We start from the raw sequence: 119377 nt of genomic DNA, 5'->3' as shown, positions 1-119377 counted from the left end.
ATTGTTCGTGGTTGACAGGGTGGCTTGAATATCTCAGAAACTGCTGATCTCCTGGGATTTTCATGCACACTAATCTCTAGAGTTTGCAAAGAATGGTGCAAAAAAACCCCCCAAAAAATCCAGTGAGCAGCAGTCCTGTGTTTAGGAGCTATATCAGAGGAGAATGGCCAGACTGGTCAAAACTGACAGAAAGGTGACAGTAATGCAAATAACCACACATTACAACAGTGGTATGCAGAAGGGCATCTCTGAACACACAATGCATCATCAATTGTAAAGTGCTTTTGTTAAAAGCACTATATAAATTAAGTCAATACATTTATGGCAATTAAGATGAATAAATAAGGGAACTGTATGAAATATATACACTCATTAGGCAGACCTGTACTCCAGATTCTTAATGCAAATATCTAATCATCCAATCATGTGGAATGATTGTTGGTGCCAGACAGGGTGTTTTGAGTATCTGAGAAACTGCAGAGAATTGTGCAAAAAACAAAAATCATCCAACGAGCAGCAGTTCTGCAGACAAAAAAGCATTGTTAATGAGAGAGGTCAGAGGAGAAGGGCCAGACTGGTCGAAGCTCACAGGAAGGTGACAGGAACGCAAATACCCACACATTACAACAGTGGTATGCAGAAGAGCATCTCTGAACGCACAACATGTCAAACATCTAAGTGGATAGGCTACAGCAGCAGAAGAATAAGTAAGCCTAAAAAATCTCATAAATACCTAACTGAGTGTAGTTTTCTGTGCTAATTCCGCTTTTGATTAGTGTATTAATTAGTGACTTAACCTTAACCCTCATTGCTCTCTGCATCCATGTGCCATTGTTATTTGGCAATACAGAACTGTCCAACCAGACTACAGAATACATTAAAACACAGGTCCTTTCTCTGGCTCAACCCTTCCACCTGCTGGTGGGGAATTTCAAGAGGAATGTGTCATTGTGCAGTTTCATCCAAAACAACTGAATCTGAGTTTTTTGTTTTTTTGTTTTTGGTATAAAGAAAAATCCATCCAAAATTAATATGCTGTTGGTCATGGAGAAGACTTCTGTATTTTTATGAGTGCATGCTAAAGCTAAATACACCCTATAATGCTTATCCTATTTAATGTGTGATGTTTTTTCCCTTAATTTTTCATAATTCAGTGCACATTTGTAAATACAGTACAATATTCAGTATTCACCAAATGTTCTTGTTTTCACACACACACACAGTGGAAATGGAAGATTTTTCACTGAAAAGATTCTCTGTTTTTAAGTGGACACAGATTATTGTGGTGGCACACTTAAAAAACAATGGAGCCACAGACAAATTTTACACAAACACTGGACAAATTTTAAATTTGATGACAGTATCACTAAAAATGAGCATTCTGCATTGTTTCTTCTAAGCTATGTCTAGGCAGTTTTCCAAAAAGGACATTTGGAAACTCCAAAAGGACACAAAATGATAGTATGGGTCTTATGATGTGTAAAATACTGTATTTTGCTTATTCTGTAAAAAGTGTTTGCACTTCTCCATTAATTACATTACATTACATTACATTAATGGAATTTGGCAGATGCTCTTATCCACAGCGATGTACAGTTGATTAGACTAAGCAGGAGACAATCCCTGGGGCAATGCAGGGTTAATGGCCTTGCTCAAGGGCCCAACGGCTGTGCGGATCTTATTGTGGCTACACTGGGGATCGAACCACCGACCTTGCGGGTCCCAGTCATTTACCTTAACCACTACGCTACAGGCCACCCCTGCCTGTCATCATCCCCCTACCTCTCACTCTCCTCAGATAGCAAGTGTCCACAACAGGTGACCGGTGAGGACCCAAAAGCCAGACGCAGACCACAGTTCACTAAAGCACTCCTCACCGGAGGCGTTTACTAGTAGTATACAAAGACCAGAACCTCCAGACAGGCAAGGCTGGCAGGAACCGAAGCTGGTAGGGAACAGGAAGGCGAGCAGGCAAGGCCGGCAGGGAACCAGCGGGACAGGCAGGAGACAGGGCTGGGTATGGAGACAAAAAACTGAACAGCTCAACAGAACTGACAAGGACACCAAAGGCTCTGACTAGAAGGAAAAACTTCAACGATCTGGCAACGAAGGGAGTGTGACCTGGGACTAAATTGTGATAAGGGCAGGTGTAGGGAATCTAACTAATGATTATCTAAGTGGGAGTGAATGATTGATGAGGGTATGAGGAATGCGGGACAGATGAGGCAAGTGAAGTGACTACATGGGATGGAAAACCGGGACCAGACATGGAACACAAACCGCACCCAACCTACAACACGAAAAATAAAAACTCAGTAAATTAATTACGTAATTAAGTAAATTAAATACACGATCCAGGAACTGGCAGGCATAGGTTACAAATAGGTTGAGAAGACTATCAAATAAAAGCATCGTAATAAATAAAAATAATAACGTTGTGTATGCAAATATATTCATTGAGGTCCATTGATTGACGTTTTTGATAAATACCAAACACCCATTAACAAGTGAAACACATTCCACAATTTCGCATGCTATTTATTATAAAAAAGCAGGCTTGTTCCTTATTTATAAGCATATTGAATAATTTTTTTGAGAATGTATTTGGATGATTACTGATATAAAATGCAGTCACGACAATGAAAATGCCTTCCCCAAAAGGTGTCCTCTATTTAGACGTAGGCATTGCAAATTTGTTGCAAAACGTCAACCTTTTTGGCCATAAAATAACCAGACAGTTTTTGCAGAGTCTCAGCGTATGTAATGAAAATGGTACTGTTTCGTTATGCAGGCAAAAAACAGTATTGTTTTATGAAAGCTTAACATACTATAGACCGTTGGAAATGTAATGTCATTAGCAAAATTGCTGTGAATGGTATGCAGCCCAATACACAGCAGGGTGCGATGTACTGTGTGTTGTTACATTACATTACATTACATTATTGGCATTTGGCAGACGCTCTTATCCAGAGCGACGTACAACAAAGTGCATACCCATAACCAGGGATAAGTTCGCTGAAAGACCCTAGAGGTAAGTACAATTTCAACTGCTACCTGTACAACAACGATAAGGGCAAGGGCCATTTTTTTTTTTTTTTTTTTTTTTTTTTTTTGAACAAACAAACAAACAAACAAACAGAGCAAAAGTCACCAAAGTTAACTATCCAAACACTGCTTACCTAGCCAACTAAAAATACCGATACACAAAGCAAGTCACAGAGACAACAATTAAGGTTCACAGGGAGGTAGGGAGGGATGGGGAGAGGTGCTGCTTGAAGAGGTGCGTCTTCAGCTTGCGCTTGAAGGTGGGGAGAGATTCTATAGTTCTGACGTCAACGGGGAGTTCGTTCCACCACCGTGGAGCCAGAACAGACAGTAGTCGTGAGCGTGAGGTGGAGGTGCCAAGCGGCCTGTGGAGGCTGAACGAAGAGGTTGTGACACAGTCCTCCTGTAATGAGCACTAAAATGTTCTGCAACTTGTGCCACAGTAGTCCTTCTGTTGGATCAGACCAGACGGGATAGCCAGGTGCATCGATGAACCTTGGGTGCCTTTCACTGGTCCATGGTTTGTCCCTCTTCGGACCACGTGGGTAGGTACTCACCCTACAAGCCATGCCGTTTTGGTGATGCCCTGAACCAGTCTTCCGGCAATAACGATTTGGCTCTTGTCAAAGTCTCTCAGGTGTAGATTTAATTTCAAAATAAAATTGGCATTTTTGCCCATCAATCTCCACTCAATAACCCATAATAAAAAAAATGAAGACAGGTTGTTAGAAATGTTTGTAAAAGCTGAAATCTCTCATTTATCTCTACAACATTCTCCCACATCTCCAGAGGATGTTTGAAGCTTGGTTAGAGTGACCGTAGGGTTCTTGGTCACTTCGTGACTAAGGCCCTTCTTGGAAGGTTATTTCATATGACCAGACAGTGAACTCCACAAATAGTCCTGGTGGTTCCAAACTTTCAATTCACAATTATTGAGGCCACTGTGCTGAACAGTCAAAGTTTTGGAAATGGTTTTACCCTTGCCCAGGTCTACAGAGTTCCTTGGATTTCATGGCTTGGTTTTTGTCCTAACATGCAGTGTGAATTGTTGGACCTTAAACAGTAGTGTGCAAAATGTTTGACACCCCTGGTCAAAAAGCCTTTTCCAATGAATATCTAAGTGAATCCAGTAAGCCTGACCTCTAAATGCTACAGCGTTAAACATGAAATATTTCTTAAAATTTTAAAGCAAGATTACAAAAAAAAAAATATAACAAAAAAAAAGGCCCTGTGCAAAGGTTTGGGAACCCTGTCAGTTAGTACTTTGTACTAACTTGCATGTACGGATGTAAAGATCTCTTCACAGATTTTCAATAATATTCAAGTCTGGGGAGTGTGGTCTTTCCTGGAGGTTCCATGGTTCCATGGATTTTGAGGTATGCTTTCGATCATTGTCTTGCATTAGCCTCTAGAATTTCTTGATATTTGGTGGAATGCATATTTGCACAATATTTCCTGTGCCCCCAGCTGTCACACAGCCCCTAAGCATAATGGATCCACCTCCATGCTTCAGAGTTGGCAAGGTGTTCTTCTCTACAAATGCTTCACCATTTTTTCTCCTTCTTTCGTGGTGGACAAAAAGTTCAATTTTGGTCTTGTCAGTCTAAAGCACTCTGGCAACTCTGCCATTTAGGTCCTTGTTGTTCAAAGTATGTTGTACTGAGAACAGCTAGACCTGTGTTTCCTACTCTTTTTTGTAGCTCTTTTGCAGTGATGTGTAGGTTCTTCTAAACATTTTTCAGGCCATTCTATCTGAAATCTTTCTTGGTCTTCCAGACCTTGACTTGACTTCAACTGCTCTATTTATCTTCCATTTTATAATGTCAATAATGTTTCTGACAGTTGAAATAAGTAGTTTGAACATTGAGAGAGTTTTTGTAGCCTGCTCCTTCTTGGTGGAAATCCTTGGAAAACTGTTTAGAGGAACCCACAGTTGTTACTTCATAATAAAAAGTTCAACCCTGGAATTATACTCACCTGACTCATTGAAGCTGCAACGAGTAAATCATTTGGTCTGGGCCTTAGTAATCACCTTTTTAAAGTAATCAAAAAGGGTTCCCAAAGTTTTGCACAAGGCCTTCTTCCTTTAAAAAAAAAAGATTTGTAAACAGTAAATTATTTATTTATTAAAATAAAAAGCAAATTGTAAAAGTTGCCAAAAGGTCTCGTGTTTAACATGTTGTACCATGTAGAGTTCAGGTTTGTTATCAGATTCATTGTAACAGACATTTAAACCAGGGGTGCCAAAATATTTGTACACCACTGTATACACAGGTGTTTACCTTTCTAAATGATGTCAATTTGTCAATTACATTTGTCACAGGTGGACTTCAATCAAGTTCTCACATCTCAAGGGTAATTAAAGCCAACAGGAAGCACCTGACTACAATTTTGAGAGCCACAGCAAGGGGTCTGAATACTAATTAGAGATTTCAGTTTTTGATTTTCTGAAAACATGTTTTCAGTTTGTCATCATGGGTTATTGAGTGTAGATCAGGGCTGCCCAATCCAGTTCTTGGAGATCTACCATCCTCTATGTTTTAACTTCAACCCTAATGTGACACACCTGATTCTACTAATTAGGAGCTCAACAAGCTGGTGAATATGATGTGCTTTATTAGGGTTGGAATGAAAACCTACAGGACGGTAGATCTCCAGAAATGGGGTTGGGCAGCCCTGGTATAAATGATTGACTGTCAAAATAAGTAAGATTACGATTACTGATTCATATTTATATTTTAGCAGGGACTGTGATTGGACATTTTAATCCTAATGTTTGGACAATTCACACAGATAATTATAACAATGAGGATTATGATTATGACAACAATAATAATAATAATAATAATAATAATAATAATAATAATAATAATTGGACAGCGGGCCTTATTGTTTACAGCAGGGCTGCCCAACCCCATTTCTGGAGATCTACCGTCCTGTAGGTTTTCATTCCAACCCTAATAAAGCACATCATATTCACCAGAGGATGGTAGATCTCCAGGAACTGGATTGGGCAGCCCTGGTGTAGATTGGTAGGCAAAAATAGCAATTTTATCAATTCAAAATGAAAACTACAACACAAAGAAGTGTGCAAAAAGTAAAGGGGCCTGAATAGGTTTTGAAGACACTGTATATCCCAGACCTTGACATACGCCTTTGTTATGAGATAATCTAGGTTATTTGGTTAATCTGTGATTGGTCATAATGTTTTGGCTCATCGGTGTATGCCGTAAACGTGTCACAACACATTAATTTTCAAAACATTTAAGATTTAAGTTTATTATTTTATCTTTTGTAACCCATTGAGTGTGCTGATTTCATTTGTCAATGTGCTCTGCTCATTGCTTGAATAGGCTTTCAAAGCAGAAAAGTAGAATAAGCTCTTGGTTAATGATGATGATGTATAGATGGTTGAATTAAGTGTAAAACTTGATTTATATGAAAGCATCCATGTGCCTTAATGAATTATATAAATATGAAAGCAAGTGTCTGCCGTGTGTTCATTTGCTTCACTCAGCACCAGGGAAATTTCAGCTGTAACAGTATCTTGAGTAAGCATTGTCCCTGGGGTGAGGAAACTCCACACTTGTGCACATATTAAGCCTTCCATTTGAGCTTTTCTGTAGACCAGTGCCAAGTCGGGATACTCAAACAGGTGGATACCGTCCACAAAATTGCCTGCTATATTTGTCAGAAAAATCTGATTTGTTGATCATTTATTTTGACTTTGGATTTATAGCTGTTAGTTAAACAATTAATTGTAGGCACTACCCAAGAGAGCCAATTCTCAAACTCTGAAATGTATGCATACATTAAGGAATAATAACATCCTAGATGAGTTTCCACTTTGGACATATCATTTCCACCAGTAAAAATAAATTAAAAGAAATTAAACTCCATCAGAGAAAAGGACTGGGTCCTGTATCTGATATCCTGTTGGGTTCTTGAGAGCCATCCTTGCAACCCCTCTCCAGGGAAGGTGACTGAATGCTGGAAATGCAAACTCGAGCTTACAATCATTTATGTCTTGAAACTTAATTTTAAACCCAACCTTATTGGAAGAAGTTGAAAAAGTTTGAAGCAATTCAGATCAAACCAATATACAATATTTGTGCCTACTTCTTTGTCCACTTTTATTAAATGATATCAGCAGTTCGTTTTTCCATGAAGCAACTGCACACTGGTTCTTAAGTTATGAATGCTTGGCATTCAAGATTCTCAAAAAGGGCATAAGGAGAGTGCAGGATTCCCCAAGCCCCAAAACATAACTGATATTTCCCAGATGGATGAGTTGCTATTCCATCCTTGTGGTAAGGACATTTTAATAGATACTGCTTTGTCAGGGGTTCTAGAAGATGATATATAACAGCCTCTGCTGATATGACACACACCATCACCACCAACACTTTCACGCTCCTGCTCTGGTGAGTACGTATCCCCAGTCAGCATTTGTCTCATGCATTATGACAAATGTTATTGTAAAATCACTCCATGCTTTGGATATAATGTTAATAGAATCTAACCCTGTTTAGTTACTTTTAATGTGTTCAATTATATTAATTAAACAATGCAATTAATTCCGTAATATATAATTTTTTGCTTGGTGAAATTATATAAAGATGATATATTTCTATATGTTTTGTTTTCTTTCTTTCATTCAGCCTCGCAACCACCGTTGCAATTTGTATCGCGTGGGTTTGTAAAAGTCAGTCACCATGCCGGGTGGATATAAAGGAGAGTGTGGGGATGACATAGATCCCATGCCCTTCCTGGCTCCTCCAGAGAAGGAGAAACTGGAGGCCATGGCCAAGCCCTACGACATTAAGAAGAGCTGTTGGGTGCATGATGAGAAGGAAGGTTATATTACTGGCGAGATCCAGTCTGAGGAGGGTGATAAAGTCACCATCAAGACTGCCAAAAACACTGTAAGGGCCATAATGTTTGTTACAAATAAATAATATAATAATAACATAATTTCAGATTTGTAATCAAACAGTTCACATGTGGCTAAAGTACCCATTCTCAGCTATTCAATTGTATTATTCTACACATGTAGAAATTAGACCAATAGAGATATGAGAGAATTACTGTTTTGTACTCTTATTTCTGGTTTACATAATTAGAGTGGAATCTAAATAGGGACATGTGTCAAAAACAAAACAATTTTTATTATAGCAGATCAGATATAAAGTTACTGTGATTTTGGAGTCATAATAATTACTACTGCAATTACTACTAAGCCCTAAACATGCTACACGGTTCATGCAAATTCCAGCATTTGAATGAGCTCACATGTCAAAGCTGTAATTGTGTCCCATGAGATTGAGATGATAGTTTACTTCTGCGAGATTTTATTATTGTGTGTGTGTGTGTGCGTGTGTGCGTTTCCTTGTCCAGACTGTCACCATTAAGAAGGATGATATTCAACAAATGAACCCACCCAAGTTCTATCAGGCGAGTGACATGGCTAACTTGACCTTTCTCAATGAAGCCAGTGTGATGGACAACCTTCGCCAGCGCTACATCCACATGAGAATCTATGTAAGTACTACAAATTAATAAAATGTCCAGCTTATTACAATAGCCCACTTATAGAAAGTATAAAACACAAGTTCTATAGTACTTGGTGGACTTATTATGCCCAACTTATTTTGGTATTATGTACCTGGACTTTGTTGGTGAATTGCCTGAAACTCTGAAACAGAAAATCTCTTATCTGCCTCTACGTCTAGCCCATAATAATATAAGCATAAATATTTGCTCAATGATTCATTCAGTATGCTATTAATAATGGTATGCTACAAGGACATATTCATGATTCAATATTCATGTATAGTAATATGTACATACAGACTGTAGCCTGTAAAAAAACCAAACCATGAGTGAAAATCACATTAATGATTGGTCTCTTTACCTTGATTTTCTTCAGACATATTCTGGCTTGTTCTGCGTAACTGTCAATCCTTACAAGTGGCTTCCTATCTATGGTGGCAAAGTTGCCCAACTGTTCAAGGGGAAGAAGCGCAATGAGGTGCCCCCCCATCTGTTCTCCATCTCAGACAATGCCTATCATGACATGCTGATGGGTAAGTCTAACCATAATAGTGTGCAGGTAATATAAGAATGGTCCATGTTTTCAGGTTTAAACCACCTTAAATGGTAACACTTTACAATAATGTTACATTAATTGGCATTAACTAATGTAGTTATTAACTAACTACTCAGTTAATCTGTACAGTGTTGTTAATGTATTTGTACAGTACATCATTCATATTAATACCAACTCATATTAGAAGTTAAAAATTAATATTCATGTAACTAATGCATTAGTAGTTAACAAATGCATTAACTAATGAAATGTTAATTCCATGCTAATTAATGTATTTGTACATCATGAATTAATGTTAACAACTACATTAGTTACTGTCAATTCATGTAACCTTATTTCTAAAGTTTGATTCGGATTGTTCTCAGATTGTTTTGTTACTGTTCTTCCTCTTGTAATAGAATAGATGAGGAAAAACTCAAGATATAGATAATTTAATTCTAATTAAATAATCTGCAAAAATTACTGTAGATATAAAATGGAAATTGTGGTAATTTTATAACAGAGCCACATAAATACTTCCTTTGTGCTGTGGTGGGGATTGAATTTATTTTCCCTTGAATGTACGTCTGTAGCATTATATTACAGAGTGACAGAACGATACTAGTTATATAGTTGATGAAGGTACTTATACGCACATTTCATCATTTTCTCCATTTCAGAGCATGAAAACCAGTCTATGCTTATCACGTGAGTATATTTGTGGAATTCTTTTTGCAAATACTGGACATTAAAAAGTAATTAACAAAGTACAGTGAAGGACTGGGACTCACTGTTCCCCTCTGATTCCTAGCGGAGAATCTGGCGCTGGCAAGACTGAGAACACCAAGAAGGTCATTCAGTACTTTGCCAATGTGGGTGCCGTTACTGGAAAAGCAGCTGTATCTGATTCCAAGGTACAGAAATCAATAGATTTTTTGACTGATACATCCTCATGCACTGAAGAAAATGAAATATGTCATGAGTCTGTGTTATCAGTAAAAGACTCCATTTGCTTTCTATAGGGCTCCCTGGAAGATCAAATCATCCAGGCTAACCCTGTACTTGAAGCTTTTGGTAATGCCAAAACCACCAGGAACAACAATTCCTCCAGATTTGTAAGTCTTTGTTTTGTAATTATCAAATGGACTGTTTATGAGAAACAGCATGTCTTTAAATGCAGTTGATTGTGTTTCAAATTAAGTTTGCATGCATTTGACAATAAAAATGAAAACATTTTCCCCCTAATTATAATTATAGTTCTAATTATAATTATAATATATAATGAATATATCATATTCATTCCAGGGTAAATTTATCCGAATCCATTTTGGACCAACAGCTAAGCTGGCTGGAGCTGACATTGAGAGCTGTAAGTACTTTCATTTTGTGTGAAATATGCACAAAAGTGTAATTGTAAGAATATTTTAGAAAGCATTGTTTTCAATGGAATGCTTTGCCTCTTGTAGTTGCTAGTGAAATACAAGTTTGTGACGCAGAGAACTAAATATTGTCCAGATATTTCAGCTGTTTGCAGTCTTTTTAAATTTTGTTAATCATTACAATAAATATATTTGAAAGCAATAAAACCTTTTTTGAACTCATAGTCACAGATAAGTAAAGATAATATTACATTTAAAAACTTTTTATGTGTAAGTATTCAAATGTCACTTATATTAGACACATTTATGCAAAACAAGCTGCTCAGAGGTGAAATTAGAGGTATTCACATTTTTTACTTTTTTGTTAATTATATACAGGATCATAATCATTGTAATGGTGACTGTGCCTCACATATTTGAAGCTCACCAGGCTTAGCATTTTATAAAAAATAAAAATGTCTGTGCCAATAAAAATATTGCTTGCCCATAGGAATTAATTACAATTAATTAATTACACTGTTTGGTTCTTTTCTCTGGCAGATCTACTGGAGAAATCTCGTGTCATCTCTCAACAAGCTGCAGAACGTGGGTACCATATCTTCTACCAGCTGCTTTCAGGAAAGATACCAGAACTGATTGGTAAGTTTAAAAACAACAGAGGGTTCTGGTATGCCAAAATGATATTGTAATATATGTAAAACATTATATTGATCAGTACTGATGAGTATGCCCACTTTGAGTCATTGTTGATAAAAAACAAAATTAATTCAAAGGGTGTTACTGGGGAAAGAAAACTTAGCAGCCATTCTGAACCAAGTTGTTTGGCCTTTGTGGTTCATTTTACAATGAAGTCTCAGTAACCCAAACTTTTTCAGGCTTTTCAGTCATGCATGACATCATTATCTCATCATCCAGGTCTATGTTTCAGCATTGCCTCATGTTTCCATTTACAGAGGGGCTCCTGCTGATGTCAGACCCAAGTCATTATACATGGATTGCCCAGGGCGTGACTGTGGTGGAAAACATGGATGATGGTGAAGAAATGATGCTCACCGATGTGAGTCGAAATGCATGAAAATCACACTCCAATTGTGTTTCTATGTTATTTTCCCCTGCCCTTAATTTAAAGGTTCACTCATGCTGTAGTCCTGAATGAAACATGTTTATTTCCAGTATTATAATCACGTTGTTATTTTAAAGGTGGCTTTTGATGTGCTGGGCTTCACACCAGAGGAGAAAAGGAGCATATATAATCTGACTGGTGGGATCATGCACTTTGGCAACATGAGATTTAAGCAGAAGCCAAGAGAGGAGCAGGCTGAGGTTGACTCAACTGAGGGTAAGGATGAACATACATTGCCCTCCAAAATGTTTGGCATCATTGAAAAAGATGAACCAAAAAGATTAGAAAGTACTAAGCTATAATTCATAGTAATATGGAAAATGTTCCAATTTAGTAGTGATTCAGTGGAATCAACTATAATAGTACCTTTTCACATTTCCCCCCAAAACAATGTCAAAAATATTCAGACCCATTTACAGTACTCTGTGCATCCTCCCTTTGCAGGGATGACAATACCAAAAAAGTGTCATCTTCTATATTGTTTTATTAAATGTAAGAACTTTTTCATACTTCTCTGACAATGTTCTCACAAAATTTGGCATGCATGGTCTACAGCACATCCCTGTGTTAAAATGAAAAATACATTTTGATATGTCAAAAGTTGTCGCAAGTAGGACAACAAATTAAACTGAACCAAAATGACTGATCAAGCCCAAATGAACCCTCAGACAGCTACCGTGTAACAGTGATGAGAAGCACATCCCCCTCTGTCCAAGATTCTTAAAGAAAATTAATAATGAATATGCACACATTCTTGAAAAGACATTTGACCAGGCCTCCTTTAAATCCAGCCTCTGTGCAAATATTGAAAATATATAAATTGAAGAGGGGCCCATGTAGGTCATGTGCATCAAATGTCATGCCACTTCTACGCTAGGTGGTGCTACAGCATCATTACTGATGTACCCTTACAACACATCAATGTAGGTATGGATGGTATTAAGATTAGGTTTGCAGTCCATGCCAAAGTACCCTCCAATGCACTACGGCCTTTGGTGCTTGGCCATCAATGCTTGCAACTATATTTGCTTTTGTTACTTCAAAGTATCCCTGTATTATTTACATTATCCGTTTTATGTGTATGGCAATATGAATATAAGGGTTGTATATTATTTGCTTATATTCCATTCTTTCAATTTCTTTCTTCCTCATTCAACCCTCTAGTGGCAGACAAAGTTGCCCATCTGTTGATGATTAACTCTGGTGAGCTGCAGAAGGGCATCACCAAACCTCGTGTGAAAGTCGGAAATGAGTTTGTGACCAAAGGTCAGAGCCAGGTCCAGTGTGTCTACTCCATCGGTGCCCTGGGCAAAGCCGTATATGACAGGATGTTCAAGTGGATGGTCGTCAGAATCAACAAGACCCTGGACACAAAGATGCAGCGCCAGTATTTCATAGGTGTACTGGATATTGCTGGCTTTGAGATCTTTGAGGTAAACTTAGCAGCCTAAAAGCCATTTAGGCATGCTAAAAAGCACACTGATGCGTTCACTGATCTCAGTGACATAGCAAGGGGTGGGGGTGGGGGGGCTTTAGGATCGGGTGCCAGTCCAGCGCAGCACAGATAAGCACAGTCCCATCCAGTTCAGTACAGAGATTTTATTTTCATTGTAAATGTGTAGCTGTATTGTGACCTTTTTTTCATTCAGAAATGAATTCCTGACTAATCTTATCTAATAATGTTCCATATTTTAAACAGTTCAACAGTTTTGAACAGCTGTGCATCAACTTTACCAATGAGAAACTGCAACAGTTTTTCAACCACCACATGTTTGTGCTGGAACAAGAGGAGTACAAGAAGGAAGGCATTGACTGGGTCTTCATTGACTTTGGTCTGGACCTGCAAGCCTGTATTGAGCTTCTGGAGAAGGTGAGAAACTATCCAAATATACAAAATTAAATGCTTCGTAATTAAGCATTTAAGTGAAAAATTATTATATTGTACATTTTAGAAATACAATCTGAATTATATTTTTTGTCTCTCCATGCTACAGCCAATGGGTATATTCTCCATCCTTGAAGAGCAGTGCGTGTTCCCCAAAGCCAGTGATCAAACCTTCAAATCTGCCCTGTATGACAATCATCTGGGCAAGTCCAACAACTTCCTCAAGCCCAAGGGAGGGAAGAAGGGCCCTGAGGCTCATTTTGAACTGGTCCATTATGCTGGCACAGTGAGTTATCTAACACAAAAGCTAAGACTATTAAACCGAGTAGTATAAACTCAGAATGTGATACATTGGCTTCTTTTCACACCTAGGTTGGATATAATATCTCAGGCTGGCTGGAGAAGAACAAGGACCCCTTGAATGAAACCGTGGTTGGGCTCTTCCAGAAGTCCTCCCAGACTTTGCTGGCCAACCTTTTCAAAGAAGAGGAAGCTGCTGCTGGGGCCAAGAAGCAGAAGAAGGGGTCATCTTTCCAGACTGTGTCTGCTTTCTACAGGGTGCCCAACTTCTCTGTGTCTTTTTGTTTCTTATCGCATCTGCCTATACCAAAATAACATTTTACATTTTCCTCTCTGACTCCTTTCTCTAACAGGAGCAGCTGAACAAGCTGATGACTACTCTGCGCAGTACTGCCCCCCACTTTGTGCGTTGCATTGTACCTAATGAGTTCAAACAATCAGGTATGCAAAGAGATTTTCCGAACATTCATTTTCTGTTCACTGGATTGGACATTGCATCACCATACATTTAAAAAGTTTACTCTGAACTGACCCACTCCTATTTCCATAGCTGTTTGTGATGCACATCTCATTCTGCACCAGCTGGCCTGTAATGGTGTACTGGAAGGGATCCGTATCTGCAGAAAAGGTTTCCCCAACAGGCTGCAGTATCCAGAGTTCAAGCAAAGGTTATATACGATCTTTCATTATTAGCTCTTAATGGCACATACTATGCACTTTGCAGTATTATCCACATTTTTCATTTTTTGTATAAAAATTGAGTGTTAGCATTGTCTATGTACGTCTCCTATGGCACAGTATGCCCATCACTGCACTGTGGCATTGGGGTTTATTTGACCAGATAGAAGATCGCCCCCTACTTGCCCAGCAGTTCATTAATCATAACATAACTCTCTGTGGAGGCCAAATGTACACTGGGATTTTATTGGGAAAAATTGCTATTCTTGAATTTCATGCATGAATATTTTAGCAAAACTTATCTTAATTGTGGCATGAACAGGCAAAGCATGCATATTTTGAAAACTTTATACATGTAGTAAGGTATTATTTGTACAAAACAAATATATATCAATGTGTTGCTTACATTTTTGTATAAGAACGCATTCTCTCTTTCAGATACTATATCCTGAACCCCAACATCGTCCCCAAAGGATTTGTGGACAACAAAAAAGCATCAGAGTTGATTCTGGGTTCTATTGGCTTAGATGATCTTGAGTATAGAATTGGACACACTAAGGTAAGACAAACAATGATATGTGAGGATATTCCCTTTTCAGTAGACAGGCTGTATGTTCGTGTGTGGTAATTACATGCCATTTTAATCTGAAAATCCATTCAATGCCTCCTGTAATAATGCAGGTGTTCTTCCGTGCGGGAGTGTTGGCCAAACTTGAAGACCTGCGAGATGACCGCCTGGCAAAGATTATGACTATGCTCCAGTCACGTTCACGAGGATTCCTCATGAGGATTGAGTTCAAGAAAATGCTTGAGAGAAGGTCAGCAAAAACAGGGAATAAGACAGTGATTTCTTTGCCTCCTGCATATTGTGCTGCACTCTTACAGGAACTGTGAAGTCGGCAATGTATGTTGATCATGGAACTGGCTTCTTTTTTCAGAATTGGTCTCATTGCCATCCAGCGCAATGTGCGTAAATTCCTGCAGCTCCGCTACTGGGGATGGTGGAAGCTTTACACCAAGGTAGGTCCAGATGTGCCCAAATAAGGACAAATCAAGGTTGTCCACATATAGAGAGCCCTGATTTTGAGCCATTTGTTGACTGCCCTCCCCAGGTCAAGCCTCTGCTGAATGTGGCTCGTCAAGAAGATGAAATGAAGGCCAAAGAAGAAGAGTTGCGTGAGCAAGCAGAGAAGGCCCATGAGATGGTAGCTAGGGTCAAGGAACTGGAGGAGAAGTTGGCTGCTGTCTCCCAGGAGAGGAATGACCTTTCCGTGGCTCTCACAGCTGTGAGTTTTGTAGATGCTGTTGATCGTGTTTTTAAATGATGCATACCTAGTTGTTGGCACCTGCTCTTCCTTTGGCTTTTTTCAGTCATGTTTGTTCTCTTGCCTGGTCCATAGGAACAAGAAACCTTGGCAGACGCAGAAGAGCGCTGCACTCAGCTGATGAAGCAGAAGGCTAACATGGAGGGTCAGATCCAGGACATGAAAGAGCGCCTGGAGGAGGAGGAGAATACAGCCAGCAGCCTGAGTGCAAACAAGCGTAAGCTAGATGCAGAGCTCAATGACCTCAAGAGGGACTTGGAGGGACTGGAAGCCACACTGGCCAAGACTGAGAAGGAAAAGCAGGTGAATCTGTCTCCTTTTCAGTGAAGACACAAAGTGGTTTATGACAGTTTCTTTCACTGTTCCTGTGAATCCATGAAGAGTTCCATCAGTGCATGTGAGGGATATGATAAACGGCACTAACATGGATGTCTGCATGGCCTTAGGTGAATGGAATAAATGTATAGTGAAGCCATACATTTATGCCATTATGCCATGTCTTTCTAGACTGCAATGTAAACCCAGCCACTGCAAACTTTGAAGGTGCACTGAAAATAACCATTTGGGTGTGATGGCGAAATGTCTTAATTAGACATTTACATTTACATTTAAATCATTTGGCAGACGCTTTTAATCCAATTAGCATCAAGAAATGCATAATTTACTCTGTAAAATGTTCAGTGTTAATTAAATTCTGACAGTGTACACATGCTCCCTATTGGACTCATATGCACTCCGTTAGAGTTGAATTAACACTGGGCATTTTATTGTGTAGTGCATTGTCATTATTATGGTGCTGATGGTGTTCACATCCATAATAAGCAGAACGAACCTGTACTCAAGGAGACTCAGAATTATGTCACTGTTTTAAAACTGGATTTTTTTCTGTTTTTCTAGAGCTTGGACCAGAAAGTGCGAACCCTATCAGGTGACCTTGGACAGAGGGACGACACTATTGCAAAGCTCCAAAAGGAGAAGAGAGCTTTAGAAGAGCTGCATCAGGTCAGGTCCAGAAAAAATCCATTGAAAAATAATCAAGTGGCAGTCACATCAAGGTTTATAATAATTTGCAATTCATTTGTTCAGAACAGCAACTTTCAAACTACTATGAGACATGCTGTCATTTTTAATAACTCAGTAAAATTAGTTTTGATTTAATTGATAGAAAACTCTAGATGACCTTCAAGCAGAGGAGGACAAGGTGAACCACCTCACGAAGAGCAACAGCAAGCTGACCACTCAGATACATGAGGTGAGTGAGGAAACCAGGAAAATGTATGCACTAAAAAAATAGGGTTAGTACTGTCTACAATTTAATTTTGGAAATTGTGCCTACCTATGGGGGTTTTGTGATCTTTCAGCTTGAAGACAATTGGGAACAAGAAAAGAAAATCCGTGCTGAGGTGGAGAAAGCTCGCCGCAAGGCAGAGGGCGACCTAAAAATGACAATTGAAAACCTCAACGAAATGGAGAGATCCAAGATTGATCTGGAAGAGGTTGTGAAAAAGTATGTATGCTTTTAAATCAAACAATAATCGCATTAATAACTTTCCAAACCTTATCAAGGCAGGTATACAGTGACACTAACAGGACCGGAAAGCTACTAGCATAAAACAAGTTAAGAGAAAATATGCAGTTATGGTCCCAAGCACTCTACTTTTTTGCCATTATAGGAGGGATATTGAGGTCAACCACTTGAACAGTAAATGGGAGGATGAGCAGTCACTGAACTCTACACTGCAGAGGAAGCTTAAAGAGCACCAGGTAATGGGAAACAAGGAGAGTGAGCGCATGCCATTAATTTACAACAAAATAGTGTCAGTTTAAACGCCACTTGCTTCTTTTAGGCTCGCATTGAAGAGTTGGAGGAAGAGTTGGAAGCTGAGAGGGCTGTACGTGCCAAGGTAATAACATCTTCAGCATTCGTCCTCTCCATTGTCATTTCTGAGATAAAGCATCCAATGACTGTTATTGCCCTTGCTATTTTTAGGTGGAGAAACAACGAGCTGAACTATCTCGTGACCTGGAAGACCTCAGCGACAGACTGGAAGAAGCTGGGGGGGCTACAGTTTCTCAGGTAACCTCCCCCACTCACCTTCTCCAGGTCTATAATTTTAAAGATAGCCTTGTAGTTTAAGTTTATTTAGTGCACGTTCCTGTTTTCAGATTGAGCAAAACAAGAAGCGGGAAGGGGAGTTGCTGAAGCTGCGGCGGGAGGTGGAGGAGTCAGCCCTGCAGTCTGAGGCCACTGCCTCTGCCCTGCGCAAGAAGCACTCCGACGCCATGGCTGAGATGGCTGAGCACGTAGACAATCTACAGCGTGTGAAGGTCAAACTGGAGAAGGATAAACAAGTCATGAAGGCTGAGATTGATGATCTCAATGCCAGCATTGAATCAGTCCAGAAGGCAAAGGTAAGGAGGTGTCATCACTTTTAAACATATTTTATTCAATGGAAGTGTTCCAATTTCAATCGTATTTAGAAAGGCCATACTAATACTATTGAGGCTTTCTAAACGACATGCTCCCTTGTATGCAGCTGAACTCTGAGGCTCATGTTCGTAAGTTGGAGGACAGTATGTCTGAAGCCAATGCCAGGCTTGCAGAGATGGAGAGAAACAATTCAGAACTGAATACCATGAAGATCCGTTTCTGTGGTAAGTTATTACCTGAGAACCCCAGATGCTTTCCTCCAGTAGCATCAAGAAAAATAAGTTATATCTTGTATGATTAGCTTCCTGCATTGTAATGTGGCAAACAGTGTTCTGGTAGAGATCAATGGTGAAATGGATTGAATCGCTGCCTCTATTTGGATTCTCACATATCTGAGGTTCTGACTTGTCAAAGAAAATAATTTATCATTGGGTCATTAGCAAAAGATCAATGGAATTTGGGCAGCCTTACCTCACATCAAGGTGGAACCTAGTCAAGCTCATTGCACCATACCATTATGAGCCTGACAAGTGACACTACCTGAATAAAAGTCTAAGAATCCAAATAAGTTGAAATAAGTTTCATCAGACTGACTTCGCTCCCATTTTGCAGCTGAAAACAGTGATCTGGGCCGTGAACTGGAGGAGGCACAGAGCAAGGTCAGCCAGCTGGCCCGTGTAAAGTCCACAATGACCTCCCTGACTGATGAGCTCAAGAGGCAGTTGGATGAGGAGACAAAGGTGCTCAACCAAAAACTGCAGATAATTCATTGTCCTCCACTGAGGCACAATATGATCCACCACTACCCTCCCCACACCCCCACCAAATTAAAAGTGTTGAAAGTGTTGCCTTAATAGTAAACCTTGCCTCCCTTCCTGGTAGTCTCGCAGCATGGCGGTGGTCAGCCTGGCCAATGCTCGGCATGACCTAGACTTGGTGAAGGAGCAACTAGAGGAGGAGCAGGAGGGCAAGGCTGAGATGCAGCGCCTAATCTCCAAGCTCAACTCAGAGGTTACCACCTGGAGGACCAAGTATGAGACTGATGCCATCCAGAAAACAGAAGAGCTGGAGGAGACTAAGTAAGTCAGCCTTGGACTGCTTTACCCAGAACAGTTAACACGACCTGACAACATGTTTGATACATCATACAGTGTAAGTGTCTTGTCTTGCTGTGAAATACAGATGATCTCCATAAAGCACTAACGGGCTTGTTTCCCACACAGGCGGAAGCTGGCTGCCAGGCTCCAAGAGGCAGAAGAGGCTGCAGAAGCAGCCCAGGCTCGGGCAGCCAGCTTAGAGAAGGTGAAGCTCAGGCTGCAGGGAGAGGTGGAAGACCTCACCATCGAATTGGAGAAGGTATTTGGTTAGCTACACTTCCCACATTTCACCAACTTATTGCATCAGTACTCATCCACCAATATGCTTCAGAAGTTATCCGCCATATGAAATCAAAGGAATTTGTCCCTTTTCTTTAGGCTAACGCTGCTGCTGCAGCTCTGGACAAGAAGCAGCGCACCTTTGACAAGATGATCTCTGAGTGGAGTCAGAAATGTGAAGAACTGCAGCTGGAGCTCGACAGCTCCCAGAAGGAATGTCGTATCCACATGACGGAGTCCTACAAACTCAAGACTGCCTATGAAGAGGCACAAGACCACCTAGAGAGTGTGAAGAAGGACAACAAGACCCTCGCAGGCAAGCAGAACATCCAAAAAACTCTATTTCATTATGTGGAAAATGTGCTTATACAGTACCTTAATCTGCATGCTGTTTGCAATATTCTTGGGAAAGCAACAGATAACAAGATAATACAACAAAATATGAAATAAAAAGCCTGCCAAACTTAAATATTAAATAGTATCTTCTTTACAGAGGAGATCAAAGACCTTGTGGATCAGCTGGGTGAGGGTGGAAAGAGTGTCCACGAGCTGCAGAAAGCAAAGAAGAAGTTGGAGATTGAGAAGGATGAACTGCAAATGGCCTTGGAGGAAGCTGAAGCTTCTGTGGAGGTTAGATGATGAGCAGTCCAATAACAACCTGCATAAACCTATTAGTTATTTATGCAGTGGTTTATAATTACAACTGCATTTAAACTTTTACATATTAATATTCTTTCCAATGTATACATTAAAGAAAATTGACAAATGAGTTAAGATTGTATGGGGCACTATTGGCTATATGCATGTCCAAACACAATTGATACAATTGATGTTAATGATAATATATGCAACTACAATTTGTGATTTGTCTGCACTTAGGTTTCAGAGAGCAAAGTGATCCGCATACAGTTGGAGCTAGCTCAAGTCAAGGCTGACATTGATCGCAGAATTCATGAAAAGGAGGAAGAATTTGAAGTTACAAGGTCAGAGAACCTTCCAACATTTCTCACACAATTCTCATACTTTGCAGAGTGTTTTGTAAAAGGACTAAATAATCTATTTTAATTTGCGAGAATAATAATTACATATCTGAGCCAAGTGCAATCATTCATTTGCTTTCTGGGATTCCTGTTGGGCCATGCATAATTTAAGGATAATATTGCTATCCAGTAGGGTATTCCCACTTCACTGCTTAGTAGCAACTCCTCTGGTAAGTTATCCCTGTCATCTACCCGTGGCAGCAGCCCCAGAAAGGAAAAAATAAGATAATAACAAAAGCAGTACAAAAGAACAGGTTTTGCCAGTAACCCCTGTTTCCCTGTAACATCACCAGGAAGAACCACCAGCGTGCTATCGAGTCTCTGCAGGCCAGTCTGGAGGCAGAGGCTAAGGGTCGTGCTGAGGCCCTACGGCTGAAGAAGAAGATGGAAGCTGACCTGAATGAAATGGAGATCCAACTGGAACATGCCAACAAGAACAATAGTGAACTGGTCAAGACTCTCAAGAAGATGCAGCAGCAGATCAAGGTAGAGAACTCTTGTTACTGTAATACAATTATACATTATTTAAGCACTGTGACATACACAGGGCAATGCTTTTTTACCAGAACTGTAATGGCAGTGAAACATGTACAAAACATTTTACTGTCCAGCCAACACAAATAAGTAGTAAGTAGTAGTAATAAAATAACTTGTCAGGCTTGAGATGGGTCCACAGTGCACACCGGGGAAGTATTTGCTGGGTGCCTTTACTGAGCCGTCCCTGTGCTCTTACTCCAGGACATGCAGATACAGATGGACGAGGATGCCCGCAGGCACGAGGAGCTGAGGGAGCAGTACAGCCTGCAGGAGCGCCGCCTCAGCCTGCTGCAGACGGAGATCGAGGAGGTGCGCAGCGGGCTGGAGGCCTCAGAGCGCTCCCGCAAACTCATCGAGCAGGAGCTGGTGGAGGTCAGCGAGAGACACAATGAGCTCAGAACACAGGTAAGCACTCTCCTTTGTGGATTAGGGCCATTTTACATTCATTTGAAGTGGTTTTAGGGATACTGGCAATGTATGCAGAGACTAACAATGTTCATATTCTAACCAAATTACTAAACCATTTCATAACACCGCTTTTAATGAGCTGTAAACCCTTTAACTGGCATACCAAGAACAAAATCCTGAGAAAAGTTACAGAGCCTCTATTGGTTCATACAATATTGTAAGCTTTCCTTTACCTACTTTTTGAAATGTGTTGATATTAGCCACATTAGTCTAATTACATTCTGAAGACAGGAGACAAGAAGCTATCCAGTTAGACAGAGTGCAGTATTTTGTGATCATCAAATGGCGGATTACATCATTAGCAATTATCTGCATGTTTCTGATGGTGTATATTAGCAATATTGTCCAGGTATATGATTTCAGCAGAGATCTGAGACTGTCCTAACTCTTTCTCCACCAGAACCAAAGCCTGATTATCATCAAGCGCAAAATGGAATCGGACATGACGCGCATCGTTAACGAAAACGAGGAATTGATCAGTGAATTCCGTTCTGCAGATGAGAGAGCCAAGAAAGCTGTTGCCGATGTGAGTATTTACTTCTGTGCTCATTCTTATAGATCGTCAATGGTTTCATGGTAAATTTTCCATTGAGAGATGAATGGATTTCCCTTCACCAATCCCCAGGCCACACGCATGGCTGAAGAGCTGCGACAGGAGCAAGACCACTGTATGCACCTGGAAAAGATTAAGAAGAACAATGAGATTGCCATCAAGGACCTGCAGTTGAAGGTGGAGGAAGCTGAACAACTGGCCCTCAAGGCTGGGAAACGCACAATCCAGAAACTGGAGGCCAAGGTATGCCATAAAATTTCACTTAAGCAATGAGCAAGTATACACCTCTTTAAAATTATTGGCACACACATGATCAAACTTGGGCCTACATAAGACGGTAACCATTTCTGTTGCAAACAGGTTAAGGAGCTGGAAACTGAGTTTGACTCAGAGCAGAAACGTCACGTTGAGACCATGAAGTTCCTGCACAAGAATGAGCGCCGTCTCAAGGAGCTGGTATTCCAGACTGAAGAGGATCACAAGACCAACCAGCGCATGCAAGAGCTAGTGGAGAAACTGCAGAACAAACTGAAGTCCTACAAGAGGCAGCTTGAAGAATCTGTAAGTACCTGCATTAAAGTATCTGCATTAGTAGCCATCAGATTCTCAACTAAATGCACATATTCTTAAAGGAAGTAAAGTGACTTGCAAATCATTTTAGAGAGGTAACGTTGAACAATTACAGCTTGCAGACCAGTGCAGACTAGCCAATCCAGCTCAAGCCCCATATTTCTTCTTCCGGTTTTAGGAGGAGCAGGCAAATACGAGTCTGTCCAAGTACAGGAAAACAGTCAACGAACTGGATGATGCTGAAGAGAGAGCAGGTATGGCTGAGTCTGCTCTGGTCAAGCTGCGTACCAGGAACCGTGCCTCTGTGGGGAAGGGCTTCACCTCCGTGGAGATCATTCAGGTGTCCAAGTCCTCCTCCTCTAAGTCTACTTCTGAGGAATAAATAACTCTACACACAGCCGGTGAGTGGTTCAAAATGATACATGTCCTGTACAGTCCGCCGTCTTCTCAAATGTCCAAACATCTCATAAAATTATATTAAAGTCACTGATACAAGATTTTATTAATAAAAATACTGTTTTTAGACAGGATGGCCAGCCATAAACTACAGTATATTCAACAGTTATTTACTCTATGTTTTCATGTTCTGGTGTTCTGATTAAAATATTAGTAATAAGTTAAATACTTCTATACAGCTGAAGTATACAACTGAAGTATACTGAAACATTTTCCAATCTATTATAAAAATAAAAAAATGGTTTGCAGTACACAATGATATATCTTCCTTAACCCTATTGTGAATTTGAACTATTGAACAATACTTTTACCGACTAGATGGATGGTATTAAACAGCTGCAAGATTACAACTTCTTTGGTAATGGTTACTTTTTTATTGTTGTTATTCCAGAGTGACAAACACTCCACTCCAATAATTTTCCATCTGGAAAGGTACATCAAGAAGCCAATGGGTCCATCACCAAGGAGATCACGAAGTGTACAAAAATACAAGTTTACAATAATAAAAAGTATAATTGATGTACAAATGGGAAGTAATTGGGGGGAGGGCTTCACTCTCATGTCAACGATAGAGAATGAACCACAGTATATCACTCTGCTTTGTAATACTGCATAAAATTAGTCTTAATAAAATCAAATGCAATGTCACCTTGTTTCTTTCCATAATTTTTAGACAGCATTATCCTACCATCAATGTTACCTCCAACTGTCTTCCAATACACAAGATAATATGCTAAACAAGCAAATAATAAACATGTTGTTCGCACCCCCATGCACTGCCACCACATCCAATTCCATTCGGTGGGGAGCCATTAAAAGACTTATGAATAATAAATATCTTAAATGTAGCAAGTACAGCATATGAGTACACACAAACACACACACACACACACACACACACACACACACACACACACACACACAAATCCTACACCACTCATTTGAATGTTTAACTTCAAGTATCTAACACATATTAGTGATCTTTTAGTATCCAAGCAGAATTAAAAATATTACACAAAGCATACTTGATATAAGCTAAAGTATTTTCTTATACTTCAGCATGGTCTGGCTCGCTAATGATCCACTCTGAAGCACCACTTTCACTAGAACAAAGGGTGCGTCCCAATCGTGGTCCCAATGTTTTTTTTAAATGCATCCCATCTTAACTCGCCTCACTAACGTGCCTGCTACACAAATCGGTTTGCCCACTGGGCTTGCCATACTCGACTGCTATACGCTGCAGTTTGACCCAAGGTTTTACCATATTGAAGTATGATGCATTTTTCTGACGACGTTCAAACATGACCATACACTCCACGCGTGCGCAATTCCCGGCACCCTCCCATACCAAAGTGACCGATGTAGGCTACTCGTCGTTTTCTGGATTCCTTGACAGCCCTTACGCCGGAGTGAATTCGTGTCGACTGCCCAGAGTCCGCGAATTCAGGTCCGTCCCAAAAAACTGATAACGCATTCAAAAATCAACAAAAGAAAGGACACAGCAATACAAGAGAAAAAGGTAAATACCGAATTTAAAACGATATGGCTGTATTGGTCCATTCTATGCCGGCTTCATTCAACAGGGAGCGGCCAATCTCTTTGGGAAAAGGCGCTGATAAGGAAGGATAGAGGCCCGGCTTGGACAGTTAGATGTTTTTTTAATTCATCTCAGTTGCTGAAAAATATATAATGTTAATTTTGTTTCCTTCTGGGATTATTAGGTATTAAGTAGCCTAACAGCTTGCAAGTCAGAATATTGAACTTAGTTTAACTGAAATGGCTAGCTAGAGCTAGCTAGTTAACGTTAGGCTAGCCAGCTAGTCTACCGGCTAACTTTTTTGCTAACGTTAACCCTGTCTGAGACCGGTTTTATAAATGAAGTAACAATGGGCTTTTCATTTCATACAGTTTACAATTACTTTCTGGCAATCTGGCTTCACTAACGTTAACGGTAGCTAGTTCTAACGTTAATGAGCTTGACTGGGCTAGCGGGCGTCCATCGTTGCTGGGCTAAGTTAGCCAGTCGTGTTTGCTGTATCAAATTTGGAAATGTAGCTAGTCTATAAATGTAGCTAAAGTTTGCCTTTGTGCTTCTTGGAGTGGCATAAAACGAGCATGTATGTTAATTTTACAAAATACTTTTAGCTAACCTTACTGAAGCAATCAATTACATTGTTATGCACCGTTGGAATCCAATTTGCGGGTTTATTACCATTGCATGTTAACCATAAGAGACTAGAATTTAATTATCGAATGTATGATCTCGGACCACTAGCGCAACTGAGGCGGATGTGCGCAAAGTCTAATATTATACAGGTTGTTGGAAATGTGTCGCCTCATGCATCTTTGTTTGTGCTTTGACAGTTTTTCACCTGAGGAAAGCTTGTAAGCACAATGTCTCTGCACCAGTTTATCTTGGAGCCTATCACTTGTCACGCTTGGAATCGGGACAAAACACGTAAGTACTTGTGCCGTAGTGCATTAATTCGTTTGTGTTGAATTGATTCAATTTAAAAACACCCTCTTTTACAATTACACAGAAATTGCCATCAGCCCAAACAATCACGAAGTCCATATTTATAAGAAGAGTGGGAACCAGTGGACGAAAGCGCATGAATTAAAAGAGCACAATGGGCACATTACAGGTACGGAGAAAACCCGTTTTCGTGTTGAAAGATGAACCTCTAAACAAATGTTACATTATTGTCCTTTATTGACAAGGACACAATTTTACCTGAATTCTTTTTTGAAAGCAGTGGTGTCCTTTCAAATGAAAGCACAAGGCACTGTGCTGTTTTAATAAGGGTTGTACAGTGTATACATTTTCTGTCTTGCACTACCACTGAATCAGGGATTTACTATATAAATTCTTGTGGTTTATTTAAAAATAATCAGTGGGGAGATTAGTGCTTTTGTAAAACCTAATGTATACATTTTGGTAGGTTTGTGTATACATCAACACTTGTTATAATTCAGTCAAACTATAATCAGTTGTCACAATTATTACTTTATAATTATTTGAGCTGTGGAACACATTGTCCGGGCAGGTATTGACTGGGCCCCTAAGAGCGACCGCATTGTGACCTGTGGTTCTGACCGCAACGCCTACGTGTGGAGCCAGAAGGATGGGATCTGGAAGCCCACCCTGGTGATTCTGAGGATTAACCGTGCAGCGACCTTTGTGAAGTGGTCGCCCCTGGAGAACAAGTTTGCAGTGGGCAGTGGAGCTCGTCTCATCTCTGTGTGTTACTTTGAGTCAGAAAATGATTGGTAAGTCTCAGTGAATATGCTGGATCACGTTTTTCAGGATATTATTTTTATTTGTGCAAATGGCAAAAAAAACATTTAAGTGGCTGTTTCAAGGGTACAGATCATTGTAGCATGTCAAAATGTGTGACATTTAAAATAATATATGCAAGTTGATTTGTTATGATGCTGTGGTGAAGTTGTTTATTTGCATTTGCTTAGGTGGGTTAGCAAACACATCAAGAAACCGATTCGTTCTACAGTCCTTAGTTTAGACTGGCATCCGAATAATGTCCTCCTGGCAGCTGGGTCATGTGACTTCAAATGCAGGTGAGCGAAGCTGGGATTGGGGCAAATATTTTTGAGTGACGAGTAGTAATTTCTTGCATGCTGCATTGATCTATTTAGGGTTCTCACCAAATGTATATAGTGATTATAATTATGCATTTATGTAGTCTTAGTGTTTGAATATAAATATATTTTTGTATTGATGTACATTACATGGAATTGTGTTGTGCATTTTTCTTTGCTGGTTAAGTGTCACATTTCTTCAAGTGAATCACTATACCCTTTATGGCCAAATAAATGAAAGAGCGAATAACTGAGTGTAAATTATGTAGCCCATATTTAACACAATAAACAGTGTGTACAGTATTAAAGGTTTGGTCATTTTTTGGCAGGGTGTTCTCTGCATACATTAAGGAGGTGGATGAGAAGCCGGCTGCCACTCCCTGGGGTTCGAAGATGCCGTTTGGGCAGGTGATGGCGGAGTTTGGGGGCGCGGGCAGCGGTGGATGGGTTCACAGTGTCAGCTTCTCTGCCAGTGGGGGCCGCCTGGCCTGGGTCAGCCATGACAGCACAGTGACTGTGGTGGACTCCACCAAGGGCTCCACGTGAGTGTACATGAGACCAGGGGCTCATTCCTTTCGCTTTTCTTTCTCCACTTCTCTCCTTTACTTCCTCCTGACCCAGAAAACGATTGAGGTACGCCATTTTTAAGGCAATGCCAACATTCCTTCAAGGAGTTGGAAGTAGAAATTAGGGACTCCAAACCTTTCCTTTGAGCAAGAAGACATCAGCGCATCCTTTGTTTTTAGTTTTTTACAGAAAGCCTAACTAATAAAGGATCCACCTTTCATCTTTTCCTACCCTCTACCGATGGTTTGAGCTTGGGGCAAGAAAAGGAGAAAGAAAAGGAGAAAGAATAGGAAAGAGGAGAAAAATAAGGGATTGGAATGAGCCCTATCTGTAAGATTTTACTGAAGTAGGCCTATATTGTAATGGACACAGTTTGGCATACCAGAAAGGTGCCAATTTGAATGGATTGAGAGAAAAAAAGATATATGCTAGAGTTTAAGCCTGTGTGTTTAGAATCTGTCTAATTATAGTCTAATTATATGCCTAATTATAGATTGAATACCTACAACTATTAGAGAGACAAATTATTAGCCTATAAGTGTGTAGAATTTTGTTAGTGGTAATTGCACAGTTGATGTGTTGTGCAGTATGTTTTAGAAAATTAATAGTTTTTTCACCGTTTGTTATTTCAGGCTATCCCAGCTAAAGACTGAATTCCTTCCCCTACTAAGTGTGATGTTTATCTCTGAAAACAATGTTCTTGCAGCGGTAAGCCACTTTTAAACAAGCTTAAATCCTAATTATTTGAATCATTTTCTAATTATGATCATCGTGTTTATACTAAGTTGCCTTTTCAACTCATTTAAAAAAACTGATTAGTATGAGTTGGAATATATCATTTACCTTTCAGTTCAGTTGGGCATAGTATGCATACTCCAGGTTCACACACATCCTGGAAAACCTGGATTTTTTTTCATGCAGTTTTCCTATTATGGAAAAGTCATGGAAAATTTAAAAATTGCCCAACTGTTCTGGAAAACAATTTGTTGTCCCTGAAAATGTCAGTGTAGCGTTATAAGCTAACAACTTAAAAGGATGACCACACCCCCTCACCCCAGTCAACAATCGCCAACTCCCAATCGCTGTTATCACAGTCAATCTGTATCACAGGTGTTGGTCACATTACACTGTTTTTGAAATGTCCTGGAACAAATGTATTGAAAAGACACAAATATGCTACCAGTCCTTATGGTGTAGTCACAGGGATGCAAGTAGCCATTTTGTCATTTGTGGTTTTTGTGTTTCCGATAGTCACCGACCTAGGCGTTTTGATGCTTCCACTTCACCTGCTCCACCATGTTTTTCCCCCTGTCAGGGCCATGACTGCTGCCCAATGCTGTTCAGTTATGATGACCAGGGTGCGCTGACCTTCACCTCCAAGTTAGACATTCCAAAGCAGAGTATCCAGCGCAATATTTCTGCCATGGAGCGCTTCCGGAACATGGACAAGAGGGCCACCACTGAGGACCGCAACACTACCCTGGAGACACTGCACCAGAACAGCATCACGTAAGAGCCTGCCCACTTCTGCGGCTCTTTCTGAATACATATGTGAATGTGAGAAAGCAAAACTGAAATGTTTTTGATGAAGTTAATTTAAGTTTGCATTATACTGTTACAATCTCCATTGAGGAATGTTTTTGTGATTGTGGCTCTCATGTTTTGCCCATTTTCCATACATCAGTCAATTTCTTGACGTCAGTCTAACTTTGATGGTATGTTAGTTACATTTCAAAATGGTTAACCATGTAGGGTTTATTTACCAATCTTTAAAGTAAATAATGTCTTACTTTGTGTAATGTGTAAGATAAATCTTTATTCCTATTACTAGATGTCCACGACAAATCCATTTATATGGTGCTTTACATAAAGCTTCTTGATTAAAGGTAAACTTAACATATTCTGTTTATCCACAGCCAAGTGTCTATATATGAAGGAGACAAAGGAGATTGTCGTAAATTCTGCACTACAGGAATCGATGGAGCAATGACCATTTGGGATTTCAAGGCAAGTTTTAAAATTTGTAATTCACATAAATTGTACCACATAATTAAAACTATAGTTTAGCCATTGTCATATTGAGCTTTGTGTGAGAAGCTGTGTAGAAACAATCCACATATTATTATTTAACTGTGTTAATATAACGGTAATGTTGAGCCATTGTGGTGGTGACCGTATATCATTGTAACAAAGGAAAAGTGGAAATGTAACAGTGGTATTTAACATCATTCTCAGGCACTAGAGTCTTCTCTCCAAGGCCTACGAATAATGTAAGGAAAATGAAGAGGACTAGCCTGACACAGCTCCAGGACCATGAAGACCGTTCACATCACCTCAGGATGTGTCAACTTTAATGAAGATTTGAAACGAATGCGCACTGAGATGGTGTCACTGTATATTTAAAAACGCTAAAGGGAGGGACAATGTCAATGAAACCATGTGTGGAATGTTTATTTTCCTTTTTCTTTACCTTTTACTTCAGCTGTGATTTATTTTTTATTTTTATTCTATACCAAAGCTGGTTTGCCCCAGTGGTGTGATAGCAGGTATGGCTGCTTGGCTCCTCTGGACACAGGAGATCATTAACTTAAATGGGTGATTTTATGTAAATGGACTGAGAAATAAATGAAGTACATGTACACTACACTGGGCGTGGTTTCATTATTTGCAAGCAGTCTATGGGTCTATGGGTCTACTCTGGTGCACTGTGAATGGTATACAGTGCCCTCCAATGGTCTGGGAATGGCAGAGTGTAATGTTTCCCCATTCCACACTCCATTTCCCTATCCTTTATCCTGTTCCCCTCCGAGCTGGACCGGGTTGTAACAATACTTACATTTTGATTTTGTATCAATAGATGAATATGATACAGATCAAGAATTAAAAGGCTAGATCAGAATTTGCTGAAGAAAGACTTTCCCAGAAGAGTAACTAAATTGTATTAATTGGTTTAGTTCATTGCTATTCCGCACAGGGAGGAGGGCTCATTTCTTGGCTTCAGCGACAGTGCCCTGCTGGCTTCAATAGAAATGTGCCAGCGCACCTTCCATGCTGATTGAACATGGTGTGGAAGTGCTCAGCTGTCTTCTGTCCCCTCTAATTATAATAGGAGTTATATTAAAAAGGAGAAACCTGAATTTATTGTATAGAACTTGCACATTAGACATGCAATGAGTATGGAACCTCCCTACAATACTGTCTGCACTACATTTAAAATAACCATGTTGTTTGCCTTTTATCACTGCTGCAGCTATTACTATTATGGGTTGTGATATGGGTAGAACAATATATATTGGCTTGTAAATGGGATCAGCTAGTGTCCAAATGAGTGGTCGAATGGGAACAATACCAATATTAATATATGCAATTAAAATGTGTAATTATGCAAGATGATATGTAATTATTTGGTCATTTTCAGTAAGTGTACAGCAGATATAAGACCCTACATCTGCAATCCTGGATATTCATCTATAATATTTGAGAGCAGTGCTATGTCAGTCTTGTTACTGATGGTGTGGGAGTTACACGCTGTGGAAATAGCCACAGCTTGTTTAAAGATCCTAACAAAGGAAGGTCTGTTCTGTCCAGCAGCTACCCCAAGGAGTCTGCACAAACATCGTAGCACCAAACATCAGTCACCACAGTGACTACATTTGCATTTCTACACCTCTAATCTCAGCATGGGGAAGTTTGCACTAAGCAAAATCCATAGTTTCAGCCAACAAAATGGTTATCCAAGCCAGCTGAACTAATGAGAATAATTATTCTGTGAATTTTTTAGTGCATTCATTTTCACTTTAAAGCCACATAAAGTTAGTTCAGTAAAGCCCTCTACTAGGTCTGTGACATTTTTTATGTAGAAAAAAATTAATTGTCAGTTTTATCTTTCACTGTTCATAATTTCATGGCAAGATGATGGGATGGTTTGAATATAATATATATTTTTTCAATAATCTCTAGAAAAAAAGACAAACCCATTGATGGGAATGGGGGTTTAAAGTAAAGAAGAATTTTTAGTGTAAAAATCTGATGTACAATGTCTCAGTTCATTTTACGTAGACTTAGTTTTTTTAATATCCAGTCTAGAATGCTAGTCCCCACCCTGACTCACTAAATGCTTTCAGATCAAACCAGCACATTCGGTCAGAAAGGTCAGGATAAATCATACAGACGCCATGCATTTCGTCTTCGCTGACGTGAAGGTATGAGTTAAACTGCCTGCCCTCTTCCCGAGCTGAGAGCCACCCCCACACAAGGAAGTGCTTATCGGGCAGGAAAGGGGAAGTGGAGCGCTTTGTGAGGAGAAAGTTTTCTTCACTTCATTCAGTTTGGCCAGTGTTCACTGCTCAGAGTCCATTAACTGAGGCTCCTGCCCTCTTCTCATCTGTCCATTCTCTCCTCCACTTTCTACGGTCTGTAAGTATCATCCACTCCTTCAGGTATGCCTAGTTATACCCTGGTATGTGTGTTTACAAGATCAGAACTTGTCAATACTTGTTGTGTTTAACATGCCTGAAAAGTTTTGGCCATAACTGAGTTTTGAAAGTTTCAGTGACTCAACTTTAATGTAAAAATATAATTTTTGCTGAAAACATTTTTGTTATTAGAACTATACGTATATACGGTATATTTAATTTGTTCATGTGTGCTAACTATCATTATTTGGACATGAAATTGAATTGTTGCTTTTTTCTGGCACATGCAGGAATGAGTAATTGCTGAGAAATTCCCGAGGTATTGTCATACATGTTTTTTAAAATGACACAATGTCAGATTCACTCATAGAAAAAATAGTTATTTGAGTGAATATATAATATACACATATCATTTGCTACGACCTACATGCTGATGCAGCTATGAATATCAGTTGCTCACTGTCGACATGTCACATTCCAGTGTAGCTTGGCTTTAATTAACCCGGCAAGGGGAAAAATACAGACCAGAATACCGTGACTTCTTTATTACCCATGGCTAGAGCAGTCTGGAATTTTCTTTCACCTAAAGCAACAACTATTTTTAACATCAGCTTAGAGATATGCTATTATTGCACAAGAAAATAGGTAAAAGACTACAATTACTATATGTATATCTCTACTTTTCAAGTTTTTGGAAGGTTGACCAACCCATTCAGTTTTATAAATAGTTTTAAAAAATAATCTTTGGAATGACTCATGATACTTTTGCTACGCAGATTGTCAGATACGGTAATTACAAGTAACAAACTGAAACCACCAATTGTGAGGGGCTTTCTAATATACAGTATGTTACTCTATTTCAGAGTTGTCACAAGCGTTTTCAATCTGCATGGTCATCAGACATGGCTTACCACAGTTTTCTACTGGAACCCATCAGCTGCCATGCCTGGAGCAAGGACAGAACCCGTGAGTACAGGCATGACTACAGTGTAAACATCTGACATGGGTGGTGGAAGTCTCAAGCATGCTAAAAACGTTCGTGTTTGTTTGAACGAACAGGTATTAGAGTAAACATCTTGCAGTTAAATACAATATAGTAACTGAGTAGGTACTGCACTTTCTCTAGAAAAGCACCCACATACACTGGTTACTGGTTGTCAAGTGGAGAAGGCATGTGTTTCCACCCTGGCCAGTGTTAAAGGATCACAAAGCTGTTTGCAACACCTCTGTAATCCACCCAGAAAGCAGTACCCTTCCCTTGAGCTATTGTCGCAACTCCATTACACCCTTAGGGCGTGGGTCAAATGGGGGATAACAGGGCGTGGATCAAAGGGGGGATAGAAAACAAGAAATAAAACCCTGATTAAGGAGCTTTGTTTCAAAATGTGCCCATTTTTATTTCCCCCTTGATTTAATACATGTTCCTTAGAAGAATGGTGTCCGTAAGCCTCATCACTATAAAAACAATTAAATACCTTTGAAATTATTTTCTTGACCTCCAAGGAATACATTACCTTGAAGGAAAATCAGTGCCTGACCCAGCAATTCATAATTGATTCAAGTATTACACATAAATTCTCATACATGCACATACACACATACACACACACACACACACACACACACACACACACAGACACAGGCAAGAAAGAAGACTACAGTCAATACAAGCTCCCTGCACTGTTGAATTGGACACAAAGGGCTGCTAGTTCACAAAAAATGAGAAGCTTTGTGGAATAATGTTATGTTTCTACAGTGCAGTGTAAGTATTTTGGCATTGACAATTTGTTGTTGTTTATGCTCTATATGTGGCTATAATTGGATGAGAATGAAATATTTAAAGATTTAAAGTCCTTGATTTAAACATTTTATGGATTATGTATATCACAGTCCGTGTCTGTCCGTTTTGCCAAGAATCTAATTTCTAAAAATGTAATCTAATAAGATTAATAAAATATAATAATAATACTTTTTTTTCTTGAAGTATTAACCTTGTCCTGTTTGTCTCTACAAGAAATTGCTTTGTGCCCAAACAATCATGAAGTCCATATCTACAAGAAGGATGGTGTCAGGTGGACCAAGATACACGAGCTGAAGGAACACAGCGGCCAGGTGACAGGTGAGGACATGTGAGGTCCTCCTCAAGGAGAAGTGTGAACACCTATTTGTGTTTTCTTGATATTATATTTTTTTTAATAAATCTACAGTGAGAATGCACAGGGCCCAGTTTGGCACTTTGGTCAGATGTTGTGGCTCATCAAGCTTGGTAGCCTTAATTTAGTAGTCCTTATGTATTTTTTATATACCTGCTCCTAAACAGTAGCCTCATTAGATTGGTCATTCTAGAGACATTGGCTCTTAAAAAAGGTGGGGGATTGCGTGTGGAAATTGGGGTTTGTGTTGATTTTGGAGCATCATATCTCTGACATTAAAGAAGGGAAAAACCAGAAAGAATTCAGTGAGACAGAATTTTCTGTCTAGTTTCAAATTTCACAGAATGACCACTCTACATCATTTGCACGGCAGAAGCAGATAAGAATGTTTTCTCTTCCCCACCCAGGCATCGACTGGGCCCCAGAGAGCAACCGCATTGTCACCTGTGGCACTGACCGCAACGCTTACGTGTGGACCCTGAAGGGCGACACGTGGAAGCCCACCCTGGTCATCCTCAGGATTAACCGCGCTGCCCGCTGCGTCAGGTGGTCCCCTCGAGAGAACAAGTTTGCGGTGGGGAGTGGTTCCCGCCTCATCTCCGTCTGTTACTTTGAGCAGGAGAACGACTGGTGAGCACTGCCCACCAGAGATTTACACTCACGCTTTCCATCTACAAAAAGGGTTGATAGCACATCATGCCGTCGGTGGTTTGGTCGAGCTTTATTTGCCTTCGATTGTAAGCTCTCTAAGAACTCATGGGATGACATTATTGACATTATAGTACACACAAAAAATACAAACCAGTGGTAATCAATATTCAGCAATCAAAATGTCTTTGAGCAGAATCACAGTGAATATAATAAAGCTATTAAGTGAGATTTGTTACGCTAAGAGAGCGAAACCACTGGTCAGCTGATCATGAACACTTTTCCTCACACTTGTCTTAATGGAGTGCACTAGCAGAATGATTAATACACCTTACATTAACTGAATTTTTTTTCTTTTGCTTTTGGAATCCAGGTGGGTTTGCAAACACATCAAAAAGCCAATTCGCTCCACAGTCCTCAGTTTAGACTGGCATCCCAACAATGTGTTGCTAGCTGCTGGATCCTGTGATTTCAAGTGCAGGTAAAGACCACCCATACCTGTTGAGCTTCACAAGCTACTGAATGAAATTTGAATGTTGATGAAGGCCCTGGCGGTCGAGATGTGTGTTGTTCTTTGTAACGCCCATCATACTTTCCTTTTCCCTCGCATGTGCTGCTAATTCTGGATGTATTTGCATTCTGATGTCTAAAGGTTCTCTGTGCGAAATAAAACCCTTGGTACTAGACCCAAAGTTCATACGTTTTGTGATGCCTAGACTCTAGTCTCTGCTTCCAGGATTTTCTCTGCCTACATCAGAGAGGTGGAAGAGAGGCCAGGACCCACGCCCTGGGGCTCCAAGATGCCTTTTGGGGAGGTGATGTTTGAGTCGGCAGGCACTGCTGGGTGGGTCCACAGTGTGTGTTTCTCCAGCAGTGGGAGCCGGGTGGCCTGGGCCAGCCATGACAGTATGGTGGCTGTGGCTGATGGTGGGAAGACCACTGTGTGAGTAGCAGGATCTACACCACACTGTACTCAGGCCTTTACATAAAACATTCTGTATTATTTCACAAATGGATTCTTGGAAGAATGGCTATAGTATTGTAAATATTGTGCTAAGTGACACTGTTGAATATTCTTTTATATTCTTGCCAATTAATTATAGTCTATAATAGACAACAATTAAATCAGATTCTACAATGAAATAAAAATATTTCAGGTAAAAACAATCATCTTAATGGCAATGTGCATAATGTTTCTGTGAATCTGGAATGAAAGTAAATTCACATAAAGAAGTATGTGAGTCATGGTCTTACAGCCATCTTAAAGTGATGCTATTCAGAATACCAGAAACATGTGCTTTCTCTGTAAAATTATTAAACATTTCCCAGCTAAGTTTGCTTATGCTCCATAAGTATCAACAGCCTGAGCTCGGAAACCCTCCCCCTCCTGTGCGTGACGTTCATCACTGAGAACAGCTTGGTGGCAGCGGTAAGTTAGAACCCGTTGGTCCCTTCACAGCTCTTCTGTTGGACCAGCTGCAGTGTCACGTCAACGCTTCTACAATTTGTCTCAGGGCCATGATTGCTACCCGGTGCTGTTTGTTTATGATGCTGACAAGGGGACCCTCACCTTTGGCGGAAAGCTGGATGTTCCCAAGCAGAGCACTCAGCGAGGAATGACTGCCAGAGAGCGCTTCCAGAACCTGGACAAGAAGGCTGAGGCCAAGGAAGTGGTGCTGGATTCTCTGCACAAGAACAGCATCAGGCAGGAACCCTTAGGAATACTGCTCTTAAAGGGATAGCTCACTGTCTGGAGTTTTGTTGATATTTTTTGGTTTTAGTGTGTCATTGTACGAGCTGCTTTAGAGGTCTTTGAACCACAAACACTTTGAAACAAAAAGTTTCAACATCATTATAATATCCTTTTTAAATGCCAGCTGGTTGAAAACTTATGTTTCTAAATTATTCCTCATCACACACAAAAACTATTTTGGTCAATCAAAAACATTGTGAATTGAAAAATAATATACTGTAAAGAAACGTGAAGTATTCCTTTACAAATACATTATTTACTACTCTATTGCCCGAGTTTTCCCTCAGAATACTAAAAAGGTATAAGACCAATTCTAACCTATTGTATTGGAAAGGGGAAAACATTTAAACAGGTTGGAATTTGATGCTGGAATCTAAAATAATGTCTAACCATAATGTAAATATTATATGTAACTATGGAATTAAGTTTTCAAAAGGTGTGAACCATATACGCATACTGTAGTAAAGTTGACATATGGTGACCATGGCATATCTTAGTATGGCATTTTTCTTTTAGCCAAATCTCTGTCTTGGAGGGTGGAAAGAGCAAGTGTGCTAAATTCTGCACCACTGGAATGGATGGGGGAATGGCAATATGGGATGTCAAAGTAAGACCTTTATTATGTTTTACAGCACTTAAAATGAGCTAAATACATTATGACCTAAATAATTCCATACAAGATTTTAATGATTTGATTATATATATAATCTACATTTGGTTGAGATACTGATTTTTTACTAGAAAAACATTTTCCCCTCTTTTTTCAGACTCTAGAATCTGCAATGAAAGATCTGAAGATAGTTTAACTCTGGTATAATCAAATTCAAAATGATACATACTACATCAACTTACTTTTTGTATATTCATGCTGCATTCACAATGTGCTTCCAAAAACTGGAAGATTCTTTAACGGCCGAGTGAATCCAATTGAACATGTGTTTCAAGTGCTGAAGAAAAAACTTGGAGGACATGGAGGACCTGAAGGTTGCTGCAATATAGGCCTGGCAGAGCATCACCAGAGAAGATAGCACCTTACGATCTCTATGGGTCACAGACTTCATCCATCTCTACATGCTGCAAATGATATCCAACAAAATACTAAACCTGACTACTTTAAAAAGTGCTTTAATTTCTTCATGGTGTAACCTGTCTATAAAGAATATGCGTCAGTAATAGATGAAAATGTGCACTTTAAGCATGTGAATTGCTAGATTACAAAGAAAATGCATTTGTCCCAAACATTATGGAGCTCACTGTATATATTGTCAGGAATATATGCAGCATAATTAATAGCAGTAGATCTTATTTCTTCTCCATCCTTGGCCATGTCTGCATGCTTTTTTGCATTGATTTGCTGCCACATGATTGCCTGATTAGATATTTGCATTAACAAGCTGGTGTAGGAGGCCTTTTCAACAAAGCAAGATTATCGAGTTAGCTGGATAACTGCAAAGAGTAAAATCCGGTGCAGCTCTTTTTACTTCGAGTCCATGTTCCAGATTTGGGGCAGTTATCCGGCTAATTTTATAATCCTGCTTTGTGGAACAGGCCAATGTATAACATTTGAATAGATCAGCATCTAAGGGTAAGATCACAACTAAGATGTTTGAAACTGTTCAATATTCTGATCTTTCAGCCGAAGACATCATTGCCTATATCTGGACATACTCTCCATGCCAGGGATAACCTCTCATGTGCCATGGAGGATTTTCATTTCAACCAATCACTACACCACCACACCGCCACCATTTTAAACCAGAGAGGAGGGAACTAATTTGTGAAATCAGCAGGTGAAGTGAATGACTGGAATGAAAACCTGCACACTTTCGGCACTTTGGCACATGATTGGGCACCACTGCTCTATACAATAGGCAAAGACAGAAACAAAGGCCAATATAATTACATTTTTCTTGGTGAAGACTGAGAGCAAGGTTTACTAAAGCATGGATAAAAACTATGGCAGTTTTTCCAGTTATATATTAAAATATTTGGGATTTTCTTTTATGGATGATGGTGTCATAATGATCAATATAAACTAGCATGTCAAGATTTGGACCTGGGTATAGTTTAAATTGCTTTATCAATCCAACTGGAAAAAGAATGGGAAAATCCAAGGATTTAGGCCCACTTGGTGTCAGTGACTGAATTTTGGTAATATTACATTTACAGTACAGCTCTTCAAGGCAAGAACAAAGAATACATGTAGCTTTGCCTTTTGTCAATTGATATAACGAGCATATCCTTTCATATAAATGGTTTCCTTTATTTTCAGAGAGTATTTCAGTCTTTGTGTGGAATGATTCACATTTAGTACTAAAGTTGTTAGAAAACAAGTTACGCAGCCATAGGCATGGATAATCTAATGGTTACTTTACAGGGAAAAGGGATACAGCTTGGCCCTCCGGAAAATACATTTTGTTCCATGATTTCAGAGAATGCCCAAGTGGAAAGCTTTATTGCAACAGGCAAAAAAAAAAAAAAAAGTCTTCACACAGGCCTCCGAAAGGTGTGCAGAATGCAGACATGAGAAATAAGACCAGTACTCACCACCGAAAGCAGCGGGACGTAATACAGCCATAGGAATAACCTTGAGAATATGAGACCTACCAAGTATTAATAATGCAACATTTTTGTACACACATTGTAGTTATTGATAGGTATTGAATCATAGTTACATAGTTACACTCTCATAGTTACTGTAGTATATAGTAATTGTCATACAAAACACTTGAATTTCAATCACGATCTTTAAACCAATGTTCAGTGGAAGCTTAGTATAAATGACATAAGCATATGAAGCATGTGTGCAGTTTTGACTTCACCTGCTGGCATATTTGTGTCTTGCATATTTTCAGTATAATTTTGTTCCTGAGAATAGGGAAGACAGAAATATACTTGTAGTTTGAGACAAAACCGCATGCTTCCTATGCTCATGTCTGTTATGCAAATCTTTTTAGCCATTAATAAATTATTTTCTTATTAAATGCATACCACTGATTAAAAGCCGCAAAATGCATAGTTTTTTCAGGTGCTTTTCCCTACCCCTTTATCTTGATCTTTGCTTTTAGAAATGTTTTTATTCACTAACATCTTTGTATGTTTATGGTATGAGGAAATTTTTGTTTTTTACGGCTGCAGCATGGCGGAAAGCCCAAGCCAAATTTTCCACTTTGTGAGACAATAAATCTTGAATCTTGAGTCCCACTCACAATACAATTTTCCCACAAACACACAGCTGCAAACAGGAACATCCCCATGTCATCTAACGTTTGACAGAGGTTACTGTACTGGAAACCGAAATGAAACATTTTGCACTTTTGACATATTTTAGATGTTTATAAAGCAAACAAAGGCTTGGACTTGTGAGGAAAAACAAGTCACACTTTCCCTTTGGGAGAGGCTGATATACTGTACATGCCTGTTGCAGTCCCTCCGGTCAGTCATGGGCAGTTTGTATAGTTACAGCACACAGAACAGGAGGACTTCACAAGTCCTGTCCCAGTGGAATTACACTGCATGGTTAGAACAGAATTCTCTACCAGGGAAAATAATTAAATACATTAGCCATATGTATTGGGGCTGTGAAAACGAATGCCAAAATCTGCAAAATAACCAAGTTACTGCAACGGATTTTACTGAACCATCAACAAAGATGACATATAATAAATCTCTCATTACATAATAATGAATTAAATTAAGTGCAAATATACATGTAGAGTGAATTCTATGCAGGGCACATCAGGGCAAATCAGGAAGTGGTAGGAAGAGAATTAATTTGAGAGCAGAAAAAGGAAAAGGGAAACTCCCATCCTTCATTTCTCATTACAGAAAACAGACCTGCTGTTCATGAGTCACAGCTCCCCTTCACAGAAGGACATAAAAAAAATACAGTAAGTTCTGCCAAACACCAGGACCGCCCCTCCACCTCTGCTGCTCTACTGTAGTCTTAAATTCTTACATGTCTGAAGACCACAAAGATATTTCCCACCTGAGAATGGCAGCTGTAATATTAGCATGCCAAACGGAATATAAAACTAAGGAATTAAACAGACATCAAGGCGATGGGCTTTCCAGAGCAGTCTGCAGCCAGTCCTCCAAGATAAATATCAGGGTAAGTCACTGACGTACCTCTATGGAAAAGAACAGAGTGACGTGGGTTTCCTCAGACAAAGGACTGCGTGGAACTCTCTGGAATAGCCTTTCCAAGGTTCAGCAGTGTCACTCCCTTTCTTCCTGCGTCACAGAGCTCAACCATTCCCCCACTTCTCTCTGACATCCACACAACATTTTATTCTCCCACCTTAAACTGTATGGGCCCATGGACCTGCCTTTGTGCAGGATGCACACTGAGCCTTTGAGTCTCCTTCCAGTCAAATACACCAGGTTTAGGCCTGGACATGGCTGAAAAGAGAGATTCACCTCTTGTCTGTAGCATTGACACTGTAAATTAACCCTTTTCTTGCAATCCTGTACTTGGCACACATGCATGGAAGGCTAAGAGTAGTTGCGACAGACAACTGACATTATGTTCATTGTAAGCAGAAATGGGTCTTCCTAATAACATTTTACAAGATTTAAAAGTTACTGCGATGTGTGTAAATGTACACTCAGTGAGCACTTTATTAGGTATTTATTAGACGTCTGCTGTTGTAGCCAATCCACTTAAGAGGTTTGACGTGTTGATTGTTCAGAGATGCTCTTCTGCATACCACTGTTGTAATGTGGTTATTTGCATTACTGTCACTTTCCTGTCAGCTTAGACTAGTCTGCCCCTTCTCCTCTGACTCTCTCATTAACGAGGAGTTTTTGCCCACAGAACTGCTGCTCACAGGATTCTTTTTTTTCGCACCATTCTCAAACCACCCTGTCTGACACCAAAAATCATTCCACAGCCAATGTCACTTAGATCACATTTCTTCCCCATTCTGACATTTGGTATGAAAAACAGCTGAACCTCTTGACCATGTCTGTATGCTTGTCAGCATTTAGTTGCTGCCACATGATTGGCTGATGAAATATTTTCATTAACAAGTTGGTGTACAGGTCGACCTAATAAAATGCTCACTGAGTGTATATAACACATACATAAATATGCACACATAATTTATAAACACTGACAGGATTAGGTTACAGGTGGGCTTGTTAAAACATCCCCTCTTCTGATCTGCTATGAGTGAGCAGCATCTTTCAGGATGTCACCCAGTTGTCCACAGAAATAGGTGGTTCAGCCCTCAGTCAGTCTGCAGGATCATGGGAGGTTGCTCATTTTCCTCATCCAGGTGCAGAGAGCTCAGCTCATCCTCTATGCCAGGGCCTCCAGCAGCTCCATGGTCCTCAGAGTAACCTAGCGGGCCAGAAAACAGCACGCCATTTAACACCATTTTAAGATCTGGACATCAACCCAAACAACCAGTTAGAAGCAAAAATCATTACACTGGGCCTGTTTATCTAGTGTTGAGCCTGTTTATCAAATGTATTATCACTAGTAGAAAATAAGAATGATCACAATATATCGGAGAACCATTTTCTTTGCTTGGTTATTTCTGAATGTGACATATTTCTGAATGGCTATGGCTATGAAGCTGCACACACAAGTCTTGGTCAGAGTTTCCTGATCCATAGCATATGCTTTACCTAAAAGGAAAAAAATCAACATACAGTATTTCAACATACAATGTAGTCATTGTTATAAACATGCATTCAAATTCCATCCATCCATTATCTTAACCCGCTTAACCTGAACAGGGTCGCAGGGGGGCTGGAGCCTATCCCAGCATACATTGGGCGAAAGGCAGGAATACAACCTGGACAGGTCGCCAGTCCATCGCAGGGCACACACACCATTCACTCACACACTCATACCTATGGGCAATTTAGACTCTCCAATCAGCCTAACCTGCATGTCTTTGGACTGTGGGAGGAAACCGGAGTACCCAGAGGAAACCCACGCAAACACGGGGAGAACATGCAAACTCCGCACAGAGAGGCCCCGGCCGACTGGGATTCGAACCCAGGACCTCCTTGCTGTGAGGCGGCAGTGCTAACTGTGATACTGTACATTTCTCATCATGCTTTTCACAATGGAAGCTTAAGACAAGGAAACAAATTACTTTTATAAATGTTTAAATGATTGGATGCAAAATTGACCGTACATGTAAATGTGCAGAAAATCGATTTTGAAATTGTAAGAAATACAAATGTGAATTCTGATGTGCATATTCTTCCTGTATTGAACAGGAATGTTGTTCTACCTACAGTCTTCCACCTCAGCAAAGCTCTGATGAAGGTTGAAAGGACAAAATGATGAAAAGGCAAGAGGTAGCAATCTAGTAGATGTAGTAACAATAAAACTGGACAATTCTCTTCACATTTATTGCAGTGTTGTGATTTATTGCCCTAAAGACATTGAGACAACTTGCCTTAAACTGACATGTGCTAATTAAGGCTATATCTCAAGGTCAGCTTAACACAGGACTGCAGCTAAGACAGTTTATTCTATCCTCTACTCAGGGCAAAAATATAATTTTTAACATTCGTACCTAAAAAGGTTTTACAACATAAGCCATTGGCTTGGATCCCACAGGATCCCATTTGTATCACAAGACTCAAATGGGAATTCAAACAGCTAAAGTAAAATAAAAATAATAGTCGTCTTTTAGGCAAGAAGGCAAGGATGGGCAGCAGCAGGCAACGTGGGAAAAATCTGTAAATGAAAGGGCAACTTTTTCTCGAGTGACGCAAATGGGTTGTTACTCCAGCATGTACAGTGCAGTCAATAAGTATTACCCTCACATTAAAGGTGACAGTCTGTACTTTTGCCCTAAAGACATTGAGACAACTTGCCTTAAACTGACATGTGCTAATTAAGGCTATATCTCAAGGTCAGCTTAACACAGGACTGCAGCTAAGACAGTTTATTCTCTCCTCTACTCAGTGCAAAAATATAATTTTTAACATTCGTACCTAAAAAGGTTTTACAACATAAAATGTGAAGTGTCATTTTTCTACTTTTGAAGGTTTTTACTTTTGAGGGCTACATACCAAATGTAGCACATACAGCAATCAAGACAATATGGACTACGTGTAAAGAAAAAAATAAAAAGCACCACACACTACATTCAGTTTACATGCCCTGATTTCAGCCTCATCTTGGTACAGCTCTGAAGAGTGCTGCCTCTGTGACGCCTCATTGGCCAGTGGGGGGCAGCAATTACTCAGTTTAAATGTTTACATCCCTTATTCATAGAGCTGATCTTCATCTTGTAATTTTTTAACAGTGAATACACAATAATATCTTTAATTCTGAAAACACACATTTTTTCAGAACATTTCTGTCCACATGCGTCAGGCCCCTAAACAGCACATGGTGCAAAAATACATAAAAGAGTGGAAATACAGTGTTCAATAAGAGTGGAACAGGCTCCCAGCTACCTCTGGCCACACCAGCGCTGTAGTTCTGAGTCACCACTAGGGGGCGGTCATGGTTTGTCGGCTCCACGATCTCATCTGGCGGCTCCACACTGCCATCCAATCTGACAGAGCAGGGAAGAAAACATCATAAAATATAAAGCAGGGAAAGACAACACTGAAATCCTCCCTACACCTGGTTCCCCCTTGCTTACCCTACTCATCTATGCAGATGATGGACAGTTATTCCCCTCCATTTTGTCATCTGTGTAACAAACCCTGTCACACTTCATCTTCGCTCCCTTTGTTCAAACCTTTTTAATATTTTGTTCCTTCCATTTTAATATTTTAGTACTAGAAAAGAGGAACTCAATGCAACAACCGCATACTGCAAAAAACACGGGTGAATTTGTGTTTATTTGACATTTAGGTGTTAGACTATCATCATTAAAGCACTGGTCTCAAGCTCTGTGTCATGGAGGGCCATGCTTATGCTGGTTTTTATTCCAGCCTCAGATCCTGATTATATAATTAGTTCAACTATTTGCTGAATTAGGGTTGTAAGCACACAATGTATATGAAGTAAAATGTCTTAATTGAGTTGTTTGTCTAAATAACAACTGTTGCTCTAACTGAGCATTAATGCAGTTAAATGCATATGGATGAACAAGTAATTGGATCAATTAAGGCAGCGTTAATTGGTTGGAGTGAAAACCTGCATACAGTACACACGGCTCTCCACAGCAACAAGTTTCAGACCACTGGTTTACGGTGAACCAGAACATTAATTTTATGTGAAAGTATAAAGCCTTTTTTATTCATTAAACTGGACTCACTCAACTGTTGACTGGCCCTGTAGCAAATAAACAGTTACACTTTCCTGTAAAAAGCCATGATCCATAGACCTTGACACGGCCTGCCTCAGTCAAGCTGCCATTTTCAGTCTAATCTCTTGAAGGTAGTTCATAATGGAACGCCTGAAGGCAGCCATCATATAGACAATGTTAAACTGAATTTTTGTTTCAGCTAAGAAAATATACCTAAATTGCTTATATTCTGTATAATGCACAATAAGCTAGTGTCAGAGCACTTACTTGTGCTGCCTCATTAGTCGACACTCGCCCCCCTCCTGTGGGTCCAGGTTATACATGTACAGATACCCATCAGCTGCTGCCACGAGAAGGCGAGGGATCTTCTGTATTCTGAAAAAGGAATTGATAAGGCATTGATAATGTTACAATTACTATTACTGTTTGAAATAACGTATTCAATCTTTCAATAACTTAAATAATTTATTCAAAATCAATAACTGAAATCTCTCATTTACGCAAGTAATCAGACTGTATTTGACTGTATTTCCAAATTGTGGTCAGGTGCATCTTGTTTGTTTTAATTATCCTTGAAATGTGTCTAGAACTTGATTTGAGTCCACCTGTGGCAAATTGAATTGATTGGACATAGTTTAGAAAGCAAACACCTGTGTATACAATGTCCCACAATTCACACAGCATGTCAGGACAAAAACTAAGCCATGAAGTCCAAGGATCTCTCTGTAGACCTCTGTGATGCAGTTGTGGTGAGGCATAGATCAGGGCAAAGGAATGAAACCATTTCTAAAGCTTTGAGTGCTCCCAGGAGCACAGTGGCCTCTTCCTAGAGTTTGTCGTCCAGCCAAACTAAGTAACAGGGCAAGAAGGGCCTTGGCCAAGAACGGTCACTCTGACAGAGCTGGGAGAACCTGTCGTAAGGACAACCATCTCAGCAGCACTCCATCAATCAGGGCTTTATGGTAAGAGTGGCTAGACTGAAGCTAATCTTCAGTAAAAGGCATATGATAGCCTGCTTGGAGTTTGCCAAACGGCATTTAGGACACCATGAGGATAAAGATCCTATGGCTTGATGAGACAAAAATTTTATTCTTTGGGCTCATCACCTGGCTAATACCATCCTTATGGTGAAGCATGGTGGTGGAAGCACTATGCTATGGGGGTGCTTCTCAGTGGCAGGGGGCGGTAGACTGGCCAAAATTGAGGGAAGGGTGAATGAAGTTCCTTGAAAAGAGTGCATGTGACCTCAGACTGTGGTGACTATTCACCTTTCAGCATGATAATGACCCAAAGTGTACAGCCAAGACAACGCTGGAGCGGCTTCGGGACAAGTCTCTGACTGTCCTTGAGTGGCCCAGCCAAATCCCAGACCCCATAGAACATCAGTGGACAGACCTGAAGGTGGCAGTTCACAGACACTTCCCATCCAATCTGCATGAGAGGATCTGCCAAGGACAATGGGATAAACTGCGTCCAGGTGTGCAAAGCTTGTAGAGACTTGCCCAAGAAGACTCAAAGCTGAAATTGCCGGGGCTTCAACAAATTAAGGGTCTGAATACTTTATGTATACAAGAGATTTCAGTTGATTCAGATTGGTCTATAAACATGTTTTCACTTTATTGAGTGTAGGTTGCAATTTTATCAATTTAAAATTAAATCTACAACACTATAAAATTAGCAAAAGTGAAGGGGTCTGAATACTTTCTGAAGCCGCTGTATGACTGCAATTCCCATTTTCAGCAGCTATTACTCCAGTGTATTAACACACTGTGTTAAGTACTCCTTATGTAATCATGATAATGTGCTAATCTATTACTAGAGAAACCAGAATTAAAACAGAGTTGTGAATATTTCCAACACTTATCTTTTCGGGAAAAATGTTATTTTGGTTGATTCTATTCAATCATTGTTCAAATTTAAATAATTTACTACACATTTGTAAATTAGAATTAAAATATAGGTCAGTATGTGTGTTATCTATCTATTAGCAAGGGTGTGAATAATAATGGTAACATGTATCTTAAACATGGTCCCTGACAAAAAACAAATCTTAGAAGGCACTACTGCACTTACCATCTCTGTTACCCAGGTGTTCTTTTTTGTTCACTACCTGCATGTGATAACTCAAGATGGCTGCCTTTAAATAAAAATTGTATGGCCACATAAATCCTACTCAACTGGAAAATAAAAATATAAAATATAAAAATGAATCCAATAATTTCTTACATGGCAAGTGAGCAGACATTCTTGTGTCCTGAAAATGGCAGTCTGACTGTGGCAAAGGCCCTGCCCTGGGTGAACATCTCTGTGACTTGGGCTGGTAAGTAACTTGTAGATGCCATTAGCACCTTTCCAAAGTACCCAGTCCATGTACTGGGTTCTTCCTGGGGCCTGTGAAGACAACACCATACAAGATTAACTTTTCAAGATCCTCCGTGGACTAAACAATTCAGATTTTTGCTTCATTTTGTTTAATTTATTACCAAAAACTATTTATAACCTCATTCAAAATTTTCAAATCCCTGACCTATGCAAACAAAATAACTAATCAATTCATGTATCAGGAATTTATCACTGTCCCTTTCAGAAACTCACTACTGCTCAAGGGCCTAATGGCTGTGCAGATCTTATTGTGGCTACACCGGGAACAGAACCACCGACCTTGTGTGTCCCAGTCATTTACCTTAACCACTATGCTACAGGCCGCCCCACTTACAGTACATCTTGGGTTTTTGGTTGCATTGAGACAGACTGACAATTACTGACAGAGGTCCATGACTGCCAATCATAATCATATACTGCCAGCCATATGTGAGGCAATTCCTTAAGGTGCATTCTAGAAACATTTTATGAGGTCTCACCGAAGACAAGATACAGAAGAAAATAATTAGCTAATTGTATTTACCTCAAAACAGACTTACTTTTCTTTCTGGGTTTCCAGCTTAAAGATATGAACCGTCTCAGTGTTACTGGAGGCGGAGAGAAAGAGTCCTTCCAAGCTGAATGCAAGGGAACAGATGCTGACACACCTGTGGAGCAACAACACATACAGCACACTGCTTTTATTTTGGGGAACATTTAATAGACAATGACTGTATGGGAATTTCCTGGATCCAATGAAATACATAGATATTTTTCAAAATATTTTAAAAGATATTGCTATTTGGTGTTTACCCTTCTGGCTTCATGACAGCCTTCAGTAAAAAGCACTATCCAGGTTTGAAATTAAAATGAATAGCTGTACTCAAATCACTCTGTTTTGAACTCCCAAAATAGGGGATGCTGACATTCCGCTAGATTGAGAGAACTCCTGTGACAGTTCAGCAAACATAGATGACTGATCAACGTATATAGAGGTACATGTCTTGCAATAGATAGCAAGACATGTATTGTGCAGTTGGTTATTACTTACCTCTTCACTCCCCTCCTGAACTCAAAGAGCTTCTGTCCTTCTGGAATGGTGAACACTCGAATCACAGTCCCCTAAGAGACATAGCACCCAGTGAGAAAATAACCATTTTTAAATTCTTATCCTTTACCAAAGGGGAAGGCTTGGCCATAACCACAGAATGAACTCTCAGGGTATACCTTCTCAGAGGCTGTTGCAAGTTTTGTGCCACTTGCATCAAATGCCAGAGCTGCTAAGGGGCTATCATGGGCTGGAATCATGTTTGCAGCACGCTAGAGAGTAGTAGACAATTAGCTTGAAGCCATGAGGATTAATGTATACATTCATACATATATTTTTAAAGAATGCAAAGTTCTTCCATGAATGATAGTACGTACCAGATTGATTGTGTCGAAAACTTGGATCTCTCCTATTGTTGCACTCCCAGGGTATGCTAAATAGCAATTGTCATTACTAATTGACAAAGCACACAGTCCTGTGAAAAAAAAAAAAAACACATTTCAGAGACAGGTATCGCCACAAACAAGGTTATAAATAGAACCATATCAGCCATCACAAGATTGACATTCAGCAGTAAAAAGAAAGATCTGGACGCATTGTTCACTTCCAAACAATCATATTAAATCTTTCCCAACAACTACTTGATGGTGAAAATGGATGCTGGAATCCATGGTTTGCTTAGAGTAAAGGTTTTCAATTGTTATCTTAAAAATAATACACTCTTATACTTGATTAGCTCACACTTACAGTACAATTACAGCAGCTGTGTCACAGAAAAACTTCAAGGACTGAATTGCAATAATGACTGATCACATTTAAAGAATCAGAACAACCTGAAGGATTGGGTGGAGTTTCTCGAATGGTGTGCAGCACTTTCATATCTCTAATATTGTGGATATAAAGCGATTCCTCCAGGCACACTATTAACCTCTGTTGAAACAGAAGTGACACAACAATAAAAAATAAACTTGAATCCTTGATCATGGTTCAAGCACATCGTCATACTAAATATAATACTCCCCTCTGTTATGGATGCAGCTCTACACCTATCAGTGTGACCAATAGGGATGTGTAGAGATGACACTAATGCTATCAGTATTAATTTAGCCAACAAAATAATCTTTATCTATATTTGGATATAAAACTTGAGGTGGGTGAACACAACCAGTAACCAACATATTCATATCACAGTAATATTTACCTGTCTGTTCAGCTTGACAGCCAAAATGGTGTTGGAGTAACTGTAATTACAGATCTCAGTCCCTTTTTTAAAGTGACAGACTTTCAGCTTCCTGGGGGCCTTAATGCTAACAATGGCCACAAGGCTGCTGGAGAACAGTCTTTCCACAATACACACATCTTCAGTTTCAGCTGCAAAGACAATTACAAAAGAAGTATCAACCATGCTTGAAACATCAGCAGGCGTCATATTCATACAAAGCCTCTCTCAACTTGACCTTGTCTAAAATGCATGGCGGGAAAAATACATACTTACTGCATTCGTAAATCTGCTCTAATTTATCAACAGAAGACAAAGAGAAAAACGTATAGCCAGATTTTGTGCCAACAGCCAAGGACCTGTAAAGGAACACATTATAAAAAAATGAATAAATCGTTCAAATAATAATAATAATAATAATAATAATAATAATAATAACAATAACAATAATAATAATAATAATAATAATAAAAACTGGCAGACATTAATAATCACATTACTACTGACCGTTATAAGGTCTGAGTGACATAGATTGTCCCAGATAACTGTGCCCACTGTAAAACTGCCCTGTAATCAAGGGTCAAGGACGAACTTGGTTTTTATACATTTTCTTTGCAAGAATCTTGATATATGTATATACATATAATTATATTATATGTACAACACATCTGCAAATGATAATAATTCACAGATTTATGTTTCCTGGCCCATTATATCTTCCTAGCAAGCTGTTTGATCAAGAAGGGACCTTTGTTTTCTACCTGCTAGAGCAGTGGTTCCCAAACTGGTCCTGGGGCCACCCTGTCCATGCTCATTTTCATTACAACCACAATTGCAATCCCAGAATTTTAACAAGCTGTTCATTTTAATTACTGAGGTAACTACGTTTCATGTTTTGCAGGATTATTTACCCTCTTAAGCCACAATGTGTCAGAAATGGATAGGCATGCCATAAAACATACTATTTCAATGTTCATATGGTACTTATTGTATATATATTGTTTCTATATTGCAAACAATTTCATAAAAAGAGATTAATCAATAGACTCTAATATGTGTATCATTTCTTTAAACATTTTTCCTTAAACTTGATGCTGGTTTGGCACCTGATTAAAACATTTTATCTGAATTCTGAACCCATGACCTCTTTTTATGCAGAATAAGCACAATATGAACATGGTAACTTTATTCCACATTGCATGCATTGTTATTGCTCACATAACGTGGTTTAGATTGTAATACATGAAAGAAACATGAAAAGCACCTTACTTAGAAAAATTAAGTTTGATACATTTCTGGGATTGCAACCAGCATACAAGTTTGGGAACTACTCTGCTACACTAATTGACCTAGCTAGCGAACCTGAGGAGACATTGTTGCCCGATTAGTTATTATGGGCCAATTTTTTCCTAGTTTGTAGACGCTATAACTGTCCAAACGGTTGACGTTGCAAGCCAACTAGGCCAAGTAAGTTAGAAAACTAAACGTTTACGATATTGAAAGGCAATAGCAAGCTAGAGCCCTACTTCGCATGCTGACACACAGGTTGACATTAATCATTGACTTTGACATGTCAGTTGGGATGGTTTAATTTCCCAAACAGGCCCTATCGATATCTTTCTGGCTATGTAGCTAGCTAAATAGTTGAACGCACATCTGTCCTTTCATTTTCCACTGCTAAGTTACACGTTAGCTAACCAACAAGTTACCTTAGCTCGCAGGAATATTTATGTCAGCTAACTTAATCTTGTTAACTTCAGAATAGTCAGGTGTCAGTTCTTTTCAGCAGGTTAGAAATGCTGCTCTGATATTATTCTAACAAGTGTGAACCATTTAGGCAGAAGATAGCTAATGGTTCTAAGCAACGAGATCGAACTGGTACGTAAACATTTGCACAAACACAGCCTTGATCGCTATTAACGTAGAATCAGTTCATTTAAATTTGGTAGCTACTTGTCTTGTGAGAAATTCACTCTGGGGTAGGCCACCCTGTCCCCGATCTTTCTGTGATCCGCCCCCCTCCCCGATTCCTCCTTACGTGTTGTCCTGGTTGAAGTTGGCGAAGAGGACCTGGCAGCAGCCGGCCTCGCCACTCTGACTGGTCAGATTCATGAGCTCAGCTCAATCTACAACTGTAACATCAGTAAGAATCAGCTGCGTCTAGTTGTCCAGAGACATCTGATTGCTGTTGCATCCTCCTCTCTCCTGGTTCAGTTGTTGTTGTTTTGATCAAGTACAGCCTTGTGCGTACCCTCGCTATGCGCTTGCGCAGTTGGGGTACGTGTTCTTCGTGACAATATTCCTAGTATATGGACGTTGGAGACACATTTTTGTTTTATTGTTTTAATCTTTTGTTGGAGAATCCCTCATCAGTAGGAGGTAACGTATAATATTGAATGTAGCTACATTCTGTTTGTCGGATCAGTTGAAGTTGATATCAATAACAACAACAATAAATTAAATTGATCACATTAACGGGCTTTTATTATTTGCCCTGTCAAGGAACATCCGCTGTATGACAGCAACGAATAACCAAATAAAATACAAACAATATATTAACAACGTTATTCCCAAATATATGTACACATGAGGAACAAGTGCCTATCCGATTAAATAAGCCTGCATGTGATAAACTTAAAACAGTATAAATATTGGTAAAAGAAAAATCCCGCTCTAAAAAAAAGATCGTGTTCTGAGTTAGGGGCAAACATGTAATTGGGTAGGCAACCCTCGTCGTGGAGTCCCAGAGATATTCTTTGTTTTTGCTCCATCCAAACCTGTAACTGCATAACTGGATTCATTTTAGACTTAAAGTAAAACACATCTCTTTACCCTAGCATTTTCAAATGTATTGTGTTCATTTAAATGTTTGTTTTGTCCTGTGTGTTCATATGGATATTTCATTTGCATACATTTTGTATGACACTTTGGTGTAACTATTGCTGTTTTAAATGTGCTTTATAAATTAATTTTACTTACTGTACTTTACTTTCTTCATTTTAATTAATCAATTTAATCAAAGCATTTGACCATGTCCAGTAGCATTCAGAATATTCAGCCTCAGACTCAAATAATCCAGCAAATTATTGTGCAAATTCTTGTGCTCAAACTCAGATGGAACAAAAACCAGAAACAGCACTCTAGGACCATGTTTGCCTACCCCTGCAGTTTAATTCAATGAGAAAATGACAGACAATGGTAATTCCTACTAGCTGAACTGGACATGTAACTGCACTGATCAGTTTATACGTATATTTGCAATAAGCATCTGTTGCTGTTGTCTCTCAAAATGAGACAAGGTAGTGTCAATGCCAGTAACAAAATACCAGTGGATGACTGAAGCCTCAAGAACAGAATGTCATGTCTCTAACCCTTTTATTATTGTTTCTCAGTCTCATAGTTGCTTCTTTGACTTTCAGTGGCACAACTTTGGTCCTCAAGTTGATACACAATAATTATAGTTTCCAAGGTCATTGAAAGATGAGGGCCATGTCCGAAATGGCTTACTATTCACTGAATAGTAAACTAGATTGGCCATCAACCATCTTGTTCTAGTGCCCGAATTAAAAAAGAAAATTTAACTCACATTTTGAGGGAACTATAAATATCCCACAATGCATTGTTAAATCTAGTGAACAGTCATGGTCAGTAGAAAGGTGCATACGATCCACAATGCTTTGCGACCAGCATTTTCCCCAACCTTATCAGGCTATACACAAACCTTTTTCACTCTCATTATATGCTGTGAGAGATGATTGTGTGGTTCGGAGCAATTCAAATTTAAAAAACAGCTCTTCTGGGTTTTGCCATGTTGATGACAAAGACGTTTCCATTGAGCATTATAATGAAGTACAATGAACTTAATATAGCCTAACGTATTCATTATTCAATGGGCTAATTCAATGAGATGCATTTACGGGCTCAATTTCCATGTTTAACCTATTAGCTCCTGAAGCTAATCTTCAGTGAAAGCCAAAATCCACCAAAACAATCAGGAACTGAAGATGGCTGCAGTACAGGCCTGACAGACAATCACCAGTGAAGATACCCAGTGTCTGGTGATGTGGGGTAGTGTTAAGGTAAATGACTGGGACACGCAAGGACAGTGGTTCTAATCCCAGTGTAGCCTCAATAAGATCCGCACAGCCGTTGGGCCCTTGAGCAAGGCCCTTAACCCTGCATTGCTCCAGGGGAGGATTGTCTCCTGCTTAGTCTAATCAACTGTACGTCGCTCTGGATAAGAGCGTCTGCCAAATGGCAATAATGTAATTTAATGATGTCTGTGGATTTGCAACACAGTCCTGAACAGGGTCGCGGGGGGCTGGAGCCTATCCCAGCATACATTGGGCGAAAAGGCAGGAATACACCCTGGACAGGTCGCCAGTCCACCGCACACACACCATTCACTCACACACTCATACCTATGGGCAATTTAGACTCTCCAATCAGCCTAACCTGTGATTTAGACTGTGGGAGGAAACCGGAGTACCTGGAGGAAACCCACGCGAACATGGGGAGAACATGCAAACTCCACACAGAGAGGCCCCGGCCGACGGGGATTTGAACCCAGGACCTCCTTGCTGTGAGGCGGCAGTGCTACCCACTGCACCATCCGTGCCACCCAGTCCTAAATATAATTACTTTATTCAAGGTTATGTTAATTTGACCCATTTACTTTTGCGAAGGGCTGTAGTCATAGTTGTAGAGGAGGTCATCAGTGAAGAGTAGCGCTGATGGTCTCCATTACTATTCATCACTCTAGATAAGAGCATCTTCCAAATGACTGTAATGTAATTCAGTACTTGCTTTTCTATCACCATTTTGTATAAACTGTGTACATAGTATGTTTGTAGGTTTTGCAACATGTCAAAATAAAATTTCTACTCTACATGGCTGCCCCCAATCTATATATTCTCCATGTCTGCACAGAGTAACACAAATATTTTTGTGAATCGTGAATACTTTTAACAATATTTTAATAGACACCAGACACTATTCCACATAACATATTGTACAGTATTGTGTTATCACATCTAGGTGAAAGTATGGAGAGATCATTTATACCATTTCTTAAGCATCTAAATGTTTTCTTCATATAATTAGGATATACATAAGACTAAGTAAGGCTGCATGCTTATGTTTGTGTAAGCCGTTTAAATATACTACACATTCTATACTATACAGGCCTAATCAACGCTTGAGCAACGGTACATCCTTTTGCCGTTACCACAGAAATTTAAACACTGAAATACCAGAGCAACCCGACGCCTCTTGACAGTGAGTATTGACAACAGTGAATGTTTACACAGACCCTCCATAAATTAGACCTCGTTTTCATCGCATTTTTATTTTTTATCAAGGGCTTAATTCTCCTCTGTGTAACTATTGCAGGAAGAGGATACCCTAACGAGACAAACTGTATTGTTCATACTTCCGGGTTGCTGGAGAATTTCTTTTCCATTTAAAATCGATGATTTTCTATTGTGGGTACTGGCTAGCGTTTGTGGGCAGTCAGACACAAGTATCGAGAGAGACGAGGATTGCAAGCATACACCTCCCGCGTTCTCTTAGGCGTCATCACTATTAACTGTTGCATTATAATTGTAGCCTACTTTTAAATGAATCTTGTAAGGTAAGTGTTTTTCTTATTTTCTTTCTTCGACCAGGGAAGAAGTGCTGTCTGCTTTTCAGACGATTTCTTGCAGTTTCGGTTTGATCAATATAATGTGTCTTTTTATAACCATGTTGAATACATTTTAATGATGCACATACAACTAGCCTATATAAACACGAAATGTGCAGGAGAAAGGCAATCATTCAGAGGATACTGGCAAATAAAATATATACACAGAAGAACCGTTTCCCTCTCTTTCCTCTTTGTTTAACATGGTATTTCATTTGCATGAACACAGTAGCCTACATGCTGAATGCATCCTGTTTATTGCGTAGCCTATAGCTGTGCATGTTTTCGCGATTAGAGCGATAATGAGTTTCTGCCCATCTATAGCATTACGAAAGCTTTCGTTTGAAGAGGTAGTATTTTTCTGCTTAAAACTGATCTTGACTGGGGATTTAAAACGGCACTTTCGATTTCTCGTATTTTCAATCAGTAAAGATTAGAATTGCGTGTTTTCTCAGTCTTGCTATGAAATCGATGCAATCTGGGGCATACGATATTGAAGTTCCTGTCTCAGTGTCACGTCTTACGAGAATTGTTACGAGGTGTTAGAACGTTCAGAAATGGAAAGTGTAACGCATAATACTGTGCTCCTCTGGAATGTTTTTCAATGTTTAATGCCCATAAACGTGGAATATGGATTTTAAATGGACCACGTATGGAAGGTATGGACAATGAATTTATTAAAGCAGATAACAAACAAAAAAAACATCTAAGTGAATGACACTTCCAGACCCAAAAGTGCGAATGACGGGAAAGGATAGACTGATGTATGAGTGTGTGCAAAGTGGACAGCTGAAATCTTTAGGTAGCCTACTTGCTATTTCCCTAAAACGTTAAACTATATCCTGTTCCGAATTCCAACGTTTCAACGTTTGCTTTCACTGATTTGCACCTTTTTGTTTTTAATCCTGAAAAGCATGGGTCTACAGATAAGGGCTGATTTTTCATGATTGTTAATGTGCAATATCGTGATACTTTTTTGCTTTTATTGTTTGGAAAGCATGTGTTGAGTTATTATTTATAGTACAATATAAATGCTGAGTTGGGCACTATTTTTCAAGGTCTTAGATTCTATCTAAATTAAGCTAATTTTTTTGCTAAAATACGGCTTTTGTAGTATAGTATCTGGAAAGCACTGGTGCACTTACAGTATAGTATTGGTGATGATACGCCATGCATCCTTGTTAAATTTTGTAAGCTGTAAATATTATTGGGAAAATGCCAGTGAAGCAAAATAATGGGGTCAGGGGAAAGAGAGTGCCCCTTACACTACTACTTAAAATCTGAGGATTGTTCAGGACTTACTGTCAGTCACTTGAATATAGCGAATGCAACATCTTTTCCAGACTTTGGTCAATTTTACCTTGGTTGTTATAGACAGTTGTTATTCCATCTCTTCCTGTTTACATTTTCTGTCTTTAGATAAATTAGAAATCTACTGTTTGGCGTATCTTCTCTCATCATCATCATCATCATCATAATCACATCTCTCTCTCCCTTGCTCTATCTTTGCTTCATTTGCTCTGTTCACTTCACTTTGTGCACTCTTGCTAATCAAATTCACTGTCTGTTCACTGTCATTGTTTTCTTTGGTGCTAATTGTCATTATTTAAATAATGGGGGGCATGAAATTACACATTTAGGATTGTACAGTCTCTTACCACCTTCATTATCTCCTAAAGTGCAGTACTTCAAATAATACTTATTTATTTTCCTTACCCTTACCACCTTCACCACTACTAAATGGAAGAGCGATTATGCCCCTGTTTGTCTAGGTGGGAACATTTTTTGGATGAAATTGGGTAAAGGAATCCCCTTTGGGACAAGGAAAACTTAAAGATGAAGTGGGTGATACTATGCTTTCCTTTATATGTATACCTCAGTGCATTTTCTTTATCTACTTTCATCAAACATAGTTTTAAATCACTTGGTATATTAACACAAACCTATGTAATGCATTTCCTGTATGCCAGTACATTTGTGAATTGTGGCTGACTTGTGGCTGCTTTTTTTAAAACAGAAAGATGAGGAAGTTAAACATTTGAGTAATTTGCAATGATCTATTATTGAAGAACCCAGAAATCAACCTTCACCTCTCTCCCCAGTGCTTACTGTTCACACAGTTCAGAATGCACTTTCACATTTTACTTTACTAGCTGGCTTTTGAATAACACAGCCCCAAGGCTAAAGGCCTTTATCCTGCATATTCTGAGGATTTGGGGGTGAGGGAAGGACAGAATAAGAAGCAGTAGCTTACTGCATTGGCATTGCTCCTGGGGGTACCAAACAGGGGGGCGGTCAGAGAGCTTACACTCTTAAACCAGTACAGTTACTGAACTTTGACACTTAGTTGTTGACATGTCTCAGAGATGAACTTGGTCACTTTTGCCCCTTTTGCCTGTCACTCACTTTTTTTCTGATGAGAACAGTGTGTACTTTTGTGGTGGACCTGCTCTTTTGTGAACTGTGTACTGTTTCAGAACAGCTCGGTTATCTGTGTAGAAGTTTTGCTTCTTTGCAGAAATAAATTAGCATAAGAGAATTGTTTGTGTTTTAAAGCTACATGGGCTTGATATTAGGCTGATAATTGAACTATTCTGCTGGTGTCCAGAAGTTTTAGTTTGAGGTGAATGTTTGTCTTATGAATGTTACATTTGGAATTGACTGTTTGGCTGTGTACTGAAAAATAATCTATAGAAATATAAAACGTGTGTTGACAGAATAACCTTGAACAGATCCAGTGAATAGTAGTTGGACTGGACATCCATTTTTCCTTCAGACAAAAAAAGGCTTTGTTTTTGCAACCAAAGAGACGTTCTCGCTGGGCTTGACAATAGGGTGAGCATGTGAAAGTATTTAAAGCAGAAGGCCTGTGATGTAACTGCTCTGGAAGCTCTCTCAGATGCAGTCAGCCACATTAATACCCTCTACAAACATTTGTTCCCTTTGGGTATTTCATTTCCTTTACACCTCAGTGAAATTTTTTTTTTTTTTTTTAAACTAGTGAGTTATCTCAGTTCTTACACGCACTTGCTTGGTGAATAATTATTCTATAGGTTACCATCCAGGAGCAGGTTAGAAAAACGTTCCAATGTTGTACTACATTATGCTTTATATTATGCTGTATTTACAGATTCTCTCTTGTTTTTTTAAATGAAATTTTTAGGAAATAATATTGGCCATTTTATTTTATATTGTCCATATTGGTGAAACCCCCCCCTCCCCCCCCTCACATCTGACATTTGCCTCTGGTTACAATTCAGCAGGGATGCAGAAACCTTTTATTTTCAGAGAAACATTCTGTGCTTTGGGAGGGTGGACGGGGCATTTTTGGCAGTGTCCCCAGGCAGGGCTGGATAGGATGCTGGCAGAGGGAGACTGATCTTTACTATTGTCCCTTCTGTTGTAAGGAGCCAGTTAGGACAGTATACTGGTGTCATTTCCTTTTGCTTTTGCTACTCGCGAATGGCCCCAAAGGTTTTTCATTTCGATGTCATTTATGATTTAAATATGATTTAAGTACCTTACGGTAATATCACATGTACCTGTTTTTGTAGTATGAAAGGAAACCAGTGAAAGAAAAAAAGTAGGCTTGACATAATAGTGTTTCTGTGCCAGCTCTAAGAATAACCAGATCTTCGATTGATGGGACAGAGAGACCCAAAGAAGGGAAGGTGAGTGAATATAGAGAGAATTTTTAGCTAGTGAAGAGGTCAAATTATTCTGATTTAATGACGTATAAAACCAGTCAAGAGTCAGACATGACTAGGTTGTTTGGAAGGGATTCTGAGACTATGTGCCGAAGCATGAACCCGAACCGAAGGGGAACCGAAGCAGGCTAGGAGGGGTGTACAATATTCTGCCAGGGCTCTGGTGCTCCTGTGTGGATGCTTCCTGTGATTGGAGTCTCTGCTGAGTTGGACAGGGCAACCTGGCCACTGTCATGTGTGATTAGCAAACAGCTTGATAAGGTAATTAACTGTAATTGCAGGCTCCGAGGGAATCGGGCCCATTGTGCCAGGGCAGAACAGACATGCATAGCGAGGCTGGCAGGGGCCACTGGGATGCTAGTGACCCTGGGGCAATTGGATCACCAGCTGGCAGAGGGCAAAGCATATTTTTGTACATAATTACTGTTACATTTTTTATCTCTTGCCCTTGATGCATTGCATAAATGCTTTAAACTCTGACAGTAATTATGATGGCAGGCTTATCTTTTATTTTTTTATATTTAAATCTGGTCAAAGGTTTGGACCCTGGTTGGATTTGGGCTTTAATGTAGAATTTATCATGCTTAATGCAAAGCAAAATATGATATGTGTGTTCACTTTTTTCCTGGTATAAAATAAAATTCAACCTTGGGTAATGGATAAAGTGATAATGCATTGTATTGCATTGATTATGTAATTAGCTATATCTGGAAACAGTAATCACAGTGAAACTGCATTTGCATTTGAAGTCTGTACTTTCGTTTTTGAATGACAAATATTTTGTTCTGTATTGAAGGAAACATATACGTGCTCAAATTTTACAATACAATACGATTTACAGGTGTGTACAGTATATCAGCATTTATTCCAAGGAACTAAAATGATATATTGGGCCTGAATTCCTATCACATACTGTGGGCACATGGACAATACTGTATATTTTTGTTCAAACATAGAGGAGAACTATATACTTTTATTTCAATACATTTACTCTGATGTTTTTTTATTTAGCAATCTTTCGACTAAAGAGATTACTTTTTTCTGAAAACCACAGGTGCCAAAATTATTGGCTCCCATAACAATTATTGTGAATAAAATCAAAGTGAAAATGGCAATGCAATTTCACTTTATTTTAGTTAATCTCAGTCTAAAGGAACTATATTGTGTAATTCATGCAAAATCCCTTTGTCAACCATCAGCATAGGAAAGGCCAACAAACTGTCAATGCAGAAGACACCGATGGTAATTGACCATCACAAGTCGGGTAATGGGTACAAAGAAATACAGAAAAGGTTAAATATACCACTTAGCACTGTAAAGGCAATAATATAAATGAAGGAATGAAGGAAGGTAAATGGTGAGGGAGGCCATTAGTAACCCAAGCATTGCAGTTTACAAATTGCAGAGAATTGTGTCTTGGGGTCACCCAAGTCTTAAAAAACAAACAAACAAAAAAAGGCACCTCCATACCAACAAACTCTTTGGAAGGGTGGCATACTGAGCATAATAAACAAAACCAAGCATCTTGAGTTTGCCTTATTGGAATTATGACTGGAAGAGAGTGCTATGGTCAGATGAGACCGAAATTGAATATTTTGGGCCATACACACCATCGACATGTGTGGTGGCAAAATTGAATACATACAACGAGAAGCACCTCATACCTACTATCAAATATGGCGATGGGTCATTGATGTTTTGGAGATGTTTTGCTGCTCGTGGTCCAGGGGCACTACTTAAGATCAATGGCACAATGAATTCAACAAAGGTAGAAAATCTGGTTACTTCTGCAAGGAAGTTGGATCACCAGCTGGCAGAGGGCAAAGCATATTTTTGTACATAATTAATGTACGGTCTTGGTCATAGGTAGATTGTCCATCAGGACAGTGGCTCCAAGCATACATCAAAATCCACACAGAAATGGTTAAGTAAACAACCATGTTCTGCAATGGCCATCTCAGTCTCCAGACTTAAATCCCATCAAAAACCTGTGGTCTGAACTAAAGAGGGGGATATCCCAAGGATATCAATGATTATGAAAAGTTCTGCATGGAGGAATGGTAAAAAATCCATCCAAATGCGTTCTCTAACCTAATCACAAATTTTAGGAAAATACTCATGGCATGTCATCTTTGCCAGGGGTATTTGCAAAAAGTATTAAACCAGGCGAGCCAATAACCTGCATGTTGGAAAGCTTGTGTCAACTATTATTTTTTAGTTTGCAGCACTTGCATATTTATGAAAGGTACCAATAATTCTGGAGCCCACTGTAAATGATAAAGAGGCAGTCAGCAGGGGCACAAACTGATGTTACTAGATATTTGGTGGCTAGATGGACAATTTGTAAGAAAAAAAGTATGCTTGACATAATAGTGTTTCTGTGCCAGTTCGAAGAATAACCAGATCTTTGATAGATAGGACAGAGAGACCCAAAGAGGGGAAGGTGAGTGAATATAGTGTGAATTTTTAGCTAGTGACGAGGTCAAATTATTCTGATTTAATGACGTATAAAGCCAGTCTAGAGTCAGACATGACTAGGTTGTTTGGAAGGGAAGAAGCATGAAGCCACCCGGGTGTGGCGGGCTAGGAGGGGTGTACAATAAATGATAAAGAGGCAGTCAACAGGGGCACAAACTGATGTTACAAGATATTTGGTGGATAGATGGACAATTTGTTGTCCATGGGTGAGGCTAGTGAGATGGAAGAGCCAGAGATTTAAACAACTTCAAATGATTTTGTTAGGGGTGAAGGTTTTTGAAACCTGTATGGATGAGCACTTTTTTTCTGCTGCCGTCCTCACCCTTCACTCACTACTGCTGGAACTGTCAACTTATTTAATATTGCTCTAACCCTGGAAGAATAACCAAAGCTGTAGGAAGATTTCAGCATTGCAATGGTCACAACTTTCAGACCATGGCTTAAAAGTGCCTTTTAGAAGATGCCATCTACTGTTATAATACATAACTCTCATGGTCAACGTCATACTGGTCAGGGGAACTTAAACAGATGAATTTACATTTCTACAGTCATATGCTGAGACCCAAAAAAGAATCAGACACGATAGTCGTCTGGAGTGCATGGTGCAATCACAATTGCAACTACTGAAGCGGGCTGGACTGACCGGCACAAAAACTGAGACGTAATTCAGGCAGATACTGATAGAAGGAATAACAAAGGAATTCATTTGAATTACAAGGATGTACAAAATTAGTGGGGAGTGGAAGGCAGTAAATGTCACTGCAAATGTGGGTGTTGGATGAGTATATATGCTGTAGGATGTTGCAAAGCAGAGAACCAAAACAAAGCCAAACAAAATGTTTGTGGGTGAAAGAGAGACTTCCATCCAAGACAGCCTGCTAACCAGCAGCAGGAAATCTCTGCAATCCACTGTGACCACCCCTCCATCATCAGAACCAGTAATTCAGACAGAATACACAGGTACAGGTACAAGTGCAAGTGGGGCATGACGAGCATATGGTATCGAATCACACAATTGTGTTTTATAGTAAATCCTAAGCAATGACATACAATAGCTTTGTTGGAATTTATATTCAGTCAAAGTCTGCTATATGCTTTGTGAAGAGGAAAGCCTTACAACTAACAAACACTGTGATTATTCTTAATCAATGATGTCTGTCCAACTGGCCAATGGCTAAAGGACACAGTGTTCCGAAGCACTGTGTTGTTTTCATTTTTAGGCAAAAAGGGTATGACTCAAACTGACACGCTGCCAATCCAATTAGGCTTCATTCAGGCATTTCTTGGGAGAACTGAGTGACTGAGTGAGAGGAAACCTTTTTACCCCTTCCAGATCACTGGTGCCCCCATATTGTGAAATGTTTTTAATCTCTGATGTGTTTAATTTCAGGCTTGCCAACAATTAAAGACCATATGAGCATTAAAAGACCTGCAATGTAAATTCCAAAAATATCTCTGATGTGCATGTTCATAACAGTGGCACAATACATTTTTCTCAGAATTAGTATTTTGTCGACTACCTCAATTAGTCAAATAAGAGTGCCTTGTGTCCATAATTATCTGCAGTGCTCTTGTGTGAAGAGCCTCTCGATGCATCCTGGAGTTCTATGGCCAGTGAAGCTGCCCAAAAAAATCAGACATTCAGCAGACGTTCTCATCCAGAGCAAGACGTTGCTGTTTACTTCTTTCGTTCCTTTATGTAGAACCCATTTATACAGCTCCAGCTGTATAAGAGGGGGAATGAGTAACGCATGTTTGAACTTACAAGCCACAGAACTTCAGATATTTATGCCCAGATTCCAAATATCACCAGCAATAAGCCTATTTTCGACTCCTACATTACTGAATCATTGAAGTGAACAGGTGGACGTGAATTGCTCTATGTTGTGGAAGGGTCTTCTGTTTAACTGTTTATCACAAATTATTTTGGTTGTTTTGGCATAGACCCATACTTTTGTGTTTGGCTAGTTTCCAGCATCCATACATCTCTCTGCTTCTTTCTTGTGTTATGTTGTGAACATGCATATTTAGATTTCCAGGTGGAGTAATTAGCTAGCTTCTAAAAAGCCTTCCCTCTGTCAAACGGCACTTTTCAAAAATTAATCTTTGCGCTGGCTGGTCTTCCACTATTAATAGATAGAAGAATTGGCCTTAGCAGCTAAATTGGGGATCTGAGTACAATAGAAGCTAGGGTGAGTGAGTTTATTCCCAGTGGTTTCAGTGGTCTAAATTCCAGGTGGAGGATATTGATAAAAAGTAGGCCTAGAGTATACGTCCCTCATGCACTGGGTTTGTCAGTTGTGTGGCATGTTACTGGCTCTACAGTGATACCATTCTGAGCTCTACACTGTACTGTACATCTGTCTGTGTATGGCATGAGATTTAAGTGGGTCAGAATCTTTCCTCTTCTTTGAAATTATGCCGTTGTCCGGGGGGATTCTGGTCTTGGGGGATTTTGCCGAACAATGCTAATGAGCTCAGTCATTTATTTTTAATTAGTTTATAATGAAGAAGAAAGCTACTGAGGATAGGAGAAACTGTGTAATTATTGTAAGTTCATGTCGAGCTTCAGTCCACATAGAGCAGTAAAAAAGGCCACACGAATCAAATCGGTTGCCTTTTAACTTAGAAAGTCTGAGGAGATCATTGCAGGGTTCAGGACTCTACAGTATGTACCATAGGTTTGAACTTCGTTTGTGTATTACATTCAGATTTGGTTCTGCTGAACATTAATTTCCATGTATATTGTGTTCAGTGCGGTAATTGGTTGTTTTGTTTTTGCAGCTGCTGCTACCCCTGCTGTTAGTACTAATGATAGTTGTAAAAGTAAACAATAATGATAATGATAATAATATAACATCAAGATTTATATGTGCACATGAACAATTGATAAAATACAGGCTGCATTCCTTTGTATTCAGTTTTTCAGTTGCCGCAAATTAAGTAAATATTCTTATAATTGAATACAGAATGCCTTATAGTGTGAACCATGTTCTCATGCCTGCTTTTTTGATACAGCCTTTAAAACAATAAATTATTTATAAAATGTATGTTCCTGCCATCTGCCAAGCCAAGGGCAAGGAATTCTATTCCTTAGTATATTTCAAAAGCGCTGTTTCCTCCAGTGCCTATTTTCCTAATGAGAGAAGTGTGGCTTAATTTAATCTCCATGTCTTTAATAAAAGGGTAAAAGGTTTTCACAATCATTCACTGGTGAGCTCTATTGCTGATGCCCCACCCTGTTCTTTTCTCATTTGCGAAACATGCATGCTTGTAAAGCCTATTCTTGTTAGACATTGAAATTGGGACATTTCTGGTATTTTACATTCATTTACATTTCTCAGTCACTGTTCTGCCAGTTAGTTATTTTTCTGTTGCACTGCTCCACACACACATAATGACAGTGAACGTGGGAAGTAATTTATAAAACATGATTTCATAAGAGCCCTAGATAGTCCCTTTTCATATGGCCCTCAGATTTGTATAATAGGAAAACAGAAATTATTTTTTAAGTTCCTTATTGGAAAAGAATAGCTGGTTATAGATAACCAACATTCAAAATGTGTTTTTTCCATTGTTCAATCATCAGCATATTCCTGACATCATGTTCATTTTATCGTGCAGGAATAAAAAGGAATTTTAATGGAAAAAAAACAATCCCCCAGCCTCAGGTTGCCATGGCTACTGTGACATCATTACTCCAGCTCTCATGCTTTGGCTGCTGGGTATATGCAGTGTAAAGAACCTCAGATTCCAGGCTGGATTGGACCATAGTTACCAGCTGTTGCCAGGCAACCATAAAATACAGCTACATCCAATAACGTGATATGGATTAGAATTACTTTCTCGAGGTGCAGGACAAAGCCAAGTGTTCGCCAGGCAAAAACCTGCTTTGAAAGAATGAGATCACATTGGTTTCATTGGAGAAATATAAAGTGCAGTTGAAAATTTGTAGTACTATTTATTGCATTACAATGTTATGGCTCTGTTGTTTTAAATGGTGAGCGGTCATAATTTGTCATAAAATAATGTATATATATATCCCCCACAAGTGTCATCCTTCCTTGATGCATAAAGGCAGTCAGTATGGCCACTTAGTCTTGTTTTTCTAAGTAATAATAATAGTTGGAATTGGAAAATTCCAGAAACAAGGAAATTGAAAAAGATGGAATAGATATAAATGTGAGAGACAGCTGACAGCTATGCTATGAGTAAGAAGGGAAAAATATATCTGTCAATATCTCAGACAATATCTCAGTACAGCATTCTCTTACTAGGGGCATCAAAATATGCATAATATGCAATGTGATAGGTAATTACAGTACTTTCATAAAACTGTTTTCATTTTGAACAGCATAATGCATTTCCATTTAATTGCATCTTGCAAAAATGAACAGGTTTACTCCGCTTGATTCACTCTGCTGCTCAGGCCCGGCTACTCACTGACAGGGGAACGGCTTGTTGCTGCAGGTCATGATGCCACAATTTCTCAAGGGGAGAACAAAGAAGAGGCAACTTGAGACAAAGTATTGTAATTTGACACACTGAGAATAATCTGCTCGTTTATTTCATTTCTTTCAGATTCATGAATAACAGAGTTCCACCCAACAAAAGATATCAGCCCACAGAGTATGAGCATGCAGCCAACTGCGCCACACATGCGGTGAGTGAGGGCCCTTATGTTTTCTGTTTTTCACTCAAAACCAGATTGCATCCTCTCAGACTCTGTAGGCAAGAAAAGCACTGAAAATAAGAGGAAACAAGATGTGGGTTTAGAACGACACACTGAAGAAGGACAGGAAATAGTGGAGGACAGGGGCCTTCGGGTGAAGGACGTGGGGGAAACTTCCTTTCGGTGAAGGGAGCTGCTTCCAAAAAATAGTTCTTCCTCTTAGGCTACTCTTTGTGGCACACTCCAGACTTCATCCTATAATTATCTTCTGAAAGCATTATTTTTGGTTTTGTGTCATTTTCAGTCTACCTTTATTATCTTGTTTATGGTGTTGCTCGCTGGCAAGTCTGACTGGCAGGTATAGTCCTGTATGTTACTGAAGCACATTTGCTGCACATTTACTGCAGGAAAGAGTGGACCATTATCAATGTCCTGTAGTCAAGATTAATCGTTTGTTATCTTGGGTGTCTACCGTGTAATATATCAGGAAGGAAGAAGAAGTGTGGTTTACACGTGACACAAATAGGGTTAGTGTGCTTATTTCAAATGTTTTAATCTTTGGGGAGACCAGCACCTGTAGAGTCACTGCATTTCAAGATATGAAATACACATTCCACGTTCGGTTTAGTTTGTATTTGATCAGTCAAGCTTTTGGTTTAGTTAGTATTTGATCAGTCAAGTTATGCCCGCTGGCAGTTGGAGAAGAACCAATATCGGCACAGCTCTTAGACGATGTGTTGTTGACTAATGAATAATTTATTGGACCCCGGAAGCGACAGATGGGATGATCTGCATTTGCAGATCAAAGTCTGTCTTTTCCCACTGCAGTAATAACAAATCCATCAATATCAATCGAAAACCGAGAGCAGTTTTCCAAGAACAAAAGCTTTTTTGGGCGAAGGCAAAACATTCCTTCATATTTGTACCACTTTCAGTGAAAGTCCCTCTGAGTGTGATTCCGAAGTGTTTCTTTTTCTGTGATTACTCAGCTCTGGATAATCCCCAGCATCATTGGCAGCTCCCTCCTGCATTTCCTGTCTGATGACCAATGGGAGACTATCTCTGCCTGGATCTATGGCTTCGGCTTGTCTGGACTTTTCATCGTGTCAACGGTCTTCCACACCATCTCTTGGAAGAAGAGTCACCTCCGGTAGGTCAGGATGTGATGGCTGATTATAGTGCTCATACCCTCACATACACACACACACACACACACACACTCTACTTCTTACGTCATACTGATCAGTATTATATGATTGCTCAGTTTAGCTGCGATGTAAGTGCTTCCGTGCTGCCCGTGACAATACCATACCATGAACCTTGGGCTGGGTGATGAAATCATCTCATTAATTAACACAATAATATTCACAATATTAATGATAAATGTTTGATTTAGTCTTTATTTTATATTTGTTTTTCTCAACCTACAACATTACTTTGCCTGCATGCAGAGGAATACAACATGAACAAGTTACCATGGCATTAGAATAGGCCCACACAACAGCTTGAATGTTGTCGATGTACACACACAGCAATGCTAAAGAATGGCCACAACGGATGAGCAAGAACAACACCAAGATCAGCAGGTCTACGAGCGATATCAATGTGAGGAGATTGTAGCCTCCAAGGCTGAGAATTTACAGGAGTATTTTTTTGAGACTGCAGCATAATGTAACAATAACTGTAGTTTCTCATGTACAAAAAAAACCTGCATTTCAATGCATGGATCTTAGTGTATCAATCAAACTGATTTCAGGTTTGCTTTATACCTTATTAAAACATCGAAAAACTAACATACATTTCATTGTGAGTCAAGTTAAAGTGCAAATATTGATTAAATCCAGACCAGGGTCTTTCACAGGCCTCTAAGTGGAAAGACTGATGTGGTACAGCATAGTCCTTTTTCCCGCAGTTTCTCTCTAACCATAATCGCTGCAGCAGTAAATGATTCGTTCTCTGTGCCCGTGTAATTTGTCTTATTTATCCTATCAGTGAGTGTCCCTTGGTATTCGTGGTAATGCAGTGTTATATTCACATCAACATACATAGCTTTTTAGACCAGGTTGTTGTTTCCACTCGCCATTTTGGCCAGAAAATGCACTGCCATTCTCTCTTGTGTTATGGTAAATAGTCTAAGTAGGGGACAGTAGTCACTGGCATTAGGAGCTGTTGTTGAGGAACTGCGCTAAATGAAATTGCATTATGCAAATGTCTGGTCGTATAATTTCATGTGATACATGGTGAAAGCTGAAGTCTTGGTCCATCTGAGAAGCAAATGGATCCTTATAATGAACAGTTATCGAGGCTGTTGGACAATGAGAAGGAATGACTTCCACACAAATTGCCAAGCAAATTAAGCCAGCTGCTTGACTGATGTTCCTTTTAGTTGTAGGAGCGGACGATCTGTAATGGAAAAAGAGCAGAGTGCTCCAGCAGGGTTATCTATAGAAGGGCCAACCTAATTGTTGGGCTTCAGTGGAGGGCAAGGGCCGAACAGAAATAGAGCAGTTGGTTGCAGTGTTCCTGTGGAGTGAGTCTTGGCTGCATCTTTTTTCTCTCTCTTGTGACAGGATGGTGGAACACTGTTTCCACATGTGCGACAGGATGGTGATCTATTTTTTCATCGCAGCCTCCTACGCCCCCTGGTGAGTATATGCGCACCAGATTACTCACTCGCATAACATCCAAATACTGTATTAGAATACAGCCTGTTTTGCCTGTAATAATTTCATGATAATGTCTTCCCCTTGTCAACTCCTCTGAGGAGAGTTGAAAAAACTGAGCACATGATTTTTACATTTTAACATTTAAGCCAGTATTAAAGCTTAAAATGGCTGTTGGAACAGTGTGCATGGTATTTTAAGGTAGCTTTAAGTTTTTACAACCATTTGCTTGAGGAAACCATATTAGGAATTCAAACTTCCTGTTCCTGAGTTTAGAGGGCTGTCAATGAAAACAAAATGGAACCTCTAACAACAAAAAGATTTTGAAGACAATTAGAGAATAATTTGGTGAATATAATATAATATTAATTTATGCAGAATTACACACAGGAAGATGACTGATTGCTTTACAATAGCTTTATATTGATATGTAAACGTATCAGACATAATATCAGTCAACGTTGTCAACTGTGAAAACAACTACATGCACTATATTTAAACATACTGTCCAATTTAATAAAGGTCATATTATTACTTAATTCAATATGTTACTACCCTGAAATAAAGCCTGAAAAACACTGCTCTGCTAGGAAATTTTGCTCAAGATTTACTCTGTCTTAATCAAGAGTTATTTATTATTTGACTATTTTATGTTTATTTCAGGGGCGGCACGGATGGCGCAGTGAGTAGCACTGCCGCCTCACAGCAAGGAGGTCCTGGGTTCGAATCCCCGTCGGCCGGGGCCTCTCTGTGCGGAGTTTGCATGTTCTCCCCGTGTTTGCGTGGGTTTCCTCCGGGTACTCCGGTTTCCTCCCACAGTCCAAAGACATGCACGTTAGGCTGATTGGAGAGTCTAAATTGCCCGTAGGTATGAGTGTGTGAGTGAATGGTGTGTGCCCTGCGATGGACTGGCGACCTGTCCAGGGTGTATTCCTGCCTTTCGCCCAATGCATGCTGGGATAGGCTCCAGCCCCCCTGCGACCCTGTTCAGGATAAGCGGGTTAAGATGATGGATGGATGGATGGATGTTTATTTCAGTCAGCATGTCTTTTTAAGCTCTCTGAGGTATGCATTGTTATGTAATTTACAATGTAAATATGTAATTTTGTCTATGGTCAGTCACCTTTTGCTTGATTTCCTCTGGTTTCCTCTGTCTTCACCCCCAGGCTGAACCTGAGAGAGCTGGGGCCGTGGGCCTCACACATGCGCTGGATCATCTGGATCATGGCTTCTGTGGGGACTGCGTACGTCTTCTTCTTCCATGAGAGGTGTGTGCTGGGTGGTGGTCTCTGCTCTGTACTGTAAGAAGAGATCATCTGGGAGTGTAGACCTTTCTCAACTGGGACGTTCTCAGCCATTGAGCTCCCATGAGTGTCCCCTCTGTGGCCTTTAATAGTGTATCATAAATGACCGGAAACAGGGCATGGCGTAGTAATGGCTGACATGCATTGTGATGTGTGTGATATGCCAGGTTTTTGAAGTGGTACTAATTTTAATGATTCTTTCATGTGATGAGCTCATCAATACACAGACAGGTAGTGAACAAATATATATTGTGTTGGTCTGTAATGGCCCACGGCATAGGAAATCTGCACAAAGAAAGCAACAGGCAGTTTTCCATAAGAAACTCAATAAACTCATACTTAAGTTGATGGATGTGTAAAAGTCTCTCAGGAGTTATTATAGAATATCCCATACTAGTCAAACAGGCCAGGTCATGTGACTAAGAAGTCCCTGACATTGTGGTATCATAAATGTAATACTCTTTAAACCAATAGGTAACATGTTAATGGGCACCTAAATGTGAAAAGGCCCCCTCTACTGGAAATTTTAAAATGGGATGTATATGATCATTTTTTAGTATTGTGTTATGTTAAGTTATGGGTGTGCCTAAATTGGCAGAAAAATGCACCCTATACCATTACGACACTGATCAATATATCCTAATAAATAAATTCATACATTTTGCATTACTCCTTCAAATCTCTCACTATGTTTGCATCTCCTTTGATTTCATGATAATGTTTGTAGTATCACAGTGATTATATCTATTGCTAAGTGAATATATATAACTGATCTTGTGTGTAGGCATGTAAATGGTAAATGGCAGTAATTGGCGTTCATTTTTTTAGTTATAAATAACTGTGCTGTGGATTTGAGGGTTTCTAATCTATGCATAACTTCTGAACATATCACAATAGGTATCTTATCATAATTTCTTTGCCATTTTCCAGGTATAAGATTGTGGAGCTAATATGCTACACAGTCATGGGAGTCTTTCCTGCGTTAGTGATCCTCTCTATGGTAAGGAACAGACATTGACTGTAAGTACTGTATGGGAGAACCCCTCCCTCACAGAATCTCCCCCAGGCAAAGTGGACTGTTGGTCATGATGGTTGTCAGCACTGCTCTAAATCAGAGGCCACACATCTAGTTAGCAGCCAGCAACACCTTCACAGTTGATGATGGAGTGATAATGGAGTGGCCATTGCAGGTGCTGGGTTGTAGAATGAAACTGTGAATCTAAAGTCAGTAGGAAAAGGAGCCAATGTGCAGAATTAAAGCATATAATGGGTAGTCATGTTTGATTAAACTGAAAGGGAAGGCTAAGTGGGGATTATGAGATCTGCATTTCCAGTATCTCCCACCCTTATTTTATATGTGATCATTGAATTGTTTAACATATTAGCTTAAATGTTTTTCTCATGTACTTGTACAGTTTTGTCCTCTGATAACTATTGTAATATTAAGAAAAATGATGGTAAGAAGGAGAAGAGAGTGGTATTGTGAGGCTCCCCTTTTCCAGTGTTCTGTGGCAGTGGTGTTGACGGAAGGTGGTGTTGGTGTGATTGTTGATGGAAGGTGGCGTTATGTGGCAGTGGTGTTGCTTTAAGTGTTGCTCTGTGGATGCTGTCTTGTGAGAGTGTTGATGCCGGCTCTTGTTCTTTATTGTAGGCTGACAGAGATGGCCTTTTCGAATTGATCGTGGGCGGCATGTTCTACTGCTTGGGCATGGTCTTCTTCAAGAGTGATGGGCTCATCCCTTTCGCCCATGCCATCTGGCACCTCTTTGTGGCCATCGGAGCTGGCATCCATTACTACGCTATCTGGAGGTATCTGTACACACCAGGGACCAGTGAGATGAAGACGTCCAGATGACACAGGGCTGTTTGGCCTGTGCTAAACCCTTCTGGGCCCCACAACTGCCAGGCTGAGGGAGACCCAGAGCCTCCTCTGAAGTGAATCTAACTGGTTTTGTGCACTAGTTCAATCAGCCTCACGGTGATTTCATGACTTCTTGCTCAAGGCCACTTAAAAAAAAAACTGTGTTTGAATGAATGGTTTCAATGAAAATTATACCAACATACTTATCCACTATTTCAAAACAGAAAAGAAATGTACTGTCTTTGAGGTCTTGGATATTTATGACACAATGTGTTTTTTTAGGTTGACTGGTGCCCAGGGTTCTAGCCTTCCTTTTTGGGAAAGTGTTTGCTAGGGCGCATTGAAAATCATGGTTTCATATCACTGAAGCTGTTCTAAGACCAATAATGGTATTTTCCATTACCTGTGAATGTCTCTATAACTGACAGTGTTGAAAAGAGTGTTGCAGGACACAGTTAGACTTGCCATAAAATTGATGCCTTCATTATAATTTGTGAAATCCCAATTAATTTATTGAACTACTAAAGGCTCAGTTCTGAGTGTCATACAGGGAACCACATGCAAAATCTTATAATTTTTACATTAGTTGATTTTTGTAATGATATTCTGCTGAAAGCAGTTTTTCTATATTACTATATTCTAGTGTAATTTAACTGAAAAAGAAATGACAAATGGCAGTCTGACTGACTGTCTTGCTTCACTGCAGTAGTGGGGTCTAAAATTCGCAAAGATCAAAATGTACTATAGGCCAATTCATTGTGGAAAGATCTTAATACAGCTATACAAATATAGTTGGTCTCCCATTTAAGAAGTAGCAGCTCACCCAATCTCATGTTTTTGGCTATTTTAGTTCCTCGTTAAGAATATCTATGGTCAGTGGTAATTTACAGTATATGGCCTTTCCAAAACTTAAAGGTACAATAGGTAATTTCAGACTTCTAACGGTCATGAGAACAATAGCAGCAACATAAACCTTCAAACCACAACACTGTTTATCCCTCCCCTTTCTCTATAAATGCACTTACATTGAAGTGCCATTGGCTGTGGCAACTAGAACCAATTTTCAACCAATTAACTTTTTGTACAGTTATACAATGTTTTTGTATAGAGTGTCGGGCCGTCAACTGTATATTTTGAAATCCGAATTTAAGGACTATAAATACAGGCAGAGGGTGAGTCAACATGTCAGTGAGCCTTTTTCAATGATAGGAAGGGATTTACAAAGGTCTTGTAACAATGTTTTAACACAAAAATCTTACCTATTGTACCTTTAAAGCACTGAATATCCTTAATTCTCCTAAACATGTTTGTAAAATTCTGAGCTTATTATTTACTTGGATTGTTTGGATTTGATAAATGTTTTGTTTTTGCCAAATCCAGGAGTATTATTGTCAAGTCTTAGGGCCTGATTTACTAAGCCATGAAGCAAAACTTTTTACCATGCACAAAACACAAGGATTGATGCGAAACATCAATCTCATCGAAAAATCATTGGTCATGCTATTGGTTTTGCATGTGCTAAAATATTCTTAGTAAATCAGGCCCTTAATCTTTTACCTTGTTTTTCTTTGTCGGAAATTACATTGCACCTTTAACTTACAAATGTCAGTAATATAGCAATATTCAGTGTAATTGTTTTTTGTTTTTTTCTTTTAACCAGAACACACTTTGTGTTGTCGCTTTGGTTCTTATGAAATTCCTGAATGAGATAATCTGTGATTTTTCTCTTTTGAGAAGTAAAAGGGAAGCTGAATTGAAGCAATGAAGCAAAAATTGCCTAGATACCCACTGTAGTATCTCTTCAACTGTGTAACAGGCTAGAGACAACAGCCAAGGATAGTCTTTTGTTAATTGTATCAGGACATCAATAGAAAAAGATTGAGACATTCACATTTTTTGACCAATGAGTAACATGTACGCTACGCTCTCAGTGGCTAACCGAGAGACAGGAGCACACTGAGGTAAATGAGTCAACCTGCTGCTTGTGTGTGTGTGTTTTCTGTAAACGAGAACACGGAAGCTGAACGGTATTGGCGATATGACGTGACCAAGATCCCCAAATCAAAATGCTGTAGGGAAGATGATTGTGACAGTGATGAAAAATCCTTTGAAAACTTGAAACCATTCCAAGGCCCTCTTTAGCCTGCTGGTGTTAGAGCTCCTGCCCGCTGCTAACAGTACTGTATACATTCCTGTGGGTCTGAAGTGCTGAATCCTCTGTCTCTGCTCAAGACGCACCTGCATGTTTGCCAGAACAACATGCAACTCCAATTTATGTAGCCTAAACATTTCAGGTACTGTAGTAATTCTAGTTAATAACCTATTTTCAATTGGAGGCCGACAATGAGACTCTTGATTATTGTGAGTTCATGCCATGTTCCATAGAGTATGTCCATTGAAGTGCCATATCTTATACCCTCTCTATAAAATGTGTCTTCACTTTTAATCTTTTCTTATTTAACTGGTGTGTCATAGTCACTGAATCACCTTTTTTGTAATGTCATTGTGTTAAAATGTTTCTGTCTTCATTTGGCTTGTTTTTTTACATTCCCTCACAAAAGTTCACCAGTGTACATAAACAAATTAAATCTTCTGAATCATGGGTTACTAAAAAGGCACTGCTAGAATGTAAGGCAGAACCTATTGGACTTTCTCTACAATCAAAACAAATGTTATTGAGTGCATACACATGAATGTAAAATTTCAGTTTTTCCTTTGTAAAGGCTAATGGGTTTGTTAGCATTGCAGTTTAAATACTCCTTACCTCCTTAGTCACAGTAATGGCATTGCACAAAGCACTTTGTGTGATCAAGAGATTTTGCAGTGCAAATGTTATCCTGAAAGACCTCAGATACTTCCTTTTGAACCTGGTAATCTCACATGAAAGGTTTTGCAGCACAACCTTTAGATTGCATTCCGTACATTTACTCTCATAATTAAACAACAGTGTTACTGCCTCGTTAAGAACTTAGAGCATTATTCTACTATGTATTTCTACTGTTTCATAATATGGGATATAATTTATTGTACAGTCATTGTATTAATCCTCTACTTTATTGAATGTGTCAAATATTGTTAAGATTTAACATTTTAATTTCCTGTGTATATTTAAAGACACAAGAGGGAGCACTGTTTTTCTGGAGATACTCTTGAGGTTTTGGGGCATTGGAGAAACAGAACTATAATTGTTATTTGCTTTAAGATGCTATGTTGTTCCTCTGAATTTTTCTCAAAAAAATCTTAATATGAGGTGTTTTTGAATGCTTCTCACCACATAACTGAAGAAGTCTTCTGTGTTTGAATGAGATTGCACTGAAAGCAGTAACTGCCTCCTCGTATGGGGAACACATAAACCAGTTTTATACAGAATGTGATTTCAATAATTTGTCACAGGTTGTCACCTTGTGACTGGCATGCCAGTTTTCAGTGTCATCGACTGCTGTAACTGTAGATAACAATGAAATATCAATCGAAGACTGTATGCATAGATGGTCTACTGATATCATCAATGGTGATCGTGGCAAGTACCTTACTTTTCTACCTTATATTTTCACTTATTTTTTATTATTTTATTGTTCTGTGTGTTCTTTTGGGGAAATGAAACACTTTGAGGTAATAATACATGATTAATATTTTTACATTTAACATTTTGTTCAACAATATTGGACTGCTTTACGTCCATCCTGTCCAAAACCCCTACACATTCTTTAGAGTGCAGGTGAATGTAGTGAACTTCTGTTTTCTTTCCTCTTTCTGTAATACAAGTTTTGTTTGGTATACTCAAGAGCAGCACATAGTATATAAGCCTCAAAGTTTTCCACATTAGTAGGCAAAAGGGGTGCATAGTCGTGCAAAACCATGATTTCAGCAAATATTCATGCAATGAAATATTACAATGACATTTTTACAATGTAATCCTTGGGACATGGTTATTTCAAACATTCTAGGATCTGAATGTGATTTCATTTTCTTATGACTTATTTAAGGAAGAGAGATTTGTCCTCTTATCTTTTCTGATGATCAGTAGGTTATGTATTTTGAGGTTTACTGATGTTATAACAGTAAAGTCTAATGTATTCTCTCAGAATTTTAAAAAGACACAGACCTGAAATGAGAATGTACAATGGGTGTGTCCATATTGAGGCCTTTGCTGCCATAGCCCTTAATTACTGGTGAATAGAACAGAGTTATACTGGAGGTCAAAATGAACGTTACTCCCCTGGTGTTGTTGACAGATCCTATAGAAACCTTTATAACAATGTGGCGATTATCATACAGACAGCTTGGACAGATGTGTTAACTTAATGTCATCACCCGTTTTAGTTGATGGATTTATAACATTTATTGGTTCTAGCAAATACACATCACATGCAATGAATAGTTACACCACAAGATTGCCTTCATCTGTTTTATTTGAAATGCACAAAAACATGTTCAAAATAGATTAAAAAGACTGTAGCCGTGTATATCAACAGTGTGTGCTGTGTATGGTGCTCCCCAAATTAGTTTTTATTTGTTCACACACACACACACACACACACACACACACAGGCAGTCCTAGTGAACATTACAATGGTGGCAACTTCTATTTTTGCAAATTAGTGTCACTAATGGCCACCTATCGGAAAGGTTTGGAATGTGATGTCAAAATGGATGGCAAGTCACTTGCACTGAAACCCCCCCTCAACAGCTGCTGCACTCCCAGTGGTCCCCCCTGCAGGTTACTATCATAGCCACACTGCCTATAACTTTCAGAATGATCTTTTCTAATGTACATACGGATGGTGACTTTGTATATCAGTGTAGTTTTAATACTGTGACTATTATGTATTATTCTGTGAAGCTGGCCATGGTTTTAAATCTGTAATGGTGGCTTTGCTGTGAGGTTTGCGAATGTTCTCCTGAGTGTCATTTTCAAGTTTAAGAGCTGTAATATTTGTGGTGATGGTTGTATTTTTAAATGTATTTAATAACAAATATTTACTACAAATTTGTGTGTTGTGTATTTTGTATTTATTTGAACATGGATACAGTGTATTTACTTTCTTCAATGTCAGTTTTGATCAGCTGATAAATGTGTTGCTATCCAGATATTTATTTGGTGGTTATAAGTGTGGTCTCTTTAAACACACAGGTTCATTCATTGTTTTGTCCTTGGCCATGTTCGAAACAGCTTACTTGCCTGCTATTGAGTATACAAGTTGCATAAAAGTCAGTAGTAAGCTGTTTCCGACACAGCCATTGACATACTAGTCCTACTTTCAAGATACAGCTAATACCAAATATGAGACGTAATGTAGGCTACATTGATAAGTCTGTCTCAATTAGGCTGCAGTGACATTTAGGGTACAGAAAAATATGTATGCCCCTCTCTCCATAAAAACATAAGTGAAACAATAGCATTGTTACAATCTAAAAAAGCTAACTGGGAAGCAGATGGTCATGTAATAAAATAGATGGTTTGTAATCACAATGGGAACAGGATTCCAGTTATGCCCAGTAGATGGAGACAATAAACCTGTGGATAGGTGCTCGTTCAAAGATAGGCTAAATGCTGTCCAAACACCAGCCGAAAGCTCACAGAGTTCGCATATCTCCGGCAAGAGTCGGACCCTGGGAATGCAGATACAGACGCTAGTGATCTGAAAGGGTAGCCCCAAGAGACGCGCCAATAGAGGAAAACGCGAACACCGAAGACTGAGCAAGTTCTGAGGCAAGATAATATAGCGGCAGCGCTGTACATTGGACGGGGACAATTGTACTGCAATTCATTCCAAATTCAGTGTGAGGAAACATGAAGAACACGAGAATGCCAGCAGTATGGGTACTGCCACTGCAGACAACGTGAGTATAGCACCTGATGTCTTTGTTGCTAGATGGTTTAAATACATATACATTTTAAACGCAAACTCCAATACCGATGCAGGTTATTGAGACTAGAACATACTAAATTTAAAGAAACAAATAATTCATACGGCAGTAACATAATCTGCATTATTACAGCGAATAGTGGTCTCATATGATCTGTCAAGCCTATTAATATCCTATTATCTTAAAAGTATTGCTAACGAAATGTGATATACCAAATACTTAGCTAAAGGTAACGGAAATTAGGCTTAAGACTTATTGTATATTACCTGCAACAGGCGTAGTTTTGGTTAATTAAATGTTTAGCAGGTGCCTCTCTGTTGGCGGGTGGTTGCTACTGGAGACCTAACTGTCTGAACTACACATAGGGACGCACACTGCATTAATTCGATGTATTGGTCTACTTCGGCACATTTAATTCACTGCCCAAAAACAAAAAAAGAATTATTGATGTCGACTTTATAACGTAGCCTAGCTATGCTATTTCGTACAATTAAAGCAATTAATCCTATTGTAGCTGAAGTTGTGCTATGTGTTCTCAATACAAAGCTTTGCAATTGGCCATATATATTTCGGTACAATGTAGTTTTGAGTTCACCTCATTTTAGCTGACGAAGGTAGTGATCGGCAATTATGCTGATTGTGGTGTAATAAAATGCATTCTAAGGCATGATACAGAAATGAAAAGTGATTTTTTGATTACTTTATTTTGAATGGTTGAATTAACACAAAGGAGCAAATTCGGCATTGTGCTTACTGAATGTGCATAAGCAGGTAGCTAATCACTATGTTATTAGTTTTAAGAGCTTTTAAAGATTAATGGCTTCCTGCTGGCTCACCTGGCTTAGTCATTTAAGGACACTGCCTATTGGACATCTCCCTCTTTGTCTATTTTCTGCTGTCAATTGCTTTGCGAATTGGCAGGTAATTCACAGCTATGAAAAGCAATTTTGCCAGAAACATGATTGGTTACCTTGGTGTACTTAAAAAGAGGTTCTGAGCGAAGGGTAGCCAGTGGCTGATGAATTCATTTAGATTGTGTGCAGTAGAGCCAGAGCTGGCGTGTCTGCACTCACCTAGCCCCCTCCCCCCTGCACACCACCACTGAATCCTCAACAGAGAGCAAAAGGTTTCAATAACAGAAATGGGCGTGGATCATTTACATCCTTGCTTTTAGAGCACGCACACTATTCACTTAGTGTGGAATCTGCATGCATTACTGTATGTTCAGCTGACGCGGTTATCCCCTTTGTCCTCTTGCAGCCGGGGTGGAGGGCTTCTGCGATGAAGTGGGGCTGCGGGGATATAGTGCGTTACCTCCGTCGTACGCTGCACACCCAACGCTGGCTGGATGCAGGGGAGAAGGCACTCTGCAGTAAGGTAGCTAAGCGCACACTGAGCCCCAGTCTCTGTCTGCAGCTGAGAGGTACCTCTGCACCACGGCAGCACCCACCACTGAACCACTTACACAATGGCTGCAGAAAGCAGACAGGGCTACACTCCCCCCCCCCCCCCCCCATGCCACCTCACACGCGGTTCGTGAATAGCACAGGTGTGGATCATCTGTTGGAACCTAGAGCCGGTTGTGATTCTTTTCCAAGGAGGGATGCGACTGGCAGATTGTACTCTCTGCAATTCAGCCGTCATACTCCATGCCAAATTAATTCATGTGCTGCAGACTGCAGTGGGGTTTCTTTCTCATTAGTACACTTATCACTGTTCAGTTTAATGTCACTGAGATCCTCAGGCAGGCCTCCCTGTTCCTTTTCCCAGAGTATGTGCTCAGGGTGAAGAATCCCTTTTAGGGTGTTTTTATATCTTAACAGATGAATTGTGTCTCTTTAACTGCAGTACGGGCTTATTATGCCAACCTTCAGACTGCATTGCATATGTGGGCTAAAGGCCTCCATTTCCTTCTCTGTAGCACCAGATAGTGGTGTCAGTCAGGTGTCAGACTATCCATAACATCCTGGGAATACTGCATCAGAAATTATTTCACATCTCCTCTCTTCAGTGTCGATGCTGTTTTTCCATGACCTTTTTTTAAATCTTTCCCCAATATTATATTTGGACACGCCTGTGTTTGCTTTACTGAGATAAGTGCTCCAGGCACATCCTGCCCCCAGTGGGGTCTGAGTGGTGGTAACAGGGGGCAACGGGATAGACTTTTTTCACAGCTGTCAATGACGGCCATCCGGTGACGATGAGGTGGGTTGGAAGTGGCTGGAAGAGAAATGTAAAGTTCATTTTGAATGTTACGTATGATCTTATTCCATATATTTTATGTTAATAAAGCACTAGATATCTGACTGAGTTTGTTTTCAATGTTATACACTTAACTGATATTAAACACATCCGCTTTTCTAAAACTGGGCTGCTTTTAGTGAGCTTTGTGGCGTTTGTTGGAGTGAACGTTTCCCCTCAGTGTAGGCGCTCTCTGCTCTAGTTCTAGGTTGCGCTGCAGTGGGAGCGCGAGCCCAAGCGTGATGTTCTACGGCTCCTCTGCCAGCAGCATGTCTCTGCCCTCCAAGAGCAAGCTGAAGAGACAGAGCCGCACGTTCACCCAAGTGCTGTACCGCACCCTGAGCTACAGGGACCGCCGCTCCGTCACGGACCTCCCGGAGCAGGTGACGGACGACCCGGCGGAGCTCTCCACCCAGACCTCCGCCCCCGGGGTGCTGAAGATCTTCGGGGATGAGATCTGCGCGGGGGCCAACTACAAGAGCGTGCTGGCGACGCCTCGCTCCAGCGCCCAGGAGCTCATCAAGGAGGCCCTGGAGCGCTACTCCCTCAACAAGACGGCCGCCGCCGGCTTCGTGCTCTGCGACGTCATTGGTAAGTTCGAGGGGCCCGAGAAGCACTGGCGGACTGAGTGCCTGAGGGCCCTGGGGGACAACGAGAAGCCGCTCCTGCTGCAGGACCTGTGGAAGCCCAAGGAGGGCTTCGCGCGACGCTTCGAGCTCCGGAGGAGGGCGGAGGTGGAGGAGCTGGCTGCCAAGGAGAAGGACACGGTCACCGCCGGTAAGCGCTGTCACCATTACTCCCCAGTTCTCATTCTGTCTGAGGAGTTTAACCAGCTGTGCACTCAGGATAACACCCAATTCTCTGTTGACTATTCACTCCATTTTGTTGTGTACTGTACGCAAAGGCTGCATGTTTCCGTTGTTGCCCAGTGCTGCCTCTGTCAGCAAACTTTGTCCGGCTCAAGGAAAGACTGTCACAATTTTAAGCATTTAAATGAATTTAAAATCAGACACAATCGGTAACTACTGAATTAAATTTGGCTACTGAGAGCATAACAGGCTGCATCATTACATTTACTTGTCACAACTAGATATCAGCGTATACCCACCTTACAGCATGTTATGTTTTCATGGCAGTATAACCGTGTATGAGTGTGCCTCTTAAATTAAGGCATGCATTGATGCGCAGTCAATCTGGACTTCTTGAGAAGGGCAAATCTTCATGGCAAAGTAAATGCGTGAGTTCTGGTGTGTTCCGAACAGGTCACACTTTACCTTGCCATGCTGCCTCCAAGGTTTTTGAAGGCTCACACATAAATTTTGCATTATCATTATACCAGATGTGTTAGGGCCACCTTTCTGCAAGAACTGCTGCCTCAGCTACCCCTATATCAGCCTTGGGAGAGGCTTGGGAGAGGGTGCATATTAAAATGGCCCCGGACACAGTATACAACACAAGGGTGAAATGGGGGATGTGAACACGCTATTTTTTGGCCTGTGATCCTTCATTTTCCAAAATGGCCGATGACCACTTTGGGCTTATTGTCATTGTCAATCTATTGTGTCGACAGTGACAGCGTTGTCAGCACAACCCTCTGCCGCCATCTCTGAACGGGTAACCTTTAGAACATTTAAGCGACTGTCATATTAAGACAGGTAATATAGGATTTCGGATGTGCCGTTAAATGTCTCGCTCACCATCGGAAGGGTCCACTAGAATGACGGAACTCGACCCCCAGGGGAGCTTTACCCAATCAATGGCGGCAGAGTACTCAGCAGAATCAGCTAGATGGGTAAGTCAGCCTTCGAGCAGACGCCTGCTCCTCCGTTTGGCCTAAGTCTGTAAATGGATTTTCCTCCCATCTCAAAGACATTAAGGATGGACTGACATGGCTGCCAAAAGGCTTACTTATCTGTGGACTCATAAATAACATTAGTCAGCACGTGATACAGAACATGTTATTAACTTTGTTATGTAGCGCTGGGACTGGTGTTGTAAATTAATGTAGAGATGTGTAATCATCATGATTACAATTCCACAGATTATGCATCAGTTATGGTGTAGAATTTTTCTTGTAAAGTGTGCATGGAAAGGTACTTGTGAAGATCGTTTTTAATCTTGAATTGATAGTGTTGAAGTTTATATAAACATCATTAATGTATTTATTGGGAGATTATGGATGGTTATGGAGATTATGGATGTTAGCTTGGCTTAAATAACATTTTTTAGCTGGTTTGCTAGCCAATAGATAATGTCCTGACTTATAGGGATAGTTAGTTCACTCTCTGGAGTTCTTTGATAGGATTTCAGTTTTAATGTATGTTTTTGATTGGCCCTGACAGGTTTTGTTTGTGGTGAAGGATATATTAGATATTTACAGAAGTTCCAGATGACCTACAGGCTTTATAATTGGCAGGATAGTGCCATTTGTGAGTTTGCATAGCTTAAAGCAAGGAGATACACTACAAGTAATTCAGCAACAATATTGGCTCATTGTTTTTCAAAACAATATTTTTATAAGGACGATGTACAAAGACAAATGTTAACTTTGGTGTTGCTTTTCCTTTCGCTGAATGTGGATATTGAGTTTATATGATCTTCTTAATCATATGGAATGTCACACATTGAAAATGTGTATGTGGGTAATATCAGTAACTTTATAAATCAATATCATCCTCGTGTGTCCCTTATGCAGACCAGAGTAGTCCGGTCTTGATTATGAGGTTTTGTTTGGCAGTACAGTTGAGTTATGTCCGCAGTCTCTTGATTGGTTTTTCAAAGGAAACCTGAAAGGGTTCTCAATGGAATTTCTATTGTCTGGCTTGATCAAGTGGAGCTGTAAAAACAGTAGTCTGTGGGATCCGGTTTAACCCAGGAATGTGTGTGGGGGGGGGGGGGGGGGAGATGGGCTGTCAGTGAGTATTTTATTATGTATTTATTCTACTTATTTTTTAGACTTATTGGTCTTCTATTGCTGTAGCCTATCCACTTAGAGGTTTTGACGTGTTGTTTGTTCAGAGATGCTCTTCTACATACCGCTGTTGTAATGTGTGGTTATTTACGGTACTGTCACCTTCCTGTCAACTTTGACCAGTCTGGCCCTTCTTCTCTAAGCTCTCCAGCAGAAATGTTCCTCACTGGGTGTTTTTTTATTTTTCACACCATTCACTGCACACTCTATAGACTGTTATGTGTGAAAATCCCAGGAGATCAGCTGTTTCTGAGATACTCAAACCACCCTGTCTGGCACCAACAATCATTCCACCGTCAAAGTCACTTAGATTACATTTCTTCCCCTTTCTGACATTTTGTCTGAAAAACAGCTGAACCTCTTCACTATGTCTGCATAATAAAGTGCTCACTGAGTGTATATATTCAGCAATTTTGGGTTAAGAGGTCTACTCTTAGCAGTGCCATCTTCTTATGCTATAGCCACCCTACAGAAATAATTTAGTATTTTGGCACTCTCCCTGTAGCAATAGGCAGCTGGTTTGTTTCATGTAGTCTAAAATGATATTGCACATGGTGCAAAATGGGGACAGTGCGCTTATTGATATTGTTATGGATTACAGTATGTATGCGCAATATTTCTGGACACAGTGAAAATCTTATTAATCTGATAAAGATGCAGGGTAGGCATTTTTGGCTGTATGACCTAATAACAGGATTCACACTGAGGTCTTTATCATTTTTGATGAAGGACAGAAGATGAGTGTTGGATGATGGATCTGTGAGCATTTCTTCTGTGTAGTCCACAAAAGTGTGTCTTCCTCTAGTGCTAAATTACTGTTCCAACAAGGCCTGTAGCCTGAGCCAGAACACCCCAGAGTAAAATAATCAATACAGCTAACAACTTTATTGAATCATTTATTCTCTACCTGATCCATTGCTTCAGTATCTTGGTGCAATGATATTTGCATTTTGAATTGGCTTTAGTAATTGTGTCTTTCTAGATGCCCCTCTCATCTTCTTTGTCAATGTAATTCAGACAGACATCTGAAATTGAGCAGAACTTGCACTGGTGGTCAGTTTTTACGCAATCGCTTCATGTGCAATAATCAATCAATGTAAATATTTTTATTTCTGATAAACGTAATTTAGACCCTGCTGCACGATAGGATGTTCTGATAAACTGAAGGTTGGACCATGTGAACAGCTAAAAAAAGTTCAAATTCCTTTCCTTAAGTCAGTAAGATAATTCTATTGCTAAAATCATCTACCTATGACTCATTAAAGCTATGACATCAGAAGTATGACTATATTTGCATAATTATTATTGCTTTCTTGTGTCTGCGAATGAATCACATCAGTTGCATTATAAACACCAGCCTGATCTTCCCTAGCAACTAACCAATATCCGTTTGCCTGAATTTCTTTGTATATCAGTCTGGAACAATGAATTGCAGTTTTATTCAGTAAATTATTCAGTATTCCTACGGTAGCGATAAAAAGTTTACAGGTTTTGGCTTCTTGTACATCATTCTCTCTCTCTGGCACAGTCACTGCTCCCGGATTCACTGCAGTTGAAGGTTGTTAGTAGCCTGAGCATTTAAAAATGACATGGAATAGAACTGATACTGGTTTCAGCGGCAAATGTCAGCCTAATTGTTTATTGTTTCTTTAACTCCTTATCTCCATTCAGGGCTCTTAAATTTAACTGCAGTAGGTTATTTTAATCTGCAATGTACAAATTACAAATGTTGTACAAATGTCCAATTTTCTATGTACGTTTTCAGGTACAGTACAGTTTCTACATTATCCACATAATAAATCATTTCAGAATTCAGAGTAGCCGAGTGGACCACATAAATGCTGTGTTTGTTTTTCACTATCTTTTTCTTTTGCAGTGTATTTTGCTTTTCAATCTTTTCATCCCATATGTCATTTCTTGCCAAATTATAACTGCAATGTGCTAGTATTTCTAGTCCTATTTGTTGTATTTCTTTGTATGTCATTACATTAAATTATACTATATCATTACTATAAACAATAATTTATAGTATTTATAAAGATAGATTTGACCCTTTTTGACTGCCTACATACATATCTACGAGGGGATCAATGCACAAGAAGAACTGTGACTATGATTAGAGGCACCATCAGTGCCAGTCCTTTGCTGCTTAACAGCTCTGGCACACATTGTCAGATAAGTGCAGAGAGAGAGCGTTGATGGATTAGACAGGCAACACACCAATTCCCTCTCAATCTGCTACTGTGACAGACTGATAGGTCTCTTATCCAAGCATCATTACAGCCCTCTGCCCATCATAAAATCTTCCTGTCTTTGTATGTAACCACAGTACTCAATCTAGAGGGACCAGTCCACATATTCCAGTGGAAAGAATGAGGTTATCTCCACTATGCTGTATGTGTATGTGCAATCTCATCTCTGTAGGTGGCAAAGCCTGTATAGCTGACATGGCCACTGTCACTAACGTGGCTCACATATTTTCATCTGTTTTTGTTTGAGCTTCAAGTATTTACATGAAAATAATGTTCAACAATGTAGTGTACACAAACAATTACTGTGCATGTTCCTGAACTACAATAGTAACCATGTACAGTTACATAAATGCAAAGGTATTGGGACAATCATGGAAAATTGGTTTTCCCTCTTTGTATTTAAAATCAAATAATGACTATGAGCCAAAATTCTGAATATTTCTTTTTTTTTTACATTTTAACATATTGATATATTTATTATATGACAGTCCCCCTATTTCAAGTCAGCATAGGTATGGAACAAAGTAAGTTTTGACAAATTGAATGACTTGCAAGGTCAATATTTCTTTTTCAAACCCCTTACAATTGATGACTGCATTGAATCTGTAAATCATGCATATCACTAGGTTCATGATGTGCACCTTTGAAGTTGACTCTTTGAGTTGCTTTGCATTTGCTGGGGCTTCAGGCTTCAGTTTCCTTTTGATGAAGTGAAAAGCATGTTCAATGGGGTTCAATGAGCCATGTCAAGCACTTCCACCTTTTCTTCCTGAGTAGCACCTTGGTTAAGTTTGCTGTATGTTTTGGGTCGTTACCTTGCTGTATGATAAACGTCCATCCAATGACTTGGTGGGCAATATGTTTCTGTACACTTCAGCTGTCGTTCTGTTGCTGCCATCACTGGCTACATCATCAACAAAAGGAACTGGTTCTAGATACAGGCATACAGGCCTGAGCCTTTGCACTGGCAAAGGCTCAGGCAAATACTAATCTTTGTCACATCTGTCCAAAAACTCATCAGGCTTGTCTTTGTATTTTTTTTTGCTAATTGCAATCTCACCTTTATGTGCTGGTGATGAGCAGTTTAAATCTGAAAGCGTAGCCTCTGTCATTTGCTTCTCACTCTTTTGTACACTGTGTCCTGTGATACTCCTACCCCCAATGTATGGAGATCATTTGTAAGTGTTCAAGTTGACAAATTAGATTAGATTTTTTTCACAGCTTTTCAGAGATTTTATCCAGTCATCCTGTTGTTAGTTTATTCTTTAGGACATTCAATACTGTTGACTTTTGAATACACAAACATTCTGCACAAGCTCTAATTGATTTTTTCTTTTCTTGCAGCCTCACAATTGCTTTCTTGAAAACTAATTTATCTGGCCCTCATCTGCAGTTTTCTTGTCCTGTATTTGTTTTATCTTATATAGTACAAACGCCTTCCGAGGACATAGCCAATACACTGACATACTTTTCTTTTACATTTATAAATAATTGGAGCAATATGGTAAACTTGTGAAATTTGAAGCAGCTGACTGTCATTTGTCTGACAGTATTCTCTCTTGGAATAGGGAGCCTTTCTCATTGATTGGCATTGTTGTACTTTCAACAATGTTCAATATCGGTTTAAGAAAACAAAAGACATTTGATTATTACAGTCACCAATTTGACACTGTGCCAATATTTAACATTTATCTGGAAATGTTTAACTGCACAATACAATTATGTAATGACGTACAGTGCATGCACATCCCAACAGGATAAAAGAGGAGAATTCACCATGATGGCTGTGTATTAATTCTGAACTCTGAGATCATACTTTCTTCCTTTTAATGTGAGTGTGCTCAACTGTTTCTCCAGAGACATATTATCACGTGTTCAGCTGATTGGTTCCAGATTTTTACTGTTTGTGTCCGTAAGATGATTGTTCATTATGCACCATCCTAGGTAGAATGGATGAATGGAATTACAATGGTGTAACAGAAAGTTCAGTTCCAAGGGACTAGGCATAGGTCTGGTAGGACGGTGAGGGGCTCCCCTTGAAGTGTTGTTCATGTTTTCCGCCCCTATTCCAATGCACAGTGATCTCACAGAGAGGTAACACTTTTCACTGAAACATGGCGTTCCTTCTCATGTATCATTGGTGTCGGCGCTGACATTTGAAGCCCTGGCTTTCTTCTCTGAAATGTCTGGTTTCAAAATGTCACAAAGTCACACTCAGGGATAGCAGTTCTGAGGGGCAAGGAGCTCAAAGGGACTGATCTGAGACTCGCTAAAACTGAAACCCAGTACTGTGGATTCTTTTATTATTTACCAGGTTCAGTCAGTGAAGGGGGAACACCACCCTGCCCATTCACCACACAGTCAGGTCTATCGGTCAGCCATATCAGAGCCCTCTGCCCATCGAAAGCCTGACTAGATAAACCTTGCTAAATAATTGCTAAAATAGAAGTCTGTTTTCAGATAATGAAGATGAAATGGCGACACCATGTTATAAGTATATGAGCTCAGAGATTTCCATGAAGGAGTAACAGTTTCCAGGTGACACTCTAGATGGGAGACCTGAATATGAGATGCATCTTTCTGTTAGGGGAGATTGTGGAATACTTGTATTACTCTTCCACTTCAGCTCCTGTAGGTTATTTCATGTGTCATTCATCTGCCGTTTAGTGAAAATGAGGCAGGGAAACCAGGTCACAGAGTCCGTGTGAGTTCATTTCTTGTGCACTTTAGTCCCCTGTCAGTATTTTGTCCTCAAGGGTAAAGCTAGTGGACAAATGGATACTTTATAAGTGAGTAGAATGTGTGTTTGGTATTTTGAGAAAATGTGTCTTCCATCTCCCACCAAATTTATTTAAGTGACAGCTGCTATGTGAGGTTATTGAAGCATTTGAATTAGTGAAGGTTAATGAAGCCCCCATAAGTCTGCCCAAAGGAATGAAATTCATAATTAATGGGTGCGCTTGGCTCGCTGTCAACAAACATGTACAAGGACCTGATCCTATGTATTATCACAATGATATATAGCTCTTAATAAGCAGGCAGGTTTTCACAATGCCCGCAGTCTATTCACTCAGTGATCACTTTATGACCTGTAAGCCGGCTTGTTAATGAAAATATTTAGTCAGCCAATCATGGGGCAGCAGCATTTCAATGCATAAAAGCATGCGGATGTGGTCAAGAGGTTCAGATGTTTTCAGACCAAATGTCAGAATGGGGAAGAAATGTGATCTAAGTGACTTTGACCGTGAAATGATTGTTGGTGCCAGACAGTGTGGTTTGAGTATCTCAGAAACTGCTGGTCTCCTTGGATTTTTACACACATCAGTCTCTAGAGTTTGCAGAGAATGGTGCCAAACACAAAAAAACATCCAGTGAGCAGCAGTTCGGCGGCCAAAACACGTTATTAATGAGAAGTAAGAAGTAAGAGGAGAAGGGCCAGACTGGTCGAAGCTGACAGGAAGGTGACCGTAATACAAATAACCACGCATTACAACAGTGGTCTGCAGAAGAGCAACTCTGAACACACAAATTTGTAAGTGGATCAGCTACAGCAGCAGAAGACCAATAAGTCTAAAAAATAAGTCTAATAAATGAATTAAGTGCTCCTTAATCGCCTTTTGTGAAAGCTACGTATTTTGTATGCACAGTGTCTGCTATATCTGAAAAAGTGTGACCTCAGTGTCAATCCGAAGGTCTTCTTTCTTGCTTGTGCCCTTTGTATCCTTCCTCAAATTCAGCCCATCCTTCAGTTGCAGTAGAATCTACTATGTAGTGTGCACACATCTGCCTGCAACTGAAAACCCAGCACATCAGTACAAGCACCAAAATGTACAATCTACAAATCCACCATTGGTTCTGACAGTAGGGCATTTCTTCTGGCCTCCCTCTAAAGATGTATACCTGTGAATCAGCAGACGCTGTTTTATGGTCAGCTGTATTGTACAGTGGTCTGCAATGCAGCAATGTGTCTTTCTGTGTTTTAATTATGGTTACATTGATGTTTACAGTGTTATGGCAAGACCTGAAAGGGCAGAGCCACAGCTGACTGATTAAATATACATGCAAAGCGCCATGCAGCGGTTAAGATTGATAATATGTTGGTTCAATGGCTGGTGTCGAATGGCAGAGCCAACATCTACAGCTTGGACAGTTAACAAGTTAGTGGTGGAATACAGTACATTGCATCCCAGTAGCAGAATTCAGTGCATTTTATCCTAGTAGCAGAATGTAGTACATTTTATCCTATTAGCAGAATGTAGTACATTTTATCCTAATATCAGAATGTAGTACATTTGATCCTATTAGCAGAATGTAGTACATTTTATCCTAATATCAGAATGTAGTACATTTGATCCTATTAGCAGAATGTAGTACATTTTATCCTAATATCAGAATGTAGTACATTTGATCCTATTAGCAGAATGTAGTACATTTTATCCTAATATCAGAATGTAGTACATTTGATCCTATTAGCAGAATGTAATACATTTTATCCTAATATCAGAATGTAGTACATTTTATCCTATTAGCAGAATGTAGTACATTTGATCCTAATATCAGAATGTAGTACATTTTATCCTAATATCAGAATGTAGTACATTTTATCCTAATATCAGAATGTAGTACATTTGATCCTATTGGCAGAATGTAGTACATTTTATCCTATTAGCAGAATGTACTACAAGTTATCCTAGTAGCGGAATGCAGTACATTTTATCCTAGTAGCAGAATCCAGTGCATTTCATCCTCGTAGGAAAATGCTGTTCATTGAATCCTATTAGCAGAATGCAGCAAATTTGATCCTAGTAGGAGAATGCAGTATACAGTGTGAGGGCGGTTATGAGGAGAGGGTTATAGGGAGGAAGAGACTTGTGTTTGACTGATGAAGTCTTGTAATGAAATCAACGTTACTCCCGTCACAGGAACATGCCATAAGTTAATGCACTCTCTGTGACAATAAGTAAATTCACAATGTTTGCATCTAAAAGTAAAAGTGTGTTTCCTCCTTTAATCATTTGCCGTGACCTTTACAGTGTTCTCTTTCAGGCTTGCTGTACTGAGACAAGATTTGCATGTAATTTCAAAGACAATCCACCTTCTCTCTGTAGCCTTGAATTCTTAATGGCTGGAGAATCAAGTAATTTGCAGTAATTGCTCCCCTTAATAGAGAATTCCTTCCGTGATAACTTACTCTTCACTTAGTGTTGTAAGTAGAACTCTTTGGTTATATACTGGCTGTAAGATAAATCATAGCTCCGTGTTAATGACTCCTAACTCCCCAGAAGCTCAACACTGATGTGCTATTACAGTATTTTTGCAGGTACAAATGACTGTGTGTTATTGTATTCACATGCCATCAGTATCTTTGTTGGCAGTGGTTGAGTGTGCCCTTCCTTGTTGTAGGAGTCCACAAAAACTCCCACATCCTAGCACCTCCTATGGGTAGAGCTGGGTATATTAAAGCGCGAAGTTCGCCCCACGGCCCGCGCTCGGTAAAGCCCTCCACTGCTAGTATTAAAGGTGGGGACTGTCCTCAGGTATGGTGTTTCACCCATACGCATTAGCCATGCCATCATCTCCACCTGTATCCTCAGGGTTCAGACCACAGCGGCCATTGAATCTAATAGTGTCTGTAGGCCAGGTATTTGCAACTTTATCCAATTTATGTTTACAATCTCAATATGGATTTTACCTTACCTGTCAAAACTATTTACTGCATATTGGCTTATTTGGTGTGATGTTCCTAAAGACCTAGCATAATAAACAGCTGGATATTCTTGAAAAATAAGACAAAGCCAGAACGATTGTAGCAGTATATATAGCAGGGTCTGAATCCTTGATGACGACGCATATTCAGTAATTATCAGCGATTGAGGATATCATTGCATGTGCATATTGTACATCTATCACCAAAGGCCTGTGTATCTCACAATAGCATTGACATTCCTGCTTAAGACATCTTTCATGGTGGTTGGAGATGTGCCCTGTTCTTCCTGCCGTTGCTGTAATGCCTCATTGGCACAGGGGGGTCACATGCTGCACACGGCTGTTCTCCGCAGACATCAACGCTCAGGCCAGGAAGCTGCAGCGGAACCGGGCCAAGGGGACCATGACCCTGAGCCACGGGTCCACCTTCTGCCGCAGCCTGAGCGAGACCAGCCTCAACCTGGTGGGCGGCCCCGGGGATGAGCCCAAGAGGTACTACTCCACCCTGCCCGGGCCCCTGAGGGGCCGGAGTGGCCGGGATGGGCTGCAGGGGGGGCACAGGAAGGAGGAGAGAGAGAGCGGGGGAGTGCGCCATTCACTCTACCAGTCCCCACACCTCCTGCTGCTCCAAGGATACAATCGACAGGTAATGCACACAATCACAATCGACAGGTAACACACACGATCACGATTGACAGGTAACGCACACAATCACAATGGACAGGTAACACACACAATCACAATTGACAGGAAACACACTAACGCAATCAACAGGTAACACACACAATCACAATCGACAGGTAACACTCACAATCAACAGGTAACACACACAATCACAATCGACAGGTAACACAAACGTTCACAATCGACAGGTAACAATCGACAGGTAACATACACAATCACAATCGACAGATAACACACACAATCACAATCGACAGGAAACACACACAATCACAATCGACAGGAAACACACAATCACAATCGACAGGAAACACACAATCACAATCGACAGCTAACACATGATCACAATCGACAGGTAATGTACACAATCACCCATGCGGGACCATCATTATGTGTCCTGAAATCGTAAATAATTATTTTTCACAATTCAGTCAGGATTTCATTTAGCCATTAGCAGTATATTTATGCCCATGAAAAATCCAGATCATATTGTGGGTGGAATAAACAGTAAACATCTATCAGTTTATAGGTTAAGTTAAAATGGAAGACTTGGGTGTTATACCGAAAGGCTGTTTGATAATTGCTCCATATGGAGCTGGCATATCACCCCTTCTGATCTGTGAGAAAAGGGAGGCAGCTCAGAGAGAGTGAGAAATGTGCGGGCTCAGGAATAAAGTGCTTGGCCCAGCGTAAGACTGCAGTCAACCTGCCAGCCTGTCTGCTCCACTGAGCGTTGGCTAACACGGTGTGTCTCAGTAAGTAGGCTATAGTCCTGAAGGTCATCAAAACGGATCAAAATGGATCTTGTCTTTCATTGGTAATTTTGCAAGTGCTCCATTCTCCATGAATGTAATTTTTTTCTTTATATCACCAATTATGAAGCTTCCAATAAAAAGGTGTGTATCTAGCTATTGGCAAAGCACACTTTCTACTAGCAAAGTGTATATGTCCATGTCTGACATGAAACATTTGCCGTTTCAATAAAGCAAATCTACATAAAAAGAGTGATTGACAGATATGTCACAGAAATCTCAACCACCCACATTAAAAATGTAAATTCTCCACATGCAGAAGATAAATAATTTCACAGTGACGTATTTACAGCTCATGTTTTCTACTGCAAACATTTTTCACATTGTGTTTCAAATGAAATGGCATTGCTTTTCTTTTACTTATAAATCTACTTTGCAGTGATGGAGCCATATCAGTTGAGCTTCAATATTTTGCTGTCTTAGCAAGGATACCACACTAAGGATACTTCCACAGTACTAGAATTTTCCGAGTCAGAATATGCCGACGTTAAAGGAAGGGATTAGAACGAGTTTTCAGTCAATCGCTTCTGAATTCCTGGTTGTCTAGCTTGAGATCCCCATCTCTGCCTGCGCCCGAGAGCACATGCTGCAGCCTCCTAAGCCCTAAGCCTCTTCTGTGTACAGATGGCCCATTGTTCTTTGGGTTCAAAGCATTTCTAATCGACTGCGTTCTCCTTACAGCATGACGTTGCTTTTCTCCCTGCACAACCAATTAGGTAGAAATTGATCACAATGGGCTCCAGTGAATCATTTTGAAAGAATATCTTTGTCCTTAAGGGCGCTAGTACACAAGCAAAAACTTTGAAATCACTGCATAATCGTGACTGAGACAACACGGGCCCTCAAGGCCCATTGTCTGTATTGTGTCCAAATTAATCAAAAAAAGGACATAAATGTGTTCTTGTACATACTGTATTGTGGAGGTAGTTGAGCCGAGATTTTTCCCCTGAAAATTCGGACTGAACTGGTGTATGAAACATCTCTCGGCCCTAGCATTTAGACTGTCTCTCACCTTGCACCAAATGTCTGTTCAGTAATACAGTAATACTAGAGTCAGTATGTTAGTCACGCATAAGACGTTTCCTATTTCCATCTATAAAAATCCTGCCTACTTCTCCATCTGTGTGTCCACCTGCCGTTTCATCATCACACCTTGTTTTCATTCCCTTGTCTTGGGAATTGTTTACTGAATCGTGACAGAGGGCCAGGAGGTCGCTGAGCGCATGGCTTTATGTTTTGGCGCAGGACTGCTTGGTGTACCTGCTGAACCGGGACCAGCACACGGTGGGGCAGGAGACGGCCTCGGCGCGGCCCAACATCTGCCTGTCGTCCCCAGACATCCTCCCGCTGCACTGCAAGATAAAGAAGGTGCAGGTGACGCGGCGTTCGGGCTCCGCCGTGGAGGAGAGGCTGGCGGTGGAGCCCGTGCCGCAGGCCGGCGTGCTGGTCAACTTCTCCCGCGCGGAGCGCACCACGCAGCTGCGCCACGGGGACCTGCTCTCCTTCGGAGCGCACTACATCTTCCTCTACAAGGACCCCCTCAGCTCCAAGCCCCTGCCCGCGCAGACCCTGGCCCGCCTGCGGACGCTCGGCCAGCTGCACGAGGGCGAGGCCGAGGGGCCCGGCGGGCAGGCCTGCCGAATGTGCGGCTCCCTGATCAGGGACAGGGTCCCGGGACGCAGGGACGTCCGCAGCGCCAAATCCCACCTGGTGAAGACCCGCAGCCTGCAGAAGAGGAAGCTGCAGCTGGACTTCGAGAAAGGCCACGAGGACGAGCTGATCGGCAGAATTATGTCCCTCATTGAGCCAGGTGGGGATGACCACAAGCTGACCCCGGCCTTCCTCCTCTGCCTGTGCGTCAAGCACTCGGCCACGGCCTTTGAGCCGGGGAGCTTTGGGAAGCTCCTCCTAAAGATTGGGAAAAGGATACAGTCTATAGCTTGGGTTAGTGTCGCTTTTCCCCTAACAAAAAAGCAGTGGGCTGTCGTCTGTCGTCTCTGAAACTTTGTGTTTTGTTTTGTGGTGCTTCTTCTTATTTCCTTCTTCCCTCCCTTGCTCTCATACAGCAGAAATGTGTGTGAAATGGAGGCAGCTGCAGTGCTGGAGTGTATGCAGACAGCCCTGCTCCCTTCCCCTGCGTTTATAATTACATTCCTCAAGCTGTGGCAGCTTTCTTGTGATCTGACATTTAATTGCCAGTGCAGTGCAGTGGGTGGGGAATGATGACTGTAATTACAAAGGCTTTTTGATGAATTAATGAGTTTCTCCTTATCACTTATCAAATGGATACTATGGTGGGGGAACATATATACTGCATATCTATATCAAATTTGTATTCAAATTTAATTATGAGACAATATTCGCAATGTCTATTTATTGACATATTACAACTGATATCGGCCTATATTACAGCAATTCCAGTTATAAACAACACAGTTAATGTGCTCTATTGTATGCTCATGAAATGGGGAAATTATATTATTTTATACGAATGCAAATGCTCAGAGTAACAAGTAATAATTGCATTTCCCAAAAAGCTAGGTGTCAAAATGAAATTGAATGGGAGATGAACTTGTTGAAAGGACAGTCTAAGTCCCTAAGTCCCAGGGACATTTTCAGCTGAGGTGTTGTTTTTTATTTACCAGCTCAACAATATGTGATGCAGATTTTTTTTTTCTAAAATCCTAGTCAAAGCACCTGGCATCTTTCCTTTATCAGTATCTGCATCAAAAGTGAATAATATGCGCTGTTTTAGGAACAGGTAATGCTGATGTCTGAATTAAAGTTACCTGGTCTTTGGGGAGTATGTAATTTTGTATGTTTGTTATGCTCAAGTTCTGTCAATATTTTAAGATTTTTCAGTTTGTAAAAATGTACCTATCAATCAAGATTGCTAAAGATGTAATGTACAGGTAACTGCCAAAATATATACCAAGCATATGTAATATATAGTACGTCTTTGTTAAGCTCTTGACAGGCTATTCTTGATGAAACTGCCAGCTCATGCCCTAGATTGATGGACAGCTGTTTCGAGTTGCTTGTCTGTTTTGCCATGCATCTTGAACCAATGCACAGACAACACAAGAAACATGTGCTTTCAGCCAAAGTTGCCCCTAACTGATGATGTCTTTTCCTTACACTTTATGCCAACACCACCTTAGCCACTGTTTCATTGGAAATTTCTGTATTAGGGCAATCTCTTCTTCAAGCTACAGTAGCCAAAATTATTGGGCAGCCCAGCATTTTTGTACACTAAAATTAACATCCTGGAAAATTATTTGCTTAGTTAACTGAGAAACCACATGTTTGCGGAAGCACCCGATTTCTATATACTTCGTTATTAATTAATTGAGTCATACCTCCTTTAATTTGGCAGTTTCCTGTATATGAACAGATTTAACCTGAGAAGTATGACATGGTTTTACCGCTGTCACTCAATGAAGGCTGCATCAGCGCATTGACCAGTACGTACTAAAAAGGATGCTAACGAATGAAGGAAAACTTCAGCCCTGTAGGGTCACTTTCATACAGCTAAGCTTGTGATCACAGCATTAAGGTTTGACCATAGAGCTCCTCTGCTCCTCAGACGGTTTGCTAATTGTGGGTCGCATTGTGGTCTGAGACCTTACCCCCAAAAATAGACAGCAGGAGATGAGCTGATGTGTGAGAAAATGCAAACCAGCAAGCAGTCTCAAGTGATCTTTCCACAGGTCAAGTGATATTTTACCACCAGAGAAACCCTATCTGAAGATTTTCACAAAGGTTGTCCAGCTCATGGACGCCATGCACTTTAATTGCACAATGAGGTCAGTTTCAAACTGTTAACTGTGATAAATTATTCAGACCCAATTATGATAGGTCACTTCTAATTTTCCACTTTTGGAAGTCCATAAACAAAGGGGTCTGCATCTCTCAGATACGTTCTTTAATGACTAATTTATTTCATAGGAAGGCATCAAAAGGTTAGACCTTCCCGCTGCGTTTAAAGTTGAATGAGTCCCTAATTGTGTCACGTGTCTCTCACAGGACAAGACAAAGGAATTGGCTCTGAAGCAAGCTCAGCAGTGAGTATCGTGTTCCACCTTAGAGCATTCTCTGTTTCCCAAATGACGGGGAGGCAAACATCTCTGTTGACCAGAGCCCTCATGCCTCTGATAGTAAAGCTTAAGCCCTCCTGAAATTTGAATTCAGATACATTTTTCTGTTATCTTATATTTATAAACAGAATGTGCCTCCAATTATATTAATATTAGTATTAAGGCCAGTTGCAGTTAAACCCCTGTTTTAATGGCTGTTTTTATTGTACTGCCACTGTATTGCAATTGATATGAAAATGTATTGCATGTACTGCATTGTTAGCTGGAAACCAATCTGGAATGGAAGTTAGTGCTGTACGTCATTTCTGCTCGATTAATGTTTGGTTGAAAGTCTTTAAGAATGAGCAGAGACTACAAATGTGGTAACCGTGGCCTTGATCCCCCATGCCTTCCCTCTCTAGCCAGGATCCTGCCTCCCTCTCTCTGCTCAGCATCTCAGACCTGGTCCCTGACCTACAGCTCATCTTCTTCTGGATGTCCAACGCCATCGAGATTCTCTACTTCATCCAGCAGAAGTCCCCCACCTACATGCAGAGCATTGAAAAGCTGGATTCTAAAGGTATGTCCTGTGCAAACACTCTCTGTTGCACTTACATTCTCTCAAGAGTATCCGCCGCGGGGAAATAATTGACCGCTGCACTTCTCTCGCGGAAATCACTGAGAATTCTCACTTGACAAAAGTGGAAGTAAGTGAGGCCTACGCTTAAATACAGTGTGTGAATCTTCAGTGAATACGTTTCACTTTGAAACCTCTCATGATAAATGTGGGCTGCTAATGTAAGAAGCACTAATTAAGATTGTGGGAGCGCAGGGCTCCGGAGCCATTAGTCATACATATCATTGTGAACCTGGAGCCATATATTAAGAGGTCTCTCTGAGAGCTTCTCCCATTGTGCTTGGTGTTCATTGTAGGCGCCATGGTACTATGTGCTACTACTTGGTACTATAGCTTGTATTTGACAGCATGAGTTTTAGGCACAGTAGATGTGTGTAGAGTCGTGGTGTGTAGTCTGAGCAGAAGAGCCCCAGATCAGCTTTATGCTCTTTACCAGGCGAGTAGTACAACGCTGACCTGTTGCTGCTGCGTGATGGTTGGGAGGTAATTAACAGTGACAGCTTCCAGCATTGGAAAAGCTATTACTGTATCTCCCACGAGATTAGCTTGGCCTCATCCTCCTTGTGTCCTTGTATTAGGTCTCTGTTCCAGACAGAGTCAGAACCTAAGAACCTAACCCATCACTTCACCTTTACCTATATTTTGTCAACATACTCAAAAAAATTGGAAAACAATACCCGTGTCTATGTGGGCCGGTATTGTGTTTTCATTTAAATCATTACATTTGATTTTCCAAGTAATGGAGCCCTTGTGATCACCAGATACTTCAAGGTGAATTTTCGCTATGGTGAGAACGGGCAGTGTCCTTGCACCATAGTGACCTTTGGTGTTGCAATGTTGTTTTTATTATTATTTTGTTCTGTTATTAATGGCTGCGGGGAATGAGGCTTGTAAAGTCCACCCTAACACTTTAGCACCCGGGAAGCCTTGAGCCTGTCAGCACACCACTGGGGAATGTTGTATGCCAGGTCCCAGATGCAGTGCTTGATATGGGAAGACTTGTTGCTTACATTTGTTTTGCATCCACCAAGGAATTGTGGCAGGACTCTTGGTATCCCTAAGGGTTTTTCCTGTTTTTCCTGCTGCTCATTTTAAAGAAACATTGAAAACATTCATAGGGAAAAGATTGAGGTCTTTGTGTGTCTGCAAAACTACTAGGGACTGTATAATTGAGCATGTCAACAACATTCTTGTCATAACGCATTTATTTTGTAAGTGAACATGGCAGACTTGGCAGCACTCTTCCGTAGGGTGTTCGTGCTGTAAGTGAGGATGTCAAACAACACTTCTAGCATAAGGTCTTTGTTTTTGCTTGTCCAACTTAGCATAGGCTAAAGCTGTGTCTTTGTACTCAACCGTACTGTTAAGGTCTTTATAACTTAAAGTTCTAAAGGAGAGGTGTGCTCTAGAGATTTGTATAAATTGTAGTAGACAGATTCATGGTAGATTAAGCTTTTTATTACTTATTTATGAAAACAGATCTGCACTATCATTTTCCAAAATTTCTGACACCCTTTCTGCCCTTGTTGAATCTTGTGCCTTTTCATTATTTATATTCTTTGGTAAGAATATTTAATATGTTGTGAAATTAAAATCTAGTTTCAGACATAGTAAGAATATGCATTGTGCAATTTCAGCATATGAATAATGAGTTACAGTACAATAATGTAATTACATTTTGCCCAAAAGTGGTCACCATCAAAACATAGGAATTTCAGTAGGCTTGTTTAGATATATTATTTGAGGTGCTGTAAGAAAACAGAAATTGGTAATAATTTCTGAATGTAATGGTGTGAAGACAGAATAGTTGCCAAGAGGTGTACTGGGGTGGATCATGGAAAAACAGACACAATATCATTAATACAGTACCGTATACAGTATAACAATATGAAGATCACAATTATTCGCTTTTGGTAGTAGATGCTGTCATCTTACTGTGATCTTCCTGCCTGAATTAGCTTCACTCTATACTGTATACCCTCTTAGCGTTTTGATATGCTTGATGTGAGCCTTCTTATTGTCAGCATATTTTCCGCTCTCAAGAAAACAATCTGCCGCAATAGTAACCTTTAGAGTGAGAATGCCATTATGGTAAAAGCCTGTGTTTGGCTGGGAGCAGTGCCCTCTGAAGGAGCCCTGTCCAATTTATCCCCTGCATGAATGCTAACTCTCAGTTGGAGCTCGCCAAGGGACAATATGCAGAGGTCTAGGAGATTATCGCTCTGGAAAGAATCCCACTGCCGACTTCTTTACTGCACCACCACATGCCACACCAACAGGAGCTGTTTCCATGGAAATGGTCTCTGTGTGCTTGTTTATTGAATGAATGCTCAAAAAAGGTTGAGCATTGCTTAACCTAAAGTAAATGAACCTAAATTATTATTTTTGGAATATGATGGTGAAGGTTAAGAATGATTCATGAGAAGAATGTGAATGAAAAAGGTTTTGCTTTTCATTTTGCTCACCCATCAGAGAGAAAGTTGAAGGTGTGAGCCTTGAAACGTGCAGACAAAGGCGTATCAGACAAAGGTGTATCAGAGCCACATTCAGGCTGTGCAATAGCTTAGCTGGCAGCTGGCAGAGTGTAACAAAAGCAGTAGGCTGACTTCACCCATAGCAGAAGATGTGTGTGGATTTTTGATCCAAGATTTCAAACCAAGCTTGTTTACTTACTGTCACACATGAAAGAGTGATGGAGTGGCATCATGATTGGGAATTGCAGGATGAATAAAATTACAGAGGAATATAGTGAACATAATGAATCTGTCCTTTTACCCTTAGAGGTTAATATGCAGTTATAGTTTCCATTAGAAGGGTGGAGGCATGTATGTAATCATGTATATGCAATGCAGTCTGAAAGTATTTGGACAGTGACACATCTTTGTTTGATGGTCGTTTTTGGCGTAATTACGCCAACATCCTGGAGAGGGTTCTGGATCAAAGAGAATGTGTCACTGTCCAAATACTTATGGACTGCACTGTACATGGTGCATAGACAGAACAGTTATGGTGCTATTATTTATGGTAGTATTAGTGGTAGTTTTTTTAGTTTTGCTGGATGGTATGTTTCGATAATTCCTAAATTCATTGCCTGAATATTCTTTTAGGCTCAAAGGAATCTTTGCTCTCTGCTACAATATCAGCCAATGAAGAGGCTATGACAGTCCTGGAGGAAGTGATCATGTACACATTTCAGCAGTGTGTCTACTACATAACGAAGGTAAGGAATGTATCCATGTATCTTTTTGGTGATCTGGTTACTGGAAGCTACAATGGTTCATGTAAAGGCAATTGACATTCTATCTAAAATATCAAAGGTAATTTAATGTGGGGGGGGGTGTTCTGTATGACATTGTCGACAATTGTACTGTACATTCCTGCTCTGTGTCTCTGTAAAGCCATTTACCTACCTCAGCTAATTATATTTGCTGTATACAGTGGCAATCTTGGGTCACGGTGTAGGGACACAGTTAATGTGCCTAGCGGTGAGTTATTATTGGTCAGCTTTTAGTGCCACACATTGATTAAAGAGCTGGAGCAGTACCAGTGATGGGCGGTTTGGAACGAGCGATACTGTAAATGCTCTGTAGCATACTGTACATCTCAGGGCCAATCTGCAGGGCGTGGCACCCAGCCGTCAGAGCACTGGGAGTCATCCAGGCCTGCATCACCTCAGCTCTATTAATAAAAGCAGGCTTTGTAAATGTGCCAGGGTTGTAAAGTGCACGTGGGGGACAGGGGAAGGAGCTCAGCACAACAGCTCTATTAACAGCCGCAGACTGCTGTAAACTCACGCCTTTGTCCCTCTTTGGCAAAATTATTTTTGTTTAACCTTTTACCTTGAAAAGAGTGCAGGGACAATGGTCCTTTACTAAATCACTGCTGTCACATTCAGTCAAGGCAAAATCTTCTGGGGACAGGCATTGTTATTGCAGGGACATGCTGAGGCAACACAGCGAACATTGTCAAATTATTTTGCGAGGACTCCCGATTTGTGGGTAGACTTGGAAAGAAGCATTCTGCCCATGTAGTTGTAGTTTTTACACATGCTTAAAACAAACTCTTAAAAATGGTGGAGAAAACAAAATGTTGTAAGTGTGGGGATGACTGTGCTCATGGTAAATGATGTAATCCCCTCCGAGAATAAAATCTACTTAGCAGTAGCGGTAGCAGCCAGCGTTCGAGTGCAAAGCAGATGGCTGCTGGCCTGTTGGTCCTGAGAGTCGCACTTCAGCTCACTCTGACACCAAACGACCTCCCTAATCAGCCCTCTTATGTGTAGAGGACCACCTGCTGAGAATGACGTTTATATATCAGCGCTGAACTTGTTCAAGCAGAGTCCCAGTGCGGTCAACCTGTCCATGGGTGGATTTTAGTGCAGGGACACAAGGGGTTTTGCAGAAAGCGCCCCAGTTCTGGACCACCTGCCCTGATTCCGGCTGACCGGACCACGGGCAGCCTTGGGGAAGACACCCATCTGGTGCAGGGACGGTGAAGTGACCGAAGCCAAGGTGACACTCCCCCGCACAGGGCAGAATGCGGCAGGAGACATGGCGGCCAGCCTGCTCACTTAGCCTTTGACAAGGGCTCGGAATCGATGGGTCCCCTGCAGGTGTTGAGAGGTGCCATTGTAATTTCATTAGTGGTGCGCTCCCCCTGTCAGGGGTAAGCCACACTATCGTCAATTAAGTCAAGATAATTACCCCAGTCACGTGCGTGCTGGTCCCCGGGGCTCTCTCTGGAGCTCACAGCAAAAGACGCTTGCATTGTTTTCTTTTCATTTCTGTTGTGGGACATCTCTGTTACTGTCACACTGGGGTACAATACAGTTACGAAGACCACATATTTAACCTATAATAAGAGAATTGTTTCCTGTAGCCCAGGGGAGTAACTATAGTGCTATCTGGCGACATTTAAGTCCAGGTCCAGTAGAAACTAGGTTAGAGTAGCAGGGCTGTCAAATGGAGCTGCTTTTATCTGCAAGGGTACTGAATATTTATACACACACACACACACAAGAAGCAAGACACTGGCAAGAAAACAATATCCCTTCAATCTAATGTCAAAGGATTTTGTTGTTTCACCAGTGTCCTGCTTGGTGTGTGTGTGTAATTATCCAGTATCCTTGCTGCATCTTCGCCAGGCTGTAACCTTTCACACATACCATCTGGTCGACCATAGAACGTGTGCGCTGTCCAAACAGTAGATAACATGCCAGCATTTAAATAGGTCTGTTTTTTTTACCGATCCACCTCATCAACTGAATAGCTTTAATTGCTAAATGATAAGCTCCAGCATTTATTAAGAGTTAGCAGTGTAGTCATAACAATTGAGTCTTAAGAATTACAGATAGGAAATAGGTGATAGATATTTCATTGTTTTGGAGCAACTTACATCCATGCAGTACCCAACACTGTGGCAGTGTTAACATGTGTCTCATACTGTATGCAGTCATGATATAACAGGTCTGCATTTACAACGGGCATTAACATGCGTCTCGTGTATCTGCGGTTTATTTTTCCCTCATAAAATCCAGGCAATTGGGCTTGCTGTTCACTATAATTTTGACGGCCAGCTTTCCAAATATGGCAAGCGGCCAAGAAATTGGGTTGTTGTATGCATTTTTTGTTGCTATTTGAAAGCGAGGGAGAAGCCGTCATAGACGTCAGGCATGTCGTGGAAAGCAGCAGAGGAGAAGGCTGCTTCATGCAGCGGCTGCTATTGCAGCTGTTCTCTGCCCCTGCCAGAGAACTACTTTACAAAGAGAACAGAGTTAAGATGGGTGGGAGAGAACAGTGCTTGGCTCATTCCCCTTTAGCACGCAAAGTTTCATTTCCACCCCTAGACATATGTGGATGAGAAACGCAATTGCATTTACACTTTAGACAAGTGCATCTCTGACCACCTCCTGAGGGGCTTTGGGAGATCAGCTCTCCAATGTATCTTGGGTTCATGTGCACCTGGTTTAGCCCGATCTGCATGAAATCCGGACACCCCCGAATGGTGTTAATCAGGTGTAAACAGGGCCAATGATACAAACTCCAAGCTTTACAGTGAGGTTCGTAAGTATTTGGACAGTGGTACGATTTTTGTTCCTTTGGTTCTGTACTCCAGCTCATTAGATTTTAAATGAAATAATGAGTATGGGGGGGACTATGTATATAAATGGATGTAATTCCTACTTGGATCATCCAGTATGGATACAAATACCATCAACCGAAAGGTGACAGTCTGCATTTTAACATCACATTCATTGTTTAATTTCAAATCCAATCTGCTGGTGGACAAAGCCAAAAGAACAGAAATTGTACCACTGTCCAAATACTTACGGACTGCTCTGTAACACAAGGACACGTTTTTATCCTCTCTCCTCCAGTCTCTGTATGTGGTTCTTCCCGGGCTGCTGGACTGCAACCCTTTCCAGGGGGAGAACAACGAGCCCTGCTGGAGGGGGGCTGGGCCGCTTCCGGAGCCGGTCCGGAAGGTTCTGCAGGTGTTCCAGACCACACAGGACCTGCTGCAGCAGTACGAGGTCCACCAGGAGATTCAGTCCCAGATGTTTGCGTATCTCTTCTTCTTCTCCAATGTCTCACTCTTCAACCAGCTGCTGGATAAAGGTGAGCGCTGCCAGACCGCACAATGGCTATTGAACATTCACAAGGATGATATGAACCTTTATATTGCTTTTAACCCTCATATTATGTTAATTATGTAAAAAAATCCTAGGCAATGGGTTCTGCCAAAGAAGGTTTGCAGACTACGGTATGTGATACAACTCCTTGGCCCATTTAAGTGTGGTGGTCATATGCATTGTTTGTGGGTCTTGTCTTATGTTTATCCTTTGCATCCCCCAATTTTAAGCTCAGCCGACCCAGTCTAAGCCCTCAGCCACCTTAAACATAATCATTTTTGTTCTGGTCTGCTGCCCTCTCAGACAGTCTATCAATAAGCAGCAATGTAATAGTCCATTTATCTGCCTAAATGGTTGAATTACACTGAATTACAGTGTTTTAATAGTATGAGTGTTGAGTTCTGTCCACATGTTAGATTTAACAAATATTTCCAATAAAGCTACAGTATAACAAATGCTCTGGTTCTCAGTTAAATCGTGTTTGGACAGGCTTTAGTGATTGTAGTAGAATTGTGGTATTAAGCAGTGGTATTACATTTCTGGTATTAATTCATTTGAAACAAAACAGAAAAAAATGTACAAAAACGTCAGATGTGTGTCGGTTGCTCTGCTTTTTAGATTATTAAAAGGTTGTGTAAACATTATTGCTAGCAATATTTAGGAAAAAATCAATGAGCACCAACCACTCATCTCAAAACCATTCACAACAGGCACCAGAGGGTGTTGTAAACATTTGTTGGGTGATAAATGGCAGTCTCGTCATATTAATACAGAGCAGTTTTGCATATTGAAGCTAAATTATTACCGCGGGCCGCTGGTGTAAAGTGCTGGCCGTATCTGGCGGAGCAGCCGTGCGTGATAACGCGGGCGGCACGTCGAGGCCGCCTCGCTGTGAGCCGTGTCCGCCGGCTGTCATGCGTCTTCATTACGGCAGACGCGACTCATCTCCCGCTCAGACGAGGTCTCGGGCCGGCCCGGTCTCACAGCAACGCGCCGGGGCCGTATCTCTCAGCGCTAATGAGCTGGCAGACGTGGCCCCTCTGTCTCCCACCGCACACGGCCCTGCTGCTGTCCTCACCGCCGCAGAGCCCTCACTCTCTGAGAAACGCGCGTGCACACGCTACAGCTTTAACCACCGACTGAGCAATGATGGTGTACTTAAAATATACTCAAATAATTGTGTGAAGTACACCTGTGAAAGTCAAATGTGCACACCCATGTTTGGTGTACAAATGTCCAGCCCTGCTGGGATATGGGTGTGAGGGACACAGCCCTAAAATGAGGAAAATCTCCTTTCTGCACCGCATAGGAACAGTCACTTGGGATGCAGCCCTAAGCGTGGTTTGACTGTGTCGTGATGTATTACCGGGTCATCTGGGGTTCTGAACTGTGCAGGTTGTTCATTATTAAAGCCAGTCGGCTTCCTGCCATACTGTACTTCAGCATTCATGGCAACCGGGCCAGGACGGCAGCAGGAGGGAAGGCGTCTAGTGATACATTACAACAGATAAAACGGAAAATAGAGTCCCTCTTTATGCCCCCGCCCTGCCTTCTTCCGTCAGGTCCACCACCTGTATGAGTCTCAGCACCTGCAGACTAACACTGGTGTAGATGGCCACACAGTCTTACTCCTCAGAGGGCCTCTTTACACTTGGGGGTACTTACTTCTCATTGGCTGTTCTATACTGCAGCGTTTTGTGTTTTCACTGTCACAGTTCCAGAATACTGGTTTCCCATGCCACCAGGGAAACACCCACAGCTCCCGTAGTGCATACCAGCTAATTATAACGATTATAAACAGAAAATGTTACATAATGGATTGAGAATCTCAGTAGTATCATTTTGAACTGATAATCACATATGTTTTTGCTTGTAGTTTGTGTGAGAATTTATTTAATTTTTTTACAGAAAACAGGTGTTGAGATTATTACCCCAGACATGAGATAATCCTATTATTGTGTCAGGTCTGTCATGCACTAGCATGAAAACAAGACAAAGTGCATTAGCATTTGCAAAACATGCTATGTAGGCAATGGATGCTGCCTTTTTTTATCTGTCAGAATAGATCATATTTCTCTTCACATTTGTCAATGTTAATATATGCACATCTGAACATTCTGTCATCATATCAAAAGCTAGCTATGTTCTATCTATTACAATTATGTCTAGTGCCTGGGTTATTTAAGTTGACCACATTGCAAATTTAATCAATCTTCTTAGTCGTAGTAAAGTTGCATATGTCATTGGGACTTTTTAAGCTGTGCTTTATCTCTGCACTTTGCTGCAGTGTGTTTACAGTAATGCTGTGCTCTCTGCACTGTGCTGCAGTGTGTTTACAGTAATGCTGTACTTTATCTCTGCACTGTGCTGCAGTGTGTTTATAGTGATGCTGTACTTTATCTTTGCACTGTGCTGCAGTGTGTTTACAGTAATGCTGTGCTCTCTGCACTGTGCTGCAGTGTGTTTACAGTGATGCTGTACTTTATCTCTGCACTGTGCTGCAGTGTGTTTACAGTAATGCTGTGCTCTCTGCACTGTGCTGCAGTGTGTTTACAGTAATGCTGTGCTCTCTGCACTGTATTGCAGTGTTTACAGTAATGCTGTGCTCTCTGCACTGTGCTGCAGTGTGTTTACAGTGATGCTGTACTTTATCTCTGCACTGTGCTGCAGTGTGTTTACAGTAATGATGGACTCTCTGCAGTGTGTTTACAGTGACCCTGTGCTCTCTGCACTATGCTGCAGTGTGTTTACAGTAATGCTGTGCTCTCTGCACTGTGCTGCAGTGTGTTTACAGTAATGCTGTACTTTATCTCTGCACTGTGCTGCAGTGTGTTTACAGTGATGCTGTGCTCTCTGCACTGTGCTGCAGTGTGTTTACAGTGACTCTGTGCTCTCTTTCTGCACTGTGCCGCAGTGTGCTTACAGAATTGCTGTGCTCTATCTCTGAATGCACTGTTGATTGAATGTTCAGGATCTGTAATATTTCCCAGGAGAGCAGGAGTAATTCCCAGAAAGACAAGAATAAGCATAACTTTCCTGATACTCTTAAATTTATGAGAAAAGCAATCTTTGTTGCACCATCAGGAAATCAGCTTTCTTCCTGAACTTTAATTTGAAGTCCAGGTCAATCCTTGTAAAAGAAGTTTGGAATGTAATCGAAACAATTAAATTGTAACTCAAAACTGAACAAACCTCCGCTGCATATCGGGCCGGACAAAACCCCCTCAGCTATGATAAAATTACAATATACCACCTCCTGGAGTGAGTTATTGCTTTTATGAAATGGTTACCAAGTATGGTAATATAGATATTAAAGACACAAACCAAATTAAAGCGTTTTTTATTAACAATTACAATAATAATTACCAATAAATTAATTCCATGGTGCTAACAGATAGTGTCAGGCGGTTGGTATGCAACGTTGGTAAACTCTTAACGTTGTTCTGCCAAACTGGCTAGCTAGTTAGCTTGCAAGCTACTGTGAGTGCGAAAACAAGAGCTTATGCCTTATCGATGTTGAATTGTACATTCACATTGTGCAAACATTGAAAAACTGTCAAACATTTGCGTAGGTCTACTCATTTTATTATTTAGAGAAGCCACATTGCTTGACATGGCGAGCACTGCTCTGCTTTTTCCGGTCCAGAAGTGTCGGTCAGAGCACTCACACTTCAGCCCGCTTACGGACACAAATCTCTCGCCTCGAGACCCGCATCGGATAGTTTCTGAATTATGTGTAACCAGAGGCCGTTGTGTAGCTCTGCATGTCACCTCGCAACAATGTTGACCAGGATTTGCAAACGAGCAGGGATTAATTAATTAATTAAAGTTTCATGTAACGACTTCATTTTGACTTGAACGACCACTTAGCCGCAGAGTGATACTTGGAATAGGACTGTGAGCAAGCATTGAAAGTCATCGCAGTGGTATACAGTTATTTTATCACTGCTACCAATTCGATTGCAAGGTTTGTCCTGCCTTTTATAAAATGGTATTTTTTTGCAGATTACTATCTGAATGCTAGTACAGCATGTAATCTACACCTCAAATTAGGTTGTACAATAAATAGTGTACAGTTGATTTTATTACACACTTGTGACATTTTGGTGTGTGTGTGTGTGTCTGTCTTCAGGTCCTGCAAGAGGCTGGTTCCAGCGTTCTCGAGCGGTTCAGATTCAGACCTGCTTACGGATGGTGCTGGACTGGGCAGGGAAGATGGGCCTGACTCATCTGGCTGAAAAGTTCTTTGCCAAACTCTGTAGCACCATTCGCATCCTGGCCACCCCCACCCAGCAGCTGGTGCAGGTACGAGTCCCCTCCCTGCTGAAAAAAAACAACTCAAGCTAGGTTTTCAAACAGCTGGTAGCTGGTTGACCAGTTCAGACTAACTCCCAGCTTGACATGGTTTAGCTGGTTGACTAGTTCAGCTATAGCAGTTTTATGACCAGCTTGGCCATGCTGGTTAACCAGCTGATAGCCAGCAAGAGCAGCTCAATTTTCAGGCTGGTCAAGCTGGCATAGATTTTAAAGGAGGGCTGTCTTCCCTCAGTATAAAGACACTGATTCTGGAGCAGGCCTATATTATCAGAGGATTCTATCAAATAGTCGGCAGTCCCCATCCAAACCCAGCAGATCTCTCTAGGGAATTGGTAATCCCTTTGTTATACCATCTGTTTTATTTAATGCCCCTTACTAAAATACAGCCACCTATGAGTCGTACAAACTCTTCATTTTCCATTCTTACTTGCATTTCTCCAGATATTGCAGATATTATCAGTCAAATTTAAATTGGTCCGTTGTGATTGCTGGAATTTTAATCTTCATGATTAATTAAAGTTGTGCCCTTACAGTCAACTGCTCAAACTTTACATGGAAAAGGAGTCATTTGACGAGGGCAGTACATCATGACATCTCTGGAAAAAGACATTTACATTACTGACATTTTACTCACTGAGGAGGAGGAAACCTCACTTACACCCTGGTACTGAAATTAAGCTCAGATTTATTATTCTGTTAGAAAATAGTAATTGAACATTTTAAGATCAAGTGCAGACCACTATGGTTTCCGATCTTAAGGTTCAAGAGGAATGCCACCTATGAATCAAGACTACAAAGAATCAATTTCCCAGCTCAGAGGGCAAGGTCTTCTCTCTCTGTATTGGCAGGAACATTCCAAGTTCAAACTTTGCCTAATGTGCACTCAGATGTTATGCACCTACAGTATACAGTATATTTACATATACAATAGGTTCTATGGTATACATTTGTTACAGTTTTTGGGGTATAGAAGCTATCACAGTCAGTTGTGTGTGCAAAATGTATTTGGTTTTTCTTGAGGAATATTATCTGTGACTGAAGATAATTTCTTGTGACTTTTATTCATGTCACCTCAACAAATAAAATTGAATGTGACCCATTTTCTGTTCAGAAAAGGGTACCTGCAGTGTTTATTTATACTCCTGCTAGAGATATGCAGACATGCGCAGAGACACCTCAGCCACACCACACAACTGCTATTTTTGCACACAAGCCAGAGGTGGCAAAACACATTCAGGAGGAAAAAGGCTGTTTGATTTTTAATTGGATTCCACCCCTTGTAAAAGCAGGCATATAAAAATTGATGTGTACATACACTCACTGAGCACTTTATTAGGCAGACCTGTACATCAGCTTGTGAATGCAAATATTTAATCAGCCAATCATGTGGCAGCAACTAAATACATTAAAGCATGCAGATGTGGTCAAGAGGTTCAGCTGTTGTTCAGACCAAATGTCAGAATGGGGAAGAAATATGATCTGAGTGACTTTGACAGTGGAATGATTGTTGGTGCCAGATAGGGTGGATTGAGTATCTCAGAAACTGCTGATCTCCAGTGATTTCCACGCATGACAGTCTATAGAGTGTGCAGTGAATGGTGCAAAAAAACATCCAGTGAGCAGAAGTTTTGCGGGCAAGAACACATTGTTAATGAGAGAGGAGGAAGGAGAAGGGCCATACTGGTCAAAACTGGCAGGAAGGTGACAGTAACGTAAATAACCACACATCACAACAGTGGTATACAGAAGAACATCTCTGAACACACAATGTGTCAAACCTCTAAGTGAATAGGCTACAGCAGCAGAAGACCAGTAAGTCTAAAAAATAAGGCTAATAAATACCCAATAAAGTGCTCACTGAGTATATATGCGCATACATGCAAGGGTGGGTATTGTTTCAAATACATTTGAGTATTTAGTGATTTGTATTGTATGATCCTGATGTAATTTGTAGCATGATATTATAATGCTATGACAAATATATTATAAGACTAAAAATATGTGACCCGCTCCATCAAAATCAGCTAAAATTGAACCCAAAACATATTTTGGGTTTCAGAAACTATCAAAAGAGAAGAATGTAAGCTTTCTAAAGATACCTAAATTATCTCTCTACTCCATATATCAAGGGAGTTGTATCCTGTTTCATTTTGAGTGCCACCAAACCATGTTTTTGAGAAAAACAGCTTTAAAGTTTCCTTGTGAGAGTTACGTGAGACTGGGAGACTACCGACACTGCTCTAATGAAACTCCGGGGCTATAACTTGTCATCTTATGTACTGTATAAACCCTTTAAAACTATATTTTTACTCACTCAAAATATGCGAAAGGTTGTTGTAAAGACCCAACAGTGCTTACACTGTAGTATATGAGTATGTGTGTTGACTGTCTCCCTGTCTGTGCAGATAAGCTGGAGGGCCCTGTCTGTAGTATACGAGGTGTGTTGACTGTCTCCCTGTCTGTGCAGATAAGCTGGAGGGCCCTGTCTGTAGTATACGAGGTGTGTTGACTGTCTCCCTGTCTGTGCAGATAAGCTGGAGGGCCCTGTCTGTAGAGCACTCCGCCCTCAGGCCAGTGCAGCTGCAGCGCATTCTGTCGCAGTATCAGCTGGCTGCGGAGCTGGGGCCCGTGGCCCTGTGGCAGCCCAGCTCTGAGGAGGAGGCCCTGATCTATAGAACAGGTCTGCCTCTCTCCAGCTCTGCTCTCTGCTATCTCTCTCCTGCTCTGCTCTCTCCCTCTGTTCTCTGCTATCTCTCTCTCCCTCTGCTCTCTCCATCTGCTCTCTCTTGCTCTGCTCTCTCCCTCTGCTCTCTGCTATCTCTCTCTCCCTCTGCTCTCTCCCTTTGCTCTCTGCTATCTTTCTCTCTGTCTGCTCTCCCTCTATTCTTTCTCTGCTCTTTCCCTCTGTTCCCTCTCCCTCTCTGCTCTCTCTCCTGTTTTCCCTCTGCTCCCTTTCTTCTCTGTTCTCTGTTCTCTCACTCCCTCTGTGCTCTATTCTCTCTCTGTTATCCCTTCTCACTAACTACTCTTATCCACTCACCCTCAATGACCTCTGCACATCTGTCACGGACCAGGCCCTATTTCTGTAGAAAAGGTGTTCTGTAATTGAATCATTGGGAAAGGTATGTACTAGGTAGAATGCATTGGTGCAGCTGTTTTGGAAAAGGTCCAGATTGTTTTATTGAATGCAGTAGTCTTTTTCCCCCCCTGGCCTTCTTGGTAATACTGCAGTTAATGTGTATCTTCTTTCAGAGTGGAAGTAGAGCATGCAACCTGTTTCAGTTCTGGAAATGGATTTTATTTTATGGATTCACAGCCTAAGGCTTTAGTGTATGGGTGTATGGGTGGACAGAGCAGAAGAGGAATGACTCGAGCTGGGTGATATGACATAAAATGCAACTTGCTCAGGTTGAGGGAGCAGTTTTGACTTTTTCTGCTCTGTTGGTCACCTCTGCTGTTCCTCAGTGGACCTGCTGGAGAGCTTTGAGAACCACCCACCCATCGTGCTGCCCAGCAATGGCTTCAAGGTGGACCTGGAGTCTGACACCGTGGATGACAACATCTACAGGCAGCTGCTCTACGTCCGCCATTTCCTGTGGGGCCTGAGGACCAGGTCGCCTGCCACCAATGGCAGCGCAGACTGGCAGGAGCTTCAGGTACCGCACCCGTCCTGTCTCTCCTGGCTATGTAATGAGACTAAACCTCCATTTCTCAGGACTGCGCCAGAGGGGTGAAATCTCACTACCCTGGCATTTCCTGTAATCTGCAGCACTGCTCCACTGCATGTATTTACTTTGTTCACATAAGTCATAGGCATTTGCATCCAGCAACAGCATAGCTCAGTGTTTAATTTGACTCTTTTACATTTGACATTTAAACACTAAAGTAAGATTCATAACTGATGAGGGCCTTAGTCATGGTTCTGCTGTACAGGAGTAGCATATGCTGACGTTGTGCGTGTATGAGATAACAGGACAAAGAGCTGAATCAATGCCCACACTCAGTGTCATAATGGACAAGTAGGGAACAAATGAGAATCTTGCCCCAGATCAGTTAAATGTTTTTTTCATTACGTAGACACCACATTGCCCGTCCTTTGGGAACTTTAAGTCATTTTAACACAGCTCATCTGCTGTAATCCTGGCCATGTGCTAGAAGCAGATATAGCGGTTTAGCAGCATTTATAATCCAGGAGATAAAAGAAACCTTCAGCTCTCGGACCAAGCAAATTGCTAGACATGAAAACCATTCCTAATCTCATTAAGGGTTTAAGCAGTCTAATTAGGCAATTTGGCTGTCTGGATTATGATATATTTCCACCAGCAGTTATTTGTCTGGAATAGCAATTATTGAGTATCTTCTGCTGCTGTGTGTAACAAAGGCATGCATGACACTGGTGTATTAGCTTTGTGTTGCCATTGAGCTGAGAAAGGCATGGACCTCATTGTGTCTCCCATTGTCCAATGGCATTGTTGCAGTGAGCTAGCAAGGGATTCTGCAGAATTGCGGTTTATGCTGCCTTGGCAACTCTCCCTTCCCCCTACGGATCCCCCAACTACATAAACAAAAACATGTCAGTTATCATATTAAGATCCAATCAAATGACAAGGGCCCAGACCACAAATGTTATCAGCAGGGACCTCTGGAAGGTCATCCATATGTGCATTAATCTAATATAGTGCATTACTTCCGTCCTTGAACACTCCCTCCAGCCTAATGAATCCCCCACCCCCCAGTTATGAGTACAGACATGAATGAGATGTCTCAATGCGTGTGTGTGTGTGGTATGTCTGTGGGTGTGTGGCGTGTGTGTGTGTATGCGTATGTGTGTATCTGTGTTTATGTCTGTGTGTGTGTGTGTGTGTGTGTGTGTATGAGGCGTGTGTGTATCTGTGTTTATGTCTGTGTGTGTGTGTGTGTGTGTGTATGAGGCGTGTGTGTATCTGTGTTTATGTCTGTGTGTGTGTGTGTGCGCTCGCATGTGTTTGTGCCTGTGTGCTTGTTTGCGTGTGTGTGGTGTGTGTATGTGGGTGTATGCGTCTGTGTGCATGTGGTGTATGGGTGCATGTGTCTTCTCCGGACAGAGGGAGCCCGCGCCCCACAGCAGCCCGCGTGCGGTGGCCCCTCAGGGGGAGGGTGAGGCGGAGGGCCGGGTGTCGCTGGCGGAGGGCAGGGTATCGCTGGCGGAGGGCCGGGTGTCGCTGGCGGAGGGCCGGGTGTCGGTGGTGTCCAGCCTCAGCACGGCCTCGCGGGACACGCACGGCCCCGAGGAGCGGCTGAGGGAGAAGCTCCACAACAGCCTGCGCCGAAACTGCCCCCCGCGTCCCAGCGCACAGCCTCTGGACCCCTCCTGCCTGCTCACACCCCCCAACACCCCGCTCTACCCCGAAACCGGCCCGCCGGACCACCACCAGCTCAACGGCTGCGGCAGGACCCCTCCTGACCTCAAGAAGATCAACGGCTTCATTTCCAACGGAATGGAAGGTGTGTGCTCCCAGCCCCTACTGCGTGTCAAAGTGCTGATATTCCTGCACAGTTGTTACAAAGTATTACAGTGTTGGCGGCGCTGGTTATACTATTCTGCAGTTAGTATTTTCCCATTGTCGGTTATTTCTATTGAAATATATTTGTGCAGAAAATGTTTGCTCAAACACTAGCTGCACTGCTTTGGGCCATCTGTTCAATCATCCTCAAGTTCAGCCGCTAGGTTACCAATAGTAACTGCCGCTTCTCCCGAGCACGCCGCAGAACCATCTGTCAACATCACCCTGGCTTGCATTTTTTTTTCCAACGAGCCAGCAATTTCACAGCGCTCGTTCCAGGAAGGTTGCTCGCAGTCCCCGCGCGTTCATCTCTTCTGAAAATATTGCTCATTTCAGCTGCGAGGGTGGGGCCGCGGGGGCCCGACGAGGAAAGCAGGCTTGACGGGCAGGTCGACCTTTCTCTCCTCCCTCCATTTCACACGGGCTGCTCTGGGAGCAGCGGGATGGACAGAAATGGAGCGCGGAGGTGAAACCTCGCCCGCTCTCCCAATCTGCTCAGCTCCGAGGAGGCTCCCCCCCCACCACCCCGCAAGCTTATTCAAAACCATCGTCTGCTTCTGAATTAATTCACGTCTTAACTTTGACCGAATGCCAGCATCCCTTCATACTGTGCCTGGTGTTGTTTAGAACAGTGATGTAGCAGAGCTAGTGATGTCACTGTGACCTTCGTGTTGTGTCACCCTCCACGTGTTCCCATGACCTTCACTCCAGCATGCATGCGGCCTAGCTTCTGTCTGCCACCCACTCTGTTGCACTTCCCTGTCATTCACCGCTCTCCGCCTAACCTGAAACATATCGAGGAAATGCAGTAATGCTTTATTCTACAGCCTCTTAATTACTGGGTAAATACTCAGCTACTTTTGTGTAATTAGGCAACTACTTAAGAGAAAAGTACTATGAAACAACGCCATGAAAGAAACTTAAGCACTATGGAAATACGTCATAGTACTTACCTCTGAAATCAAAATAGTTACCTAATAATAACACACAAGGACCTGGTACTTACCCAGTGAATGTTAGGCAATTATCGACCTGTAAAAAAAAGCACATAATTTACCAGAAACGCTCCCACTAAACGCATGCAAGACGACTGCAACATTGGCTGAAAAAGGAGCTTCAGAAAGAGCAGTCATAGAAGGTGCGGTAGAGCCCCTGTCTGTGAGGCCCCAGCAGGACGGCAGTGGGAGGCGAACACGGCCCTCTGTGTGTGTGTCCCCTGCAGGCAGCATGAGTGGGTCAGGCTTCCCCTTCCCAGTCCCCTCCACTAACGGCTCAGCCGCTGACCATTTCTGTTCCGTATTTGTAGTGGAGCTGGACAAGGGGCCCTTCGGACTGGGAATGGGCCTCATCGACGGACTGGTGAGTCACACAGGAGGAGGGGAGGAGTTCTTCCTGAGCCGGGCTGCGGCGGGGTCCTGTAGAGCTGGATTTAGTAGGCCAGGATATTCCTGAGAGAATTCCTGGGAGAATTCCTGCATCGCATCCTGGGGCTGTCATCTTATTGAGAGCAATCCCTGTCTTTTTACTGCGAGACTGGAATCTGGGCCCATGCATTCTTTGAAGGATAGCAGCCTTCATAAATTCAGGTTAATTAAGTGAGAAAATGAAAGTTGACCCCTTAAACCCAGTAAGACGAAAGAAAATGAATATCCCCGTGAGCTAAATCAAACAATCTAAGGTTACTGTACATAATCTCAGGATCCGGGAAAGGTCACACGCATTTACAAATGGAATTACAAGTGTTCACGTCACAGCAGCTGACTGGGTCTCTGAAGAATCAGACCTGCTGCTCTGTTTCTAAGGCCTGCAGGAAGTGTGTTTCAGCCACATGTGAGGACACCAGGTACAATGCAAGAAACAACAGCACAAGAAATAACAGCACAAGAAACAACAGCACAATAAATAATAATAATTTTAAAAAGAAACTTGCACAGTGACAAGTCCCTTGTCCCATTACTCTTGGGACAAAGTCATATTTTTTTATTGAATTGGCTCTGTGTTGTACATTTTTTGATTTGCAATCCAGCAATTCACAAGTGGTTAAAGTGCAGCTTTTCAACCATTTGTCCCAAGTATTATGGTGCCCTGAAATGGGGGGCTATGTATTAAAGGTGCTGTCATTTCCACATGGTGAAACCAAAAGGTATAAAAATAATGTTTTAATAAAAGCGGTAAATCTGCACTTTAACTACATGTGAAGAGTACAGAGCCAAATCAAGATAAATATGTCCCAGGACTTATGGAGCTCACAGTACATCATTAAATAATTACTTTTTACGAAACAGCAATAACATGGTGGTCTTATATTTCCATGTTAGTCTACTCTCCAGTTCATGAAATGATCACTGCAAGCCTGATTGGATGGTGTGGGGAGTCTGGGAATTGTAGTAAAGATGTGCAGAGGTGTGCGTTAGTGAGGTGTGTCTCCGTTTCCAGCACACCCCGCTCAACACTCCCGGGATCTACATCCGGACCCTGATCCCAGACGGGCCGGCCGCGTCCGACGGGAGGCTCCGGATCGGGGACAGGATCCTGGCTGTGAACGGGACCAGCCTCATCGGAGCAGACTACCAGAGGTCAGTGCAATGTCAATGTCAGTGCCATCCAATCAGAGTGCAGCTCTCTGAGCAATCAGCGGCAGGGAAGGGGATATGCGCGCTCCACTCGCTGGTCACAGATCAGTAAACTGGGTTACTGAGGAGTAATAAAATGGCTTTTTTCCCTGTGTAGTAAAAGCTTTGGGGGATGGTGGGGGGGTGTTTCCCAGTCTCCCTCCACCCCTGTGCTGATAGAGCAGAAACTAGACTCCTCTGACCGCGGCGTCTCTCCCCAGTGCGGTCGACCTGATCCGGCTGGGCGGCGGGCGGCTGAGGTTCCTGGTGGCCAAGTCGGACCTGGAGATCTCTGAGAAGATCAGCGCCTCGTCCTGCTGAGGGCCGCTGGAGGATGGGGCGCCCCGCTCGCCCGGGGGACCGAGACAGAGAGCGGTCCAGCCGACCGCACAGGCAGTCACGCCTCACTACCTTAAACAGAGCGACCGCTGACACACGTTTGAGTGCAGCGCTCGCGACCTCTATGAAACTAGCCTCAAGGTCGTCCTTGCAGCTTACCTTCTAACCTCCACATCAGACTGGTCACCAAGGTTAAAGAATATTTATACTAAAACAGGTGCTGCACAAGACTGACGAGGAGACTTTTTAATCTGTTTAATATCCCTTTTCACTAGCGTCAGCCATTTAAAAACATCTATGTTAAGGACATGTCGAAACCCTGACTGCATGAGATTTCTGTAAAAAGCAACAAAAGAATAAAACAATGTGTTCTCATATTTGCCCCATAACGTTCAAGCAATTAACAACTCAGGAATGTAACATGATTTACCTTAAGCCTGGGGAAAGAAGCGGTGATCATCTCAGTAAGACGGGTTAACCTTCAGCCAGCTAAAAGAAATCGACTGAGGCTCTTACAGATTGTACTGCACACAACATGTCTGTATGCTGACAAGTACATAAGTACATATGCACCATTATTACATTCTGTGGTTGAAAATGCTGCAGTACACTCTTAACAATTTGTTATTTAAGGTAACCTCCCCCGCCCCCAACTGGTGTTAAGCACATTTCTGATGTTACATGGAGATGTAGGTTTACCAGCGTAACATTGTAAACTACCTTCCAGGTATAAGATATGCTGCATGGGAACTGACGTGCGTCGGTCTCTCTGAAAGGGCCTAACAGCAGTCCCGGTCCTCTATATCTTCAGATGCAGCTGTTTTTGTTCCTTCAGTACTCTGTTATCTTATTATTAGTGTGTTTACATTTGCTTTAATGAATGTATTCCTTATTAACCATTCAGAGATTTGATGAAAAAGGAACAAAAGAGATGTTTGTACACGTGTTCACCATTGATTATGTATAGACGTATGTATGTGTAATCAATGCATATATTGGGATATGTACTTAAGTGCAGATAAGCTTACAGTATTTGGGGAAACTAAAGTCTGATTGGTAAATCTTTTTTTAATTGTTCTATTGAGGAATATCATTTAAACTTGAGATTCAGCTTTATAATAAAGCAACATTTGTTATATAACCTGCATATAATGACATTATAAATAAAATGGGTTTTTTTTTCTTTTTTTGTGCATGTAATGGTTTGTAAAATAAATGTTTTTTTTCCTCTGTTACGCTCAGAGAACATTTTTGCCATTTAAATATCAGTCATATATCCAATTAACATGAATATAGAGCAGAAATGTAACCATTTACAGTGCGTGTAAATGTTTTGTCCAAGTAAGCAGCTGGTTTGTTAAATTCCCTCCAAGGAGCAACTGTACAGGCGACAAGCAAACGCATGCAGGTGACTTGTGATCCTCGCAAAGAGCTTATTCTAAAGCCCTGGAGATCTTTCTCTGTCCCCTGAGCACTACAGAATGAGGGGTTGTTGGATAAATGCTCACTGCTATAAATACTATCGCTATCCCTCATGTCTGAGACCTGAATATAACAGCCTGCAGGTGAGACATCAGTAGGGCACAGTACACTTTAGGGTGGGGGTGGGGGGGGCAGTATGTCTACTTGATACTGAGCCAGCTCAGGGCCCTCAATACAGTGGGCCCCAGAATTATTATAAATGATTCATATGCATAAAAAGTGCTGTAAACTAAAACATTTAAAAGTAAGCATAAGCTTTATTTTCCAACATGTATAAAGTAGTGCGCTTTATTAATGATTCAATGGAATCAACAAACGTCTTACATTCTTCAAAATATTTCCCCAAGTTCCACAATAATTGGCACCCCTGGCAAAGAACAGCCATGAGTCTCTTCCTATAATTTGTGATAAGGTTAGAGAACACAAGGATGTTTGACCATTCCTCCATGCATAACTTTTCAGAATCATTGATATCCTTGGGATATCCACCTCCAGTTCAGACCACAGGTTTTTCATGGGATTTAAGTCTGGAGACTGAGATGGCCATTGCAGAAAATGGTTGCTGTTTTTACTTAACCATTTCTGTGTGGATTTCCTAGTACTTTGTTGAATTCAGTGTGCCATTGATCTGAAATAGTGCCTGTGGACCACAGGCAGCAAAACATCTCCAAAACATCAATGACCCACCTCCATAGTTGACGGTAGGTATGAGGTGCTTCTCCTTGTATGCGTTTCCATTTTTCCGCCATTTTTACCTCATTCTTTCTACTCTAGTGATGGAATGACACAATATAGTTCCTTTAGTCTGAGATTAACTAAATTAAGTAAAATTTTTTTTCCAATTTCACTTTGATTTCATTTGCACTCATTGTTTGGCGTGCCAATAATTTTGGCAACTGTGGTTTTCAGAACAAATTTTATTGCTAAATAAAAAACATTCAAACATGAGAGTAAATATATTCAAATAAAAGTATATACTTTTCCCATATGTTTGAACATAAAATATAGATTATTATCCATTTGCCTTTTTTCTCCATCTTTATTAAGCGTGCCAATAATTCTGTACATTACCCCCCTCTTGCATTTCGAAAACCTAAATGAGTTACAAATACAAAAACTTAAAGAAGATAATTATTTTGTATTATGCCAAATTATTTTGTTTTTCTTAGACTATTCAGTATTGAATACTGAATTCAAGATTAGGGTATCCGCCAAAGCTGATGACAGAATGTCACCACTCACATTGTGACCACTAGAGGGAAGTAGCAGTACCCGCATTGTAAATTTACACCGAAGACTGCATACTGCTGCACATTCTCAGTATTCTCAGTAGGGGGTTTGTTAATATAATATTCTCTCTCTTTACGAAATGAACATTTATCATGGACAGGAGCATCTTCCTTCCCAATAAATGACTGGACAATATAGCCTCCAAATTGCCAGCGCATTTATATATATAATTTATTCTGCAGTGTAGTCCGTTTGTATTTGGACAGTGGTACAATTTTTGTTATTTTGGCTCTGTACTCCTGCACATTGGATTTGAAATGAAACAATGAATATGTGGATAAAGTGCAGACTGTTACCTT

At 40.7% G+C, this 119377-nt stretch overlaps 6 protein-coding genes across 11 annotated transcripts; 5 read left to right on the top strand and 1 right to left on the bottom strand.

Moving 5' to 3' along the window:
• The first annotated feature begins 7760 nt into the window (after positions 1-7760).
• On the top strand, positions 7761-23857 carry LOC133122334 (myosin-16-like). The gene is made up of 42 exons (XM_061232275.1): positions 7761-7970; positions 8443-8586; positions 8975-9131; positions 9814-9841; positions 9945-10047; positions 10156-10248; positions 10439-10502; positions 11053-11151; positions 11466-11569; positions 11713-11851; positions 12800-13068; positions 13335-13505; positions 13630-13806; positions 13893-14078; positions 14174-14261; positions 14371-14488; positions 14937-15057; positions 15180-15316; positions 15437-15518; positions 15611-15784; positions 15899-16126; positions 16721-16825; positions 16989-17075; positions 17185-17330; positions 17497-17587; positions 17671-17727; positions 17814-17900; positions 17990-18235; positions 18361-18478; positions 18867-18994; positions 19137-19333; positions 19478-19610; positions 19730-19946; positions 20124-20260; positions 20510-20613; positions 20964-21156; positions 21409-21612; positions 22076-22201; positions 22301-22471; positions 22589-22789; positions 22977-23199; positions 23646-23857. Exons 1-41 carry the CDS (start codon positions 7761-7763, stop codon positions 23178-23180), a joined length of 5844 nt encoding a protein of 1947 aa, XP_061088259.1. The 3' UTR covers positions 23181-23199; positions 23646-23857.
• Positions 23858-24516: 659 nt separating this feature from the next.
• LOC133122335 (actin-related protein 2/3 complex subunit 1A) lies at positions 24517-30062 on the top strand. The gene is made up of 10 exons (XM_061232276.1): positions 24517-24773; positions 25619-25712; positions 25795-25899; positions 26302-26524; positions 26723-26830; positions 27181-27393; positions 28051-28126; positions 28734-28927; positions 29335-29425; positions 29654-30062. The coding sequence occupies exons 2-10, from the start codon at positions 25649-25651 to the stop codon at positions 29690-29692; spliced, it is 1113 nt and encodes a 370-aa protein (XP_061088260.1). The 5' UTR covers positions 24517-24773; positions 25619-25648; the 3' UTR covers positions 29693-30062.
• Positions 30063-31669: 1607 nt separating this feature from the next.
• LOC133114883 (actin-related protein 2/3 complex subunit 1B) lies at positions 31670-38665 on the top strand. 4 transcript variants are annotated; one of them, XM_061224596.1, is made up of 11 exons: positions 31670-31834; positions 32697-32799; positions 33848-33952; positions 34394-34616; positions 35008-35115; positions 35371-35577; positions 35988-36063; positions 36149-36339; positions 36904-36994; positions 37155-37198; positions 37333-38665. In XM_061224596.1, exons 2-10 carry the CDS (start codon positions 32736-32738, stop codon positions 37191-37193), a joined length of 1104 nt encoding a protein of 367 aa, XP_061080580.1. In that variant the 5' UTR covers positions 31670-31834; positions 32697-32735; the 3' UTR covers positions 37194-37198; positions 37333-38665. The 4 variants fall into 4 exon arrangements, with proteins under 4 accessions (XP_061080580.1, XP_061080566.1, XP_061080572.1 ...); XM_061224582.1 differs by adding an exon at positions 32124-32152 and having other exon boundaries at positions 37155-38665; XM_061224588.1 differs by adding an exon at positions 32124-32152 and having other exon boundaries at positions 31670-31857; positions 37155-38665.
• LOC133114868 (WD repeat domain phosphoinositide-interacting protein 2-like) lies at positions 38630-51490 on the bottom strand. 2 transcript variants are annotated; one of them, XM_061224562.1, is made up of 12 exons: positions 51288-51490; positions 49526-49608; positions 49232-49401; positions 48864-48960; positions 48408-48505; positions 48210-48302; positions 48034-48104; positions 47543-47650; positions 46848-47012; positions 44889-44996; positions 43819-43919; positions 38630-41731 (listed from the first exon to the last, which is right to left on the bottom strand). In XM_061224562.1, exons 1-12 carry the CDS (start codon positions 51359-51361, stop codon positions 41619-41621), a joined length of 1281 nt encoding a protein of 426 aa, XP_061080546.1. In that variant the 5' UTR covers positions 51362-51490; the 3' UTR covers positions 38630-41618. The 2 variants fall into 2 exon arrangements, with proteins under 2 accessions (XP_061080546.1, XP_061080540.1); XM_061224556.1 differs by lacking the exon at positions 38630-41731 and having other exon boundaries at positions 42756-43919.
• Positions 51491-54744: 3254 nt separating this feature from the next.
• Positions 54745-76607, top strand: LOC133122721 (monocyte to macrophage differentiation factor 2-like). 2 transcript variants are annotated; one of them, XM_061232849.1, is made up of 7 exons: positions 54745-54881; positions 65699-65780; positions 66779-66939; positions 68360-68434; positions 69619-69720; positions 70687-70756; positions 71408-76607. In XM_061232849.1, the coding sequence occupies exons 1-7, from the start codon at positions 54868-54870 to the stop codon at positions 71609-71611; spliced, it is 708 nt and encodes a 235-aa protein (XP_061088833.1). In that variant the 5' UTR covers positions 54745-54867; the 3' UTR covers positions 71612-76607. The 2 variants fall into 2 exon arrangements, with proteins under 2 accessions (XP_061088833.1, XP_061088834.1); XM_061232850.1 differs by lacking the exon at positions 54745-54881 and adding an exon at positions 55582-55591.
• Positions 76608-79971: 3364 nt separating this feature from the next.
• Positions 79972-117468, top strand: radil (Ras association and DIL domains). The gene is made up of 15 exons (XM_061230471.1): positions 79972-80506; positions 90356-90472; positions 91012-91304; positions 93397-94095; positions 96178-96215; positions 96650-96807; positions 99972-100084; positions 103241-103481; positions 107628-107800; positions 110342-110492; positions 111278-111468; positions 112897-113296; positions 114578-114714; positions 115792-115931; positions 116189-117468. The coding sequence occupies exons 1-15, from the start codon at positions 79972-79974 to the stop codon at positions 116286-116288; spliced, it is 3486 nt and encodes a 1161-aa protein (XP_061086455.1). The 3' UTR covers positions 116289-117468.
• Positions 117469-119377: the final 1909 nt, after the last annotated feature.

The sequence above is a fragment of the Conger conger genome, chromosome 2 (assembly GCF_963514075.1).
Source record: "Conger conger chromosome 2, fConCon1.1, whole genome shotgun sequence".
Classification (NCBI taxonomy): Eukaryota; Metazoa; Chordata; class Actinopteri; order Anguilliformes; family Congridae; genus Conger; species Conger conger.
Note: the sequence above shows the minus strand (reverse complement) of the source record. Positions and strands in the feature narration are given on the sequence as shown.

What these genes read in the sequence shown, in the direction of transcription:
- LOC133122334 (XM_061232275.1), top strand. Translation starts at nt 7,761, where the DNA reads ATGCCGGGTGGATATAAAGGAGAGTGTGGGGATGACATAGATCCCATG. An exon ending in AAGCTGAAGCTTCTGTGGAG is followed by an intron (nt 20,261 to 20,509) that starts GTTAGATGATGA and finishes GTCTGCACTTAG; the next exon opens with GTTTCAGAGAGCAAAGTGAT. An exon ending in TCCAGAAACTGGAGGCCAAG is followed by an intron (nt 22,472 to 22,588) that starts GTATGCCATAAA and finishes TGTTGCAAACAG; the next exon opens with GTTAAGGAGCTGGAAACTGA.
- LOC133122335 (XM_061232276.1), top strand. Translation starts at nt 25,649, where the DNA reads ATGTCTCTGCACCAGTTTATCTTGGAGCCTATCACTTGTCACGCTTGG. An exon ending in TCATGTGACTTCAAATGCAG is followed by an intron (nt 26,831 to 27,180) that starts GTGAGCGAAGCT and finishes ATTTTTTGGCAG; the next exon opens with GGTGTTCTCTGCATACATTA. An exon ending in CTGCACCAGAACAGCATCAC is followed by an intron (nt 28,928 to 29,334) that starts GTAAGAGCCTGC and finishes GTTTATCCACAG; the next exon opens with CCAAGTGTCTATATATGAAG.
- LOC133114883 (XM_061224596.1), top strand. Translation starts at nt 32,736, where the DNA reads ATGGCTTACCACAGTTTTCTACTGGAACCCATCAGCTGCCATGCCTGG. An exon ending in AGAACAGCTTGGTGGCAGCG is followed by an intron (nt 36,064 to 36,148) that starts GTAAGTTAGAAC and finishes AATTTGTCTCAG; the next exon opens with GGCCATGATTGCTACCCGGT. An exon ending in TGGCAATATGGGATGTCAAA is followed by an intron (nt 36,995 to 37,154) that starts GTAAGACCTTTA and finishes CTCTTTTTTCAG; the next exon opens with ACTCTAGAATCTGCAATGAA.
- LOC133114868 (XM_061224556.1), bottom strand. Translation starts at nt 51,361, where the DNA reads ATGAATCTGACCAGTCAGAGTGGCGAGGCCGGCTGCTGCCAGGTCCTC. An exon ending in AACTTCAACCAGGACAACAC is followed by an intron (nt 49,609 to 51,287) that starts GTAAGGAGGAAT and finishes GTTCCTTTACAG; the next exon opens with GTCCTTGGCTGTTGGCACAA. An exon ending in AACTCCACCCAATCCTTCAG is followed by an intron (nt 48,506 to 48,863) that starts GTTGTTCTGATT and finishes TTTTTTTCACAG; the next exon opens with GACTGTGTGCTTTGTCAATT.
- LOC133122721 (XM_061232849.1), top strand. An exon ending in TGGAAGAAGAGTCACCTCCG is followed by an intron (nt 66,940 to 68,359) that starts GTAGGTCAGGAT and finishes CTCTTGTGACAG; the next exon opens with GATGGTGGAACACTGTTTCC. An exon ending in GTCTTCTTCTTCCATGAGAG is followed by an intron (nt 69,721 to 70,686) that starts GTGTGTGCTGGG and finishes GCCATTTTCCAG; the next exon opens with GTATAAGATTGTGGAGCTAA.
- radil (XM_061230471.1), top strand. Translation starts at nt 79,972, where the DNA reads ATGTTCTACGGCTCCTCTGCCAGCAGCATGTCTCTGCCCTCCAAGAGC. An exon ending in CTCCACTGCTAGTATTAAAG is followed by an intron (nt 90,473 to 91,011) that starts GTGGGGACTGTC and finishes TGTTCTCCGCAG; the next exon opens with ACATCAACGCTCAGGCCAGG. An exon ending in GCTCTGAAGCAAGCTCAGCA is followed by an intron (nt 96,216 to 96,649) that starts GTGAGTATCGTG and finishes TTCCCTCTCTAG; the next exon opens with CCAGGATCCTGCCTCCCTCT.